This window comes from Tamandua tetradactyla, chromosome 18 (assembly GCF_023851605.1).
Source record: "Tamandua tetradactyla isolate mTamTet1 chromosome 18, mTamTet1.pri, whole genome shotgun sequence".
NCBI lineage: Eukaryota > Metazoa > Chordata > Mammalia > Pilosa > Myrmecophagidae > Tamandua > Tamandua tetradactyla.
The window spans coordinates 75813119-75957297 of NC_135344.1; the positions used below are offsets into that span (position 1 = coordinate 75813119).

At 45.9% G+C, this 144179-nt stretch overlaps 2 protein-coding genes and 2 pseudogenes across 2 annotated transcripts; 3 read left to right on the top strand and 1 right to left on the bottom strand.

The window, feature by feature from the left end:
* The first annotated feature begins 3487 nt into the window (after positions 1–3487).
* Positions 3488–89696, top strand: IMPA2 (inositol monophosphatase 2). The gene is made up of 8 exons (XM_077136020.1): positions 3488–3797; positions 22712–22845; positions 40605–40709; positions 45692–45737; positions 48626–48734; positions 74724–74832; positions 83769–83920; positions 89133–89696. The coding sequence occupies exons 1-8, from the start codon at positions 3699–3701 to the stop codon at positions 89246–89248; spliced, it is 870 nt and encodes a 289-aa protein (XP_076992135.1). The 5' UTR covers positions 3488–3698; the 3' UTR covers positions 89249–89696.
* On the top strand, positions 40716–45685 carry LOC143662354 (translationally-controlled tumor protein-like; annotated as a pseudogene).
* LOC143662779 (alpha-ketoglutarate dehydrogenase component 4 pseudogene) lies at positions 58418–58736 on the bottom strand (annotated as a pseudogene).
* A 34619-nt stretch (positions 89697–124315) lies between the features above and the next one.
* CIDEA (cell death inducing DFFA like effector a) lies at positions 124316–141996 on the top strand. Its single transcript, XM_077136142.1, has 5 exons — positions 124316–124383; positions 134291–134435; positions 135501–135647; positions 139961–140142; positions 141626–141996. Exons 1-5 carry the CDS (start codon positions 124346–124348, stop codon positions 141765–141767), a joined length of 654 nt encoding a protein of 217 aa, XP_076992257.1. The 5' UTR covers positions 124316–124345; the 3' UTR covers positions 141768–141996.
* Positions 141997–144179: the final 2183 nt, after the last annotated feature.

The following is a 144179-nucleotide window of genomic DNA, read 5'->3' on the forward strand; positions in this document are numbered from 1 at the left end:
GTTCACTGAGGCTGCTCCCAGGGGGTTGGGGAGGGGCATTCAGGAAATAGGTTTTCAAGGCAGAGCATGGGGCTCCGGGGGCTTACCAAAGTTGATGTGGTTTCCCAAAGCCTCTCAAAGAGGGAACGTGCAGATCTGTGCAGAGCGTTCCTGCATTTCCATGGAGAATTGTCATTAAAGCATGAAGGATCTGGATGATCCGTTAGAAGTGGCTGATTGGACAGGTACCTACGCAGCACCTTTTACGTGCCAAGCATAATGCTTCTCACCTGAGCTACAGGCTACAGTGGGGAACAAGACCCGAGACATTGAGTTCGTAACACCAGTAGCAACCCACAAAAGCCCATCTCACAGAGGGGAAGGGCAGGCAAAAGATGGTATTTGAAACTTGCTCAAATTCACACAGCAAAGAAGAAATGAGGTCAATATTTTAACTTAGAAAAATCTGGCTGTTCTCAAACTTGTAAGTAAAAACCACAGTAGTCTGCTTTAAGATATTTAGTAGTTCAACAAGGAAGTTATGAAGTCTTTGTTATCTAGATGTTTCCATAGGCTGAGATCCATAATAAGAGTTTATCTAAAAACATCTGAGCTTCCAGACTGGGTCACGGTGAGGTGAGCAGTGGGGAGAGGTGTTCAGTAAAGGGAGCTGAGAAGAGGCCAAAGAAAAATTTCCTCACTTCCTAATTTTGCTTGGAACTGGTGTTGGAAATGATCTCCAAGAAAAGATCTGCCGTGAAGATCAAAAGGCAAGGCAATACAAATGAAATCAGAAAGAAAGATAGATGATAAAGACTGAGATGGTATAATCTAGGAATACCTACAGTGCATAGTGATGGTGACTAAATGTACAAATTTTTAAAATGTTTTTGCATGAGGAAGAACAAAGGAATGTCATTACTACAGGGTGCTGAAAATAGGTGGTAATTAATATTTTAAAATTTTAACTTATGTGTGAGACTAAAGCAAAAACATATTTATTTGGTACAAAATTTCTATTTTGACTAGTGCATTTCCTAATATAACTTATGTAGACAGCTTAATTGAACACCATAAGTACATGGAACTTTGAGTAGGACATGAGATTTGTTGGTTTGTCCAGAGTGATGCCCCAATAAATCCCAGAGTGATTTGAATAGTGAATAAAAAAGTATTTGCAAAGTCCCCTTCGGGGAATGGTGAGAAAGGGAGAAAATTCAACTTCCCCAAGTTGAATTCTTGATATTCTCACAAGCAGCTGAGCCCCCAATCTTGGGGGTTGTTCATTTGAAACTTGACCCTACAAAGAATAGGTCAAGCCTACTTAAAATTAGACCAAGAGAACCTCTTTTGTTGCTCAAATGTGGCCTCTCTCTCCAGTCAACAGAACAAGCAAACTCACCACCCTCCCCCTGTCTACATGGGACATGACTCCCAGGGGTGTGGACCTTCCTGGCAACATGGGACAGAAATCCTAGTATGAGCTGAGATTTAGCATCAAGGGATTGAGAAAAACCCTAGAATGAGCTGAGACTCAGGATCAGGGGATTGAGAAAAACTTCTCGACCAAAAGGAGGAAGAGTGAAATGAGACAAAATAAAGTGTCAATGGCTGAGAGATTCCAAATAGAGTTGAGAGGTTATCCTGGAGGTTATTCTTACACATTAAATAGATATCACCTTGTTAGTCAAGATGTAATGGAGAGGCTGGAGGGAACTGCCTGAAAAAAATAGAGCTGTGTTCCAGTAGCCATGTTTCTTGAAGATGATTGTATAATGATATAGCTTTCACAATGTGACTATGTGATTGTGAAAACCTTGTGTCTGATGCTCCTTTTATTTACCTTATCAACAGACGAGTAAAACATATGGAATAAAAATAAATAATAGGGGGAACAAATGTTAAAATAAATTTAGAATGAAATGCTAGTGATCAATAAAGGAGAGGGGTAAGGGGTATGGGATGTATGAATTTTTTCCTGTTTTCTTTTTATTTCTTTTTCGGAACAGATGCAAATGTTGCAAGAAATGATTATGATGATGAATATGCAACTATGTGATGATATTGTGAATTACTAATTATATATGTAGAACGGAACGATCAAAAGTTAAGAATGTTTGCGTTTGGTGTTTTTGGTATTTAAAAAATTTTTTTTAATTAATTTAAAAAAAGGCAACGCAATTAATTTTAAAATGAAGTATTCGAAGAACGATTTTAAGTATTTTCAGAAGTTCAGTTCCTGATCTTGAAAATCAGGATTTTCAAGAAAATCATGCACAAGAAAAACATGTAAGATAGTGAAGACGGCACGAGCAGGCTCTTAGCAGCTACAAACTGGCCACCCCCGGGGCTGGGGCAAGTCCTGCCTTGGTTTTCTGAGTTGCAGACTGTGTGAGGTCGTCACAAGCCTTTTCCTGCTCTGGCTTCCTAATTGCTCGCCACTGTTGTCAACTTTTATTCGTCATATACCGAACGCCTAAAGTTTACTCTCAAAGTGTTTTAACATCAAGCACTCACAGACTAGAACTAAAGACGCTGGCTCCCATCCTGAGGGTAACTGAGCGCTCCTGGCTCTTCCGGACACTCAGAGGCGCCCAGAATGATCTCTTGGGGGTCAACGTCGTTATGACAACAGCAAGCAGAGCAGCTGGGAAACTAACGACTAGTATCCCCGCAGTCAGTCGCCTCTTGGGAATGGCCTTGGGCTGCTGATGGTCATTTAGGTGCACCAGTGTCCACCAGCGCCAAAGAATCCCAGGTCGCGAAGGTCACTCGTCACAGAGGGAGGTGATCCCAGCTGGGGGTCGGCGTTTGAGCCCCGAATCGGAGCACTTTATCACACCCAGAAAGGGTCATGGTAGCGCCTGTTATTCAGCTCGGGGGGAGCTCCCCCAGCGCGCACAAGCCTCCTGGCGGGCACAGGTCCGGGCACATCGCGGGCCCGGGGAAAAGCCCGGAGGCCGAGGGGCCCCGGCTGTAAAGAGGCAGCACGACTAGAGTGTGGCCCAGGGACGCAGCGCCCATGCGTCCATCTAGCCCGGACCGTCTCGGGGCCCTGCCCTCCCCGGGGACCCGAACAGGACTCTTCCCGCGCGCGGGAGGGGGCGTGGCCGCGGGGCGGGACTCGGCGCGCGGCCCGGGCGAGGCTAGGGAAGGCGCCGGAGGCGGGGAAGGGGGCGGGGCCAGAGACGGAGCGGGAGGCGGAGACCCGGGGAGGGGCGGGGCCTACGGGGGGTCTTGGAAGGCGTAGGGGGCGTGGCCCTGGCAGGAGGCGGGGCCCTGGCGGGAGGCGGGGCGAGGGCGGGGCGCAGCGGGACGGTGGACGGCGCGGGAGGCGGGGCCCTGGTAGGGGGCGGGGCGGGGCGCCGTGGACCGCACAGGAAGCGGGGCCCTGGCAGGAGGCGGGGAGGGGGCGGGGCGCAGCGGGACCGTGGACGGCGCGGGAGGCGGGGCCCTGGCAGGAGGCGGGGCCCTGGCGGGAGGCGGGGCGGGGGCGGGGCGCAGCGGGACCGTGGACGGCGCGGGAGGCGGAGTGGCAGGACGCGGGCCCGCGCTCTTGCTACCTGCCCTTGGCGGCCGCGGACACGGTGCGGGAGGCGGCGGGAGGAAGTGGAGCAGCGGTTCTGCGCGGGTTTCGGGGACCCGAGGCGCCGCTGGAGCCCTGGGTCGGCTCCGGCCCTCTGCCCCCGCAGGTCCGGCTGGGCGAGGCTGAGGCCGCGATGAAGCCGAGCGGAGAAGCAGCTGTGGCGGCGGCCGCGGGCGACCCCTGGACCGAGGGTTTCGAAGCGGCGGTGCAGCTGGCTCTGCAGGCGGGACAGGTCAGCGCCTTGCTTCCCCTCCTCCTCCTCTCAGCCCCCCGCCCCGGGAGGTGGGGGCGCCCTGAGGAGGCCGGGGAGAGGAGTGGGAGCCCTGGCAGGGCGGAGTCAGGGCAGGGCGCCCGGCGCGCTCCGAAGGCCGGGGTCGGGGATCGGGGCGCTCGGGGCGGGCTGGGGTCGAGGTTCGGGGCTCCCCCGGCGCCCTGGGCTGGGGGAAGCCGCTGACGCTCCGCGTGCCCCGCCGGCCCCATCCAGGTCTCCGGCTTCCTGCGTCCCCTCGCGGCCGGCGCGGGGCCGGCGGGCTCTGCGGATCACGCCCACTGAGAACTTGTGAAAAATAAAGTTGGAGAGCAAGGAGCGCTCCGAGAAGTTCGTGCCCCAGGACCGCGGGGCGGGGCGGGAAGGAAGGGCCCGGGTGGGGGCCTGCGGGGAGCGGGGGAGCCTCGGGTCCCAGGACCCGCGCTTCGGGGATCCGGGCGCTGCCAGACTCAGTGCCGGGGTGTCTGGTGTCTTACAGACCCGAAGGGCGAGGGTGTGACAGGGTGAAAGAAGGCTTTGTCTTCTGTTTCCTGCATAAGTCTTCCCTTCACCTGCCCTCGGCACCGGGAGCCCGGGGCGCTGTGGCCCCCCTCAGGGGCGCTCACCCCAGTGAAACATTCCTCACGCTGCCCCTCTCCTTTGGGCCTTGAGTGACTAACTGTAGGTTACCTGACCTTTGTGTTTGAGAGAGTTTAAGTTGGAATATATTAACTGTGCAAATCAGTGCAGCACTTTTAAAAAACCCCTCCCAGGCTAGAAATCGGCAGCTGTGTGCATTTAGGACATTTGCTTTATCCAGTGGCCGGTACATGGGTGTGGATACACACCCACCCTCGGGTTGAAAACCACACCCCAGGGAGAGCTGGCAAGGCTGTGAGTGCCTTTCCCCAGCTGCCTATCACCCACAGTGACTGGCCCAGCACGTGTCCAGAAGGAACTTGTTAGATGGAAGGGAAGGTGGTGCAGCCACCGTTTTCTCACTAATTTTTGTGTGTTTGTGCCCTGAATGAGCCTCGGTAACTGGAGGACTCCAGTACTGGGGGGCCAGAGAGTGACCATCAGACTGTCAGGGTTAGATGGGGTCTGGGAGGTGGGGAGGCAGCTTACTCTGTTGCTCCTGTGTTGAAGGCACAGGAGTGTGCTTCAGTGATTTGAGATGTGCAGGCAGCCAGGAGCAGCAGTTCTGTGGGCAGACTGACTTTTTAAAAAATATCCAAATGGCTTTCCCCACCCCACCCCACCCCCACAGCTAACAGTCTGAAAATGCTCCGTAAGTTTTCCCTAGATGGTGAAATCAAGCTGTTACCAGTCGTAGCTTTGAAGTGCGTTGTCACTTTCTGCAGAGTGGGGAGTGCTTTACCTTGGTGAGAATCCTCTAATCCCTGTAAGAGTTAGTCTTCCGCACTGAACGGACACGTTTTGTGTTGAACACCTTCTGTGGGGTTAAGGACTGGAGTCTCAGCCTCTAAAGAATGCCTGACTTAGCCAAAGAGTTGTGAAACTTCACCATTTGGCTCCATCACCTTTCCTACTCGTAGGAAAATAGGACCAGACCTGCTTGTCCAGGCTGATGGAGGCTGTAGCTGCTGGGCAAATGTTCTTCCTGGAAAGCAGAGGCACCGGCCTCCCCCCACCCTACTTCCACTTCCTTTCCAGCCTGAATATCATCAAGATCTTTAGGATTTTTTAGATTCCACCGGTAAACTTCTCTTCCGTGAAGCTTTGAGGAAAAGCCAGCTCACAATTCAGAAACTTCTGTAGAAGCCCTGTGTGTATTAATTAGGAAGTTCTGTGGATTTTTTCACACTTAGATCCTTGAATGGATAGGTTTTGCTTGATTTATTTCATTCAACAAACACATGTATGGAGCTTGCAATAAGGCAGGCATGGTTCTAAGTGTCTTAAAAGGTAAGAGATGTTTTATGTCCTTGCAACTTGTTGACAACAAAAGCCTTTTTTTTTTATTTTAAAGCGGGGAGGGATGAAATAAAGATTATGCCCTGGAGATCCAGTCAGGAAGCCGAGGACTCTGGGGCGCTCTCTTAGGTGAGGGCGTGTCTGGAGTGGTCTGAGGCCAGAGGAAGGGAAGCCACCCAAGATCATTGCCATTGGTACAGAGACGGCAGATTGTCTTCATAGGATTTTTTTTTTTCTTTTTTTTTTTTGCATGGGCAGGCTCTGGGAATCGCACCCGAATCTCCAGCATGGCAAGTGAGAACTCTGCCACTGAGCCACCATTGCTCGCCCAATTTTCATAGGATTTTAACAGTAACCAGTGTGCCAACTGGGAAAAACACAGACTTTAGCCAGAGAGCCCAGTGAGAAGTGGGAGGTAGCTCCATTTGTTCAGTGCCCAGAGGGTCAGCCCTTCCCTTCCAGTTCCAGCTACCCATGCTGCGTGGGAGCCCCCTCCCCGGGGCAGGCCCCCTGGGCACAGTGGGGCCGGCTTTTGGAGATGGGGGTGACTATGGCCCTACCCCACCTCCACCCCAAATCGAATAACAGTATTTGTTGAAATGGATACTTACCATTTCTCAAACCTGGATGTGATATGTGAACAAAAATATCTTAGAAAACTGTGCTTTTAAAAATTCTCCTGCAGGAGAGACCCAGGTTTTGTTGGGCTTGATGCTTATATACATTGGGAGGCCTTCTTTAAGAAAAAAGTAGAAGCTATGAATTCAAAATTAAATGCAAAAGCTATTTTTGCATATATTTAGGATAAGAAAAAAGTCACAGCAATACACAAACATCACAAACGTCATAAAAATGATTTCTGAAGTTAACAGCACCTGCTTTGGTAAGTAATGCTCCCCTGTGATTTTTTTTTTACTCTGCATTCCTTGGGTGTCAGGCTCTTTGCATCTCCGTGTGACAGTGATTAGGTAATGCTTTCTACTGAGCAAATAGAAAGGTGAATTCCCTCTTTTCTGTGGCATGGCTGATTGAAAGTTATTACTGAGAGTTTAGGAAATTTTATTTAGACTTCAAACTTGTTACTGGTCATGTCGTGTACATTTTTAGGATCGCCATCAAGTTTGGAAAGCATCTTATCTGTTTTCTTTTATCTACTAGTTGTGAGACATGGAAGGCTTTCCCACAGCCAGCTTCTGATGCTGTATAGCTCAAACATGATTTCTTTCCGCAGTCCACATGTGTTCAGGGCCGGCTGCTCCTTTTATGTAGGGGATGTCAGCGTGGGAACAGCGGAAGCCATTTCTGCATGGGATGGCTGACTGTCTCTTGCAGACAGAGGTGGCTGCAAACCCCGCAGATACATCCCATCAAACTCAAAGGAAATGAATCTCCAGTCCACCTCCCTTGAGCAAAAAATTTGTCCACTCCATACTTGACAGTATGATGGAGGGGAAGCATAGTAGAGACAACCAACTACACACAGAGTTAAAATAGCTTACTTCACAAACCTAAAAAATGTGTTCCCATGTAACCATGTCACCTTTCTGGGACCCCTTGCAGAGCCTCACGCAAGTGAGGGGTCTTGAAGCTTCCATTAGCAATCACAGTATATTTATCTCTGCTTGCTTGACCCATTAAATCTCAGGATAAGGCAGAAAAAAAAAACAGTATTCCAGCCTCTTCCCTTCTCCTCAACCTTCCATACCCCTCCAGCTTGACAAGTGGGAACCGGCTTTGTCTTGCCCCTCACCCCCACAAATTAGCTCTTTGTCTGGACAGATCCAACTGCTCTGCTTGGAGTTTTCAACACCCGCTTTACATTTTCTAGCCTGTCTTCTGGTCTCTGTTGAAAACCATACTTTCCCTCCGAGGCCCAGCTCTCGTGCCCCCTCCTTCACCCGTGCTTCAGCTGGAAGGTGCCCCTTCCTATGCGACCTGCCTCATGTCCCTGTAACTCTCCTGCTGTCCTATTGATGGGGCATTTTTCATAGGCTTTGCTTGTTCCTGGTTCTCCTTCTGTAGGCCCTTTGAGCCAAAGCACCTGGGTGGGCCCAGGACCCAAAATGCCCCCTTAACCATCTTGCTTTGTCAGCTAGTTTCGTTTTTGGTTTGTGGTTTAAATTTTTTTTTTAACTTTTTTATTGCATAATATAACGTATATACAAAGCTAAGAAAGAAAAATGCAATAGGTTTCAAAGCACTCTTTGACAAATAGTTACAGGACAGATCCCAGAGTTTGTCATGGGCTACCATATGATCCTCTCAGATTTTTCCTTCTAGCTGCTCGAAAATATAGGAGGCTAGAAGGAATAAATATTTTTTAATCATCACAATCGACTTTTTTTTTCTTTTTTATGAATAATAACATATTCAAAACATCAATAAATTTCAAAGCACAGCACAACAATTAGTTATAGAACAGATTTCAGAGATTGGTATGGGTTATAATTCCACAATTTTAGAGTTTTACTTCTAGCTGCTCTAAGATACTGAAGACTAAAAGGAATACCAATTTAATAATTCAGCAATCATACTCATTGTTAAGCCTGACCTTCTCTGTATAACTCCACCATCACTTGATCTTTCTGTCTCTCTCTTTCGGGGTGTTTGGGCTATGGCCATTGTAACTTTTTCATGTTGGAAGGGGCTGTCAATAATATGGGATAGGGAGATGGAACTAGTTGATGTTGTGGAGAGGCTGGGCCCTCTGTTTTAGGACTTATCTGGTCCAGGGACCCATCTGAAGGTTTTAGGTTTCTGGAAAGTTATCCTAGTGCATGGAACCTTTGTAGAATCTTACCTATTGCCCTAGGTGTTCTTTAGGATTGGCTAGAATGGTTTTGGTTGGAGGTTGGCAGGTTATGATAGGTAGCAAGGTCTGAAGCTTGCATAAGAGCAACCTCCAGAGTAGCCTCTCGACTCTATTTGAACTCTCTCTACCACTGATACTTTATTAGTTACACTTCTTTTTCCCCTTTTTGTCAGGATAGAATTGTTGATCCCTTGGTGCCAGGTCTGGATTCATCCCTGGGAGTCATCTCCCACGTCACCAGGGGGACTTTCACCTCTGGGTGTCATGTCCCATGTAAGGGGGAGGGCAATGATTTCACTTGCAGAGTCGGGCTTAGAGAGAATGATCTACTGTCCTTTATTGAATTGTCCATTTTAGTTGTTACATACTAGGTAATGTTGCCCCATTACCTGTTGGGTTAAATTGGTATCCATATTCTCATTATTATGAAAAGGTAAATTAATTCATGATTGAAGCAGGTAGTCTACTTGTATTACATATTGCTTACCTATTGTTTGCTTTGTTTTACAGCTTATATTATCCTTCAAACTGAAATAAAGATTTTCTTTTTCAATTGCTTAGTTTTCTAGATACCTATCATCATTTGTCTCCCAGTTTCCCAACAGAGTATTTCATTATCTTCTCACTACCATCAAACATCTCAGGTTCTTTGCCATGCAGCAGTGGTCCTCAAACTTTAACCTGCATCCGAATCCCCAGGAGAGCTTACTAAAGGATAGCCATAAGGCACAGAACACAGAGTTTCTGATTCAGTAGGTCTAGGTGGGGCCTGAGAATTAGCATTTCTGACCCATTCCCAGCTGATACTGATGCTACTGGTCCAGAGACCACACTTTGAGAAGCACTGCTGTTTAACATTTTATTGTCTGAGTATATCAATGCATTTATTCATTGTACTTGTTCCAGCCAAGCTCTTGAAGGGCTTGGGTCAGTGCAGCCCCAAGACCAAAGAGCATATCAGGCACAAAGTCAGACATTAATTTTATTAGGACTTACAAACAGGAGAAGATCTTTCCCAGTGGCGGCTGTTCGGAAAATGAAATTAGCACTTCAGGCAATGAAATTAGGGCTCCACAAAGGTGGGCGTGCAGAGGTAGCTTATAAGGGTATAGGACAAAGACATTCCATAGGGTATGAGAACGAAGTTTCGGCAGGGTCTTATGACACAGGGGGTTGGAGAGTCAAGGGAAAATAGTTTTAATGCTTTATAAGATAGGTGGTTTTGATACAATCTACATATTCTTTTCCTCCCTATGGAGGTCTGTTGACCTTTAACTTATGTCCCGGTTGCACAGGCAGCTACGCACAGCCACATACTCTCAGTGTGGGCTGGGGAAAGCCAGGCCGTGGGTCTTCACAAACTTTTGAGGAAACTTGGGGGAAATTTCCAGTTTGGAGTTATGAATAATGCTGCTATGACCGTTCTGCATGTGTTTTTTGGTTTATATGTATATTCATTCCTTTTGGGGATGAATGGGAGTGGAATTTTAGCGTCACAGGTTGTATAAATTCTGCCAAGTAGTTTAACAAAGCAGATGTACCAGTTTACATGTCCACCAGCAGGGCATCAGAGTTCCAGTTGCTCCATATCCTTGTCTACACTTAGTTTTGTCTGTTTTTCCATTTTAGCATTTCCAGTGGGTATGAGGTAGTATTTTATTATGATTTTAGTTTGCATACTGTTCTGGTTTGCTAGCTGCTGGAATGCAACACACCAGAGACAAATTGGCTTTTAATAAAAAGGAATTTATTTTTGTTGGTTCTTCAGAGGAAAGGCAGCTAACTTTCCACTGAGGTTCTTTCTTACGTGAAAGGCACAGGATGGTCTCTGCTGGTCTTCTCTCCAGGCCCCTGGGTTCCAACAACTTTCCCGGGGTGACTGCTTTCTGCATCTCCAAGGGCCTGGGCTGAGCTGCTAGTGCTGAGATGAGGAATGCTGAGCTGCTAGGCTGTGCTACATTGCATTCTCTCATTTAAGCACCAGCCAATTAAGTCAAACGTCATTCATTGCAGCAGACAAGCCTCCTAGCTGACTGCAGATGTAATTAGCAACAGATGAGGTTCACGTACCATTGGCTTATGTCTGCAGCAACAAAACTAGGTATGCTCACCTGGCCAAGTAGATAACTGAATCTAACTAACACACATGCCCTAAATGACTAATGAAGTTAAATGCCTTTTCATACATATGTTGGCCTCCTTGACATCCTCTTTTGTGAACTATCTTTTTTAATGATGATACCGAAAGCTGATTCAAAATGTATTCATCCATCTAACAAGTATTTATTGAGCAACTATGGAAAGGACTTTGGCCTTACCTCAAGTGTCACCTGAAGTGTTGGGCAGAGGAGAGAGATGATCTAACTTACAACACCTGTGCCTACAACACAGCTAGACTGCGTGAGAAATGAGGGGGGATTTGACTGGTTGTAGCAAAGGTGGTTAAAGAGATTTGTTTTGAAGGTTGAGGTAACAGGGTTTGCTGGTGGATGGGATAAGGGTGTGAGAGGAAGAGAGCAGCCAGGAAGGAAGTCAGGGGCTTTGGCCTGAGAAACTGGTTGAGTGGATTGATTTGCCTTTTACCAAGACAGGGGAAGTCTGCAGGAGGAGCAGGTTTGGCGGTGTTTTCTTTCCAGCATGTTGAGCTTGAATTGCCAGTAGGTTTCTGAATGGAAAAGCTGGTTTTGAGTCCAGGGTTCAGGGAGAGGTTGAGGGTGGAGGTGCAGACTCAGCAGTCATTGGCACAGAGATGATATTTCAGGCGTTGAAGGGCATGTACAGGACAAGGATGGCAGGTCCATAAATGGGTTGCACCCTAGGACGGTTCCAAGTCAACTGCTGGGTTCTCTTTGGGAGATCCCCAGATGTCAGTGTGTGGAGGTCTTTTCTTTGGATCATGCCTTTCTCCAGTAAAGACTGCCTTCTCTCTCCTACCTGGCTGCTGGAGGAGCAAGATGAGGTTGGTGGTCTCCACTGGCCCCAGGCCTCAGCTTTACCCTATGCTGATCTTGGCGGCCCCACTCCCAGAGCTCCAGTTTTCTCTTTAGCTCGGGGTGGGGGGGAGAGTTTGACCGAACAGCCTGCATTAAAATTGTTTTAAATGTAGCCAATGTTTGAAATGTCAGCAAAGCCAGAATTCCTGCGAGATGACAACTGGCAAGAGCTGAACAGCAGCTGCCCTTTGGGTGGGGCATGTATTGTCCATATGTCTAGGGCCCCACCACTCCCTGACTCCACATGAGATACTGTCATCTTTCTTATGTGTCATTGTAAGGAAAAGGACATGGTTCTTAAACCCATTCGCTAACCAGAGCTGTTCAAGGAAAGTGGGAAAGAGCACATGTCTCAGTGTAACTAAGCCAGCCTCGGGATCCAGCACCCAAACCCAGAGGCCCCGGCACCCCCCACCCCAGGTTCATTCAGCATCAGGGAGCCTCTGGGGGCCTCACAGCAAGGTGGAGCTGCAAAGGAACGCATGATAAATCAGTGAGGGGGGATGGTGGGGTTTTAGGTGCAGAGGGGACAATTTTGAAGAAACTTAGCCACGAGAATAAAGAGACTTGAGATTTGCTGGCTAAGGACCCCAGGAAAATTGGAAGAGCCTTAGAACCACCTCTGCGTGAACACAGTTCCTCCTTTCCGTCCTCCCAGCCGGCGGGCAGTGACTGCAATGTGTGAATGCTTGTGGGTGGCTGACCATTGTGCCCCGCGGTCCCCTCGCTGTTACCTGGGCCTGGATGACCTCGGCAGGTGTCATTGCCGGCTGCTCTCATCTGGGCTCAGGTGAGTTACATGGTTAACTCCGAGAGCCTCAGCCTCAGGGCCACGCTGCGGGCAGCCTTGTTTTCGCCATGTGACAGGGAAACATGCCGCTGGCCCAGTCTTGTTCCTGGGGTATTTTGCAGAGTCCAAATTATGGACTTGAGAGTCATTCTGTAGTAATAGATGCTAAAAATTGTAGCAGACTCGGGCCAGTCACCCCAAACCAAGGTAGTGTAGAGGCAAGAAAAAGGCATTCGATGTATCTGTGAATAGATTGGCCTTCGATGCCCCTGGAGCTACAGCTGATTATTCCTTTCTTTTAAATTTGAAATTCAAGCTTCAGTGGCTTATGGCGCATATGCAATATATTAAACATTAACAGAATGTTATTTGTTGGTTAGTGAGTAGCTGAAAAATGTTAATTACACTAAGTTACAGTCTCCACTAACTTATTGCTGGTAGAATGAGAATGTTTAAAATTGTTATGACCAAGAGAAAATAACTGTGGCAAAGGGCCTTTGCAGGCAGCTCTCTGGCAGTCCCCAGGCCATCTGTGCTGATTTGAATGTGTCATGTATCCCCGAAAAGGCCGAGTTCTTTTAATTCATTCTCTGGGGGCAGACCTATTGTGGATAGGACCTTTTGATTAGGTTACTTCAATTGAGATGTGACCCAGCCCATTCAAAGTGGGGCTTAATCATTTTTACTGGAGTCCTTTATGAGAAAATAAAAGACAGAAAAGCCCATGGAACTTTGAGAGAAATGTCCTGGAAGAAGCAGGCAAGGACCCACGGGAGCTGAGGGAAAGAGCCATTGAAACCAGGACCCAGGAGAGAAGAGCCAGCAGGCGTTGCAATGTGTCTTCCCATGTGACAAAGGACCCCTGGATGCCAGCAGCCCTTCCTGCTGGCATAGATAGAAGAGAAGCTATCTTCTTCTTGATGCCTTAATTTGGACATTTTCATGAAGTTAGAACTGCAAATCATAACCTAACAAATCCCCATTGTAAAACCCAACCCATTTCTAATATATTGCATTCCAGCAGCTTTAGCAAATTGACACAGATTTTGGTACCAAAGAAGTGGGGTGCCGCAATTGGAAAATACTGAAAAATGCTGGAATAACTTTATAATTGGTAAGGGGAAGATTCTGAAAGAATTATAAGGTGCTTGATAGAATGGTCTAGATTGCTTCGAAGAGACTGTTGGTAGAAATATGGATGCTAAAGGTTCTTCTGATGAGTTCTTAGACAGAAATGAGGAATGTGTCATTTCCTTAAAGTGGCAGAGAATTTGGCAAAATTGAGTCCTGATGTTGGATAGAAGGCAGAATTTGAAAACAATGTGCTTGAATATCTAGCTGAGAAATTTTCCAAACTAAATGTTGAAAATGCAGTCTGGCTTCTCCTTGCAGCATATGGTAAAATGAGAGAGAAAAGGAATAAGCTGAGAACTGAACTCTTGGGTACAAAGAACCAGAAATTGATGGCTTGGAAAATTCTAAGTTTCTGGAAAGCAAATGCCCAGTGAATAGAGCCCCAAATGAGGATTTAACCAGTCAGCCATTTCAGTGTGCGTGACAGGCTTGGAAACGGAGTTGCACAGAAGGGTTTGTGGAAAGTCCTCTTGTCTGAGATTGCAACTCCTGTGTGCTACATGGGAAACTGACAAATTTTTTGCAAGATCTGTATGAACGGAACCACTGCCAGTCTGGACTGAAAGGGACAGAAAAGGAACAAATTTAAGGAAAAATGACTTCAAAGGCAGAACCATGAAAGCTAAGGTGTGGAGCCAAGAAGCTTCGGCCAAGAGAGCAGATCCACCCATGCACAAGGAAAGGGTGAGTGTGCCCCAGAGTTTGCAGAAGGTGGGCCTTCCACGCTGTTGTTCAGGAAGAGTGTTACCACCCCAGGCCTCAGAGAGGGTGGAGCACATTCCCCAGGGACCGGGGAGAGCCTGGCCATGACCCCACTGCTCTAAAGGGGTTGAGTGTGTGCCCTGCAGATGGCAAGTCCAGCTGCCATCCAGATGCTGGAGGACGATGGGGCTGAGAACAAAGTTGTCGCTCCAATACTTGGAGATGTCGGAACCCTCCTCCCAGTGTTTGAAGAAAACAGGGCCGCTGTGTAAGCTTTGGAAAGGGTGGGACTGCTGCTTTCCCAAGCCCCGAGGATAAAACGTCATTCTATAAATCATTTTCACACCTGGAGATCTAATGGAATTTGCCCTGCAGGTTTTCAGAACTGTTTGGGACCTTTGATCACTGTTTTCCTTCCAATTTCCCCCTATGGAAATAGGAACATTTATCCTATGACTGTCCTTCCTTTGTATATTGAAAACAGATAACTTGTTCTGAGTTTCACAGGTCCACAGCCAGAGGAAAATTTTGCCTTAGGACACACCATGCCTGTAGCTGATTTTGATGAAACTTTGTACTTCTTGTTACTGAAATGATTTAAGGCTTTTGTGATACTGTGATGGAATGAATGTGTTTAGTATATGGAAAGAACATGTCTTTTGGGGATTTAGAGCAAAGAGTCTGCTGGCTTGGAGCTGTTAGAGACTCCAGAAAAGGCCATGTTCTTTTCCTTTGTTCTGCTGGGGTCACACCTACTGTGGGTGGGACCTTTTGGTTAGGCAATTTCAATTGAGATGTGACCCAGCCCATTCAAGGTGGGTCTTAATCCTTTACTGGAGTCCTTTGTCAAGAGGATAAAAGTAAAAGCCTAGGGAGCTTAGAGAGAAATGCCCTGGGAGAAACAAGCAAGAACCCACAGGAGCTGAGGGAGAGAGCCATTGAAACTAGAACCCAGGAGAGAAGGACAGCAGACATCACCATGTGCCTTCCCATGTGACAGAGGGACCCAGGAAGCCAGCAGCCTTTCCTCGGAGATGTTGTCTTCCTTGATGCCTTAATTTGGGGATTTCCATGGCCTTAGAACTGTTCATTTGCAACCTAGCAAATCCCCATTGTAAAAGCCAAACCGTTTCTGGTATTTTACATAGTGGCAGCTTTAGCGAACTGAAACACTGTTCCATCTGCAGATGCTAAAGTGGCTCAAGGACAGGTCTATTCGAACCATTAGGTTTAAAAACAAGTATTACTTGTTTTTAAAATACAGTACTTCGTTGAAAATGCTCTATCACCATCATCCCTGTCAGTGTAGGAAAATTTATGAATCAAACTTTTCTTAATCTGGTATTTCAACGTTCTGTTTGGAATTTGTGCATTATGTATATGGTAGGGATTTGGGTGTTTGTTTTTTGGTCTTGAGTTATTACATTTTGTCCAATGCATGCTCTCACAAATACCTCTTTAGTGTGTCTGTATGCCATTCGTGTACCAAACCTCTCCATACAACTCTTCATTTTACTCTTACTGCTACCCAATATCTCAGATGCTTTTATAGCATCCGAGGAATCTACAGGCTCGAGAAGCTAAACTTCTCCCTAAATATCTCCCAAGCAGGATTTTTTTTTAACTCTTATTCTAGTAACATATGTCGAAGTGGGATTCGAATTCAGATCTGGCTGATTCTAAACCTATTTATGAAGTTGGCAGAAACAAGAATTACATTCTACACAGGGACTTTCCATTTGCATTTTCTTCCTGAAGAGCTATAGAGGTCCTTCTAGGTTAGCCTGTTGCCTTAACTTACAACTGGCTGAAAGGATGCTCATTTATGGAGCTGTTCCGTATCTGGAAGTACACATATCCCTATCATGGCGGATATTGCTGCGCTTGACCAGCAGTTCTTTTGGCCACCGGCACCTGTTGTGCTGAGGGGGAGGGGAAGGGGAAGCTCGCATGGTGTGGGGTGAGGGGCCCTAGGGTACAGAGATGAGAGGTATTGCTGTCAGAAAACACGGTTTTAAATAGTTATGCCCACCTCATCTTGCATCAAACAGAGAAACAAGTCTCTCCATCTTGGTGAGAAGGTGCATCATTAAAGAACTGGAGAGAAAACTTTCCAAGACCAATTTGGAGTGGAAAAGGTGGTTTGGGTTTTTATAACCCCAGACAGATAAAGAAATGGCAAAGGTCCAGAAGAAAGCAGAAAAATTTTTTAAAACCAGTGTAAAAGTCGCAGGATTTATTAAAACTGAGTGATTTCATTTTGTTTGATCGGCATATCCTGTTATCTGGTAGACCCCTCTCTCTTTGTTGACTATTTGGGTCTTTGATCTTGTCCCTCAAGAGAAGGAAAGTTCATTTGATGATGGTATTAGCTCATGTCCTCCTCGTTTTACTCTTACAGCAACCCAATGTCTCCGATCATAGGATGATGATGTCATATGATGATATTAGTCCATATGATGTTTCATTTCTGCAAGTAGAGCAAGGGAAGGTAACTTTTCTTTTTGCTGTGATCAGACCAACACCAAACTGTTTCAACAAGGGCATTTATGCTTAAAATAACTTTAAAGGGTGGACCACGGTGGCTCAGCAGGCAGAGTTCTCACCTGCCGTGCTGGAGACCTGGGTTCGATTCCCGGTGCCTGCCCACACAAGAAATAAAAAATAAAAATAACTTAAAAGCTGCTTTGGTGAAGTGATCCAAGAAACAACATTTTTCTAGCTATTAAAGGTTATACTAGGCATTTTCTAGCTAAGGGATTATACTGAGTATTTTCTGTCTCTCCAGCCATCAGAAGCAGAGCGCCTGCCCTCAGGCAGCATCCTGTCTAGTGAGTGAGGCAGGCCCAGGACCCGGCACCCACGGAATGCTGTGCTGTGTGTACAGCCCCTGAGTTGTGCTCTCACTGCTGTGTGGCCCACTGACCCCGGTGGGAAGTGGGGGTGCCCAGGTGGCTTCCCGGAGTCAAGCCTGGAAGGACAGATGTGCTGGAGCTCACCAGGAACGACCCTTCCAGGTCTAGAGCCATGAGGGTGGCAGGGGAGTGCAGAGCCCAGGGCAGGAGGGGAAGCCAGTGTGCCAGCCAGGCTGGTGCCGAGGGCCTTGGGGACCAGCCAAGGGTCCCCCATCTCCTTGGTGAGCCTGCCTTCCCGACAGGTCCCTGCTCAGGGCTGGTGGCAGCTCAGGAAGTGCAAGGCAGAAGGCCAGCAGAGTCCTGGGGGCCCTTTTAGCAATCCAGGAACCAGCTGTAGCCAGGGAGAATGTGGGATTTTGTGCCTGCAGCACTGCTCCTGAAGGTCACAGGCTCATGGCAGGCCCTGCTGCTTTCCTGTGACCTACACTCTCACAGAAACAATAATAGCAATAGTAAACATTACACAAGCAAGGAGGGAAAGAAAGAAACATGGTACAACGAGCTGCTCCTGGCTCCGTACATTTCCCTCCTTTGTCTCATTTGTGGCGGGGAGACACCCACAATTCCTGGGAAGATGCGCCTGCTGGCCTCAGAACTTCTCCAGAATGCCTCCATGGATCTGGAGTTTTAAATCTGGAAGACCGATTGCAGAGACTCTGGACAAGTTAGGTGTGGCCTGGCATAGCCCTTGTTAAAAGGTATTCTAGGTTTGGGTTAGCTGTCAGCTCAACTTCATTCATTCGCTCAGAGCGTGCTCACAGGGCCCCTGCTCTGGCAGGCACGTGGGAGGGGTCCAGAGGCCACGTGAGCAGACCCCTTGCCCTGGGGTGGGGTGGTCACACTTGTGGCAAGTGCCCCGGGGGCAGTTTACCTACAGAAGTTGGGGACTCCTCATCTGGGAGGTGGCCTTTGAGGGGAGACTTACAGGAGGAGAACACGTGGGCGGATGGAGAGAGGCTGACCATGGGAATTGATGTCCCAGACCCAAAGGTCTGAAGGAGCCTTATCAGGTAGTGGCTCAACCTGGCAAGGGCAGGTGGCGATAAGAATGACACGCATTCCGATGGCTTGGCTTCCTTAACATGGAAGCAGGGTGGGCTTATTTCTGTTTCCCAGGCAGCGCTAGTAAGAGTTCTGGGGGAGAGGCATCTGCCCCACCATGTGACTCAGGAGTGGATCTCTGCCCACACTGTGCTGCCCTCCTCCCATCCACACTGCAGCCTGTGGAAAGTGGGAAAGGACAAGAGGAAGTGGCGTGCAAATGGGGGCCTTTGGAGGATGTGACCAGGAGCGGCATGTGTCGCAGGCATTGCTCGGCCTCAGTCACCACCTAGTTGCAAAGGAAGCAGGGAGCGCGGGCTCCCACCAGGTGACCTGGTGCAGGCTAAAACGTGGGGCTTCTGTGCCCAAAGGGACGAAGCGGAGACTGGGGATCTGGGGTGAAACCGTCTCCGCCACGAAGCCAAATCGCAAAGGCTAGATCACGTGCTCCCTGCAGGAGTTCTGGCTGTCTCTGATAGTTATAGGGGACCGCAGAAATGTTCCGTGCTGGGGACATACACGATGAAGAGGAGTGTTTCAGAGAGCTCGTTCTGGCTGCAGTATGGAGAATGGATTTGATGCAATAAAGAAGACAGATGGAAGCTAGAGGATGACAGATTTCAGACACAGCACAGCTTTTATTGTTTTTTTTGGGGGGGGGTGAGGGGTGCAGTGCATGGTCCGGGAATCGAACCCGGGTCTCTGCGTGGAAGGCAGGCATTCTAACCACTGAACCACGTGCACCCCGCAGCAGAGCTTTTTAATAGCACAACTGGGAAAAAAGTAAAAACCCAACAAGGCAAGATGGTCAGCATTTACATAAATACCTGCAGTCCAGTTGGAAAAAGTATTGTAGACGCCATTCAATGTGTGTCTGACTCATCCAGTCAAAGAAGGGATCTGTCCTGGGTGCCGCCTTGGTGCTGGGGACAGCCGTGAGCGAAAGAGAAGGCCCTCATTTCTAGAGGGGGGGTCCTGTGACCCACAGCCCGACCGCTCAGCACCACCCTTCCGGACAGAAGGAAGGGTCAGACAGACAGAGCCCCAAGGCAGGAGCAAATTTGGTTCGTGTCAGGTGAGGTGGGCAGAGGAGACGGGAAGGAGGCCAGGCCTGGTTTTGACTTGGGGTTTGGTTGTCTGAGCCATGGAAAGCCACGGAACCTTTTTGTTTGTTTCTTAAGGGTGCACAATGCATGGTTGGGTTTTGTTTGCAGAATTTTTTTTTAATTAGCATTTGAAATTGATGTTTCTTTATAGCAATACTGAAAAATTTGGCCTGACCCTTTATCAAATGATAAAATCACTTTAGAGGAAAAGCTTTGTGGATGATGTGTCTCTACATTACATGATACATTTACTGTGGGGCTTGAGGTTTTTCTTAATTATTTTTTATTGATATATATTCACATACCATGTAATCATCAGAGTGGGGTTCACAATATCATTTAGCTGTGCATTTATCATCACAATCAACTTTTTTTCTTTTTTCTGAAAAATAACATTTACGAAACAATACGTTTCAAAGTACACTGCAACAATTAGTTGTAGAACAGATTTCAGAGTTTGGTATGGGTTACAATTCCACAATTCTAGGTTTTTACTTCTAGCTGCTCTGAGATAGTGGAGACTGAAAGAAATATCAATGTAATGATTCAGCAATTATGCTCATTTGTTAAATCCTACCTTCTCTATATAACTCCACCATCACCTTTGATCTTTTTCCCACTCTTTAGTGGTTTTTGGGCTATGCCCATTCTAAATTATTCATGTTGGAAGGGGCTATCAGTAATATGGGATAGGGGGATGGAACTATCTGATGTTCTGGAGAGGCTGGGCCCTCTGCATTTCAGGACTTATCTGGTCCAGGGACCCATCTGGAGGTTTCAGATTTCGGGAAAGTTACCCTAGCACAATGCATGATTTTTGTTGTCGTGCTGAAAGAGCTTGTATCAATGTAAAAGAATTGAACCAAGTAGAATGCTCACCTTTCATATGGGAGACCCTGGTTCAACTCCTGGTCCATGCACCCTCCCACCCGAAAATAAAAATAGAATTAAACCGAGGGAAATCACTGAACATTTTTGGCCATCTTGTGCTTTACAAAGGAAAGGAGAGGTAGTGACTATTTTGAAAAGATTTAATAATGGCTTTTAAGGTAAGAAGAAAGGTAAAAAAAACATCCACTACCCCATTAAAATGCCCAAAAACCAAATGGGAATTTTGAGATTTTTTTTCATTTGAAGGTTAATCTCAATGCTATAAATTCACATATGTTAATTTAAATTCCCAATTCTAGTTGTCATGTAAAACACACATTGCAGTCATACAATTCTATGTTCTCTCCACATGCCCGCACCCATCCATATTTTCTTTTGAAATGGGGAGAATAGATTTCCCCTTTACACTGTGCCTCTGTACAGTTAACTTTAGTTAAATTCATACAAAATAGTAATTAATAATTCCATTCTTTACTTGTTAACTCAGAAGGAACATCTTTCAGATGCTCCAAGCACCAATAAACAGTTTTCTCAGCTGCTCTAGTTCCTTTGGTTTGTGGCCTTTCTCCCCGGAGGTGGGCTGGGGGCAACTGGGTGGGGTTTTTACCTCTCATCGAATCGTTTTAAGCAGGCAAGTGAGATGATCAGTGTTTAAAAATCGTCCATCCAGCTTCTGTGTGAGGAACGGTCATAGAGGCTACCTGGGTGGGTGGTAGCAATGGAGACTTGAATGTCATGAGTGCTTGCCAAGTGGGGGTCCAAGGAAAGAAAAGCTGAGGCCTCTGTCCTCAGGGTGGGGGTCCTGGGGACTTGCCTGAAGAGTAGGTTGAAAGTGCAGGTGCTGGGCCCCTCCCAGACCAGCCGAGTCCGAATACCTCGCTTTCCGTGATCCTTCCACCCTCATGTCTTTGAGAACCTGCTCTAGCCCCTTGCCACTCAAGGGTGGTTCCCAACATCTGAGCTTGTCAGAAATGCAGGTCTCAGGCCCCAGCTCAGCCCTGCCCCGTCATATACTCTTCCTTTTCACACCAGCCCCAGGTGGCTTATAGACATGTTGGAGTTGGAGAAGCCCTGGTGGCATCTCCTCTGGCGAAGGCCTCTCTTGCACACATGCACACGCACGCACACACGCCCAGTGAATCACCATACAGAATGTGGACTCAAGGCCAAGTGACCAGTGGACAGGAAGTCTGGGCTCCAGCAGGCACTACGGCAGCTACATCCTAAGGAGCCTGACACCAATAAAGAAGGAACCTGGGAGATTCGGTTGGTCGGAGGTTGCTATGTGCAAACTGGTATTTCTGGAAAGTTAATCTGACAGCAAAGAGCAGCGTATTGCATGTGCTAGAAACAGGAGACCCTTGGATGTGGATGCGTTCAGAGGCTGGAGTAGAAGTCTGAATGGCAGCCGCCTCCCATTAAATGGGTTGTATGGGACTGTTTTATGCTTGGTCTTGTGTATTGTTCATTACACTCCAAATTTCATAAAATAAGTGCCTGTTATTTTTGCAACCAAGATGAAAACACCGAGTTCAGCTCAGTGCTGGATTGGCCTGCCCTAGGGTGGGACAGCGAAAGGAGAAGGAAGGGGCTAAGCTGAGAAACCTGAAGAGTCTGGGTGGAGGTGGGGTGCTCCAGTTACACTTTACAATTCACCCAGTCATCACTGCCCCTTCAAAGCCGACTTCCCTGCCCTCCTCCTCAGCACCATCAGTGCATAGCTCAGCACCTGAGGTAGTAAAGGACACAGAAGCAAAGAAGGAAGGTGGGGCTAGAAACAGAGACAGCTTCTCATTTCACAGAGTAGAACCCAGGAGTCGTGTGCAACTGAGTCACTACGTCAGTGGCTTTCAGTGCACGACTCATGGGGCTGCTGGAACCAGATGGGGCCAACTGGCGTGTCCTCGTCCAGCTCAGGCCGGCCCCACCCTCGTCCAGCTGTGGGGTTTGGACTGAAGGCCTTGGACCTGGGAACCACACATCTGCAGTCCCACAGGCCATGCAGCCCTCGGGGCTCAGGGGCCCCCTTGGGGTGGCTCATTCGTCTGTGGGTCCCTCCTGGACATTTGATGGTGCCCAGGCTGGAGGCAGAAGCCTTCGAACTCTCCAAATGCATTTCAGCCTCCCTACATTTCTCTGTTTGGATGCTGTAATCGAGATTCAAGAGCCTGTCCCATTCCACTTATTTCATAAAATGAACTAGGGAGAAGCAGTTTTGACTTGACTTTGAAATCTCATACATTCAAATGCTTGGGGCGCCCATAGATGACATTTCATGCTTTTCAAAACCACCATTTCTCCCTTTGCCTCCAAAGAAAAACTGTTTCCCAGGTGGACAAAGCAGCTTCCAACAGCGCATCTGTCTTACCTGTATGGAGAATGACGCACTAGAAACCCACACAGAATGTACAGAGTATGACATTGAGTCCTAAGGTTCTGTCGTGGGGGACTTCTCAGGGCACAGACTCAGGCCCACTGCCCCTTCCCTGCTGTACCCCGAAGTCAGAGCTGGTTTCAGAGAAGGAGTGGGGGAAGAGGAGGTGCCCAAGTTCAGCCTTCTCTATCCTTCCATTTCAGATCATCAGAACAGCCCTCACCGAGGAGAAACGTGTCTCCACGAAAACCTCAGCTGCGGATCTCGTGACCGAAACAGATCACCTGGTGGAGGGTCTGATTATTTCCGAGCTGCGGAAGAGGTTTCCTACGCACAGGTGGGTGGGTCCCCACTGCCTCTTTTCCAGCAATTGGCTAAGGAGATCAGCTGAGAACCCTGAGGTGTCTTCACCCAGGGCGGCTCAGAAGCATTTTAAACAAACTGACCCTCGCCTTTTGCTACTGTCTCACCTTTTGCTAGTGTCTCGACAGCCATCGTGTCAACCACCCCCTTACAAATATTGACAGGGCTCCACCTTTTATGACACACGCTCTGGGGAAGCTCCCTGTCCCCCTGCTGGGCCACTCCCCCTATTTCTGAGGGATCCAGAGAAGTGAGAAATGTCCAATCAAAGGCATCCCGGGAAAGATACCTTGGTTCAAGAAGGCCGATGAAGTTCAGGGTTTCTCTCTCAAGTGAGAAGGCACATGGTGAACACGGTCAGGGTTCCTCTCTCATCTGGAAGGACATGTGGCAAACACGGTGTCATCTGCTAGCTTCTTCTCTTGACTTCCTGTTTCATGAAGCTCCCCAGAAGACGTTTTCCTTCTTCATCTCCAAAGGTCGCTGGCTTGTGGGCTCTCTGCTTCTCTTAGCTGTGTCGTTCTTCTCTGCTCTCTCCAAATCTCCTTCATTCTGCAAGATGTTTCGTTTTATAGGACTCCGAAACTTATCAAGACCCACCCAAATGGGTAGAGACGTGGCGTCACCTAATCCAGTTTAACAGCCACTCTCGATTACATCACATCTCCAGGGAGATGAACCAATTACAGTTTCAAACATACAGTATTGAGTAGAGATTATTCTACCTTTACGAAATGGGATTTTGATTAAAACATGCTTTTCTAGGGTCCATACATCCTTTCAAACCAGCACACCCATCCTCAGAGTTCTGGGCATGCTTGATTGTTTTTACGTGTGTGACAGAAACCTGCCATCCACTTCCCTCGACTTCCACCCAGCCCGCGGGCATCACGCACTGCACCTTGTTTTGCAGGAATGATGATGTAAATGAAAAGGTGCCCCTGTGTTAAAACACGGGCCTCCTTTTTTTTCCTTACTGTTTCCTTCTAACTAGTTGGGATATCTCAGGGTTACCAAGCTGTCCTTTGGCATTGTTTCCACTGATGGGTTGTGTTGTGCTGCATTTTGCTGGCAACATTTGTGTCCAGGCCTCTAGTTCCTTTTTCATTATGAAGGCAGGACCCCTGGCATCTGTTATAATATTTATGAACTCTAAAATGTTCATGATTTTTAGATCTTTTGCAAAACTAAATTAATTGGCAATGTCAAAAGAGTTTATCACATAGACTTGCTTTTATTCTTTGAGGGGGAGAAATGCTGCAATAACCTAGCAGCTGACGTCTTATTATGTTTTAGATCAGAGGCAGATGGGTAAATTTGTAAAACAACATAGCCTGTTGTCAGTTTTCTATGAAGTGTTTAAGTAGTTTGTGAACTCTTTGATAGTGAGGTTCTATGGTGATAATCTGGGGGCTGGGTCATCAGTGTGGGGTTACTGCAAAAGGTTTTGAGGTCACCGCAAGATGCAGGATGATAACGTTATCAGGGCTTCTGGAGTTTTCCCATCGGATTAGTTCCCAGATCACATCCGAACCTGCATACCCTGCCGGGTGTGTTGGCAGTGGTTGCAAGTGGCTTCCTGGGGCCAGGTTCCACTCTGGTGTAGTAGGCGGCGTGGATGCCATCTGCACAGGGTAAATTTAATGGTCCGTTGCCGTGTGTCACAGGGTAGGAATGCATGGGGGAGTGCAGCTTCCCTGCCCCCACTCCTGGCAGGCTTGAGGAGCCCAAAGGCTCCAAACCCCTTTTGAAAACCATGGACTGGAAGCAGTGGGATCGTAACTGGGGTGTAGTTGGGTCCCTGGGGAGCTTCTCCGAAATGCCAGAACCAGGTGTTCATCTCTCAGGTAACCAGGCAACACGTGGAGCTGTGGTCCCCAAACTCCAGTCCGCACACAAAGGGAGATCCAGGCCAGTTTCCAACCGCCCCCAGCATCCCAGGCTTCGGAGCCACCCACCTCGTTCCTACTTTGCTGGGAAAAGCAGAGAAGGATGGAAGGATGGGATGGTCCAGGGCTGGATGTCTGAGACTTGCTGTTCCACTCTCCTCCGTTTGCCTCGCAAATTCAATTGAAATGAAATGTTTTCCTATCCATGTGAAGCTGGTTTTGTTGCCTATGTTTGAGGTTAAAAAGAAAATACCAGAATCTTGGACGTCTCATTCTGTTTTAGATCAGAGGCAGATGGGTAAATTTGTAAAACAACATAGCCTGTTGTCAGTTTTCTATGAAGTGTTTAAATGTATCTATTTAAAAAAACACGTTGGCATCCTTTCTTAGGCAAGACTTTCTTTTTTATCAAAACTGCACTTAGGTCCTTCCTTGTTTGTAGTCTTTTGCAAGATCTTGTTAAAGATAGCTTGCAGCCCCATGAAGGCTCACGGCTTTACTACTTCCTTCAGCTCATCTGTGGAATCTGAAGTCTGAGCCTGTGGTCTGGAAGATAGTAAGCTGGATCAAGGAACAATAAGGTTTAAACTGCCGTCTGCCCCAGACCCAGCTGCTTTTGCAAATCTCTCCACTTCTTGGGGTCTCAAGCCCCACGCCTATGAATGAGGGGCCATCCGAGACCACCGCTGTGGTCCTGGCATCTACCCCTCTGATCTAGTGTGGTAGAACACACCAGAAATGCATTGGCTTTAAATAAAAGGGAATTTATTTTGTTAGTTCTTCAGAGGAAAGGCAGCTAACTTTCATCTGAGGTTCTTTCCTAAGTGGGAAGGCACAGTGTGATCTCTGCTGGCCTTCTCTCCAGGCCTCTGGGTTCCAACAACTTTCCCCAGGGTGATTCTTTTCTGCATCTCCAAAGACCTGGGCTGAGCTGCAAGTGCTGAGATGAGGTATGCTGAGCTGCTTGGGCTCTGCTACATTTTGCTTTCTCCTTTGAGCACCAGCCAATTAAGTCAAATGTCATTCATTACAGCAGGCGTGCCTTCTAGCTGACCACAGATTTAATCAGCAACAGATGAGGTTCATGTACCATTGGCTTATGTCCACAGCAACAGAACTAGGCTCCTTCACCTGGCCAAGTTGATACCTGAATCAAACTACCACGCCCTCACATGCTGTGGCAGTGACCACAAGCAAACTGGTCCAGAGAGGGTGGGACTTTTACAGTCCAGATCTTGACAGATGTCACTTTGGTATTGGCATGGTGTTGGCACTGAACTCCTTAGCTCAGTCTAGTCTAGGTCTCCGGCTTTGTTGGAGCCTCAAACTCTTTTCCATTGTTAACCTTGACTTAGGTCCATGTTTACTTCTTGAACATATTCAGACAGTAGTAGCATCACGGAATTATTTTTTCTTCCTACCCTGCCACTATCCCCTTGTGCCAAGAGCCTCCTTGTGGATGGTCTGGTTTGGTGCAGGCAAAGGAAGGGACAGCTGCCCAAGCTAATCGAGGTGGCTGCCTACCCTGCCACAGGTCTGGGACTTCCTTTTTAGTTTATAAGCTGCTGGAATGCGACATACCAGGAACAGAACAGCTTTTAAAGAGAGGAATTTAATTATTAAATTTGCTAGTTTACAGTTCTAAGGCCGTGAAAATGTCCCAATTAAAGCAAGGCTATGGAAATGTCCAATCTAAGACATCCAGCGAAAGATACCTTGGTTCAAAAAGGCCAATAAAGTTCAGGGTTTTTCCTCCCTCAACTGGAAAGGCACATGGCAAGCATGGTGACATCTGCTAGCTTTCTCTCCAGGCTCATTGTTTCATGAAGCTCCCCTGGGGGCATTTTCCTTCTTCATCTCCAAAGGTCTCTGGCTGCGTGGACTGTAAAGCTTTTTCCAAAATGGTTCCCTCTTTAAGTGCTCTAGTAAGCAACCCCACCTTGAATGGGTGGGGACACATCTCCATGGAAACTATCTAATCAAAAGTTACCACTCACGATTGGGTGGGTCACATCTCCATGGATAATCAAAAAGCTCCCACCCGGCAATATTGAGTGAGAATTAAAGGACATGGCTTTTCTGGGATACCCCATGGATTCAAAATGGCACAGCCTTGGAGGGGCCTGGCCTCCCCCACCCTGGTGACCCTGTGCCCTGCATACAGTCATGTTTGTTGAATTAATGAGTCCCACGAAACACCAAACACAGAGTCCTTCAGTTGGAGGGACTTCCCTGGCCACTGCTAGCTTGACATTTGCCCGCAGCCACCTCCCTTTGCATTTTACACTGGGTTCCCATGCAGACTCTGGCAGGAGAGCCCGTGAGCCTGGGCAGCGGGTCTGGCTGTAACTTAGGAGGGTGGGGCCAAGAAACGTAATCACTTCTTTCATGGATTGAAGGAACAAAGTAAACAAGCCATAAAAAAATAAGGTCTATGTGTGATTAGCTGTCAAAATTACCAGGAAGTTTTGTTTCAACTATTTAATTAAAAAAAAAGGAAAATAATTAAATTATGCAGCAGACATGTATCATTCTAATGTGTGACTAAGCTTTTTACCTTAATCCAGTTGCTTTCTATTTTCTTCTCTATTACTTATGAAATTTTCCTCGAATTCCCTAAACTTATTCACAGGCGTTGTTTATTTTTCTATTTATAGCATGAGTCTTATGTAAATATTCCGAGTTAATGTCTGCAGAGAGGACTCTTCTTCTGAGGAAGAGTGGGAGAATGTTCTCTCCCATTCTGTAGATCTTCGGGATTAGCTTCCTACCTGAGCAAAATCAGGTTTAAGGTAGATTAAAACTTCTATATCCCTCCCCACATACTAGAAAAGTATTTTGGGTGCTTATGAAACTGGACATGACCCATGCCTCTGCTCACCTCAGGAAGCCACAAGCGTCTCTCGTCAAGAGTGAAGCAAGTGGGGAAATGGCGGACGTACCTTCCTTCTGCTTCCATGTGAGCATTTGGGCTAGTGGGCAGTGTGTGCAAAGGTGGACGGGAGGAGAGCTTCTGGACGTGAACAGTCAACTGCTGAAGGAAGTCTAGGGCTCAGTGTGGGCATTTTGGGTTATTCCCTCCAGAAATGTTTTATAAAACAAAGGCTTTGTCTGTGAGTGTTGCTGTAAAAGCCAGCTGCTTGGCAGATCCCCAGTGTCCCCCACATTTTCCTTATAAATGAGCAAACCTAGGAGCCCTGAGACACCGCGTCCTCCGGTGGAGTGGATGGCCTTTGCTTTCTGTGGGCTCTCCGACTCTCATCTTAGCAGCTAACACTCATGCCAAGGCTCTCCCTTCTTTCCAGGAGACGCCAACAATTTCCTCCCCAGTCCTTGTAGATACTAGCTTTCTCCTTAAAATCAGGCTTAAGAAGGAAAAGAATCTGCATTCCCCTTCAGTTTCCTGGGAGCTTATCTTTGTCCGTGAGTCATTTCTCTTCCTTCTTTGACATTAGTAATGCTTTTTCACTGCTTTATCAACTTCGTGCCCAATCAAACTTTGGCACTTGCTCCTTAGACATATGTGTTTTAAGGGTGTGGGCTCCTTTTCTTTAAAAATGGAACTGCCAGCCAGTATGGGGATGGGAAATCACATAGCTACAGAAGGAAATACTGAAAACAGATTTAATTCCTTAAGTGCCTGACTGAGAAGGTGGATTACTTCTTTACACATCATCTGCGCTAGCACTGCCGTCAGGAGGTTTTGCTCTCCACCGCCCGACCCCGCCCAGCCTGGCTGGTCTTGCCCGGTATCTTGGACCTCACCATTGGTTCGGCCTCAACATAGGGCCCCCCTGATCAGCTTGCTGGGATCACATGACCACCCTGGGGTAGAGGTTGGGGATCCGCTGGCCAGCTCCCCACTGAGAGCACCTGAAGAGGTGTGAGGGTGCAGAGTCAGTCCCCAAGGGAGGCAATGGGTGCAGACGAACCTGAGCCGACCGCGTGGTGTTATTTTGTCACCCCACTGGATTGTACAGGTCATGGGGCAGATCTCGCAGGAGCTTTGTGGCCACACCTGCTGTTTCTCAGGCTGTCCTCCGGTACAGTACAGCCATCTGCTGGTTGTCTTCCCGTTCACAGTTTCTCCTGGGGAGAGACAGATGGGTTGTGACTCAGGGACCATGGGAGAAGGCAATGGAAAGAGCAGCCTGAAATTGCTGTGTGCACACTCAGCAATGCACCAATAACAGCCCACGGAATGAGCGGGCTGGGTTATTCTGAGTGCAGAGAGAGCATGACTCTCATCATCTAAGAAACAGAGAATGTTGGGGGATGAGGCGAGTTCACAGCGGGCAGGGCCGAACTCTATGGACAGAAAAGCGGCGTGATGAGAATGCAAGGCACAAGTTTTCCAGCAGAGTCGAGACGTTATCCTGGAGGTTATTCTTATGCATTATATAGCTATCCCTTCTTAGTTTATGGTGTATTGGAGTGGCTGGAGGGAAGAACCTGAGACTGTTGAACTGTGGTCCAGTAACCTTCCTTCTTGAAGATGGTTGTGTAACTATATAGCTTTTATAATGTGGCTGTGTAATTGTGAGAACCTTGTGTCTGATGCTTCTTTTATCCAGGGTATGGACAGATGAGTGAAAAATAAGGGTAGAAAATAAATAATAGAAGGGAGGTAAGGAGTTAAAAAAAATGAGTAGATTGAAATACTAGTGGTCAGTGAGAGGGAGGGGTATGGGGTGCAGGATATATGAGGTTTTTTTTTCTTTTTCTTTTTATTTCTTTTTCTGGAGTGATGCAGATATGCTGAAAATGATCATGTGATGAATACAAAACTATGTGATGATATTGTGAATCACTGATTGTGTGCTTTGTATGGCCTGTATGTGTGTGGAGATATCTCCATAAAAACATTCTTAAAAAAAAATGGAAGGCACAGATCAGAGCAGCACTGCCCATTAGAACATCCTGCAGTGTCAGAAATGCTCTCTGTTTGTACTGTCCACTTTGGTAGCCACCAGCCTCCTGTGACCACTGAGCACTTGGAATGTGGCTAGTGAGACTAGGAACCAAATTCTTAATTTTATTTCATTTTAACTAACTGAAATTTAAGCAAATGTGTGACTAGTGGCTCCCAGATTGGACATAAAGCACCAACTTAGGTTCTTACATGATAGTTATGGATACGTATCAAACATGTTTTATGTGCTTTAGAGAGAACGTCTTGTTTAATCCTTGGAGCAACTCTGGGAAGTTTATACTATCATTAGCCCTGTTTTCTAGAGGAGGGGATGGAGGCTAGGCCCAGGGCACCCAGCTGGGAAGTGGCCGAGCTGGGACATGAAATCCTGCCCCACGCTGCCCTCTGACCCTCACTGTGTTACCCTAAGCCTCCTTGTGAACACCTGGGAAGGGGAAGGAGAGCAAAGGGAGATTAAGGATGACTTCCCCGGTTTTGGGCCTGGTAGTGCCATTTGCAGAGATGAGCAGACATCAGTAGACGTAAGTAGGGAAGGTCAGTAGTTTCCTTTGTGCAGGTTAATGTTTAGATGTTGGTTATCTTATTCAGGCTCTTAATTGGAATGAGCACACTCAAAGGAGGATCATTTGAGGAGGATTTATTTACAGAATTACGAAGGAGGGGCTGGCTGTGGCCCACCACACAGAGGCAGGAGCATGGAAGAAGAAGGCATGTGCAGAAGAGGCATCCCTGGGAGGAGCAGTGGGCTACTGGGGAGAGCAGGGACCACACAGGAAGGGAGCCCCAGTCCTAACCTCACCCTCCTCCCACTTTCCCTTCACTGGGAGCCAGAGGGCAAGAGGCTGATGCGCCCCACACAGGGAGGCTCCTAGGCCAAGGTGCTTCTGGGTACAAAAGGTGGAGGGCCCCATTTGGGGGATGCTATGCTCCTGTTATATGCATGTGCAGGCGACAAGCACACACATGTGCAGTTGTTTTCTGTGTCTGCAGTTCATAGAGAAGTCAGGACTGGGGCAAAGACTTGGGAGTTATCAGCCCAGGGCGGGTGGGGGGGACATTCAGTGCTTAGGAACTGGTAGGCTTATTGAGGCCCAGTGAAGGAATTTGCCCAAGACCATAAAATTTTTTATTAGGACAGCTAAAAGCAGAGGCCCAACTCCTATTCCTAGTCTAGACACTTTGTGCTATTTCCCTACCACCTGTCACCAGCCTCCTCTTCTCCAGAGAAATTGAAAGCAAATGCTAGCTTTGCCGTGTAAGTTCTATTTTCCAATGCTTTTTGCTCATTTATGTATCTCGCTGGCCTGCTCTGACTTCTTCGATGCTTTTCCACAACTCGTACATGGAGGTGCCACTTGTGCTTTCTAAACCCTGCTGATTAGGTCAATTCGCAGGCAGATTCAAGAGCAGATGATAGTGTTTTTATTTTGTTACTTTTTATTTGTAAATAATTTCAAACTTGCAGGACATTTGCGAAAAATAATACAGCCCCATACAATGGAAGTCCAACACACTTCCAGCCCACCAGACACACAGATCCACCAACTGTGGCAACATTTGCCACCCCTGCCGCACTGTTCCATTTATCTGTTCATCACCTATCAATCCACCCGTCCATCTAACCATCTGTCTGTCCATCCATCCATCTGTCCACCTTTTGAACACTTGAGAGCAGGTGCATGTATTGTTCCCTGAACATATAATACCTCCATCACATTTCCTATGAACAAGGGCACTTACCCATGCGATCACCTCAAATGCAGTTATCAAATATAAGAAATTTAACATTGATATAAAACTTACATTCTATATTCCTATTTTTTCTTATGTTCCAGTAATATTCTTTTGACCCTTTTCTCCTCCATTCTTACCCCCCATCCAGGATCATGTACTGCATTTAATTATTATTATCCCTTTAGTGTCTCTTTCTTTCTTTGTTTTTTAGTTATGGTGCCATATATAAAATGTAAATCTTCCCAGCCTAACCCCTCCCAAGCATATCACTCAGTGGGATTAATCACATTCACAGAATTGCAGAGCCTACACCACCATCTGTTACCAACACTGTCCCTTCACCCCGAACAGAAACCTTATACTCAGTTTTAATTCCCTATTTCCCCTACCCCCAGCTCCTGGTAACCTGTACTCTCTCTACCTCCTGTCTCTATGAGCTTGCATATTCTCTGATAATTTCTTTGTGGTTACCATGGGGCTTAAATTCCACATCCTAAATTTATAACAGCCTCGTTTGTGTTGATACCAACTTAGCAACTACAATGGCATATATAAATTCTGTGCCTGTAACCCTCCACCCCAACATCGTTATGTACTTTGTCATAAATTATATATATTTATGTATTATGAGTCCCAAATCATTGATTTATCATGACATTTTATGCATTTGCCTTTTAGATACTGTAGGAAGTATAAAGTAGAGTTACAAATCAGAAATATAGTCATACTAGAATTTGTGTTTACCCTTTTAGTTATTTTTACTGGAGGGCTTTGTTTCTTCACGTGGCCTCAGTCAATTCTTTAGTGTCTTTTCCTTTCAACCTGTGAGCTCCCTTTAGCATTTCTTATAGGACAAGTCTAATGGTGGCAGAATGGGAGTGTCTTACTTAGTCTAGCTATCCTTCAGGTTTTTTTGTTGTTATTGTTGTTTTTACATGGGCAGGCACCGGGAATCGAACCCAGGTCTCCGGCATGGCAGGCGAGAATATCCTTCAGTTTTGAAAGACAGTTTTGCCAGATACAGAATCTTGGGTGGCAGTTTTTGCTTTCAGCACTTTAAATATGTCTTCCCACTGCCTTCTTGCCTCCATGGTTTCCAGTGAGAAATCAGTGCTCAGTCTTACTGCGGCTGGCGTGTGGCCTGTTGCTCTTCCCTTGGAGCTTTGAGAGTTTTCTCTTTATCTTTGGCATTTGACGGTTTGATTGTTTGATAATAACTTGGAGAGATCTGGGTGTATATGGGTTTATCCTCTTTGGAGTTCATTGAGCATCTTAGATGTGTATATTCATGTCTTTTCTTAAATTTGGGATGTTTTCAGCCATTATTTCTTTGAATATTCATTCTGTCCATTTCTCTCTTTCTTCTCCTTTTGAAATTCCCACAATGCCTATATTGGTGTGCTTGATAGTGTCCCACAGGTTCCTCAGGCTATGCTCACTCTCAAGCTGTTCTCTTGAGAGAATAGCTCAATAGTGTTCCAGTGGCCTTAATTCTTGAAGATGACTATGTAAAGATAGAACTTTTGCAATGTGACAGTGTGATAGTAAAAGCCATGTGTCTGATGCTCCCTTTATCCAGGGCATAGACAGATGAGTAAAAAAATATGGATAAAAAATAAATAAATAATGGGGAGATAAGGTGTAAAATAAATTAGGTAGATGGAAATACTAGTGTTCAATGAAAGGGAGGGGTAAGGTGTATGGAATATATGAGTTTTTTCTTTTATTTATTTTTCTGGAGTGATGCAAATGTTCTAAAAAGTGATCATGGTGATGAATATACAACTATGTGATGATATTGTGAGCTACTGACTGTACACCATATATGGAATGTATGTGTATTAGTTAGGGTTCTCTAGAGAAACAGAACCAACAGGGAACACTTGCAAATATAAAATTTATAAAAGTGTCTCACGTGACCGTAGGAATGCAGACTCCAAAATCCACAGGGCAGGCTGCGAAGCTGATGACTCCAATGGATGGCCTGGATGAACTCCACAGGAGAGGCTCGCCAGCCAAAGCAGGAATGCAACTTATCTCCTCTGAGTCCTCCTTAAAAGGCTTCCCATGATTGCATTTAGCATCACTAATTGCAGAAGACACTCCCCTTTGGCTGATCACAAATGGAATCAGCTGTGGATGTAGCTAACGTGATCATAACCTAATCCTATGAAATGTCCTCATTGCAACAGACAGGCCAGTGCTTACCCAATCAGATGAACAGGTACCACAACATGGCCAAGTTGACACCTGTCCCTAACCATGACAGTCCACCCCTTGTCAACTTGGCACCTATACCTTAGATTTCCAAATGAAAACAAAAATAAGCACACATTTTTTCTTTTACCTGACAATACTCAACTGTCCTGCATATAACTGGAAACACATTAAATCTCTCCAGAATAGGGTGCAAATCCTTGGACAACATTCATTCTTAAACTTGATATCTTACAACTTAAATAGTATAACACAAACAAAACAGCATTACAGTCCTCGTTTCTGTAACTGATCACGTGGTCGAAGTTCATATTTATCACTACCTTCTTCCACTACCCATTCCATGTTCCCTTTCCCCTCAGCAAGCACTTCAGCTGGCCGTGGTTCTTTGCCTGGTGGGGTGACCCAAACCTTCATTCCTGAAGTCTCAGAGCCATTAGTGGTCCTGCCTGGATTGTGTTGTTGCAGTTTTCCATTGATTTTAATCACAGGGCATGGTAGTACTAATAGACGCCCCAGGGGATCTCCTATATTCCAAGAAAACTCTTCTTTACCTCCATTATGTAGTTGCAGTCCTACTTCCTTCTGATAGTCAGGGTCAATTACCCCAGACAATAATGTAATTCCCTTCTTGGTGTGTTGATCCAGAGGCATAAGTAGCCCAAAGTGGCCAGGTGGCAATCTTAACTTCCAGTTCAGTGGTATCACTGTTGTTTCTCCTGGAGAAAGCACACCCCGTTTTGGAACTAAAACCTGTAGACCAGCAGAACTCAGGGTAGCAGGGACAGGAAGCAAAAATTTTCCCAGTGGATCACTAGGAGTAATAGTGAGTGGCACCACACCCATTTCCACCCCTTGGTTCCTGGACCCATGGATCCTGGCTATGGGAGAAACAGCACCATACAGTGGACGCTGATTCAGAGCATACACAGCTTCCTGGAGAACATTACCCCAGCCTTTCAAGTTTTTGCCACCTAGTTGGCACCGTAATTGAGTTTTCAAAAGGCCATTCCACCGTTCTATCAATCCAGCTGCTTCTGGATGATGGGGAACATGGTAAGACCAGAGAATTCCATGAGCATGTGCCCATTCCCGCACTTCATTTGCTGTGAAGTGTGTTCCTTGATCCGAAGCAATGCTATGTGGAATACCATGGCGATGGATAAGGCATTCTGTAAGCCCACGGATAGTAGTTTTGGCAGAAGCATTGCGTGCAGGGAAAGCAAACCCATATCCAGAGTATGTGTCTATTCCAGTTAGAACAAATCGCTGCCCCTTCCATGAAGGGAGTGGTCCAATGTAATCAACCTGCCACCATGTAGCTGGCTGGTCACCTCGGGGAATGGTGCCATATCGGGGGCTGAGTGTGGGTCTCTGCTGCTGGCAGATTGGGCACTCAGCAGTGGCTGTAGCCAGGTCAGCCTTGGTGAGTGGAAGTCCATGCTGCTGAGCCCATGCATAACCTCCATCCCTACCACCATGACCACTTTGTTCATGAGCCCATTGGGCAATAACAGGAGTTGCTGGGGAAACAGGCTGACTGGTATCCATAGAACGGGTCATCTTATCCACTTGATTATTAAAATCTTCCTCTGCTGAAGTCACCCTCTGGTGTGCATTCACATGGGACACAAATATCTTCATGTTTTTAGCCCACTCAGAAAGGTCTATCCACATACTTCTTCCCCAGACCTCTTTGTCACCAATTTTCCAATTATGGTCTTTCCAAGTCCCTGACCATCCAGCCAAACCATTAGCAACAGCCCATGAGTCAGTATACAAACGCACCTCTGGCCAGTTTTCCTTCCAAGCAAAATGAACAACCAGGTGCACTGCTCGAAGTTCTGCCCACTGGGAGGATTTCCCCTCACCACTGTCCTTTAAAGACACCCCAGAAAGGGGTTGTAATGCTGCAGCTGTCCACTTTCGGGTGGTACCTGCATATCGTGCTGAACCATCTGTAAACCAGGCCCGAGTTTTCTCTTCCTCAGTCAATTCACTGTAAGGAACTCCCCAAGAGGCCATAGCTCTGGTCTGGGAAAGAGAAGGTAATGTGGCAGCAGGAGTGGAAACCATGGGCATCTGTGCCACTTCTTCATGTAACTTACTTGTGCCTTCAGGACCTGCTCTGGCTCTATCTCGTATATACCATTTCCACTTTACAATAGAGTGCTGCTGTGCACGCCCAACTTTATGGCTTGGTGGGTCAGACAACACCCAACTCATGATAGGCAACTCAGGTCTCATGGTAACTTGGTGGACCATGGTTAAGCGTTCAGTCTCTACTAAGGCCCAGTAGCAGGCCAAAAGCTGCTTCTCAAAAGGAGAGTAGTTATCTGCAGCAGATGGTAAGGCTTTGCTCCAAAATCCTAAGGGTCTGCGTTGTGATTCTCCTACTGGGGCCTGCCAAAGGCTCCAGACAGCATCTCTATTTGCCACTGACACTTCCAGCACCATTGGATCTGCTGGATCATATGGCCCAAGTGGCAGAGCAGCTTGCACAGCAGCTTGGACCTGTCGCAGAGCCTCCTCTTGTTCAGGTCCCCACTCAAAATTGGCAGCTTTTCTGGTCACTCGATAAATGGGCCGGAGTAGCACACCCAAATGAGGAATATGTTGTCGCCAAAATCCAAAAAGACCAACTAGGCGTTGTGCCTCTTTTTTGGTTGTGGGAGGGGCCAGATGCAGCAATTTATCCTTCACCTTAGAAGGGATATCTCGACAAGCCCCACACCACTGGACACCTAGAAATTTTACTGAGGTGGAAGGCCCCTGTATTTTTGTTGGATTTATCTCCCATCCTCTGACACGCAAATGCCTTACCAGTAAATCTAGAGTAGTTGCTACTTCTTGTTCACTAGGTCCAATCAACATGATATCATCAATATAATGGACCAGTGTGATGTCTTGTGGGAGGCAGAAACGATCAAGGTCTCTGCGAACAAGATTATGACATAGGGCTGGAGAGTTGATATACCCCTGAGGTAGGACAGTGAAAGTATATTGCTGACCTTGCCAGCTGAAAGCAAACTGTTTCTGGTGGTCCTTACTAATAGCTATTGAGAAAAAAGCATTTGCCAGATCAATAGCTGCATACCAGGTACCAGGGGATGTATTGATTTGCTCAAGCAATGATACTACATCTGGAACAGCAGCTGCAATTGGAGTTACCACCTGGTTGAGTTTACGATAATCCACTGTCATTCTCCAAGACCCATCTGTTTTCTGCACAGGCCAAATAGGAGAGTTGAATGGGGATGTGGTGGGAATCACCACCCCTGCATCTTTCAAGTCCTTAAGAGTGGCAGTAATCTCTGCAATCCCTCCAGGAATACGGTATTGCTTTTGATTTACTATTTTGCTTGGTAGGGGCAGTTCTAGTGGCTTCCACTTGGCCTTTCCCACCATAATAGCCCTCACTGCACGAATTAGAGAACCAACGTGGGGATTCTGCCAGTTGCTCAGTATGTCTATGCCAATTATACATTCCGGAACTGGGGAAATAACTACAGGATGGGTCCGGGGGCCCACTGGACCCACTGTGAGACGGACCTGAGCTAAAACTCCATTGATCACCTGGCCTCCATAAGCACCCACTCTGACTGGTGGTCCAGAGTGACGTTTTGGGTCCCCTGGAATTAATGTCACTTCTGAACCAGTGTCTAATAATCCCCGAAATATCTGATCATTTCCTTTTCCCCAATGCACAGTTACCCTGGTAAAAGGCCGTCGGTCTCCTTGAGGAAGACTTAGAGGAAGGTCAACAGTATAAATTTGTGGCAGTGTAACAGGTTTCTTCCCCATAGGGACCTGGCCTCCCCTTCATTCAAGGGGCTCAGGGTCTGTAAACTGTTTCAAGTCTGGAAATTGATTAAGGGGCCGTGATTCTGTGTTTTTGTAATTCAGGTTAGACTTCTGTTCCCTTGACCTAGAACTCTTTTGTTTATACAGCTCCAACAAGAATTTAGTAGACTGCCCTTCTATTGTATTTCTAGGCACCCCATGATTTACTAGCCAATGCCACAAATCTCTGCGTGTCATATAATTTTGATGCCTCCTTTGAGTTTGTTGTCTATTATAATACCCACGTCTACCCTGTCTTTGGTGATTAAGTGCTGCCACCTGGCTTCTGCCAACTCGGGATCCTGTCATCCCCATTGTGTTTAAGGATTCCAGCTCAGTGACAGCAGTTCCTACAGTAATATCTGACCTACAGAGAATTGCAACCACAGAGCTCTTGAGGGATGATGGTGCTAGTCTCACAAACTTATTTCTCACTGTTCTGGTAAAAGGTGCATCTTCTGGACATTCCTGGGGTGTAAGAGCAGGCTTTGCATGATAAATCCACTCTAACATCCCAATCTCTCTAAGCCTCTGGATCCCCTCATCTACATTATACCAGGGCAGTTCTGGCATTTCAACCTCAGGTAATGTTGGCCACCTTTTGATCCATGTTTCAACCAACCACCCAAACAAGCTGTTAACACCTTTTCTAACTGCTCTAGCTATAACATTGAATGCAGAATCTCTGCTTAGTGGGCCCATATCAATAAATTCAGCCTGATCCAGCCTTATATTCCTCCCACCATTATCCCACACTCTTAAAATCCATTGCCACACATATTCCCCTGATTTCTGTCTATATAAATTGGAAAACTCACACAGTTCTTTTGGAGTATAACGTACCTCCTCATGTGTGATGCTTTGTACCTCACCTTTAGGGGCCTGTTGGGACTTTAGTCTAGTTATAGGTCTAGAAGAAATGAGGGGTGGTGGGGGTGGGTCATGAAAAGAATTAGAAATATCTTCCAAGCCATTTGCTTCAGGGCTTTCATTTGCAGTTTCATCTGGTGAAACAGGATTAATAACTCTAGGGCTAATCCCTTCAGGAGGAGGTTGGGTGGCCAATTCCTCAAGGCAGGCTGAAGGTGGGGCGGCTATGTCCTCAGGGCAGACTATTACAGGGTTATCTAAAGAAGGCTCAGCATGGTCTAGGGTTTCAACCTCACCCCCAACATCATTATCAATCCATATGTCACCATCCCATTTTTCAGGGTCCCACTCCTTTCCAATCAATGCCCTCACTTTAACGGCAGACACCATGCAAGACTGAGATTTCAGTTTACGTTGTAAAGTTGCTACTCTAACAATAAGATTCTGAGTCTGATTTTCAGAGATCTCAAGTCTACGGCTACAGGAAATAAAATTTTCCTTGAGGATACTCATAGAAACCTCTACATCTTTCAGACGGCACTTAAGCTTCTTGTTTGAAGCCTTAAGCCCATCCCTTTCACCCTTTAATGCAGACAGTGTATCTAACAACAACCAACCAACATCTCTATAACTCTTATTTCTACAAAACTCTGTAAAGGTGTCAAGAACATTATCCCCCAGAGTCTGGCTTCGTACAAGTGAAGCATTAGGAGAATCGAATGATGATATTTTGACTATCTCCTTTGCCAACTCAGTCCATGGATTGGGAGTGTCATTCTGATTATGGGAATCAGAGTCCTTAGTGTCTCTGAGCCCAGTCAGAGTAGAAAACCATTCATAAAAACCCATTTTTAAGATTCTGTTCCTTAAGAACCACTCCTGGTACCAAGATGTATTAGTTAGGGTTCTCTAGAGAAACAGAACCAACAGGGAACACTTGCAAATATAAAATTTATAAAAGTGTCTCACGTGACCGTAGGAATGCAGACTCCAAAATCCACAGGGCAGGCTGCGAAGCTGATGACTCCAATGGATGGCCTGGATGAACTCCACAGGAGAGGCTCGCCAGCCAAAGCAGGAATGCAACTTATCTCCTCTGAGTCCTCCTTAAAAGGCTTCCCATGATTGCATTTAGCATCACTAATTGCAGAAGACACTCCCCTTTGGCTGATCACAAATGGAATCAGCTGTGGATGTAGCTAACGTGATCATAACCTAATCCTATGAAATGTCCTCATTGCAACAGACAGGCCAGTGCTTACCCAATCAGATGAACAGGTACCACAACATGGCCAAGTTGACACCTGTCCCTAACCATGACAGTATGTGTGTGAAAATCTGTCAGTAAAAATATTAAAACACACACACACAAAGTGAATGCATGGAATGAATAAATAACAACTATAACATGTCCTTATAATTTACGTGTTGTTTGCTCCACTCGGTAAATGTTCTGTGTTTATTGAAAAATAAGAATTTTCTGGGCAGACTGAAAAAAAAAGAGAGAGAGAGAAAATTTCTCAAGGTTAAAGTATAGAGGTCTTCAGATCCTTTCTGTGCATGCATCTCATCTTGGGCATGGACATGTGGCCCTAGAAATTCCCCCATTTACATGGTTCCAAATGCTTCTTCTTTCCTATGAAACAGTTTCCTCAAGGTCCTGGCATTGCACTGTGTGTCCTAGAGCCAGAAATGCCTTGCTCCAGACAGCATGACTGGAGTCCTCTCCCACAGCATTCTGTCGGAGAGCTGGGTGAGCTGCTTTCTGCACGCAGAGCAAGTTCTGGGACTGTGAGTCTCTCACATCACCAGCAGACAGGCTGGACCTGACATGCACACTCCCAGTGTGTGCAGAAGGGTTACTATGCTCCCTCTGGGATGGGGGACCCATGCTGGAGCACAGGCCAGCTTTGAGCTGAGCCAGTGAGGGGATGGGAACAGAAGGACAGCCAGGGCACCATGAGGTCCTATCGCTTTTATGTAGCCTTCTTGATTCAGCACTCGCCCTATCACTGCAGTCTTTTAACTGCTTTTTGGAGCTCTTAGATTTCCTGCCAGTTCTTGGTAGTTATTCAAAGCTTCTGTTGGGGCACAGAGACCTGAAGCTTCTCGCTCTGCCATCTTGAAACCTCTTTACCCTCTCTCCTTTTTCTCTAGTTTGAAACACTTGGCTTTAAGTTATTGGAGAGTTCTTTGAATGTTCATGGGTTCCTTCATAGTCTTAGGATGACTTCCTGTCCACCACAGGTTCATCGCAGAAGAATCTGCCGCTTCCGGTGCTAAATGTGTGCTCACAGACAGCCCAACCTGGATTATTGACCCAATCGATGGCACCTGCAACTTTGTGCACAGGTGAGTATCAACATGAATAGCCTCCATGATAGCGTTTAAATGTCGTTTGCATTAAGGTTTTGTCTTTTCAAACACAGTATTTTTTTAAGGCCAGAGTAAGCAAATATTAGGTTAGTGGTGTGTTTCAGTTTGTTAAAGCTGCCAGAATGCGATGTACCAGAAATGGAGTGGACTTTGTAAAGGGAATTTAAGTTATAAGTTTACAGTTCTAAAGCCATGAAAATATATAACTGAGGCATCCAGAGAAAGATACCTTGATTGAAAAAAGGTCTATCTGGGAAGAGAGGTAGCTGGCATCTGCTGGTCCTTGGTCCTGGTTCTGTTGCTTCCAGCTTCTGATGCCAGTGGTTTCCTTCTAAGCCTCTGTAGACCTTCACTTAGCTCCTCCAGGACACACTCAGGATTAGCATCCAATGGGGAGGCAAATGGTGACAACTGCTGGGCTCTGAAACTCCAGAAGTCTGTGTCTAGGCATCTCTGTCAGCTCTGAAGCGTGTGTCTCCTGAGGCTTCGGCATTTCCAAAGAACAGTATTTGCATCTTGGTTTCCCCAAAAATGTTTCCCCCTTTTAAAGGACTCCAATAAACTAATTAAGACTCACCTAGACTGGGTGGAGTCACATCTCCATCTAATCAGATGACCACACCCCCAATTGGGCATGCCACATCTCCATGGAAACAATCCAGCCGGTGTTTCCCACCCTAAGTCATAGGTCTGGCCCCACGAGACTGGATCAGGATTAAAACATGGCTTTTCTGGGCTATATAATACTTCCACACCAGCATGCAGTATCCTTAAAAAGATGATCAGATCTTGATTTTTTTAAAAATAAACTTTTCCTATTTGTAAGAGCTTCTCAGAATATGTAAGGAAATCCTCAATTGTTTAAAAATGTTTGTGTAACATTTAAAATGCTGTGCTGCAACTCTGCAAAGAAAATCATCACCCTCCCCCCTACATGGGACATGACATCCAGGGGTGAAGTCTCCCTGTCAACATGGGAGATGTCTTCCAGGGTCAGCCTGACGTGAGCCTGGCCCTGGCACTGTGGGATTGACAATGCTTTCCTAACCAAAAGAAATGTAACAAAATAAGGTATCAGTGGCTAAGAGAGTTCAAATGGAATCAGAGGCTATTACACATGCTTTAGCTAGACATTGCTAATTTCCACAGTTTGCCAAACCCCAACCAAAAACATTCCTGTCAACTCTAAAGAATATCTAGGGCTCTACCTGAGATTCTACAGAAGTTTCACTCCCAAAGATTACTTTCCAGAAATCTACAACCTCCAAATGGGTTCCTAGGCCAGATAAGTCCTGAAACCCATGGGGCCAGCCTTTCCAAGAACATCAACTAGTTCCATCCCCCTACCTCATATTGTCAACACCCCTTCCCAACATGAAAAAGTTAGAATGGGCTTAGCCTAAATACCCCTAAAGATTGGGAGAAGGATCAAAGGAGAAGGAGGAGTTATATCAGAGAAGATGGGATTTAACAAATGAGTATGACAGCTCAATCATTATATTGATATTTCTTTTAGTCTCCAGCATTTTGGAGCACCTAGAAGGAAAAACCTAAAATTGTGAAACTGTAACCTGTACCAAATGCTGAAATCTGTTCTATAACTACTTGTTACAATGTACTTTGAAATTTATTGCTTTTTTGCATATGTATTTCACAATGCAAAATCTTTAAAAAAATAAAATGCTGGGCTGAATTTAAAGGGCCCCTTGAAGAAGCATGTAGCATGAGAAAGTGAAACCCAGGCTTATCAACAGCCACCCGTGTCAGATGTAGAGAGCATGTCAGGAGCAGGACACCATATTTAAGGGCATCTGATGGTTAAAAGAGGAATGAGGTGACTTGGGGTGAGAAACCCACTAGAAACTGGTTGACCTAATCTGTCTGGGCAACCCAGAGCCAAGAAGATGTAGGTTTGGGGAGGTCAGAAGGACCCTGTGGGAGAAGGGAGGGGAGCTGAGCTGCAGAGCTCAAGGGCTGCTTCATTTTCAAGGAACCAGTTTGTGGATGTATTCACAGGTCACTTTGAAGCTTCAGAGCTCAAGCTCTAAGTGGCTCTTCCAGGGCCTCTGATGGATTTGAGATCATTGAAGATTAAGTGGTTTCTACAAAGAATGGTTCTCATCCTTGGACACACAAAAGAATCCCCTAGAGGGCTAGTTATAACGTCTTCCTGGGTGCATCGGCTAAGATTCAGATTCAGTAGGTCATAGCGGCCATGTGTTTGCATTTCTAACCAGCTCGCAGGTGGTGGGTGCTACTGGGCCACGCCTGAGGACCTGCTGTCCTAGAAGACTAGAACACGCTAGATTTGGGGCAGAAAATGTGACAGCTCCTCACCCTTGGTGTTCTCATCCTTTGTGTCTTGCCTTAAATGGTTTGTCTATATATAAAGTCGTTCCGATGTAGTGTTAACATTTTTCTAAATGTTTCTAAATGCGTGTCACCTTGAGAATTCAGTCAAAAGCCTGCACAAGATGACTCTTTTGAGGCAATGGAATGATGCCACCCGGTGCCATTTGTATTGACCATAGCTGTAACTTTAGCTGAAGTCTGACCCTGTCCTGAGAGAGCTCCAGAATCACTTGTGTTTTGCTGAGTGGAGCTCCTGATCTTTCTCTTTCATCCACCTTTCTGATGTACTCACAATGGGGACCCAGTGAACCAAAATCTGTCTCATGAATAAAGTTCAAAGGACCATTCCTGGGGCTCTCATGGGCTCTTCTGGCCCCAAAGCCAGGGTTTCCAAGGACTTCATTCTCTGCAGCCTGTCAAGGAACATGGGACCAGAGAACAAACTTAGAAAACAGCATAATTTAAAAGACACCCTGTATTGTTGATCCTTCTGGTCTACCATCATGGTGAGCCATAATGAATACTGTGTCTGAAAGCATCTGCTGGCCTTCCAACCGCTGCAGCTCAGTGAGGAGCTCTTCATTCTTAAGTCCAACAGAGTCATCACTAAAGCAAGTAGGAGAAAGTGCTCCTGAGAGCGGAATTAAAAGTAAAGCCTGGCTTTTCTGCCTGTTCCCCACTGCCTCCAGCACCGCTCTGGCCGCTCTGCTCTCTCTCCAAGTTTCGGAACCCTACCACACCAGCACTGCTGCTGTCTCCCTCCAGCCACCTTCATGAACATCTCCTGGGACCTCATCAGCCATGATGAGATGTTCTCCAACATTTGTAAGATCCAGGAGATTGCAGATGGGGTGTGCCTGGAGGTGGAGGGAAAGATGGTCAGTAGGAAGGGGTTTTTGAAGACATGCTCATTGGTGGAAATGCCTGCACCTAAGACCCTGAGGTTGGAAGTACTGAAAGCACAATCATCACCCGTGTTGATGTGGTCATGAACCATCACTTGCAGGAAACCAGCCTCACGAAAGAAGCCTGTAAGAAGTACATCAAAGATTACAGGAAATCAATCAAAGGCAAACTTGAAGAACAGAGACCAGAAACAGCAAAACCTTTTATGACAGGGGCTGCAGAACAGATCAAGCACATCCTTGCTAATTTCAAAAACTACCAGTTCTTTATTGGTGAAAACATGAATCTAGATGGTATGGCCGCTCTCCTGGGCTGGCGTGAGGATGGTGTGACCCCATAGATGGTTTCCTTGAAGGATGGTTTAGAAATGGAGAAATGTTAACAAACTTTTTGGCAATGCCTTGGATCTCTCATCTGTCATAGCTGGCTGCTGCTTTTCAACCACACAATTCCAGTACTTAGACGGATGGACTGATGCCATCTTGGACTCTTTTATTTCAACCTTGATTTATTTGGAGCAGAGGCATTGTTTTTAAGAAAAACATGTCATGTAGGTTGTCTAAAAATGAAAATTTAAACTCATTGAGAAAATGCCTCTTAGTTTAATATATTTAAACTAAATTCATCCTGCAGTGTTCCTGGAGAAGCTGGAGCCTGTTTGTAGATAACCACTATAGAGCATAAGATTGACTTCAGATAACGTCTGCAGTTAACCTACTTCTGGGACTGGACTATAAAAATAAGAACCAGAAGTCTTAATTCTGGGTTGAAGGGAGGAGACCGTGTTCACAGCAGTGCCAGCATTTGAAGTGGACCTTTATACATTTCATCATCTACAAGTGGAAGTAGTTAACTGGAAGAGTTTTACCAAAAGAACAAAGAAACTGTAATACAGTAAAAAAAAAAAAAAAAAAAAAAAAAAAAAGGAAAGAGAGAACATGACATACCTGCTAAGTGAGCAGACATTAATAAGTGAAGATTTCAGAGCTTTTGCACACTCATGAACTACTTTGCTTTCTGTAGGACTGACTTTTTCCTTTGCTTGCAAGTTAGCAGGAGCCAACTTTTCCTGCTTTCTTCCTGTCCTTGAACGCCAGAGATCTTCACATAAAATGAGATTATTTTGAAGACATTGAGCAGCAATAACAAAATCACAAAATAAAACCACAGTCAAAGTGCAGTGTGAAAACAGTTCTTCCACCCCTACCCTATTTTGGAAAAGGGGCTAAGGAGGAGTACAATTGTTGCTATAAGGTGACCTGTGGCTCAAAATAGGCCACCCAGGGCCCTTCCCCGCAGGCAGCCTCCTCACCGCTCCTGGGCAGAGGTCAGGCCTTCTTTGGAGCTCTCTGTGGACCCTCTCCATCTCTGAGAACCAGAAAACTGATTATTAAAATCATCCTTTATTGCACATTAGACTTCCATCGTTGGATTGCATCAATTTTGCATGGCTTTTCAGAATACTATTTTCTTTCAAGATAACTGGCTCACAACATGGGTGACTCAGCGTGTTTGTCTTGGACGCAGTGAGTGAAAGTGTGGGAAACAGTTCAAAGGAAACCACAAACTCCCACCATAGAAAGGGACTTGTGTACGTCCAATGATGAAACTGCGTTGCCACACAGTCACTGCTAAGACTTGTATGTTGGTCAAGATCATGGATGCTTTTAAAAGGTAAACCATTCTGTTTTTCTTTGCAGATTTCCCACCGTGGCAGTTAGCATTGGATTTGCTGTTAACCAAGAGGTACACAACACAGCCCCTGGTCGGCGCCAAGGCCCCTTGGGAGTCTCCGAGGGCTGGCTGCGCAGATTTTGTCTAGTCATGCTACCTTTCTCATTTCAGCCTCTGGGCTCCTGCTTCTCTCTCTCTCTCTGTCTGTCATGTGCTGTAACTCGTGACTAGTAAATCCAAGCATGTGTTTTTTCAGTCTTGAAAGGCAAATCCAAGAACTTCCACAAACCCAGCCCAGGTTTTGGGGTGTATAGGCTGGGGCTCGGGCCAGGCTTTCCGCCCTCCCACCCCTCTCGCTGCAGCCTGGGCTGTGCTGGGATCTGCCCTGGAAGCACATCAGAGGACGCTTGGAGCACATAGTCCCAGCTCAGGCTCCATCTGACCCCTGGAGCGTGTGATCCAGCCCCCACAAGAAGGGAGTGCCTATTTTTGGAGAACATTTTAAATCCTTATATCCTCTTGATTCTTCTTTATCTTCCTTTAGCTAGTAGGTATGAGAATGTGGCCACTGCAGAGTTCTCATGAACCATCTGAGCTAAGCAATATCTTGAGACCTTTGTAAAACGGGATGGAGGCTTCAATTTTAGGAATCAGTTTAAGCAGTGACTCTGAGAAAAACCTCACTGCTACTGTAGTGGCTGTGCCTTCACTTAATCGGGGCTGAGTGCTCTGTTTGCCGAAAGCAGCCCTCCTATAGAGCATCGGTTTTTTTGTATACTGTATGGTGGCCTACAAACGAAAGTCACATTTCGTTCTTTTTTCCATGTGACTCTCCTGTTATTGCAGCACCATTTGTTGAACTTGTTGTGGTTGTTTTGGGGAAGTGCATGAGCCAGAAATCGAACCCGGGTCTCCTGCATGGCAGGTGATGATTCTACCACTGAGCTACCCTCGCACCCCCTGAGAACATCATTTTTTGTTGTTGTTGTTGTTTTAATTCTCAATCCTCAAAAGTAGCCTCAGTTCCCTAGCATGGAAACCGAGAGACATTTATGCCCATCTGAAAGTGCTGAGGTGGAAGACAAGCAGGAATTTTAGTATTGAAACTTTGGGAAGCCAGTTGTTGGCTTACTTCTCTGTTACGTGTAGTCTTTGAGACTTGTGGGGGTCAGAGGCTGACAAAGGATCTCCAGAGGGTCTGTGCTGGTGGGCCCTGGCCAAGTTCTCCACGTGTCCAGGGGGGTCTTGCTGTGTCGTGGGCATGTTCCGAGGGATTGAGTGCACGTGGGAGGACCGGGAGTGGGCACTCAGCATAGCAGACGAGTCCTGGGCAGTGCCCTCTCTTTCCTTCCCAGGAGCACAGGCCAGAGAAGTTTCCTTTCACTTCCCTTCAGTCTCAGGCTCCCAGGGTCCAGCACAGTTCTGGAACTGACCCGCATCTGGGTCACTATCCCTTTTAAGCCAGGATGGTGGGAAGGGATGGGGGATAATGAAGTATAGCTGGAAGGCTCCTCCAGAAATAAACCATCTTCATGCAGGGCAAGGAGGCCATTCCAGGGTGGATGAGATCACCCCAGGGCCAGCCAAGACTTGTTCCTAAAACACTTGGCCGTGGCCTTTTCATTTTCCAGAGAGAGAAAACGTGTCCCTTAAGCCAGACAACCGTGACACCATTAACCCTGGGTGGCGGAGCACAGGTGGCGGAGAGGTCAGAGTGTTGCTGGAAGGTAGCGTGGCTTCTCACCTTTGCCTCTCCTTCTCACCGGCTCTTCTTTGCAGGCAGCTGTGGACTCTTTGAATCTGTCATTTATGGCAGTGTGGCTGCTTGGGCCTCTGCCTGCTGGGAACTGGGTGCCTCTTTCTAGTGCTGTTCTTGGGTTTCTGTGATTCTCTTGGCTTCACAGATGCATTCTTTTTACTTGGCTTTTATAAAAGGGAATTTAATAAGTTACAAATTCACAGCTCCAAGGAAGTGAACGTGTCCAAATTAAGGCACCAACAAAAAGTTACCTTCACTCAAGAAAGGCCAGTGGGTCTAGGAACACCTCTGTCAGCTGGGAAGGCACGTGGCTGGCATCTGCTGGTCCCTTGTTCCTGGGCTCCTTTGTTTTCAGCCTCTGTTCCTGTGGGGGTCCCTCACTTTGCTTCTCTGGGGCTGGCTTTCATCTCTTGGTTTCCCATGGCTCTCTCCAGGTTCTGGCTTGCTTAACATCTCATGGCAGCATCTGCTGGGCTCCAAGTTTCTCCAAACATCTATTCTCTGAAGCATCTGTTCTCCAAGCTTCTACATCTGCTCTTTCTGTCTGCTCTGAAGCTTCTGTCATTTCTATAGGCTCTGTCTGCTCTGCTCTGAACTTTCTGTGGTCTCTGTTGTTTCTGTCCCTTCTGGTTCTCTCAAAAATGTTTCCTCGTTTTAAAGAATTCCAGTAAGCTGATCAAGAGATCCACCAGGAATGGGTGGAGTCACGTCTCCATCTAATCAAAAGGTCACACCCAGAGTTGGATGTGTCACATCTCTGTGGCGATAATTCAGCTGCATTCTTAATTCTTCCCACATCAGCAATTTTGAGGGTGTCTTATGGGGCTTTCATGAGTAGTCTCTTTATTTCCTTCCAGAAAATAAAAAAGGTGGCCTTTCCAAAGAATACAGCTGCTTCGTTAGCTTCTGATTACTGACGCTTGCTTAGGATACGTTAATTTTTTATTTGGTTCTATTAGTTTTAATATCATTTTCAATAGGCTCATTTTTAAAAAGAAAGGCTGCTTTTATATAATGCCTCGCTCTGAATCCAGACCCGGATCTTTTCAATCCCTTCTGAAAGGTGGCTTTGTTCACTCACGTTGGGTTGGCATCCACCTTAGCACTTAGATTAGCCTCCGTCTCGAAATGACCGCCTTCCTTACTTTGTGTGTCGAAGGAGTGACCCTCCTGTCCTTTGTGTCCTGCCTCTGACCCACAGCTGGAGTTTGGCGTGATTTACCACTGCACGGAGGAGCGGCTCTACACCGGCCGGAGGGGCCGTGGCGCCTTCTGTAATGGTCAGCAGCTCCGGGCCTCCCGGGAGACAGGTGAATCTCACACTGTCCATCTCACTTCTCTTTCTTTTTTTAAAATTTTTTTTTGTACAGTATAACATAGATACAAAGCAAAGAAAGGAAAAGCAATAGTTTTCAAAGCACTCTTCAACAAGTGGTTGCAGGACAGCTCCCAGAGTTTATCGTGGGCTACCATACCATCATCTCAGATTTTTCCTTCTAGCTGCTCCAGCACATTGTAGGCTAGACAGAATATACATTTTTTTTATCATCACAATTGACTTATGTTTTCTTTTTCTGTGAAAAAGAAAATATATACAAAAAAGCAATAAATATCAAAGCACAGCACAACAATTAGAGCAGATTTTAGAATCTGGTATGGGTTACAATTCCACAATTTTAGGTTTTTATTTCTAGCTGTTCTAAGATACTGGAGACTAACAGAAATATCAATGTAATGGTTCAGCATTCATATTCATTTGTTAAATCCTACTTTCTCTGTATAACTCCACCGTCACTTTTGATCTTTCTCCTACTCTTTAGGGGTGTTTGGACTATTGCCATTCTCACTTTTTCATGTTGGAAGGGGCTGTGAATAATATGGTGTAGGGAGATGGAACTAGTTGTTGTTCTGGAGAGGCTGGGCCCTCTGCATTTCAGGACTTATCCGGTCCAGGGACCCATCTGGAGGTTGTAGTTTTCTGGACAGTTACCCTAGTACATGAAGCCATCTCACTTCTTCTTAAATTGAGAGTTAGGAATGAAATATGCTGGAAATTATCATCACATCAGATGCCCAAGGAACCCCCCAGCTGGTGTATGCTGTCACTTCGGGTACGTTGTATCCCCACTGAACTGGAAATGAAGCCTGTTCTGGATTAAGCCTTTTGTTTTTAATTAGAGCAGTCGTATGTTTGCAGAAACATTATGCAGAAGCAAAGAAAGTTCCTATCTACCTCCCTCTTACCCCTACAGCTTTCCCTAGAGTGTTCATTTTGCATCAGGTGGTACCTTTGTTACATTCATGAAGCAATATTATTATTATTATTATTATTATGCTATTAGCTTTAGCCCACTGTTTCCATTAAGGCTCACCCTCTGTGTCAGGCAGCTTTATGGATTTTTGTGTATGTTCCTGGTCATTTCTGAGGCCTCCTTGTAGGGACCACGGTGAACCTAAACTGCGTGTCACAGCACGTAACTGCCTGTCTTTAACGAGGCGCCAGTTTAGGGTTCGATGGGTCTTGTTGGCCTGTCTCCCACACTGTTTAAACAAGTGATGCTTTATCACACGGTGGGACAGGAAAGCGCAAGACAGAAAGCTGCACTGGAAGCCATGGGATTGGAGAGGAACAGACGGGCCCCCTGAGACCCCTGCATCTGAGATGAGATGGGGGAGGCACTTCCTGCCCCTCGTACGGGCTGCAGCATGCGAGGAGCGTCCTGCCTGCAGCACGCACAGCTGACACCGTCTCAGCGCTCCTGCCTTCCTTAACTGCTCTCCTCTCCACTCGTTCCTACTGCTCTTGGAAAAGATGCCTTGCCAGGTTCGTCATCCTTGGTTTGTTTTGCCATTTCCTCCTACCTGGATGAATCTGTGCCGAAGAGGAAATAGGGAGTCCAAGGTGTGGGCGCTACTCTGCACTGGCTCTCATCTACCCAGAAGGGAGATAGCATGAGAAGTCCGGACTGAGACGACGTCCATAAGGAGATGGCCTGAGAGGGGTGGACTGAGGTGACGTCCATAAGGAGATGGCCTGAGAGGGGTGGACTGAGGCGACGTCCTTGGGAAAATGGACCGAGAGGGGTGGACTGAGGTGACGTCCTTGGGGAGATGGACCGAGAGGGGTGGACTGAGGTGACGTCCATAGGGAGATGGACCGAGAGGGGTGGACTGAGGTGACGTCCATAGGGAGATGGACCGAGAGGGGTGGACTGAGGCGACGTCCTTGGGAAAATGGACCGAGAGGGGTGGACTGAGGTGACGTCCATAGGGAGATGGACCGAGAGGGGTGGACTGAGGTGACGTCCTTGGGGAGATGGACCGAGAGGGGTGGACTGAGGTGACGTCCATAGGGAGATGGACCGAGAGGGGTGGACTGAGGTGACGTCCATAGGGAGATGGACCGAGAGGGGTGGACCGAGGTGATGTCCATAGGGAGATGGACCGAGAGGGGTGGACTGAGGTGACGTCCTTGGGGAGATGGACCGAGAGGGGTGGACTGAGGTGACGTCCATAGGGAGATGGACCGAGAGGGGTGGACTGAGGTGACGTCCATAGGGACATGGACCGAGAGGGGTGGACTGAGGTGACGTCCATAGGGAGATGGACCGAGAGGGGTGGACCGAGGTGACGTCCTTGGGGAGATGGACCGAGAGGGGTGGACTGAGGTGACGTCCATAGGGAGATGGACCGAGAGGGGTGGACTGAGGTGACGTCCATAGGGACATGGACCGAGAGGGGTGGACTGAGGTGACGTCCATAGGGAGATGGACCGAGAGGGGTGGACTGAGGTGACGTCCATAGGGAGATGGACCGAGAGGGGTGGACTGAGGTGACGTCCATAGGGACATGGACCGAGAGGGGTGGACTGAGGTGACATCCATAGGGAGATGGACCGAGAGGGGTGGACTGAGGTGACGTCCTTGGGGAGATGGACCGAGAGGGGTGGACTGAGGTGACGTCCATAGGGAGATGGACCGAGAGGGGTGGACCGAGGCGACGTCCTTGGGGAGATGGACCGAGAGGGGTGGACTGAGGTGACGTCCATAAGGAGATGGCCTGAGAGGGGTGGACCGAGGTGATGTCCATAGGGACATGGACCGAGAGGGGTGGACTGAGGTGACGCCTTGGGGAAGTGGAAAGAGGGGTGGGATGCGGGGTCGGATGATGGCATGGAAGCAGAGGCTTCGCAAGGCTATGTTTGCATTCCATGCACTACGCAGATTGGGCAGGAGAGAATGTGACTCAAGTCCTCAGAGGCTGACCGTTACTGCTTCCAAACCCAGAGAGGCTCCACGAAGCCTCAGTCTAGCCCACCGAGCCCCAGCCCAGAAGTGCTTTGCTTGGCAGTGTCCCGAGGAACATTACTTACAGCCCTGCCTGCCAAGACCTTCCGTAAGTGCACAGGGAGGGAGCTGGCATTAGACAGGCTGCCCGTGAACTTTGCTCTGCATTCCTTCTGGATCACACCTAACCTCCTCACACGCTCGGACTGGCTGCAGCCCACGAAGCTGGGTGTCCACCCCTCAGCGCTCTGTGGGCTCCCACGTCTGGCCACAGTAGCCCCTGAATGGCTCCGGGTTGGAGAAGCCTCTCCCGTCCCTGTGGGTTTATTGCACAGGCACCAGCACCAAGCCTGCTCGCTGCTTTATACCCTTTCCAAATCCCTCACTTTCCAGAGCTCTTTTGTGGATATTACTTTTTTAAAACAAAAATCCTGTTAGATCATTTAAACAACCCCGACACAGGGAGCCCAGACTGGGAATGAAGGCTTGGAATTCTGTATAGCTTAATGTCATGCCTGGATGCGTCCCAGAGTGTGCTGAGCGGATAGTTAAGTCCTTGGAGGGGTGGGAGAAAAGTTTTAAATCCCAATTTATGAAGTCTGCTGTGTTGTTTCAACCCAGTCGTTCCCTTTTCTGGGTGTTGGGTGTTCACCTGGGTACAAGGTGTTCAGAAATGAAAGCCATTATGGAAGACCCTGCCCAAAACTGTAGTGATGTCATAATGTTACACAACTCCTTTTTTTTTTACTTTATCCCACACTTTCAGAATAACCACACCAGCCCTACTATCACCAGTGACTACTGAAAATAGTCTGAAGGTTTTTTTTTTTGTTTCGTCTTGTCTTTTTGGAGTTACTGTCCTTAGCATGTATGCCGCTCGAGTAGGAAGTCAAGTCACTATTAAAGTCGCCGTCATGCCTCTTTGTTCCTCTTTGGGTCAGCCACCAACTGAGGGTAAACCTTCAGGTGCAGTTACTGCATTTTATTTTATCTTATCTTTTAATATTTTTATTGTAAACTTTAACAAACAAACATACAAGCATCCTTGACATGCAAACATTCCATACATGGTGTATAATCGGTGGCTCACAATGTCATCACATAGTTGTGTTTTCATCACCATAATCAGTATTTTGAACACTTGCACTTCTCCAGCAAAAGCAATAAAAAAGAAAAAACTCAATTTTTAATTTAGAGATTACTTTTTCTGAGTTTTATTTTATCATTATCTTAAAAATATACACTGTTCCAAAGTCAAACCTGAAAAACAAAGTATATTCAAAGAAGTTTAGCTTCTATCTTTATCCTCTTTACCTTATTCTCTTCCTCCCCTGATAGATAAGCATTTAAAAAAACTAATGGTATATAATTCCATTTTTTAAAATGAGCAGCTATTTTGTTTGGCTTTTGCTCTTTTAGTATAATTTTTGGTATTTGGAAAGGTTATATATTTTTAAATAATTTTTATATAATATCCTTAGTCTTCTCCTTCTTGAGTATTGTCTATTGATTCTCTCCTCTGAGCAGAAAATTTAGTTTGTAACTTCTTCTTATACCCAAGTATTTGATTCAAAAATATCCTTTTACTCTCAGTAACAACAAGGCAACCTGCATGCTTATTCTACTTGTCATATCCTCTCCCCATTCTCTTCCCATTTTTTGATGGTTGTGCTGTATTTGCATTGTCAGTGCACATGGCCATTGCATGTCACGCTTTCACCCTACAACCGTCATTTCATCTTGGTTCTACTGGTAAATATGCATTTAATACCTAATACAAGTCCTTTATGCCAGTGTTTCTCTAATCATTTTGGCTGTGTGGAGCTCATTCTCTAGCATAACATTTGTCAAATTTTTTGATTGTAGGATCCACGTATGCTCTTAAAAAATTATTGAGGGTGGGCCATGGTGACTCAGCAGACAAGAGTTCTCGCCTACCATGCCTGAGACCCAGCTTTGATTCCCGGTGCCTGCCCATGCAAAAGAAAAAAAAAAATTATTGAGACCCTCCCCAAAAAGCTTTGGTTTATATAAGTATACCAAGTGATATTTATGTATTAGGAATTTTAAATCTACATAATTATTAATTTAGTTTTATAAATAAAAATGAATTGCATGCTAACATGAATATTATATCTATGGGGGGGGAAAATCATATTTCCCCAAACAAAAAAAGTTTAGTGAGAAGAGTGAGTGGCATTTAAAAGTTTTTTCAAGTCTCTTAGATATCTGGCTTAATAAAAGACGACTGGATTCTCGTATCTACTTCTGGACTCGGTCTGTTGTAATTTATGGTTTTGATTGAAGCACATGAAGAAAACCTGGCCTCACGCAGGTGTGCAGTTGGGAGAGGGAGGAGAATTTTAGTAGTCTTTCCAGATAGACAGAGGACAGCCTTCTTTGCCACTACACCAAATCTTAACAAGTGGTAGTTTCTTAATGATTGGTTGCAATGTGATATCTAATGGCCTATTGGTGAATTACTTTTTTTACTCAGTTACATTGAAAATCATTTGGTTGTCTTAAGCTTTCAGGAGCTCTTCCACCCGTGCGTGATTTTGTAACTTCATACGTTGATCATTTGGAAAATATGGTTTCGCTGAGATTTTCATCACCACTCTTCTCATCAGAAATCTTTAAGTACTGGAAAAGTGTCAGGCTAATAGTGGTAGATACAAGTTTTCCATAATTCCAATTTCCTCTTGAGAGCTTGAGTTTTATCATTGACAGCCTTGGCAATGGAAATGATGGGTTCACTCCTTTGCTTATCAAGAAAATGTCTTTCACAAGTACAACATGTGGAATGAAGATGAGTAATAGGGGGAACAAATGTTAAAATAAATCTAGAGTGAAATGCTGGTGATCAGTGAGGGGGAGGGGTGGGGAGTATGGTATGGATGAATTTTTTTCTGTTTTCTTTTTATTTCTTTTTCTGAATAGATCTGAATGTTCCAAGAAATGATTGTGATGATGAATATGCAACTATGTGATGATATTGTGAATTACTGATTATATATGTAGAATGGAATGATCAGAAGTTACAAATGTTTGCATTTGTTTGGTGTTTTTTTGGTATTTTAAAAAAAATTTAAAATTAATAAAATAAAATTTTTTTAAAAGTGGATTAAAAAATGTCTTTAAGATACCCAACCCTGAATAACTCTAGTTCTCTATCAGTCATTCTTTCATGTGAAAATGGTGTTCCATGAAACAAAAGAAGCTTCTTCAGCTTGTAAATTAATCACATGGGTGCATTTCCTCAAGACAACCGTTGTTCTTTGATACACAGCAGTACTTCCCTATGCTGAATTCCTTTTTCATCGTAGAGAATATTCAAAAGATGTGTCCTTAATGCTCAGGTTTTAATACAGTTAATAATTTTTACTGCTTCATCATTCTTAAGTAAAACTGGCTTTTTTTTTCTATGTGTGTATAGCAGTGAAAACACAAGTACTAGCACCATTGGTGACATAGCTTCACATTGGTTAAAGCACCAGCAATTTACCCGTCATTGCCTTTGCATCATCACTGCAAATGCTAACACAATGAAAAGGCCAATGATATTGTAGTATTATTATGAAAATTGCTTTAACTTCGCAGGCTTCTGAAAGAATCTCTGGGACCACACTTTGATAACTTCTGCTCTAGTATATTTTTCAGGAAGGGTTCTTAGGAACAGTATTCCTTGAGTTGTTGCATGTTCATATGTGCAATATATGTGAAAGTCAGTTTTTCTGGTAGTAAAAGAAAGGCTCACATTTTCTTACCTCGAATGTCTTAAATTGTTTCCATTTTCTTTTGCCATAAGCATATTGCTGGAAAGTTTGACGACAGTATGATTTCCTTCCTGTATAAGGGACTTTAGTTTTTACCCTGAATATCCCAAAGGATATTTTTTTTCTTCTTTAGAGTCTAGTAATTTTATTAGAATATATCTGTGTTGTTTTTCCAGAGTCAGTTTTCTCAGACACATGATGTGCCCTTTCATTATGAAATTTCACCATTTTTGTTTAATTTCCGAAGTGTTTTAATGATTTATAATTTTTAATATTTTTTCTTTTCCAAATTCTGTCTCATTTTCCATCTTCTGAGATACCTGTTGTATGTATGTTGGGTCTTCTCTACTTAGCTTCTGAATCTGTCGCTTTCTCTTGAATCCTTTTTCTCTTTTACACAAATTTTTTATTTTTAAAACTTTCTTCCTTTTCATACTCAATTTCTTGTAAAGCATAATCTATTATGTTTATTCATTCTGTATCTTTGTTTGGTCGTCCTTCTTTCCTGAAATAATGTTTTCTTTTCTATCACTTTCCTAAGTTCTGTTACCTCTAATTTTAAGTAGGCTGTTTTTCATGTCATTGTTTATTTTAGATTATTTGGAAATATTACATAAAACTTCTGTTGTATGGACAAATCTTTCTGGCATTCTTTCAGTGACTATAGAGATTTTATTCTTCTCCTTATCCTCTTTTTTTCTGATAATAACCTTGCATGGGATTCAACCATGATTCTTTTTTAGTTCCTTATTTTTACTTGGAAAAAAAAAATATATATATATATATATTTTTTTTTTTTTTTTTGAGCTGGGAAAGGAAAAGTCAAGATAGTTCTATGGCTCTAGAGCTCCCTCTTCTGTTATTTTGTGATGTGTTCAAAAAATTGGTCTTGCCCATTTTTTTTTTCTTTTTCCTTTTAAACTTTTTATTTTAAAATACTTTCAAGCTTACAAGACAGTTACAAAAATAATACAAACCCCATACAGAGAACTCCAGCATATTCCAATCCCCCCCCCGAAGCACAGGTCCACCAATTTTAATATTTTGCCATATTTAGCATGTTTCTATCTTTCTGTCCATCAGTGTATCGGTCCGTCTGTTTGTCTATTTTCCCGTCCATTTTCTGAGAACTTCTATACATCATGCTCTTGGACCCTTAACATTGCCGTGCCCATTTCCTGAGAATAAGGATATTCACTCATGTAGCCACCTTGAGGGCAGTTGTTAAGGTCAAGAAATTTAACATTGATAAAAAGTTTACAATCTATATTCCAGTTTTTCATATGTCCCAAGAATATCCTTTTGAGCCATTTCTCCGCCTTTGATAAATCCTGTCTAGGATCAGCTGTTGCACTCAGTTGTCAATGCTCATGGTTCATTTTCTTTTTTTAATTCTGGGAGCATACACGTATGACAGCCTTTCTAATCTCAGTTCTCCAGTGTGCTCACTGTCGTTACCATGTGGTTTCAGTTTAACATCCTAACCCTATAACATTCTCACCTCCTTAGAAACCAGCTGCATTTCAACAGTATACGTAAGCTGTGTTCTTGCCCCCGTCCCCCCACCTCTATGTAGGTCTTGTCACTCATGAGATGTGTGACAACTGAGTCCAAACCACTGGTTTGTCATTACTTTTTACGCCCTTGCCTTTTAGATCCTGCAGGAAGTAGTAAGGGAAGTCACACCACAAAATACAGTGGGAGTGTCATTTACGTTCACCCATGAAATCACCCTGACCAGAGATCCTTATTTCTTCATCTGGCTTCCATCTATGCTCCAGTGTCTCTTCCTTTCAAGCTGCAGGACTCACTTTAGCATCTTTTGTAGGGCTTGTCTAGTGGTGACAGACTCCCTCAGGTTTTGTTTATCTGGGAATGCTTTAATCTAGCCCTCTTTTTTTTTTGCATGAAAGATATGGAAGAGAATTTATTTAGCTTTGTGAGCCTTTACTTACACAATAATAACATACTCTCAGCACAGAAACACCTTATTAGAGTTTCATAAATTGCTTTAATAAGGTAAATCTTTAGGTTGATTTTATAAGGCTTTCAGACATTAAGTTTGAGAAAGTTACTGGGTTATCAGGATTTGCATACATGATCACAATCAAAATGCTAAATAAACCAAAGAACACGACGTTTTGAAACCCACAAAACATAAGTGCAATTTCTAGTCAAACACTTATTCCTATGCTATACACAATGAACTCTTAATTTATTTTTCATTTTATACTCTTTAATGATTTTTTTCTGAATATAGGTTACAAATAATAATCTTTTGCGTTATCTCCCTAGTCTTAATACCAAAAAGTCACCTGTTTCACATTGGCTATATTTTTATCCTTTGAAGTAGTATATGTTTATTAAGACAGTTATACTCCAATAACCTTGTCAATGTAAAAACATTAAAGAATTGAGAACAAGTAATGGAATCATTATTTCATTGATCCTAATCATCAGCAATTCTGCCTGTCAAATTCTTTCCATCTCTTAACAGCATCTGAAAGAAAAGTGAAATTAGGGGAAACCTTTGATATTTTTACTAGACATTATGTGCTTTCAATAGTTCAACAGTGGTGAAACTTGATAAAAGTTAATAGGCTAGCATTTAAAAATGTATACTTTAATAATTATAAAGCTTATAAATACTTAGGTAAGCTTGTGGAGAAGTTGACTAAGATATATAAATTAGGAGATACAAATGTCCATCTAAATTTTCTTTTTTTTTTTTAACATGGGCAGGCACCAGGAATCTAACCCAGGTCCTCTGGCATCGCAGGCAAGCATTCTTGCCTGCTGAGCCACCGTGGCCCGCCCTTCTTTTACTTTTTTACAGAATATTTTATTAAAGTTGTTTAATGTGCAATAGCTCATTTTTCATTTGGAAATGCCTTTATTGTAAAGATTTGTCTGATGATAATAGCAGCCCTGTCAGTGATATTCTGGACCTCCACTGTGGATAAATTGCATTTCTTCTTGAGACATAGGTTTCCTTCTGTATTTCTATGGTAATGACTTTATCATTTCTGCTGTCTCTGGAAGGTTGGTGATGCATCAGCAAATCTGGGGCTTTACTTCCCATAGAATGCTGTGAAATTGCAGATGAGTGAGGTGGTGTTCCCGGAGCTCTCAAAGCTGCTTATCCATTGAGCTTAGGGTTGCCTCTTCTGTCAGGGAACTGTATTAATGCAGTATGTGACTTGACGGCCTGAGTGACCCTGCTGGCAGATGCCATCTTGCTGCCCATCATGACCCTCGCCTAAGCAGCATCTCCTGGGGCGTGGTGAGCCTGGAGATAACAGGATTGTGGGGGGTGGGGGGACTGTCCCTCATTTTTGAATGACAGTTTTTCCAGAATCAGAATTCTTGGTTGTCACATTTTTGCATGTAGCACTTTAAATATGTCATCCCATTACCTTCTTGCCTCCACAGTTTCTGATGAGAAATCAGCACTTACTCTTATTGAGGCTCCCTCGACATGTTGCTTCTTTCCTGTGGCTTTCAGAATTCTCTTTGTCACTCAACAGTGTAACAGTGGTGCAGTGTGACTCTATTTGGGGTTATCCTCTTTGGAGTTTGTTCAGCATCTTGGATGTGTATACTTACGTCTTTTCATATATTTGGAAAGTTTACAGCCACTATTTCTTTCAATATTCTCTCTGTTCCTTTCTTTCTTCTTCTTTTGGGATTCCCAAAATGCATATGTTGGCATGCCTGATGGTACCCCACGGGTTCCTCAGGTTCTGTTCACTTTCTTCATTCTTTTCTTTTTCTGCTCCTCAGACTGTATGATTTTAATTGTCTTATCTTCAAGATGCAGATTAATTCTTCTGCCAGCTCCAATCTGCTGTTGAACCCCTCTAAGGAATTTTTCATTTCTGTTCCTTATCATCTTCAGCTCTATTTGGTTCCTTTTTATGATTCCCACTTCTCAATTAATATTCTTTTTGTGTTTATTGTTTTCCTGATATTTTTTAGTCCTTTGTCCATGCTTTTTTTTTTTTAGCATAGTTAGGACCTTTTTAATATTTCTTAAACATTTTTTTCTTTATTGGGGAAGTAGTGGGTTTTTAAAACAATCATGCTTAAATTTAGGATTCACAAATACCACCCTATCATTAACACTTTGTATTGGTGATTGGAATGGAACATTTATTACAAGTGATAAAAGTACATTTTATAATTGTGTTATTACCAGTAGTCCATAGTTTAACTTAAGGTTCACTGTGTAGTGTAGTTCCATGATTTTTTAATTAATTTTTTTGTTATCATATATATAACCTAACATTTCCCCCCTTAACCACATTCAGACAGACATATATTTCTGCACTGTTATTTATGTTCACAGTGCTATGCTAACATTACCACCATCCATTACCAAAACATTTCCATCGTTCCAAGTATGTCAAGCCTTAACTTCCCATTCCCTATCCCCAACCTGTCCCCTAGTAAACTATATTCAGAGTTTTCTAATTCTAATTATTCCATATCAGTGAGGTCATATAATGTTTGTCCTCTTGCGTCTGGCATATTTTACTCAACATAATGTCTGCAAGGTTCATCCATATTGTCACATGTATCAGGACATCCTTCCCTTTAACAGCTGAACAATATCCCCTTTCTTGTATGTATATACCACATTTTATTTGTCCATTGGCTGATGGACACCTGGGTTTTTTCCCTGTTTTGGCAATTGTGAATAAGGCTGCTGTGAATATCAGTGAGCAAATATCTGTTTGAGTCCCTGCCTTAATTCTTTTGGGTATATACCTCGTAGTGCGATTGCTGGGTCATGTGGTAATTCTGTACTTCACATTCCGAAGAACCATCAAAGTATCTCTCATGGAGGGTACACCATTTAACATGGCCACAGCAATAAATGTATTCTTGTTTCTCTGCATCCTCTCCACACTGGTAAGTTTCCATTTTTTATAGCAACCATTCTGTTAGATGTGAAAGAGTTTTGATTTGCATTTCCCTGATGGCTGATGCTGTTGAGCATCTTTCCATGTGCTCTCTGGCCATCTGTGTATCTTCTTTGGAGAAATGTCTATTCATGTCCCTTGCCTTATTTTTAATTGGGTTGTTTGTCTTTTTGTTGTAAAGTTAAAGAAGTTCTTTACATTCTGGGTATTAAGGTGGCTTCCAAGTATTTCTCCCATTGTTTTGCGTGTCATTTTATTTTCATAATAAAGTCCTTTGAGGTGACAAAGTTTTAAATTTTGAAGAGGTTCTATCTATCTACTTTTTCTTTTGTGGTTTGTGCGTTAGGTATAAAGTCTAAGAAACCACTGTCTAACGCAAGGTCCTTAAGATGCTTCTACACATTTTCTAGCAGTTTGATGGTTTTGGCTCTTATAGTTGGTTGTTTTTTGTTTCTTTGTTTGCCAGTGGGGGTCCTGTTTTCCCAGCACCATTTGTTGAAGACTATTCTTTCCCAATTAGTAGTCTTTGCCCTCTTGTCAAAAATCAATTTGCCATAAACGTGAGGGTTGATGCCTGAGCTTTTAATTCAATTCCATTAGTCTAAATATTTGCCCATGAGACAGTAACATGTTTTGATTTGCTTTGTGAAAAGTTTCAAGATCAGGAAGTGTATGAGTCCTCCGACTTCACTCCTCTTTTTCAAGATGGCTTTGGCTATTCAGGGCCCCTTACCCTTCCATATGAATTTGAAGATTGTTTTTTCCATTCCTGCAAAGTTGTTGGAATTTGTATTAGGATTGTGTTGAATCTATAAATTGTTTTGGATAGGATTGACATCTTAATGATATTTAATCTTCGCATCCATGAACATGGAACGTTTTTCCATTTATTTAAGTCTTTTTTGATACCTTTTAGAAATGTTTCTAGTTTTCTGTGTCCTTTACATCTTGATTAAATTTATTTCTAGATATTTGATTCTTTTAGTTGCTATTGTAAATGGAATTTTTTTATTTATTCCTTCTTCTGATTGTTCAGTGCTTGTGTACAGAAACATTACTGATTTGGGGGTGTTGCTTTTGTATCTCACCACTTTGCTGAATTTATTTATTAGCACTAGGAGCCTTCTTGTGGATTTGTCAGGATTTTCTGTATATAGGATGATGTCAGTTGCAAATAGGGAAAGTTTTACTTCTTCCTTTCCAATTTGGATGCCTTTCCTTTCTTTTTCTTGCCTAATAGCTCTGGAAATAACTTCCAGTATGATGTTGAATAACAGTGGTGACAGTGGGCATCCTTGCCTTCTCAAACTTAGAGGGAAAGCATTTAGTCTCACCATTAAGTAGGACAGTAGCTTGTGGATTTTTCACATATCCCTTTATCATATTGAGGAACTTTCCTTCTATTTCTAGTGTTTTAAGTATTTTTATCAAGAAGGGTGCTGGATTTTGTCAAATGCCTTTTCTTTCTCAATTGCTATAATTATGTGTTTTTTCCCCTTCATTCTATTAATGTGATGTATTACAGTAATTTATTTTCTTATGCTGAGACACTTTTGCATACCAGGGATAAATCCCACTTGGTCATGATGTATAATTCTTTTAATATGCTGTTGGATTTGGTTTGAAAGTATTTTGTTGAGGATTTTTGCATCTATATTCATAAGAGATATTGGTCTGTAATTTTCTTTTCTTGTGGTATCTTTATCTGACTTTGGAAGATTGTGTTCCTTCCTCTTCAGTTTTTTGGAAGAGTGAGCAGAACTGGATTAAGTCTTGGGATGTTTGGTAAATTCCCCTGTGAAGCCATCTGGTCCTAGGTTTTTCTTTGATGGGTTATTTTGATGACTAACTATAGATAGCTCTTTATTGTGTAGTTGTTTTGTTGAGATCTTCCAATTTGAGTTAGTGTAGGTAGTTTATGTGTTTTTAAGAATTTGTCCATTTCATATAGGTGCTCTTATTTGTGAGTGTATAATTGTTCTAGTATCCTCTTACAATCCTTTTTATTTCAGTGGGTTTAACAGTAATGCCCCCCTTTGCATTTCTGATTTTCATTATTTGTATCCTTTCTCTTTTTTTCTTTGACAATCTAGCTAAAGGTTTGTCAATTTCTTGATCGTTTCAAATAATCAATTTTTTGTTTTATTGATTCTCTATTACTTTTTGGTTTTCTATTTCATTTGTCTCTGCTTTAATCTTTATTTCCTTCCTTCTGCATGCTTTAGGTTTAATTTGCTTTTCTTTTTCTAATTCTTCCAGTTTTGAGATTATGTCTCTGATTAAAGTCTTACTTCTTTCTTAATGTAAGCATTTAGAACTGTAAATCTGCCTCTTAGCACTGCCTTGGCCGCGTCCCATAAGTTCTAGTATATTGCATTTTCATTTTCATTTGCCCCAAGTTATTTCCTAATTTCCTTTGTGATTTCCTCTTTAACTCACTGGTTGTTGAAGAGTATGTTTTCAAATTTCCATGTAATTATGAATTGTCCATTTCTCCCTCTGTTATCATTTTCTAGCTTCATTCCATTGTATGAAAATACATTGTATGATTTCAATATTTTTTAATGTATTTAGATGTGTTTCATGACCTAAGATATGGTTTATCCTGGAGAATGATTCAGGTGCACTCAAGAAGAATGTGTATTCTGTTGTTGTTAGGTGAAGCGTTCTGTATATGTCTGTTAGGTCTAGTTGGTTTACAGTATTGAACAATACTTATATTTCCTTATTGATCTTCTGATTAGATGCCCTATCCATTATTGAAAGTGATGTATTAAAGTGTTCTACTATTAATGTAGGACTGTCAGTTTTTCCCTTCAAATCTGTCAGTATTAATTTCTTATAGTTTGGAGCTCTGCTGTTTGGTGCATATATATTTACAATTATTATGTCTTCTTGTTGAATTGGCCCCTTTATCAATATATTATGATCATTTTTGTCCCTTGAAACTGGTTTTGACTTAAAACGTATTCTATCTGATATAATTAATATAGTTACACTGCTCTCTTTTGGTTACAACTTGCATGGTATATGTTTTTTCCATCCTTTCATTTTCAACCTACTTGTATCCTTGAATTTAAGGCAAGTCTTTTACTTTTTGATCCATTCTGCCAATCCCTGACTTTTGATTGGAAAGTTAATCTGTTTACATTAAAAGTCACAACTGGTAATGCAGGACTTTCTTCTGTCATTTTGTTATTTTGCATTTTAAAGTCTTATACCTGTTTTGTCCCTCAGTTCTTCTGTAAGTGCTTACTTTTTTATCTATTTGTTTTTTTGTGTGTTGTCCATAATGAGTGCCTTTTCTTTTCTATCTGGATATATTTTTCATAATGTTTTCCTTGTGGTTACTGTGGTTTTAAAATTTAACATCCTAAATATATAGCAATCATATTTGGTTTGATACCGACTTAACTTCAATAGCTTATACAGATATTTTTCTATGCTCCCCTGTCCTCCCACCACCTCCATGGTTTTCTGTTTGTTTGTTTTTGTTTTCTAAGTGTTTGTCTGGTATGTCACACATGGATCTGGTCCTCCTCACTGATGGTCCCTAATGCTTAACTTTTATCTGCTCCTTTGCCTGGGCCATTGCTTCTTGTTTCTTTGTATATTTTGTAATCTTTTATTGAAACTTGGGTATTTTGATGTTGTAATTTGTTATCACTAGAATTTAGACCCTGAGGCATCTGTTCCTTAAATTTGTTTCCAGCTAGTATTATGACAGAGCCTTCCTTCAATCCTGGAAGTTAACAAAATAAAATCAAAGGAAAAAAGAAAACACTTTCCTGGTCTTTGCAGATTGACCTGTAAACTTTCCCAGTCTTTATGAATTGACCTTTGTGAGAACTCACCTTCAGGGTTTATCCACGCAGAGAGTTTAGAGAATAGCTCCAGGCAAAGCGTAGTGGCCTCCGAGATCCTTCTGCATATGCCTGTTGTCCTGGGTATGTAATGTGGCCCTAGGACTTTCCCCATTTATGGGGATATAAATGTCTCTTCTTCCCTATGCAACAGTTTCCTCGTGGTTCTGGACACTGCACTGTACGTCCTACAGCCAGCACGCCCTTGCTGCAGGCAGCGCCATGTGACAACTCTCCCACGGTGATCCATAGGAGAGCGCAGTGGGCCCCCTTCTCCATGCAGGGCAAGTTCTCGGGCAGATTCTCTCAGGCCCCCACCAGACAGAGTGGTCCAGACATACACGCTCACACTGTATGCAGAGGGGTTACTCTGCTCCTTCTAGATCCGGGACCAGGAATCCATGTGAGTGCACAGGCCAGCGCTGAGCTGAGCTGGTAAGGGATGGGTGGGGGGCCAGCCAGAGCACCATGTGATCCTACCGTTTCTAAGTAGGCTTTTTCTTGACTGGGCACTCGCCCTGTTACTACAATCCTTTAACTGCTTTCTGGAACTTTGAGAAAGATGTTTCTGCCTGTTCTTGTTCGTTTTTCAAAGCTTTGGGAGGGTCGTGGAGCCCTGAAGCTTCCCACTCGTCTGTCCCTTGGATGGCTGTCTTTCTTGAATTTTTTGGTGCTGTTCCATCCTTCATTGTTATCTGGATCTGAAGTCTGAAAAAAATTAAGGCATTTATAAAAACACATACTGATATAGGTGTTGTCAAAAGCCCAGGACATTGGGTGGGCCACAGTGGCTCAGCAGAGTTCTCGCCTGCCATGCTGGAGACCCGGGTTCGGTTCCTGGTGCCTGCCCAAGCCCAAAAAAAAAAGAAGAAAGAGCAGTACATTCGACAAAACCAATTTGTGCCCACAGAGAATATTCTCATTTATCTCTCTCTCCGTGAGTACTATTTCAATGCATACAGATGACTTTTTGCTCTTATGTTTTTTTTGAGTTGTAAAACTTCTCTAAGACGGTAGTGTTAGGCACGGAGTCCTTAAGGATTCCCACAAGAAACAGTGAGTCAAAGCTTAACACATTCACTAGGAAAGAGAAAATGGGAGGAAGCAGAAGGGAGCCACCGACACAAAGGTTTGTAGAAGTTAGAAAAATGGCTCCAAATCTCCCTTTGGGGGGCCTCCTTTTAAAGAAAAAAATCGCACCAACTAGACTCCACCAACCAAGGGGCTTGTTGCAAAGGATATGATAGGTTGCTGGGGTATTGATGCATTACCCTCCTTTGGTGTGCGGCTGCATGCATCAGGCAGGGAGGGAAACTGGTAGAGGAGGATGCTATCAGCAGAGACAGATTATGACCGTATTTCTGGTTATCTGGGATGTATTTATTTGCCATCTGGAGGATACAATACTAGCTAGTGTGGCAATTAGTTCCTACCTGGGTCCTTGGACCTGCCAAGGACACTGAGGAAGGGGGCTGAGGGGGCTCTGCATCGAGTTTCTTTTGCTCTTAGAATCCTTTGTCTGAAATACAAGTGGTACTCTGTGATACAAATATTTCAGTTTTGTATTGCTCAGCCAGAACAGAGGATTTCAAACGCTTGAAGTCATGGAATATTTTGAATTTTTAAAAACTTAGCACTGATTGAGAGCTAAAATGTCATGGTAACTATAAGACAAAATAATAAACTACACATTTCATAGGATTGTGGATCATTAGAAATAATCATCGTAAGATAATATTAAATAGTTGGGATTATAAATTTTTATGTTTTTTTCTTTCCCTTTTCTGGGACAAATAAAACAAGTTGAAAGTGGTTTTGACAACATTCAGACTTTCCTTTTACTCTGTTATTTATTTACTTTGGGAAAAAAATTAAGCAAGAATGATACATCGCAGCTAAAGGAGGAAATCCAAAAATATCTTTTCACAAATTAAACAGCTATGGAAAGAAACTCTAATTCACAAAATCACCAGAGAAGCCCGACTTTAAGTCTGGACCCACCACTTCTGGGTAATGTGGCCTCGATCAGGTTACTTAGCTTCTCAAAGCTTTGGTTACCTCGTCTATAAAACAACCATAATGGCCTAACTCAATTGTGCTGAGACGAATGAAATGATGAATGCAAAATGCTTGGCTCAGGCCTGTCTGGAGGATGCTAGGGCTGGTTGTGCGTGGTTCCTGCTTACTTAATTTCCCTTTGTGAAGAAACCCTGCAAACCCCGGGCACTTACTGTGAAAGTCCCCGCTCTGGGGCAGCCCAGTTCTCTTCCCACAGGAGCCCTGCATCCACCTGCCTGGGCCGGCCCTTCGGGGATTCTCCTCCCTCAGGTAAGGAGAGGGTGTGCCTTCACCTCAGAGAGATCTCACTTCTTTATTAACTGATTAAGAGTAAGTGCTGACTTCCCCTGTGGAAACTGATTGTGCAGCTTTTTTAGTATCTTCCCGGGGAAGTTAGGAAATGCCTTGTATATAAAGAAATTTTTCTCTTGATCTTACCTCTGAAGAGAATATCACTTTTAACGTACACATCCCAGAGTGAAAGATACCATTAGGAACTTGAATATAGTCCAGGATGCTTTATGCCCAGTTAGTGGGGGTGTGAAGTTGATGGAGCTATCTTGGAAGGCAAGTTGGCAATATTTATTAAGATCTAAACTATGCAGAGTCTTCACCTAGAAATTTCACCTCCATTGATTTATCCTGAAAAAAAAAAGCATTAACATGACTACACAAACCTGTGTAGGAGATATTTATTGTGGCATTATTTTTAAGCACTAAAAATGTTCGCCTATAAGGAATGGATAGTCCTTCCATTCAGCGGAATATACTGCAGTCACTAGGAGTAAGGTAAATTCATGTGTACTGATAATGAAAGAAGTACATGATAGATTGTTATATCAAAGGAACCAGTAGCAGAAGATGGTGGAGTGGGAAGTTTCAGGGCTTCTCCCTCCCACAGAAGCTTTGAGCAACCAGCAAGAACTAACTGGAAGAAACATCTTTCCAGAGCTCCAGAAAATAGTTAAAGGACTGCAGTAACAGGGCGAGTGATAAATCAAGGAAAAAGCCAGTTCAAGCTGTAGGATCTTGGGGTGCCCCTGCTGTCCCTCCCTTAACCCTTCCCCAGCTCAGCACTGAGCTGGCCCAGGCTCCCAGAAGAGCCCTGGTTCCGGTTCCAAAGGGAGCAGAGTAACGCCTGTGCACACACTGGAGCACATATGTCTGGCCCACTCTGTCTGGTGGTGGCCTGAGGGGCTCACCATCCCAGAACCTGCCTGCATGCAGAAGGTGGCTCACCAGCTCTCCTCCGGAGCATTGTGGACGAGCAGTCAAGTGGCCACCTGGGGCAAGGAACTGCTGACTGTAGGACAGACAGTGCAGTGCCCCTACTGTGAGGAAACTGTTTCCTAGGAAAGAGAGGGCATTCCTATCCCTGTAAACAGGGGAGTTCCTAGGGTCACGCATGCATGCCTAAGATGACACCTGTGCAGAAAGGACCAGGGAGGCCCCTACATTTTGACCTGGAGCTATTCTCTAAACTCATTGAGTGGATAAGCTCTTAAGGAGAACACTACACAGGACAATCTGCAAAGCCTAGGAAAGTTGTTTTCTCTCTTTTTGGTTAGCTCCTGGCATTCAAGTAAAGCTCTGACATAATACTAGCTAATACAGACTTAAGGAACAGAAGACTCAGAGTCTGAATTCCAGCAGTAACACATTAAAATAGCAAAATATCCATGTTTCAACAAAAGAATACAAAACACACACACACACAACAACAACAACAAACAAACAAAAACAGGAAGCAATGGCCCAGGCAAAGAAGAAGATTGAAGCACTAGAAATCATCAAAGAGGGGGACCAGACCTGGGATATACCAGACAAAAACTTTTAAATAATGGACTTAAATATGTTCAAAGCGCTAAAGGAAAAGATAGACAAAGGACTAAAGGAAACCAGGAAAACAATAGCTGAACAGAAATAGAATATATATCAGTATAGAGATGGAAATTATGAAAAGGAGCCAAACAGAGCTAGAGGGATTCAGCAGCAGATTAGAGCTGGCAGAAGAAAGAATCAGTGAACTTGAAGATAAGACAATTGAAATAATCAAATCTGAGGAGCAGGAAGAGAAAAGTGAACCTATGGGACACAATCATGTGTACCAATGTACTCTTTGTGGGAATACCAAAAGGAGAAAAAAGAGAAAGGGACAGAGATAATATTCAAAGAAATAATGGCTGAAAACTTCCCAAACTTAATGAAAGACATGAATGTACACATTGAAGATACTCAGCAAACTCCAAAAAGTATAAACCCAATTAGACCCATGCCATAGCATATTATAACCAAACTGTCAAATGCCCAAAATAGAGAATCCTGAAAGCTGCAAGAGAGAAGCAACGTATCATAAACAAGGAAGCTTCAATAGGGTTAAGTGTTGATTTCTCATTGGAAACTATCAAAGTAAGAAGGCAGTGGGGGTACATGTTAAAGTCCTGAAAGCAAAGCTGTCTTTCAAAATGAGTGAGAGGGTGGGCCACAGTGGCTCAGCAGGCAGAGTTTTCGCCTGCCATGCCAGAGACCCGGGTTCGATTCCTGGTGCCTGCTCATGCAAAAAAAAAAAAATGAGTTGTGAGATTAAGACATTCACAGATAACAAAAGCTGAGGAAGTTTATCACCACTAGACTGGCCCTGTAAGAGATGCTAAGGAGAGTTCTCTAGGTTGAAAAGTAAAGACACTAGACAACTGACTGAAGCGAATTGAAGAAATAAAGATCTTCAGTGAAGATAATGATGGGTAAATATAAATACAAATACTATTGTATTTTGGTTTGTAACTCCACTTTTTATTTCCTACAGGATCTAAAATGCAAAAGCATAAAACATAATGATAATTCCATGGTTTTGGACCCATAATATATAAACATGTAATTTGTGATGAGAACTGCATAACAGTGGTGGACAGAAATAAAGGAGCATGGTTTGTTTATACTATTGAAGTTAAGTTGGTATAAAGCAAAAGTTATTTTTATAGATTTAGGATTAAATTTAAGCCCATGGTGACCACAAAGAAATTATCAGAGAATATGCAAACTTCTGTAGAGTACAGGTGGCCAGGGGTGGGGACAGGAGTGATGGGGAGTTAATGCATAATGAGTGTGAAGTTTCTGTTTGGGAATTACAGTCCAAGTAATGGATGGTGGTGAGTGTGCTACAACACTGTGAGTGTGCCTAGTCCTACTGAAAGCTATGCGTGGCACAGTGGCTTCGAGTGTGTGTCCTAAAACACGTGTTCTTAAGCGTAGTCCATTCCTGTGGATGTGAACCCTTGTAAATAGGGCCTTTTGATGAGGTTACTTGGGTTAAGGTGTGGTCCTCCTGAACCCTGTTATTCAGTAATAATCCTATTACTGACGACCTTTTAGGGAAGACCACAGAGAGAGAGAGCAGAGGGAGGAGCCAGAAGCTAAAAGGGAAGGGAACCTGGAAGAGAAGGGAGAGGCCAGGGGAGGCCGCCATGCGCTCTGCCCTGTGATGGAGGAACCGGGACCGAGGGGCGCCAGCCGCCAGCGCCAGAACCCCAAGTCTTCTGGGAGAAAATACGGCCTTGATGATGCCTTGACTTTGGACTTCTCTTAGCCCCGAAACCATGAGCGAATTAATTCCTATCGTTTAAGCCAGCCCCTTGCATGATATTTGTTTTAGCAGCCAGAAAACTAAAACGCTTGGGAAGCGTTAGGCTAAGAAAATTTAAGTTGTATATATGTTTCCACAATTAATGAAAGAAAGAAAGAGAAACTAAAGAGTTGTTTACAATTAAATTGGATGGAATCTAAGAATGGAGGAGAGAAGGCTCAAAAAGGACATCATTGGGACCTAAGAGAAAAAATGGAATATAGAATATAAATTAATTTCTTGACCTTGATAACTGCACTTAAAATAATTACATAAATGATTATCTTTTCTCCTAGGAAATATACATGGAAGTATTATGTGTTCAAGGAGTATAATGTGTGCCATCTGCTCTCAAATGTCCAGGAGATAGATAATAGGTAGAGCGATAGGGCAAAAGTGAGTGACAAAATGTTAAAATTTTTGGATCTGTGTATCTGGGGAGGTGGAGGTATGTTGGAGTTCTCTGTATGGGTTTGTATTATTTTTGTGATTGTCCTATAACTTTGAAATTAGTGCAAAATAAAAAAGGGTTGTTTTTTTTTAAGTTTTTAAAATCAGTATGACAAAGCCCTTTAAAAATAGCAAGTACAGAATAACCTATAAAATTGTTTTTAAAGGTGCTATGTTTGGGTACCTGCATGGCTGTGTATAAGATTTAAAGTTAGATAAGTAAAGGAAAAATAGAGTAAGATTGGCAAGATGCCCCTGCTGCTTTACTTCCTTTTTCCTCTACGTCCTTCTCCGGGACATTTCATCCTTCTTCCTTGATTTTCCTGGTTGAAATAATACCCCAGCCATCCCATTCCTTTTTAAATCTTAATTCAATTTAATTCCTTAAATTACATTTATGTTCTTTCAAAAGAGCAATTTTCAACTAAAATGTTTATAATTCCAAATTAGTTTCTTTCCAAAATAGTGTTGTATATAGTTTTAGTCTAGCCAACAAAATTCTACTCAATTCAAAAACTACACCCATCCATTTTTCACTTTTTTTTTTAAATTTAATTTAGTTTTTTTTTTTTTGCTTGGGCAGGCTGCGGGAATCGAACCCATCTCTGGCATGGCAGGCAAGAACTCTGCCACTGAGCCACCATTGTACCACCCCACCCATACATTTTTAATGCTAGTAATTTAATAAATGAAAACAAAACGGCTCTAAGCATTTTCTCAAATGGTGGTATTACAAGAAAGCATTCGCTCAGTCATCTGATGAGTATTGGCGCACCGTGCCTGGCCCTCTCACGTGAGGGGTCCGTGATGAACAGGAGATGTCGGAGCTGCCATTGCAGGCCTGGCACACCCCTGGGAGGGACATGCAGGTTGGCGAGGGCAGGTCTGGGGCCATGGGGCACCCAGGCCACAGGCTCAGAGCTTAGTGCCTTGGGGAGGGGTTCACGGAAGGAGTAAAGCAGGGTTGTGCCCTCACCCGATTTCCCTTTGTGAGAGACTCCTGTGGCCGCACTAGGGAGAAGGCAGCAGGGCCAAGGAGAGCTGTGATCCTGGTGGGAGGTGGTGGCTGGGCAGCAGAGATGGGCAGGCAGGACGGCGGGCCCAGGAGGGCTGAGTGTGGTCCGCGCCATGCACAGAGTAGGGAGTGCAGGGGGCAGTGTCCTCAGGAGGACGTGCATGAGTTCCGTACTGGAGGCATCTCAGTGGAGCCATCGATTCAGCAGTTGGCTTTTACCCGGACCCCAGAAGAGGGGTTCAGCCTGAGGATAAAGATTTCATGTGAGAGGGAATGACACGGGAAAAGACCACCCCTAGGTCAGATCCTTGAGGAAGGTGAGGTTTTGAGGAGACTGAGAAGGAGCAGAAAGAGATGTTGGGGAGAGACTAGGAGAGAACGGATGTCACAGGTGATAGGAGGCAAGAGCACCTCAGGGAGAATGGCTGTGATGAAAGCTTTCTGTAGGGGAAGGGGGAGACTGAGGCATGCATGCTAAAGCAGGAACCAGCAAGGAGAGGATCAGTATTCTGAGGAGGGAGAGAGCCTGTGGAGCAGAACATGAGTCTGGAGAGGGGGTGAGGGGAAACACATGGCCGGCCTTGGCTGGAGGGAGGGAGGGGTAGAGGTGTGCTGGGGCAGGTTGGAGGCGCTGACCTCTGTGTCCGTGGTTCTCTGCTGAGAGTGTCACCCGGGGTCGTGGGCGTCTGAGGAGGAGGTTTAACATCGTGGGCTGAGTTGAAGAGTGGGGTGATTCTGGGTTTGGGGGCCCAGGTGAGGGCTGTGCCAGCTTGGAAGGTGGGCAGTCCTGGGCTGCTGAGGGAGAAGGCAGGAGGCTGGGCACCCTCTGTTGGCATTCTGCCACGCAGGTGTGATGAGCAGACGAAGGGTCCGTGAGAGTGTGGGTGGCGGCAGTGTGGAGCGGCGTGCCCGTGGCAAGCTCGGATGCCCAGGAGTGTGGAGAAATGCAAGAGAAGACAGGTGTGCTTGTGAAGGAAAGATTGCCAAGCTTGAGTTAACCGAACTGAGAAGTAAGGAAGGAACAGAACAAAACCAGCACTCAGACTGCCAGCGAGGAGGCCGAGAGGAGGTGGGGTCTCCCATGAGGGCAGGGGCTTCCCCACGAACAGTCACCCATCCAGCTCCGGTGGCTGGGTTGCTGTGAGGACTCGGGAGGTGAGAGAAATTGAGCGAGAGGCGGCCGGTCATGTGCACACCTGGGACCCTGCTGGTGGTCTTTGTGTTTCGAATCCTAAGGACCTTTTCCCAAGCGCAGAACCTCTGCAGCCTTCCACCTGCTGCCCACACTGCCCACAGACTCGGTCCACGCCCTTTTGTCCTTGCTAAGCTATAACTCCAGACACAACAGAGATGAGGATCTGTGAGTTATTCCTCATGCACATTCACTTCAGGAGCCAGTGGGTCAGTACACTGTCTGCAAGGAAAAACAACTGAACAAAGCTGGCCTTCATGCTGTGGCCTCAGGATACGAGACCCTTGATTTTCAGGACAGGACCAAAGGGCTGAAAGGTTGTTTGTTTTTCCTGGAAAATACCATCTCAGCTTGTGGCCAGGTGGAGGTGGGGTTAGGAGGGTGAGTGACGGCAGGGTTGGCTGGGTCCACCTGCCCAGTTCCTGGGGAGATGACCGCAAACACCTGGAACTCCCAGCCTCATTGTCGGTTGCTGTGACCAGGTGGCTGCCGGGATCCCCCAGGAAGTGCCTGTAACCAAGGGGTGCGCCTTTAATTCAGCTTTCACGCCTGGTGTGTCTGGCAAGGCCATTTCAGACTCCATGAAGGCAGATTGCTTTGGTGTGGAGCCGCGCATTTTTCAGAAAATGAAGTATAAAATGAGAACCTCTGGGGAAAGGGGGAAAGGGGTACAGATGCCTTTTATACGTCTGAGGGGAAATGGACTTCTAATGTCCTCTGGTTTCTAGGGGAGGGAGGGAAACGGAGCCCGTTCCTCCCTCCACTTCACGGAGGAGCTTTGCTTCTCTCACCTGCACGCACCTGGGCGACTGCACCGTGCCCGAGCCGTGTTCTTAACAAGCTGGGATGCACATGAAGTGTGGTCATTTGGGTCTAGGAAGCAGGGCAGGTGCCCTGGACACGATTCCCAGCTTTGGGGCATCTGCCTTCTGTCCGTAAACAGTGCGCTTAGCTGGACACTGGACTGCGTCGTGTTAGACGGCTCCCAGAGCACAGGTATCGGCTTCTGCACTGAGGAACCTCCCTTTTCAGACAGCATTGTCTGAAAGTTGCCTTCTCCACAGATTACATTTCTATCTAGTTCCACAGCAGCTAGAGAAAGATGATCAGATGCAAACTTATTTGATGAGGCATTTTTTCCTCCTAAATGTTGGGTGTTCCAGTTTGGAGTCATCTTGCCTTCATTTGTAATTGAATAACTGATTTCATAAGCCACCAAGCTTTTCCAGGTTCCTCATGCTACTTGGTGAGACCAGAGTGTCCCTGGGAAGAGAAAACGGAAAAGCCTGTGTGCCCTCAGCACTCTGACAATACAATTAAAGGGTGATTTTTGTTTTTCTTACCTATCTTTACCATATCCTTAAGTTTTAGAGGTATTTGGGCTATGTCCATTCTAACTTTTTCATGTTGGAGGGGCTGTTGATAATATGAGGTCAGGGGGTGGAACTATCTGATGTTCTGGAGAGGTTGGCCTCTCTGCATTTCAGGACTTATCTAGTCCAGGGACCCATGTGGAGGTTGTAGATTTCTGGAAATTTACTATGCATGGAACCTTTGCAGAATCTTATATATTGCCCTAGGTGTTCTTTAGAGTTGGCAGAAATGGTTTTGGTTGGGGTTTGGCAAGTTATGGTAGGTAACAATGTCCAACTGAAGCTTGTGTAAGAGTGACCTCCAGAGTAGCCTCTCAATTCTGTTTGAACTCTCTCAGTCACTGATACCTTATTTGTTACACTTCTTTTCCCCCTTTTGGTCAGGATGGCATTGTTGATCCCATGGTACCAAGGCCAGGCTCATCCCTGGAAGTCATCTCTCAGGCCACCAGGGAGACTTTCACCCCTGGATGTCGTGTCCCATGTAGGGGGCAGGGTGATGATTTCACCTACAGAGTTGAACTTAGAGAAAGAGAGGCCACATCTTAAGTTTTAGCATTGCTGTCATTAAAAAAAAAAAAACTTTATTTATGGTATAAACCATTTTTTTTTAAGGTATTTATTTTGAGAAGGAATAAGAGGCTCTTCCTTGAAGTTCTTTTCAGGGAAAGCCCGAACTAATCAACTTGAACCAACAAGACTTGATGTTTCTGGTCACAAGACGTTCTTTTTATTGCAGATGTTGCCAAGGCCTTAGTCTTAACGGAGATCGGTCCCAAGCGCGACCCTGCCACTCTGAGACTGTTCCTGAGTAACATGGAACGCCTCCTCCATGCCAAAGCTCACGGGTAAGAACTTCCAATTCCTGGAGTAACCCTTGCGAACGGGGAAAGCACTGAACGCACAATCTTGCTGAGAAGCCTAGGAGATGTGAAGGGGGAAAGCTCACATGTAAGCTGAGGCTTCCGATGGCCCTGGTTTAAGAAAGCTGTGAGACGTCCATCCCTGCTGGTCCTCTCAGTGCAGAGGCTCTGGGAGCCAGGGACTAGACGGCAGATGGGAGGGCCTTCTACCTGTCTTATCCATGCTTTCAGATCCCAAGTAGCCCATCTCAGTGGTCCAACCGTGAGTCCTGTGCACACTTAGATTCCCTTATCAATAGACTTAGCTTCAGACAGACCACTCATCTGATACCGACATGCCTCTTTCGATTGCATGTCGCTTTATTGTGCTTTGCAGATACTGCGATTTTTACAAGTTGCAGGTTTGTGGTAGCCCCGTGTCAAGCAAGTGTATTGGCGCCATTTTTCCAATAGCATGCACTCACTACGCGTCTGTGTGTCACGTTTTGATGACACTCCCATATGAGACGGTGAACTTAATACGTGCTACATGTGTTCTGACTGCTCCACTGACCAGCCCTTCCCCTGTCTCCTTTTCCCCAGGCCTCCCTGTCCCCTGAGACAACAATATTGAAAAAAAGGCCCATTAATAACCTTTCAGTGGCCTCTAAGCATTCAAGTGAAAGGAAGCGTTGCATGTCTCTCACATTAAGACAAAAGCTAAAGATGATTAAGCTTAGGGAGGAAGGTGTGTTGAAAGCCAAGCCAGGCCAAAAACTAGGCCTCTTGGGCCACACACGTAGCCAAGGTGTGAATGCAAAGGAAAAGCTCCTGAAGGAAATTAAAGTGCAACTCCAGTGAACACACAAATGATTTTTAAAAAAAGTGACACAGGCTTATTGCTAATAGGGAGAAAGTTTTCGTGGTCTGGATAGAAGCTCAAACCAGCCCCAACATTCCCTTAAGGCAAAGCCTAATTCAGAACAAGACTTTAACTCTCTTCAATTCCATAAAGGCTGAGACAGGTGAAGAAGTTGCAGAAGAAAAGGATGAAGCTAGTAGAGATTGCTACATAAGTTCTAAGGAAAGAAGTCATCTCTATAACATGAAAGTGTAAGGTGAAGCAGTTAAGTACTGACGTAGAAGCTGCAGCAAGTTATCCAGATCTGGTTAAGATCATTCACGAATGTGATACAGTGGACGACAGATTTTCAATGCAGACGAGACAGACTTCTGTTGGAAGAAGATGCCATCTAGGACTTTCACAGCTAGAGAGGAGATGTCAATGCCTGGCTTCAAAGCTCCAAAGGACAGGCTGACTCTCTTGCCAGGGGCTAATGCACCTGGTGACTTTAAGTTGAAGCCAGTGCTCATTTACCATTCTGAAAATGGTAAGGCCTCAAGAATATGGCTAAATCTACCCTGTCTGTGCACTATAAATGGAAACAACAAAGCCTGAATGACAGCATATCTGCTTACAACATGGTTGACTGGATATTTTTGGGGGGTGGGCAAGTGGGAGAGATCACATCTGTTTTATTTCATTTTATTTTTTGCATTTTAACAGATTTTTGTAGAATAATTCACAGACCATACAGTTCATCCATTTGAAGTGCACATTTCAATGTTTTTAATATATTTACAGATTTGGGAAACTATCACCACAATCAGTTTTAGAATATGTTAATTACCTGCCTGGAAAAGAAACCCCATATGCATTAATAGTCACTCCTGTTCTAGTTTGCTAGCTGCCAGAATGCAATATACCAGAAATGGAGTGACTTTTAAAAAGGGGTATTTAATAAGTTTCTAGTTTACAGTTCTAAGGCTGAGAAAATGTCCCAATTAAAACAAGTCTATAGAAATGTCCAATCTAAGGCATCCAGGGAAAGATACCTTGGTTCAAGAAGGCCAGTGAAGTTCAGGGTTTCTCTCTCAAGTGAGAAGGCACATGGTGAACACAGTCAGGGCTTCTCTCTCAGCTGGAAGGGCACATGGTGAACATGGCATCATCTGTTAGCTTTCTCTCCTGGCTTCTGGTTTCATGAAGCTCCCTGGGAGATGTTTTCCTTCTTCATCTCTGAAGGTCATTGGCTCGTGGGCTCTCTTCTTCGTGGTGCTGCAGCATTCTCTGCTATCTCTGAATCTCTCATTCTCCAAAATGTTTCCTATTTTAAAGAACTCCATATCAAGACCTACTCAAATGGGTGGAGACATGTCATCACCTAATCCAGCTTAACAACCACTCTTGTTAAATCACATATCCAGGGAGATATACAATTTCAAACATACAGTATTAAATAGCGATTATTTTGCCTTTTTGAAATGGGATTTAGATTAAAACATGGCTTTTCTAGGGGACATACATCCTTTCAAACCAGCACAACTCCCCTCTCCCATCTTCCCAGACCTTGGCAACCCCTCCTCTACTTTCTATTTCCATGGATTTGCATCTTCTGGACATTACTGAATATTTTCAGTCCACTGGTAAGACTTAGTGCTTAGAAAAAAAGATTCCTTTCAAAATAAGACTGCTCACTGACAACGCACGTGGTCACCCAAGAGCTCTGATTGGAGATGGACAATGAAATGAGTATGTTTTTATGACTTCTAGCACAACATCCATTCTGTAGCCTATGGGATCAAGGAGACATTTCCACTTTCAAGTGTTATTATATAAGAAATATATGTCATTAGGCTATAGCTGCCATAGATAGTGATTTCTCTGATGAAGCTAGGCAGAATCAACTGAAAACCTTCTGGAAGGATTTACCATTCAAGATGCCAGTAAGAAGGGTTGAAGATGTAGGCTTAGTGAAGTGTGGGATTTAGTTTGTCCTCCAGAGCAGCTACTAAATAGCCAGGAACAATAAAGAACAACTGCTGGGGCCACATTTAGATTAAAACATGACCAGCCATACAGTATACCCCAGTCTGGACCAGCTGGACCAGCTGCGAGCCCCCCCAGAACCATGAGTCCCCCAATTAATTAACAAATTCTGACTACTAAAAATAGGCCCCCAGCTCAGCGGAACCTCGAGTAAAAGTGGAGTTCGCTGGTTTTTGCCCCAACACAGAGGAAGCAGGGCTAACAGAAAAAGAAAAAAAACAGAGGTTTTTTTCGGATTTGCAAAGGTCTGGGCCATGAAGGAGAGGAGGGGGCATATAGGACCTAGAGATACACAGAGCAACATACCAACTTAAGCTCTTGATTGGCAAACCTGAGGAATGGGGGTCCTACTCTGAAAAGGGTTTTTCTCTTTCATTTTGGAGGCTGTGTTTCTACAACTTTGGATCCAGCTGCAAGGCTTCTCAGGCTCCACTGCCCCAGGCATAGTCAGAATTAAGCTGGTTTGAGAGTTTGTCTGGAGGCTGTACCTTACCCAGGAGAGAGGTGGAGCCCAGCTTAGGCAGAATCTCTCCCTCAAGGAGTTCAGACCCCAGGGTCTGGAAAAGTGAAGTGATTAAAGACAGCGTACAAACTGTTCTCTGTCTCCACCACATCACCAGCAGGGAGAGTCTGCCAAAGTTAAAGGTACCACATCTCCTTATGCTGGTGGGACATGCAGGCAGACAAGCACCACATACTGGGCAGGGTAAGAAAAACAGAACACAGAGGCTTCATAGGAAAGCCTTTCAATCTGCTGGGTCTCACCCTCAGGGAAAACTGATGCAGGTGACTCTTTCCTCCTGACAGGAGGCCAGTTTGGTCTGGGAAAATCTGGCTGGGGTTTATAATACCTAAGTAGACTCTCCTAAAGGAGGGGGGAGGGGTGGAAGGCACCATACAGGCAGGGCAAGAAACAAGAACTGAACTGTTAAGCAAACCTAAGCTAGAGGTCCAGAATAAGTTGAACTGAATGTCAAAGAACAGACAGACAACAAAGTCATCCAGCAAGAAAATCCTAGGTAAAAAAGGTGAAAACAATCTCCAGAATAAACTAATCAAGAAAATTAAATGCCTAGACACCAGCAAAAAATAATGAATCATACTAGGAAAATTGAAGATATGCCCAGTCAAAGGAACAAACCAACAATTCAAATGAGATACAGGAGTTGAAACAATTAATTCAGAATGTTCAAACAGACATGGAAAACCTCATCAAAAGTCAAATCAGTGAATTGAGGGAGGATATAAAAAAGGCAAGGAATGAACAAAAAGAAGAAATCAAAAGTCTGAAAAAACAAATCACAGAACTTATGGGAATGAAAGGCACAGCAGAAGAGATGAAAAAAACAATGGAAACCTACAATGTCAGATTTCAAGAGGCAGAAGATAGGATTAGTGAACTGGAGGACAGGACATCTGAAATCCGACAAGCAAAAGAAAATATAGGGAAAAGAATGGAAAAATATGAGCAGGGACTCAGGGAATTGAATGACAATATGAAGCACACAAACATACATGTTGTGGGTGTCCCAGAAGGAGAAGAGAAGGGAAAAGGAGGAGAAAAACTAATGGAGGAAATTATCACTGAAAATTTCCCAACTCTTATGAAAGACTTAAAATTACAGATCCAAGAAGTGCATCATACCCCAAACAGAATAGATCCAAATAGATGTACTCCAAGACACATATTAATCAGAATGTCAGATGTCAAAGAGAAAGAGGGAATCTTGAAAGCAGCAAGAGAAAAGCAATCCATCACATACAAGGAAAACCCAATAAGACTATATGTAGATTTCTCAGCAGAAACCATGGAGGTGAGAAAACATATTTGTGGGATAATGTGGGATGATATATTTAAATTACTAAAGGAGAAAAATCGCCAACCAAGAATTCTATATCCAGCAAAACTGTCCTTCAAAAATGAGGGAGAAATTAAAACACTTTCAGACAAAAAAATCACTGAGAGAATTTGTGACCAAGAGGTCTATATGCTGTCTACAGGAAATGCATCTTAGACTCAAACATAAACATAGGTTGAAAGTGAAAGGTTGGGAAAAGATATTTCATACAAATAACAATCAGAAAAGAGCAGGAGTAGCTATACTAATATCCAACAAATTAGACTTCAAATGTAAAACAGTTAAAAGAGACAAAGAAGGACACTATGTATTAATAAAAGGAACAATTCAACAAGAAGACATAACAATCATAAATATTTATGCACTGAGCCAAAATTCTCCAAAATACATGAGGCAAACACTGAAAAGAGAAATAGACACATCTACCATAATAGTTGGAGACTTCAATTCCCCACTCTCATCAATGGACAGAACATCTAGACAGAGGATTGGTAAAGAGAACTTGAATAATACAATAAATAAACTAGATTTAACAGACATTTATAGAACATTACACCCCACAACAGAAGGATATACCTTTTTCCAAAGTGCTCATGTATCATTCTCAAGGATAGACCATATGCTGGGTCACAAAGCAACTCTCAATAAATTTAAAAAGATTGAAATCATACAAAACACTTTCTCAGATCATAAAGGAATGAAGTTGGAAATCCATAATAGGCAGAGTGCCAGAAAATTCGCAAACATATGGAGGCTCAACAACACACTCTTAAACAACCAGTGAGTCAAGGAAGAAATTACAAGAGAAATCAGTAAATATCTCTAGGCAAATGAAAATGAAAACATGACATATCAAAATTTATGGGATGCAGCAAAGGCAGTGCTAAGAGGGAAATCTATTCCCCTAAATACTTATATCACAAAAGAAGAAAAAGCAAAAATCGAGGAATTAACTGCCCATTTGGAAGAACTAGAGAAAGAACAGCAAACTAACCCCAAAGCAAGCAAAAGGAAAGAAATAATGAAGATTAGAGCAGAAATAAATGAAATTGAGAACATGAAAACAATCAAGAAAATCAACAAAACAAGAAATTGGTTCTATGAGAAAATCAGTAAGATTGATGGACCCTTAGTGAGGTTGACAGAAAGAAGAGAGAGGATGCAAATAAATAAAATCAGAAGTGGAAGAGGAGACATAACCACTGATCCCACAGAAATAAAGGAAGTAATGAGAGGATACTATAAACAGCTTTCTGCTAATAAACTCGACAATGTAGATGAAATGGACAAGTTCCTAGAAAATCATGAACAACCCAATATTGACTTGAGAAGAAATAGACGACCTCAACAAACCAATCACAAATAAAGGAATTGAATCAGTCATTAAGAAGCTCCCCAAAAAGAAAAGTCCAGGACTAGACGGCTTCACATGTGAATTCTGCCAAACATTCAAGAAAGAATTAGTACCAATCCTGCCCAAATTCTTCTAAAAAATTGAAGAGGAGGGAAAGCTACCTAACTCATTCTATGAAGCCAACATCACCCTCAGCATATTAAAAGAGTTATACACAATGACCAAGTAGGATTCATCCCAGGTATGCAAGGATGGTTTAACATAAGAAAATCAATTAATGTAATACACCATATCAACAAATCAAAGCAGAAAAACCACATGATCATCTCGATTGATGCAGAAAAGGCAGTTGACAAAATTCAACATCCTTTCCTGTTGAAAACACTTCAAAGGATAGGAATAGAAGGGAGCATCCTCAAGATGATAAAGGAAATATATGAAAACCCCACAGCTAACATCATCCTCAATGGGGAAAACTGAAAGCTTTCCCCCTAAGATCAGGAACAAGACAAGGATATCTACTATCACCATTGTTATTCAACAAAGGAATGTGAATAATGCAGGGTGTTGAAAATAGATGATAATATTTTAAAACTTTAACTTATGTGTGAGACTAAAGCAAAAAATATTTATTTGTTACAAAATTTATGTTCTGACTAGTGCATTTCCTAATATAACTTATGTGGACAGCTTAACTGAACACCATAAGTACATGAAATCTTGAGTAGGGCATGAGATTTTGTAGGTGTGTCCAGAGTGATGCCTCGATAAACCCCAGAAGGATTTGAACAGTGAAAAAAAAGTATTTGCAAAGTCCCCTTAGGAGAATGGTGAGAAAGGGGGGAAATTCAACTTCCCCAAGTGGAGAATTCTTGATATTCTCACAGGCAGTGGGGACAACCAAAGCAATGGCGAAGCCCCCATTCTTGGAGTTTGTTCATATGAGACTTAACTCTGCAAAGGATAGGTCAAGCCTACTTAAAATTAGGCCTAAGAGTCACCCCCAGAGAACCTCTTTTGTTGCTCAGATGTCTCTCTCAGCCAATATGGCAAGGAAACTCACTGCCCTCCCCCTCTCTACGTGGGACATGACTCCCAGGGGTGTGGACCTTCCTGGCAACATGGGACAGAAATCCTAGAATGAGCTGGGACTCAGCACCAAGGAATTGAGAAAACCTCGACCGAAACGGGGAAGAGAGAAATGAGACAAAATAAAGTGTCAATGGATGAGAGATTCCATACAGAGCCGAGAGGTTATCCTGGAGGTTATTCTTACGCATTAAATAGATATCACCTTTTTAGTCAAGGTATATTGGAGAGGCTGGAGGGAACTGCCTGAAAATGTACAGCTGTGTTCCAGTAGCCATGATTCTTGAAGATGATTGTATAATGATATAGCTTTCGCAATGTGACTGTGTGATTGTGAAAACCTTGTGTTTGATGCTTCTTTTGTCTATCTTATGGATAGATGAGTAAAACATATGGATTAAAAATAAATAAATAATAGAGGGAACAAATGTTAAAATAAATTTAGTAAATTGAAATGCTAGTGATCAATGAAAGGGAGGGGTAAGGGGTATGGTATGTATGAATTTTTTTGTTTACTTTTTATTTCTTTTTCTGAATTGATGTAAATGTTCTAAGAAATGATCATGATGATGAATATACAACTGTGATAAAAAGAATGTTCATATTGCATGTTGATTGGTTTTATTAATAAAATTTTTTTTTAAAAAGATGCCATTAAGAATATTCATGATTCATGGGAGGAGGTCAAAATATCAGTATTAACAGGAATTGGAAGAAGTTGATTCCTGCCATTTGAGGGCTCCTCAGTGGAGGAAGTAACTGCAGATGTGGTGGAAATAGCAAGTGAACCAGAATTAGAAGTGGAGACTTAAGACGGGACTGAATTGCTGCAATCTCGTGATCAAACTTGAATGGGCAAAGAGTTGCTTCTTTTGGATGAGCAAAGAAAGTATTTTCTTGAGATGGAATCTACTCCTAGTGAAGATACTATGAATGTTGCTGAAATGACCACAAAGGATTTAGAATACTTACTTAATAAAGCTGCAGCAGGTTTTTAGAGGATTAACTCCATTTTGAAAGAAGTTCCACTGTGGGTAAAATACTGTCAAACAGCATCACACGCTACAGAGAAATCTGTCATGAAAGGAAGAGTCAATGGATATGGCAAACTTCACTGTTACCTTATTTTAAGAAAGTGCCAGCCACAGCCACCTTCAGCAACCACTAACATCAAGGCAAGACCCTCCACCAGTAAAAAGATGATTCACTGGAGGCTTGGCATTTTTTAGCAATGAAATATTTTTTAATTAAGGTCTGTACATTGTGTTTTTTTAGACATTATGCTACTGCACACTTAATAGATGCCAGTATGGTGTAATCACAACTTTTGTATGTACTGGGAAACCAAAACGTTCACGAGACTCGTTTTATTGCTGTTGCCTGGAACCCAGCCAGTGATAACTCTGAAGTGTGTCTGTACCCATGTAGGACAAATAAACCAACACCCAGTGTTGGAACTACTCGCCCCATGAGGCTGTATACTTTTAATAAATTAGACACTCAGTTCTTTAGTTGCATTGGCCACATTACAAGTGCTCAGTCCATGGGTAGCTCTATCGGACCACCCTGCGTGAATCCAAGGTTTTTAACCCAGGGCTTGTTGATCGGAACGTATTGCCTCATTTGTAATTTCCGAGGCCGCTGAGCAGAAGAGGGTTCCCCTGGGTGAAGCCAGCGTGCCTGGCACCCCTGACTCGGGGACACCTTCTCTCTGGGGCAGATGCCCATGGAACGTGCTGATTTTTTTCAGGGTCCGCGTGATCGGCAGCTCCACCCTGGCCCTTTGCCACCTGGCTTCGGGGGCTGCGGATGCCTATTACCAGTTTGGCCTACACTGCTGGGACCTGGCAGCCGCCACCGTTATCATCAGAGAAGCGGGAGGCACCGTGATGGACACGTCAGGTGAGCCCTTGTGGAGCCCCTCCAGGCCACGCGAGGTGGGGGCCTCAAGGGTGATGTTTTCTGGGGTTCCCTGCCAGATCTGATTCTCTCCCCTTCCCCAGGGTCTCCACCAGAGACCAAGCATGGGAGTTACAAAAGCAGCGGGCCGGGCCCAGTCCTAGACTTCTGTCTTCTTTTCTGTCCCTCTAGACATAAAAAAAAAAAAAAAAAAAAAAAAAACACCCCGGGATGAGAAGGTGTTTTCTGGATAGTAATATTATCCCTTTACACTCGCCTAAGGTTAGCGGTTGTCAAAAGACTTTCACCTACCTCCAGACCGCCCGAGAGTCCAGCAGATGGGCAGAGCGGTGGTGCCCTGTTCCCCAGGTTTATGAGCAAAGGCAGCGTGAGGTGGAGAAGCCAGGTCCTGCCCCCGACCACGTGGCTCGGAGCTGAATCAGCCCGGTAGAAAGCAGGAGGGGCCCGCTGGGCTGGGGAGGGGGGTGCTCAGAAAGGGGGGGCCCCTTCTGCCCCCTTCAGGTGACATGCATCCAGGTGGTAAAACTCACGTGGGCATCAGGACCCACAGGTGCCCGTTCTCACTGCGAGTCCACTCTGCTTCGGGCAGACCTGGATCGAGTGTTTACCAACCACAAATCAAAGACGGGGAGGATCCTGTCTCAGTCCCTTCTCTCCCGCTCCGGAGCCTGTTAGCAGAAACCCGGGGGCTCCCTTGGAACGGCTGCCTACGCGCAGTGACCTCGGAGTAGAAAACATCCTCCGAATGATTCATAACCAGACCTAACAAGTCAAGTTAGTAGATTATCATTAATTGATCCAAGAAATTGATCAACGGAACAAGTTACCCCAGGGATAACAGCGCAATCCTATTTTAGAGTCCATATCAACAATAGGGTTTACGACCTCGATGTTGGATCAGGACATCCAAATGGCGCAATGCTATAATGCTATAATGCTAAATGCACAGCTATTATTGGTTCGTTTGTTCAACGATTGAAGTCCTACGTGATCATTTTTACTTCAATTTTTTTCCCCTTTCTCCCACTGAAAGTCCTCGGTTGAGCTGCCAGAAAGGTTCTAAATGAAGGGATGTCACCCGCACATGATGGCAGGACCAGGCAAGCCAGTGTCACATTAAAAAGAGGGAGGTGCAGGTTTCCACTGCCCAAGTCCAGTCAGGTTGCTTCGTGCAAGTAAGCCCCAGCGCTGCCGGTGTTCCTGTTCCCCTCTGCCCCTCCCCAGCCAGGGACATGCAGGCTCCATCCTCTACCCCCACTCCCCTCCCAGGGACATGCAGGCTCCATCCTCTACCCCCACTCCCCCCCCAGGGACATGCAGGCTCCATCCTCTACCCCTGCTCCCCCCCACCAGGAACATGCAGGCTCCATCCTCTACCCCCACTCTCCTCCCAGGGACATGCAGGCTCCATCCTCTACCCCTACTCCCCCCCAGGGACATGCAGGCTCCATCCTCTACCCCCACTCCCCCCCAACCAGGGACATGCAGGCTCCATCCTCTACCCCCACTCCCCCCCAGGGACATGCAGGCTCCATCCTCTACCCCCACTCCCCCCCTCCCCCAGGGACATGCAGGCTCCATCCTCTACCCCCACTCCCCCCCTCCCCCAGGGACATGCAGGCTCCATCCTCTACCCCCACTCCCCTCCCAGGGACATGCAGGCTCCATCCTCTACCCCCACTCCCCCCCCCCAGGGACATGCAGGCTCCATCCTCTACCCCCACTCCCCCCCCAGGGACATGCAGGCTCCATCCTCTACCCCCACTCCCCCCCCAGGGACATGCAGGCTCCATCCTCTACCCCCACTTTCCTCCCAGGGACATGCAGGCTCCATCCTCTACCCCTACTCCCCCCCCAGGGACATGCAGGCTCCATCCTCTACCCCCACTCCCCCCCCAGGGACATGCAGGCTCCATCCTCTACCCCCACTCCCCCCCCAGGGACATGCAGGCTCCATCCTCTACCCCCACTCTCCCCCCAGGGACATGCAGGCTCCATCCTCTACCCCCACTCCCCCCCCAGGGACATGCAGGCTCCATCCTCTACCCCCACTCCCCCCCCAGGGACATGCAGGCTCCATCCTCTACCCCCACTCTCCCCCCAGGGACATGCAGGCTCCATCCTCTACCCCCACTCCCCCCCCAGGGACATGCAGGCTCCATCCTCTACCCCCACTCCCCCCCCCAGGGACATGCAGGCTCCATCCTCTACCCCCACTCTCCCCCCAGGGACATGCAGGCTCCATCCTCTACCCCCACTCCCCTCCCAGGGACATGCAGGTTCCATCCTCTACCCCCACTCCCCCCCAACCAGGGACATGCAGGCTCCATCCTCTACCCCCACTCCCCTCCCAGGGACATGCAGGTTCCATCCTCTACCCCCACTCCCCCCCAACCAGGGACATGCAGGCTCCATCCTCTACCCCCACTCCCCCCCAACCAGGGACATGCAGGCTCCATCCTCTACCCCCACTCCCCCCCAACCAGGGACATGCAGGCTCCATCCTCTACCCCCACTCCCCTCCCAGGGACATGCAGGTTCCATCCTCTACCCCCACTCCCCCCCAACCAGGGACATGCAGGCTCCATCCTCTACCCCCACTCCCCCCCAACCAGGGACATGCAGGTTCCATCCTCTACCCCCACTCCCCCCCAACCAGGGACATGCAGGCTCCATCCTCTACCCCCACTCTCCTCCCAGGGACATGCAGGCTCCATCCTCTACCCCCACTCCCCCCCAACCAGGGACATGCAGGCTCCATCCTCTACCCCCACTCCCCCCCAGGGACATGCAGGCTCCATCCTCTACCCCCACGCCCCCCCCAGGGACATGCAGGCTCCATCCTCTACCCCCACTCCCCCCCAGGGACATGCAGGCTCCATCCTCTACCCCCACTCCCCCCCCACCAGGGACATGCAGGCTCCATCCTCTACCCCCACTCCCCCCCCACCAGGGACATGCAGGCTCCATCCTCTACCCCCACTCCCCCCCAACCAGGGACATGCAGGCTCCATCCTCTACCCCCACTCTCCTCCCAGGGACATGCAGGCTCCATCCTCTACCCCCACTCCCCCCCAACCAGGGACATGCAGGCTCCATCCTCTACCCCCACTCCCCCCCAGGGACATGCAGGCTCCATCCTCTACCCCCACTCCCCCCCCAGGGACATGCAGGCTCCATCCTCTACCCCCACTCCCCCCCAGGGACATGCAGGCTCCATCCTCTACCCCCACTCCCCCCCCCACCAGGGACATGCAGGCTCCATCCTCTACCCCCACTTTCCTCCCAGGGACATGCAGGCTCCATCCTCTACCCCCACTCCCCCCCAACCAGGGGCATGCAGGCTCCATCCTCTACCCCCACTCCCCCCCAGGGACATGCAGGCTCCATCCTCTACCCCCACTCCCCCCCCACCAGGGACATGCAGGCTCCATCCTCTACCCCCACTCCCCCCCAACCAGGGACATGCAGGCTCCATCCTCTACCCCCACTCCCCCCCCACCAGGGACATGCAGGCTCCATCCTCTACCCCCACTCCCCCCCAACCAGGGACATGCAGGCTCCATCCTCTACCCCCACTCCCCCCCAGGGACATGCAGGCTCCATCCTCTACCCCCACTCCCCCCCCAGGGACATGCAGGCTCCATCCTCTACCCCCACTCCCCCCCAGGGACATGCAGGCTCCATCCTCTACCCCCACTCCCCCCCAACCAGGGACATGCAGGCTCCATCCTCTACCCCCACTCCCCCCCCACCAGGGACATGCAGGCTCCATCCTCTACCCCCACTCCCCCCCCACCAGGGACATGCAGGCTCCATCCTCTACCCCCACTCCCCCCCAACCAGGGACATGCAGGCTCCATCCTCTACCCCCACTCCCCCCCAGGGACATGCAGGCTCCATCCTCTACCCCCACTCCCCCCCCAGGGACATGCAGGCTCCATCCTCTACCCCCACTCCCCCCCAGGGACATGCAGGCTCCATCCTCTACCCCCACTCCCCCCCAACCAGGGACATGCAGGCTCCATCCTCTACCCCCACTCCCCCCCCACCAGGGACATGCAGGCTCCATCCTCTACCCCCACTCCCCCCCCCCCAGGGACATGCAGGCTCCATCCTCTACCCCCACTCCCCCCCCAGGGACATGCAGGCTCCATCCTCTACCCCCACTCCCCCCCCCACCAGGGACATGCAGGCTCCATCCTCTACCCCCACTTTCCTCCCAGGGACATGCAGGCTCCATCCTCTACCCCCACTCCCCCCCAACCAGGGGCATGCAGGCTCCATCCTCTACCCCCACTCCCCCCCAGGGACATGCAGGCTCCATCCTCTACCCCCACTCCCCCCCCACCAGGGACATGCAGGCTCCATCCTCTACCCCCACTCCCCCCCAACCAGGGACATGCAGGCTCCATCCTCTACCCCCACTCCCCCCCCACCAGGGACATGCAGGCTCCATCCTCTACCCCCACTCCCCCCCAACCAGGGACATGCAGGCTCCATCCTCTACCCCCACTCCCCCCCAGGGACATGCAGGCTCCATCCTCTACCCCCACTCCCCCCCCAGGGACATGCAGGCTCCATCCTCTACCCCCACTCCCCCCCAGGGACATGCAGGCTCCATCCTCTACCCCCACTCCCCCCAACCAGGGACATGCAGGCTCCATCCTCTACCCCCACTCCCCCCCCACCAGGGACATGCAGGCTCCATCCTCTACCCCCACTCCCCCCCCAGGGACATGCAGGCTCCATCTTCTACCCCCACTCCCCCCCCAGGGACATGCAGGCTCCATCCTCTACCCCCACTCCCCCCCACCAGGGACATGCAGGCTCCATCCTCTACCCCCACTCCCCCCCCAGGGACATGCAGGCTCTATTCGCTATCACCCCCCCACCTCCCAAGGGACATGCCATCTCTCTCCCCACCCACCCACCCCCCGACTCCTCCAGTGTGCCCCACAGAGCAGCAGCTCACCATCCCTGGGAACCCGTCAGATGGGCAGATCCAGCCCCGCCCCCCTGCCCCCAACCTGTTGAATCAGAGAACCTTCATCTTCACTCAACCTCTGGACCCCACTGGCTGTCGGGGTCCCTGGGACTGGGGCATGGCTGGACGCGCTTTACTTTCCTGGGCGCGTGTGCACGTGGAAGTGCGCCCGCCTGCACGGTGACCCTTCGGCCCTCTCGTCCCCAGGCGGGCCTCTGGACCTCATGTCCCGCAGAGTGGTGGCGGCCGGCACCCGGGAAATGGCGACGCTCATAGCTGAGGCCTTACAGACTATTAACTGCGGGCGGGATGATGAGAAGTGAGGCGGAGTGAGCCACGCAAAAAGCGACGCCGGCCTGGCGATGAGCAGCCTCTCTGCAAATTCCAAAGTTCAAGATGGATTCCTTGGGATGCTTGTAAGGGTTTGCACTCACTGTCAAATGTTGCACACACTCCTCGGTGGCTGTCCTCCTAAGTCCCCGTGTCTCTCCCCTGGAGGTGGTGGTGCCTGGCCTTCCTCTGTGATCTCACATAGCCTTCTTCAGGTTGGTACCAGTCCTTCTGTCAGAGCCAAAACCCAAATCTCATATGACATATATGCCGATGGTCCAATGCAACCAACCAACCTCCCTCCTTTCTCCGTCCCCCCTCCCCGGAAGGCAAATCTCAGGTAATAAGACTTTACAAGATTTTAATACTGCTGATAAAGTGGATTCGTTCTCAGGCCCTTCACCCATGGTACGTCAAAATGCAATAAATCAAAATAACACACCCTGTCGCTGTTTCCTGCCCAAACAACAGGCAAATCCCCAGCTATGGGGAGACCCAGGCTCTGTAGGAAGTTTGCGTGTTAAAACTCAAAGCTGGGGCGGTGCAAGGGTGGCTCAGTGGCAGAGTTCTCGCCTGCCATGCTGGAGACCTGGGTTCAATTCCTGGTGCCAGCCCATTCAAAAAAATAAATAAATAATTTTAAAATAAATAAAAACCCAAAGCTAGCCTGCCATGCCAGAGACCCAGGTTTGATTCCCAGTGCCTGACCATGCAGAAAAAAAAAACCCAAACTGACAGTGTTCCTGGTTTATCAGCTGCTTTGATAAGTAGCAATATTTAAATACAAAATATTTACAGAAAAATGCAAAGTGCAAAGACAAGTGTCTGAAATGCTGTTGTTTGGTGATCAGTTCAGGAGAAGAAATTATAAAATATCCTCTGGGCCTTTAGTTGTGTCTTTAGGAGGCAGAGTTTTGTAGAAGAATAATTCTATGGCTAGCCAGGTATCTTTCCTGAAGTTTGATTCAGAAAGGAAAGTAATCTTGAGACAGAGGAAAACTTCCTACATGCCCTTAACTTTTTCTCGTATTCCTAATTTTTCACGCCTAATTTAATACTGACAGCAACAATACAGAGTATTTGAAAGTTTCCCTGGCGCCTGCTGTCTCTGGCTCCTACACTGAAACCTCAGGGTCAGCCCTTCCCATACCCCCAGTCCCTTTCCCCAAACTGTGCCCCTGAGCATCTCCATTGCCTGTGAGCCTCTCTCCCAGCCTCCTGGCCTCCACCTGGCTGTTCTTGTCCACAGGTAACTCACCTGAGCCATCTGCTTCCTAAAGAGGATGCACAGAGGAGCTGGCTCCCTGCCAATGGCAGAATTCAGGAGGGAGTTCCATAGAGGATTAGGCTCTTTGTGGGTAAATTACCCAAATACCTTGCCTCTATTTCCCCTTTAGGTTACTGTTTTTATGCATTTGCTATTTCATTAAAGGAATTCCTTTTCTGAGCTGAAATGGTTGGGGCAGGGGAGCAGGGGAACCTGACAAGCATGGAGTTCAAGGGCCTGATGTGTGGAAACTCTGGTCCCCCTGGGACTTAGGGCTCTTCCTCTAACAAACCTTGGTGCTCACCATACAAACCTGCCTCCGGCTCTGATCACCTGCTGTGGAACGTTCAGGCTCCACAGCTGCGTCCCCAGGTTTCAGGTCCTCCCACGCCCTGACCTCAGGTGTCCTCTGCACCACCCTGACCACATCCCGTCTCTTATTGGCAACCCACCCCCCACCCCCCATGGAAGCAAACCATGTCTTTAAGGCCACCTGTCCTGCTTTACTTTTCAAATCATTAGAATGTCCTATCTAAGTGGAGCCAAAGCATGCCCTCTTATAACCTGCATCTCTGTTCTGATTTTAACCTTTAGGTCCCAGGGTAACTAAGCAAGGCATCTTCTGGGTGAAGCACTTGAAGACGATAATGTCTCATCCTTTTCCTTTTCCCCAAATCCTGTAGCCCTGCCTCCCCACTGAGTCCCTGGGGTTGATCCCTTCTCTGCTCTAAATCCCAGGTGTCTCCTCTATTCTCCAGGTTTGGTCTCATCCTGGAGACCACAGGTCACTGGGTGGAGAAAGCAGTGACTGCCCTCGTTTAGACAACAGTCCGAGCTTCTGTCCGCCCTTTGCATCTCACCCTGAGGGGGTTCCCAGGCTGGCCAAAGCCCCTGACCTTCATGTTGTGGGTATGTGTGCCTCCCTGTGCTGTGGGTTTGTAGAGCCATCACATCGTGGGGAGAAAATGTTGGCTAGGATTGGTACAAGCACTGAGCCTTCAGCGCCTCTCTAAGCTCTCTCTTGGGGTCCCGGGACCCCATCCCCCACCCCCTGGGAATGGCCCTTCAAACCATTTTGAGTGGCATCTGACGGTAGCTTCAGCCAGCCCACGCTTCTCCACGTGGATCACATAAGATCCACCAGATGTCGTGCTGAAATCTCGGGTCTGCAGCACTGCACGGTCCAAGGTGATCGCCAGGAGCCCACGTGCTCTTTAGGTATCCAGCTCAGCCCCTCGGCTGCGCCTGCCGCATCTCCCATGCTTGGTGCCCACCTGTGACCTGTGCTCCAGGCTGGACAGAGCTGGTTGAGGATAGCTCCGTGTTCTCGGCAAGTGCCATCAGATAGCACTGCGCTGAGCATCCGCTGTCAGCAATCCAGTCTAAAATCTTTAAGTCTGGCACTACAACTGCTATTTTATGGAATGTATTGTCCTCCTGTTTTTTGAAAACCGGAACTATATTTGTCATTCTCCTGAGGTCTCACCTGCAGGGTGGCTGCTGGGCCCGCACTTGTGATGTGACTTGGGAAAGTGGAGCCGGACCTCAGGGACCCACCGAGACCAGAGTAGAGCCAGAGTGAGGAGAATTACAAGCCATGTTATCCCACAGGTGAAATCATAATAGAATCATAGCGTGGATTATCAAGAGGGACCCTCTCCTAAAGGGAAAGAGGCAGAGACCAGTTTTGCCTTAATTATGATGGGGGCAGGGGGAGAAGGAGAGGCCTTGTGCACGGCTAGTGGTCTGTTAGCCCAAGGGGTTTTCTAGAAGTGGCTGCAGGGTCTCTCTCTTCTCCACTGGCGGCACCTCCTGCTGCTTCACACGGCCTGGAGGCAGCCAAAGGCACCGTCCAAAGAGCTTGGCCTTCCAAGCTCAGCTGCTCCCTCACTGGCCTCAGACTCAACCCTGGAGAATGCAGAGGACATCCCCACTGTAGCGTTGCCAAGGAAGGAACCAGCTGAATGCCTCATGCATAATTGACGCCCATTAGCTCGTCCTCACTAACATCCACAACCTTTGGCCCTGGAGTCCTCTGATGGATTTGGCAACCAGGATCACTTGAGTGCCAACCTACAGTGCCGCCTCCATGTTTCGTACAAATCCAGGAGAGCTTGGAACAGACACCCGGCAAATGCTTATTGGATAGATGAGTGACTCTGCCGCCTTCTTGGCTAATTTGACCAGCCAGAGGGTTGCACATCATTTATTTTTTCTGAATTCTCCTTATATTAATATTGTACGTTGGAAACTTGACTAGATTAGCTTGATGGAGATGTGCCACACACGTTGTGGTTGTGACATTTGATTAGATGGAGATGAGGCTCTGCCCATCCCAGGTGGGTCTTGATTAGTTTACTGGAATCCTTTAAAAGAGGAAGCATTTTCAGGAGAATTAGAAACAACAGAAGCCTCAGAGCCTACAGAGACTCCACACAGAGCTTGGAGAACAGATGCCAATACTTGGAGAACAGAGACACAGATGTCTGGAGATGCTTAGAGCCCAGCAGAGGTTTCCACGAGATATTAAGCAAGCCAAGACCTGGAGAGAACCAAGGAAAGTCAAGAGATGAAAGTCAGCCCTGGAGAAGCAAAGTAAGGAACCCCCACAGGAACAGAGGCTGAAAGCAACGGAGCCCAGGAGCAAGGGACCAGCAGACGCCAGCTGACAAAGGTGTCCTAGACCCCTCGGCTTTTCTTGAATGAAGGTAGCCTCTTGTTGCTGCCTTAATTTGGACGCTTGCATTTCCTTAGAACTGTAAACTTGTAACTTACTAAGTTTCCTTTATGAAAGTTGTTCCATTTCTGGTGTATCACATTCTGGCAACTTCTAAACTAACACAGTGGCTTAGGCTTTCCAAGGAGCCTGGAAATGTTCTTTCTGAGTGCACACCTTACCTTAGGGGAGCAGCTGTATGCATTGCCTTTGACAGAGCCTCAGGGGTCACAGGCCAGGGAAAACACCACCCTTACACTCAGGAGTTTTGAGATTTTGTTCAAGAATGTGAAAATTACCAGGACATCTACAGCTGGCATTTTATTCATCCTTCCAACAAAATCGTTGTGCATGTGTATAGGTGTGTGGGTATGTGTGTGTATATGTGTATGTGTGTATTGTACATAGATATACTCCATGTTCAAATTCATTTGGAGCAACCAAAATATGTAAGCAACTTGGCTAGGGTTTTCTGAATGAGGTGAGATGAAACAGATTTGGGAAAAGGTTATTGACATAGCGTGATATAAATGAAGAACAGTTATTCCCACTGTGAGGAGTGAGGCGTATGGAGAGAGCACAGGAAGATTTGGGGGTTCAGACTGAAAGAATAACTGGCCTAGAGGAAACCCCCATATTCATGCTTTTACTTAATCAAATGAAACACTTTACAAATACAGTTCTCTAACTTGTACAATTTCGTGACCTTTGTATTGGTTTGTTAAAGCTGCCAGAATGCAATATACCAGAAATGGAATGGCTTTTAAAAAGGGAATTTATTAAGTTGCAAGTTTACAGTTCTAAGGCCAGAAAAATGTCCAAACTAAGGCATCCAGAGAAAGATACCTTGACTCAAGAAAGGCCGATGAGTCCGGAACACATCTGTCAGCTAGGGAGGTACATGGCTGCATCTGCTGGTCCTTTGGCCTCTGGTTTCAAACAGCTTCCCTGGGGGAGTTTATTTTCTGCATCTCCAAACATCTGGGTCTCTTGTTGGCTCTGAAGCAACTATTCTCCAGGCATCTGCATCTGAGATTTCTCCAAAATGTTTCCCCTTTTAAAGGCCTCCAGTAAACGAATCGAGACCCACCTTGAATGGGTGGAGTCACGTCTCCATCTAATCAAAAGTCACACCCACAGCTGGGTGGATCAGTCTCCATGGAAACAATCCAGCCAAAGGTTTCCACCCTAAATAGTAGGTTTGGCTCCACAAGATTGGATCCAGATTAAAACATGGCTTTTCTGGGGTACATAATAGTTTCAAACCAGCACAAGTTTTAACTGAGTTTTTCATAGGAAAAGATTATGGTCACTTTTTAAGAATGGTTTTTTGGTGATTCCCTCAAAGCTCTCACCTGAGACCCTTACCTGCCTTTCTCATGGTGACAGTTTGCCCTGGACCTGGTGAGGGTCTTGGAAGTGACATGCCGAATCGGGGAGAGCTTTGGGGGCCCTGAAAGGGTGGGTTTTTTTTTTCATTGGCTTAGTAGGGAATCTGGAAAAAGGCTTAAACTGCAGCAGGCTTTAGGGATGTGAGGAGACTGACGCTTTATACCCGAAGGAAAAAAATAAACATTGTAATAGGTTTTGTGCTCCAGAAGTCCCTGTTCAAGTGTCCTTGTAAAGGCCGTGCCTGTAATAAATACATGGAAGGCAACAGCTAATAAAAGTAAACCTGCCCTCGCGATTCCCCGAGCTTTCTGGAACGTTCTGTTGTGTGAAGGTTTAGAGAAGCTGCTGGTGCTCAGACTGGTGGTTTATAACCCGTGCACAGTTTGGACAGTGCTGGAAGGGTTCGTCTGGTGCTCTGACAGCGATAACTTTTTAAATACCTCTACGTAGGTGATATTTAGCCATGACGCATCCTGCCCTGAGAGAACGTACGTGTCAGGGTGAAGATACCACTTAAACAAAGCCTAAGGGAGCCTTGAAATCCACATGTACTGGAAGGAAAAGGAGAAACTTAAAAGTCAAACAAAACCAAAATATTATGAGAATGTCTGTCATTTTGGACATGAATGTCTCTTAGGCATACATTTGGGACTTTAAAAGACATTGATGTGGATTAGTGAGCATGATTCTTTAATGCTTAAAGTCAGTTCAGAGGAAGATGTGAAGGAGACAGGGTGGGGACTTCCGGTTCTGAATTCGAGTCCTGGCTCTAAACGAATTAGCTGGGTGATCTCAGGAAACTGGAGCCCCAAATGGCCGCTGTAAAATGTGCATGTTCAAGATCTCCAGGCCTCTCCCCAGACTCCGTCACTTCAGCCTGGGAACTAACGCATAAACCCTACACCCTGCAGAAGTGACTGGCGGGGGGGAAGGAAGATGTGGGCATGTTTTCCAGCTGTGAAATCAGTAAGTAAATTCTGTCTTTAATTAGTTCTGGGTTATTGTAAATTTCCACAGGCTCACTCTAGGGTGAGAACTGGGCCTTACCATGTCTGAAATACTGTTGTCTTTGGAGACATAGAGGCTGCCCCTGCCCAGCTGCCCTGGTGAAAAGCAAGAGCCCAGAGCCCCCTGCCCTGGGGCTCCAGGCCTTTCCAGAAGCCCAGTTCCAGGAACCCTTGAGCAGACTGGTTGTCCTTTCAGCCTGGAAACAGATTTGAGTGGTCGTTTTATTGCCTTGTCCACAATAATTTTGTATAGCAAGACATTTCAATAAATGGTTCAGATTTTTTAGATAAGAGTTTTAATTGCCTGCTACAGTTTGACCAGATTGCTTATTACCCTTTCAGGCTTAGATTTATGCTTTTATTTTCTTGCACAGAATGTACTCAAACAGCTCTTCTGAATATCCAAGCAGATACATAAGACATTCTTTAAATTCTCTAACATGTATTTTTAGGTGTTATGCTCAGTGATCATGTAATGTGTTTTTCATTCTCAAACGTTTTATGGAGATTCTCTTCAAAGAAACAACAACCCCTGTGTTCTAGTTTGCTAGCTGCTGGAATGCAATGTACCAGATACGGAATGGCTTTTAAAAAAAGGAATTTAATAAGTTGCTAGTTTACATTTTTAAGGATGAGAAAATGTCCCAATTAAAACAAGTCTATAGAAATGTCCAATCTAAGGCAACCAGGGAAAGATACCTTGGTTCAAGAAGGCCGATGAAGTTCAGGGTTTCTCTCTCATCTGGAAGGGCGCATGGTGAACACGGCATCATCTGCTAGCTTCTTCTCCTGACTTCCTGTTTCATGAAGCTCCCTGGGAGGCGTTTTCCTTCTTCATCTCCAAAGGATGGTAGATCCTGCTTCTTGTGGCTACATCGTTCTGCTCTGCTGTCTTTGAATCTCCTTCATTCTCCAAAATGTTTCCTCTTTTATAGGACTTCAGAAACTCATCAAGACCCACCCAAATGGGTGGAGACATGTTATCACCTAATTCAGTTTAACAACCACTCTTGATTAAATCACATCTCCAGGGAGATGATCTGATCACAGTTTCAAACATACAGTATTGAATAGGGATTATTATGGCTTTAAAAAATGGGATTTAGATTAAAACATGGCTTTTCTAGGGGACATACATCCTGTTAAACCAGCTCACCCTGGGAAAAGCCTCTTGGGGGTCCTACGGAAAGCAGACCATGGAGAACCCGATGTAAATACAGTGACCTGCGGGCTTCCGCGAGCACTCTCTCCCCTTCACACAGGTTTGGGTTTATCTCGTCGCTCAGTAGCTGGCTTTGGTGTGCTCTGGGCGTGAGCATAATCTCCAGGCCCTGGAATAAGGGAACCAAGAGAGAGAAACCGGAGGGCGGGAGGCACTGAGCCCCGAGGCGGGTCCTGCTGGCTGGGTCCCAGGTGACTGGGCACCCACCTCAGCTCCACTAGCAGGGTCTCCCCAGCCCAGAGCCCCCCAGAAAGGAGACGGCTGCTCGCTTTTGTGATTTTCCCAGTCACCGTAACTGTTCTCATCGCATCCTTCAACCTCATCACCACATGTTCACCTCATCCTTGGTGACTGCATTCATTGCACACTCCTCTCATAGGCTTCCACATGCCTTACTTTCACCTATTTTTCCCCTTGGTTTAACCAGTTTTAACCCAAGCACATTGTGGATGAATGTTGTCAAAATGTTTTCGTGCCTCTTAGGGCTTTATCTGAAATTCTACAAAGATTCCAGGCACTAGGGTAACTTTCCAGAAACCTGCAACCTCCTGATGGGTCCCTGGTCCAGATAAGTCCAGAATCCTAGACCAGCCTCTCCAGAACATCAGCTAGTTCCATCTCCCTACCCCATATTATCAACAGCCCCTTCCAACATGAAAAACTTAGAATGGGCATAGCCCAAATACCCCTAGAGAGTGGGAGAAAGATCCAAGGAGAAGGAGTTCATAACTGAGAAGATAGGATTTAACAAATGAGTATGACTGACAAATCATTATTTTGACATGTCTTTTAGTTTCCAGTGTCTCACAGCAGCTAGAAGGAAAAACCTGAAATTGTGGAACTGTAACCCATACCAAACTCTGAAATCTGTTCTATAACTAATACTTGCAGTGTGCTTTGAAATTTATTGCTTTTTTGTATATATGTTATATTTCACACTTTAAAAAAAATGTTTTGCTGCCCTTATAATCTAACCCCTAATAAAATGTAAGGTATCTGCCCGCACTATCCAAAGAGACCCGAATTCAGGAAACTTGGGTTCTGGTCACCTCACAATAGCCAGGTCACTATAGAAATCAAGTAACTTCTGACTCTCGGTCTTGGTGACAATGAGGAACCTGCCCTGCCCACCTCCCAGGCTGTTAGGAGGATATTGTGGGGCCACGTTATGTGAAAGTGGCAAGTGCTATGAAATAGCAGGTGATTTTTTTAAATGTAATTAAATATTATCCAAGGGCACAAAAGATTGTGTTCTCTTTCTAACCAAGTGAGTGGCCCAGCTGTTGGAGAAACTAGAAATAGAGTGGCCCGCAGCTTAGACCAGCTGTGCTGCCCTAGAATGGTTATTTACGGTCAGTTCTGTCATTACTCTGCACCCAAGAATTCAGGCACAGCCTCAGAAAACACCTTCCGGAGCTTTCTTCAATGTAACCACATCAAAGCAGGCAACATGCTTTGCTGTTGCTGCTTTTTTCCAGGAAGCTGAGGTATAAATAGAAGCAATTTTTAAAAGCATGAGCAGAGAACTAAATCAATGGCTTCAAAGCTCAGATAGTTTTTAGAAGCTCCGAGCCATCCAGGCCAATGAGAGGGAGCGCCCAGGGCAGGGCTGGGGCAGGGGCTGCGGGCAGGGGCGCCTCCCACCAGCCAGGGACCCTGAACTGTGTCCAGAACCTCCCTGGGCCTCTGTGAAGTGGGAGGTGGGCAGGGCAGATGTGCTGCTCTGTGCTCCTCCCAGGACCACAAAGAGGAAGTGAGAGGACGTGCATGCGCACGTTTGCCTCAGACTGACCGGGCGGAAGGGGCCAGGAGAGGATGAAAAGTACAGGTTCCTCGCGTCCCCCAACCACCCGCCGGTGGTTCTGACCCCAGCCCTGAGAATGGCTTCTCCTTCTCACTGGTGGCAGGTCCAGGGTGGAGTGAAACCAGATCATCTTGGAAAGGTCCCCTGTGGAGGGACAGTAGGAGACGAAACTCTGAATGTCCGTGTTTTGGTAGATGTCATGCAAGTGCCCGGGCCAGGTAGACCAGAAACCCAGGCAAGTCACACCATTTCCTGTTCCAGCCTGGACCCATCCTGCAAGCAGCGCTCAGCCCCCGTGCACACGGCGCCCCACACGCACCCTGCACCCACATGCCACACTCACACCGGATGCATGCCCGTACCCCACCCACGCGCGCACGCACACACACACACACACACACCAGCTGCAACCCCACAATTCATCTCAAACAAAAGCTGAGTGGAAGAAGGAAGGGTGACAGGAAATGAGAGATTGGACACAGTGGAGGAAAGGAGGGGAAGACTATTGCAAGCCACCCAAATGGCAGCGTTTCGGATCCAGGAACGCGGGTTGTGACAGTCCATGGGAGCAGGTGGGTGCCGCACCCCAGGATAAACTGGACTGGAGAATGCCGAAAGAGCCCGGGCTTGACGTTCAAGGGAAGGAGGAATCCAGTGGGCAAGGAAGGGGTGAACCAGGAGGGAAATGACTTTGGCTGCGGGGGAATGGGAGGGATTTTAGGTGTGACTCAGGACTTGCATGCTTCCTCGGATAGGTCATTAACTCAGGCTCCTGGAATGCAGGGATGGGTTTGTGCCTGTTCACCCATCTCATCTTAGCATCAACATCCAGGAAAGGACAGACCCTGCCCTCAAGGGATCCACTCGACTACAGCCCCCAGCCCTTTGCCCCATGCCAGCACGTCGTGGGTTATCGGAGTGGGGGCGAGGGGAGGGCTAAGAGCTGAGGCTAGCCCAGGACACCAGGAAACCCCAAACCCCCAGGAGGCATAAACCCCAAGAAGTGCCAGGCCAGGCTTCCCGGAGGCAGCAATGAGGAATCCGCATTTGCAAAGGCAGGCGGGGTTGGGACAAGTGTCGGGAGCAGGCGTTCCAGGTGTGACAGCAGCTCCAAGGGGTCCTGTCTGCAAGGGGTTCACTCCCTCCCACAGGGGTGCGATTAAGAGTTCCCGGGGTACATAACTCAGCCTAGGACCTGGTCTTGTGGCCAGAGACACGGGCACGTGGACAATGGCCTGTGATGGTCCCTACAGCACCACGAGCCGCTCTGAAGCCCTGGGTGGCCCTGCATTGAGGTCACACTGACCCTGGCAGACCAAAGCTCCGATGGCACGTGTTCCCCAGGACCAGCCAGCACCCCACTGGCCTGCACACCTGGGGCCTGGGGTCTGGGGCATTTTGGGGGTGAAAGCAAGGAGCTGACTGCTGGAGAGGGCGGGGGCTGCCCAGATGTGCAGGTTCTGGTCCCCCTGAACCAGGAGGAAAGATCACGTGTGTGTCAGTCCCAAAGGCTGGTTAGGGTTCCGATGGGTGAGCGAGTGCTCCGCGGAGATAGCACTCTTTATTCTCTAACAAAGAAAAAGAAGGAATTGAAATCCAGAAAAAAGAGAAGCACATATCACAGAGTCATTGGGAAAAGCGTGTGGTGAACCCGGGATCAGTGGGCAGGCAGGTACGGATGGAAGGTGGGGACAGGGAAGAGTGGCCGGCAGTGAGGTCAAGGAAACTGTGATAAGGAGAGTCGCCAGAGTTTGGTGAATGCCAACTCTCTGCTAGGTACCAAGATCAGAAGAAGCTCACTGTGATGGTATGAATATTTCCTCCTTGCTTTGTTATGAGTATGGTTGTGTTTGTACATAAAGCGAAGATCTTGTCTCCTTCTCATCATATGAGATGAGTTGCATTGTTCATGTTATAGTATTTAAGTTCCAGGATATCAAGTTGAAGAGTGAATGTCGCCTAAGGACTTACACCCTATTCTGGAGAGTTTTAGTACATTTTTGGTTGTATGAAGGGCAACTGGGTATTGTTAGGTGAAACACGTCTGTTGCTGGGTTCTATTTAGAAATTAAGCATGTGTCCAGGTGATGTGTGGCGCTACCAAGTTGGCAAGGGTGGACTGTGTGGTTAGGTTCTCATGTCACCTTGGCCAGGGGACAGCACACTTTCCCAGCTGCTACTGCGAGGATATTTCCTGGCTGGTTTGTTAATTCACCAGTTGATTGCAGCTGTGGCGGATTGCATCTACAATCAAGTAAAGGCCTGTTTCCCTTAAATGAGAGAATCCGGTCAGTCGGGTTTGATTCAATCAGTTGAAAACTTTTAAGGAAGAAGAGAGAATTTTCACTGCTTCTTCAGCCAGCAAGCCTCTCCTGTAGAGCTTGTCAAAACCCGTCATCGGAGTTGCCAGCTTTGCAGCCTGCCCTATGGATTGGGGACTCTCACATTCCCATGAATGCATGAGACACTTTTATAAATCTTATAATTACAGATATCTCCTGTTGGTTCTGTTTCTCTAGAGAACCCTAACACAGGGCATTAAAACCCATGCAAAAGGGCAGGCAACGGTGGGTCACTGGCAGAGATCTCGCCTGCCATGCTGGAGACCCAGATTGACCATTCCCGGAGCCTGCCCATGCTCCCGCCCCCTGAAAAAAAAGTCATACTAAAGACATGGTGACGTGTCCCAGGGACAACAAGGAGCCATCACAGATATCTGATCAGACTCCACTTTGTAGATGTTTGGAATGCACAGCAATGCATGACAAATTGAGTAAGATTATGCTAAAAAAAAAAAAGTATTTGGTGGCAGGATCCTCTATAGATATAAAAGAATGTGAAATAGACATCCTAGTAATGAGGTAGTCCGCACACAGGGCTTGTTTTTGAATTGATAAAAAATAAAGAGCAAAAATAGGGATACAGTCTAACGATCGGGAAGCATCTGACTACAGTTTCTCGTTGGCTGGGTGGGTTAATACCTGACTCCGATGGAAAGGGCAGAGGGGAGAGTCACGCCCCATCCCTATAGTAAGGGCTGGGGGCGGGGGGCATGCGTTTCCTCCCGCGTGGGCGCCGAACCTGCAGCCTCCCAGCCTATGGGCGTGTGCCTGGGGCTGGCTCACACCGCGCTCTCAAGCCTCCTTGGGAGCTGTTTGCTCAGCTCAGCTGAGGCCGTGCGTGTGCACAGACAGGAGCACAGAGCCCGCAGGACAGCTGCTCATCCCGATACCTGGGCCGCCCTTCCCTCTTCCCCAGAGCTTCACGGACCAGGCTCGCGTGCAAACCGGCACGTGTGAACAAACCCCAGGGCCTCGCCGCCTTCCCTGTTGACAGCGAGGGCTCTTCAGGCAGGGCCCAGAGTGAGGGGACACGTGCGAGGGGTGCCAGTTCGCCATCGCCGGGCTCCCGGGGCGCTGCGCCTCCGCCTCGGCCGCGACCCGGTGGCTGGCAGCGGATCACCCTCCTGTCCTCTGAGGGGCTTCCTGCCACCCCTCCCAGGCGGGGGGCAGTTGGGAGCCCCAGGAGCCCAAGGGGAGCAGAGGGGAGTGTGCTGTCTGTGTAAAGAAGCCACGGGGCACTGCAGCTGCCACCTGCGCCACCTGGCTTTTTTATTTATTTATTTTTAATACCATGCCTATTTGCTCTTACTGCTTGTCTCGTTTACAGAGCCTTATGGATTTATTTTATATTTTTACATTCTTTTTTATTGGGGCTTAATTTGCATCCAATAAATTTACATGGTTCTGATGGGTTCAAATGGGCTTTGAGTCCTAGAACAGGATATCCATTCCATCACCCTAGAACATGCCCTCATGCCCCTTCCCAGCCCATCACCCTCTGATTTCCACCTTTCCATATTACTTACAGTTGGGGTTGCAGTGACAAAAAAAGCAATTATAATTGGTAGACAGTTTATGAGTTTGAGCAATGCCTCCGCTCATGTAACCAGCACCTTATCTGTGGAAAGTTCCCTTCTGTTCCTTTCCAGTCTGTAACCGCCCGCAGCCCAAGGCAGCCACTGTTCTGACTGCTCAGATGATTTTATCTGTTCTTAAACTTCATGTAAATGGAATCATCAACTATATATGCCCCTGTCCGGCTTCTTTGGCTCATCACAGTGTTTCTGAGATGCGTTCAAGTTGCTGTGATGTCAGTCCCTCCTGACTGCAGGGCAGTATTCCGTTGTCTAACCCAAAACGTGTTTCTCCATTGTGTTAATGGACGTGAGGGTTGTTCCCAGTTTAAAGAAGGGTGCTATGAACATTCTTGTACAAGTCTTTTTGTGAATAAATCTTTCATTTCTTTTGGTAAAAATCCCTAAGGGTGGTAGGTAAATAAATTCTATTTAAAAAAAAAATGCCAAATAGTTCTCCAGAGTGGTTATACTATGTTGTACTCTTCCTAGTTTTTTTTTTAAGATTAAAATAAGATTTAAATATGGTAAAGTTCACTTTTTTTTTTTTTTATTACATGGGCAGGCACTGGGAATCGAACCCGGGTCCTCTGGCATGGCAGGCAAGGATTCTTGCCTGCTGAGCCACCGTGGCCCACCCAAAGTTCACTTTTTGACATACATTTCCGCACATGTTGACAATCCTTCTAAGGGATTTATCTGAGACATTAGAAGCAGTGCCTGAGAACTTTTTACAAGGCCTCATTTAATTCTCTCCTTCTAACTTATATAGGTAAAGAGAAACGTTCTATGATCATTTTTAAGTTCACACACAAGGGGAAACTTAAGCTTGTTTTTCTTATTTTGGCAATGTTTTATTAACCTAGCCATTGGATTCTATATACTAAACGAGCGTCAGAAATTGCAAATGTAATAGAAAAAAAGGAGAGGGTTTCAGGAAGATGACAGTAAATAGCATACATTTTTTAAATGGGCAAAGGACTTTAACAGATATTTTTCCAGAAAAGAAACACAAATGGCCAATAAACACATGAAACGATGCTCAACATTAACTAATAGAGAAATGCAGATTAAAACCACCAGGATAGATCACTTCAGACCCAAAAGGATGACTAGTATCTTTAAAATGGAAAATAACAAGTGTTGGTGAGGATGTGGAGAAATTAGAACTCTAGTGCACTGTTGTGTGAACATAAAATGGTGCAGCCACTACAGAAAGTGAAATGGCAGTTCTTCAAAAAGTTGAATATGCGACTATCATTCAACACAGCAACCTCATTTCTAGGTATACACCCAAAGACAGTGAAAACAGGGTCACAGATACTTGTACACCAATGTTTATAGCAGCATTATTCACAATAGCCAAAAGCTGGAAGCCACTGACGTGTCCATCAATAAATGAATGGATTAACGAAACTTGGTATGCACACATGGTAGACTATTATTTGACCATAAGAAAAACTGAACTTATAAGACATGCTGCCACATGGAAGAACTCTGAAAACATTATGCTCAGTGCAAAGGCAAGACACATAAGGGTAAATAGTGTATGATTTTTTTTTAATTTTTGTTTTGCATGTGCAGGCACTGAGAATTGAACCCGGGTCTCCGGTATGGCAGGCAAGAACTCTGCCTGCTGAGCCACCATGGCCCGCCGAGTGTATGACATCATTTTTAAGAGGTGACTAGAAATAGCAAATTTGCAGAGCTAGAAAGCAAATTAGAGTTTACCAGGCAAGAGGCAGAAGAGGAAGGGGGAATGTGTGTTTGTCAAATTTAAAAATAATAAAAAATAAAAAAATAAGAAAAGCCAGTGCCTGGCAGTTGACTCTAAGGTAGCTGGTGGTCCCCACGGAGGTGGAAATGGGTAAGTCTGAATTCTGTAAGGCAGGCCGCAGGCTGGGAACTCAGATGAAGGTTTTTGTTGACTTGCCCAGGAGAAGCTGGCTAGCTGAGATGAAGATGCTTCCTTCTAACTGCTGGAATCACACTTCTCCTTTTACGGCCTTCAGATGATTAGAACAGATTTCTCTCATTGTTGAAGGCAATCTTGTCAGTTGATTGTAGATACTATCAACATACTGATGGTTTCAATTCATGAAATACTCTCACAGAAACAATCAGGCCAGTGCTTTCTCTTTTTTTCTTTTTTTTCTTTTTTTTTTTGCATAGGCAGGCACCAGGTCAGTGCTTTCTTGGCCAAACAACTGGACACCATAACCTAGCTGAGATGATGAGATGATACATGAATTTTACCATCAGACTTGGGTTTTCTTTTCTTTCTCCTTTTAAACATAAACTATGAAACTGTTTAAAATTATAAATCACAGGTTTGTTAGTTAGTAAGCTGCTGGAATGTGATATACCAGAAACTGAATGGCTTTTAAAAAGGGGAATTTATTGAGTTGCAAGTTTACAGTTCTAAGGCTGTGAAAATGTCCAAATTAAGGCACCAACAAGAGATTAACTTCACTCAAGAAAGGCCGATAAAGTTCAGGGTTTCTATCTCACCTGGAAAGGCACATGGGATGTCTGCTAGCTTTCTCTCCCAGTTTCTTGTTTCATGCAGCTCCCTGGGGATGTTTTTCTTTTTCATCTCCCAAGGTCTCTGGCTGTGTGGACTGTTGGTTCTGGTGGCTCTCTTGGCTCTAAAGTTTTTTCCAAAATGGTTCCCTCTTAATGGGCTCCAGTAAGCAACCCCACCTTGAATGGGTGGAGGCACATCTCCCTGGAAACTGTCTAATCAAAAGTTACCACCCACAGTTGGGTGGGTCACATCTCCATGGAAACAATAAAAAAGATACCCAGCAATATTGAATGAGAATTAAAGAACATGGTCTTTCTGGGGTACACAACAGCACCTGTTACATCCAGAGAAGTTGAAAGCAACAAAGGATGAAGGCAGACAGCAAGCTGCTAATGTATCTCCATTTAAGAACTGACTTACGACTGGGTTTCTTCAACAGGACAGGGGGGCCAGGTATCCCATGATTTCCCTGAGTTTTCCTTCGTGCCATGGCTGAGTAGAACACAGTGGTTTCAAAGGAAAGGAAGAGTCCTCTAGACAGTAGGTCAGAATTTGGGTTAAAGCATTCTCTCACATAAGTATGCAAGCATATTCGAATACCAATGAAAAAGAACCTGCATGCAGGTGGTGCCAACTGCTAGAAGTTTTGTATACAGTTAGAATGGAGCAGTGTCTTTGACTTTTCAGGTCATTTTATGTGTCAAGATATGGTTATTTCATTGGTGTTTAATACCTCCTCCTCCTGAAGACACCCCTCTACAGAAGCTGGCACCACACCACGTCTGCCAAGTTCACCATCCCATGTCGACGTGGGGCATGGAGCAGAGTGGGGCCAAGACCCGGGCGGCATGGCTTCTACACAGCCCACTGCTCCATCCCCACCAGTCCCAACCCACCCGACTAGCACACTTTTTAAAATTTTTTTATTTTTTAATTTCTTTTTTCTGGAGGTAGCGTATGTTTTTAAAGCAAAAAATTATTGCATGTAATATGGTGATGAATGCTATCTCTGGACAACTTTTTTTTTGTATGGGCAGGTGGCCAACTTTTATTAATGACTTCCAAACTTTTCTTCTCTCCATTAAGCAATTGTCACCTATTCCCTTTTATCTTAACTTTCCAGACTATGACAAATACCATCCAATGGGTTGGCTTAAGCAACAGGGATTTACTGGCTCACGGTTCTGAGGCTAGAAGAGGTCCAACATTGACACATCAGCAAGGCGATGCTTTCTGTAACACGTGGTCCTGGCTGCCAGCAGTGCGTGGAGCTCCTTGGTTTTCCCAATAGTCACAGAATTATGTCCCCTCCTTTCTCTTCCAAGTGAGTTCCAGTTACTTTCAGGTTCTCCTTGTGGTTTTCTTTGTCTGGGTCTGGATTTCTTCTGCTGATAAAGGCATCAGTGTCCTCTGGATTTACATCAACCTCATTCAGTAGTATGGGCCACACCTTCACTAAAAACCACATCTCCAAGAGGTCCTATTACAATGGGCTCACACCTGCAGGAATGTCAGCTAAGATTAAGAACATGTCTAAATTGGGTATATAAGTCAATCTGCCATACCTCTGGACCCTGTGACTCTGCCATTTACAAATCAGCTTTAATTATTGTGATGATGAAGTTCACATGTCAACTTGGCCAGGTGATGGTATCCAGTTGTCTGGTCATGCAAACACTGGCCTGCTGGTTTCTGTGAGGGCATTTTGTGGACTTAAATTATCAGTCAGTGGATTGTGTCTATGGCTGATGACACCTACAAACAATTGAGGAGATTCCCTTCAACAATGAGAGCCATCTCATACAATATGTTGAAGGTTTTAAAAGGAGAAGAGAGCACTTTCCATCTCTACTTCAGCCAACCAACTTCTCCTGGGGAATTCATCAAAAACCTTCATCAGAGTTCCCAGCTTGCAATCTGCCCCTATAGGATCTGAACTTATCCATGTCACAGTCGGGTGAGACAACACCCTTTATCTCTCTCTCTCTCTGTCTCTCTCCTGGTTCCCTGGAGAGCCTAAAACAATTATAAAGTGGAAAAGTAGGAAATGCCTGTCTCTTGGCCAATCCTTGATGTTATATAATAATAAGATAGGGGGACAACGAAATCAACAGGCTGAGCCCTCAATCTTGGGGCTTATCCCTATGAAACCTATCCCTGTAAAGGATAGGCTAGGCCTAGGAGTCACCCCCAGAGAACCTCTTTTGTTGCTCAGTTGTGGCCTCTCACTCTCAGGCAACACAACAAGCAAACTCACCGCCCTCCCCCTGTCTGTGTAGGACATGACTCCCAGGGGGGTAAACCTCCCTGGCAACACGGAACAGAAATCCTAGAATGAGCTGGCACTCAGCATCAAGGGATTGAGAAAACCTTTTCAACCAAAAGGGGGAAGAGTTAAATGAGACAAAAGAGAGTGTCAGTGGTTGAGAGATTTCAAACAGAGTCAAGAGGTTATGGGTTATACATTATATAGATATCTCCTTTTTAGTTTATGGTGTGTTAGAGAGGCTAGAGGGAAGTATCTGAAACTGTAGAGCTGTGTTCCAATAGCCATGTTTCTTGAAGATGATTGTATAATGATATAGCTTTCACAATGTGACTGTGTGATTGTGAAAACCTTGTGCCTGATGCTCCTTTTATCTACAATATGGAAAAATGAGTAAAAAATATGGATAAGAATTTAAAAAATAATGGGAACAAAGGTTAAAATAAATTGAGTAGATTGAAATACTAGTGATCAATGAAAGGGAGTGGTAAGTGGTATGGCAAGTATGAGTTTTTTCTCTTTTCTTTCTTTTGCTAGAGAGATAAAAATGATCATGGTGATGAATACACAACTATGTGATCATATTGTGAACCATTGATTGCAACCATGTCAAGAATGGTTGTCTGTCAAGAATGTTTGTTGTTTGTTCATAGTTTATAATAAAAATATTTTTTTAAAAAAAGAAGTAACATAAATCCTGCCAAAGCCTCAATAAATTACTAAAAAAAAAGAAGAAGAAGAAGAAAATAGACTTCGGGCTGCATTAAAAGAATTTCTTTTTTTTTTAATGGAAGTTTCCATTTTTCTGAAATTGTGGCCACTGAATCCAGATATATCATTTAAGGACTGTGCTTCCTAATTCATAACGCTAAGGAGCTTGAAACGCGCGCTCCACTGATTACTCCGATATAACCACTCCCTAGAAGCCAAGGCTTTGCCCTTTCAAATAAGGTCTTTCCGTTCTGGGCCCCACCCCAAAAGGAAGGGTCGCCTCCGGAACCCTCGCCCACCAACGACACAATCCGCTGAGACAGCGGCGACCTCGGGCGCTGCCAGGGAGGCGCACTTGCCGCGGGGGCCCCCATGGTGCACACTCCTACCCGCCGCCCCGGGACCCCGAGCGTTCCCTCCTCCAGACTGCGAAGCTGCGCAACGAGGAGGCAGGCTGGCAGCCCAGGCACCCCGCCAGATGGGTCCCAGGAAGGAACCTCTCCACGTGCGCGGCAAGGACACCAGTGTCGCTGGGTGGGCCGCGCTCGGGGCGCTGCCACCGCGCGCCTGGGCCACAGCTGGCGAACACCAACTGCGAATGAGCCAGGGGAGAAGATGAAACCCAGGGAAGGGGCCATATTTACCAGGACAGGTTCTCGGGAGTGGGCCTTAGTGGGTCCGAGGTAGTAATTTTTTTTTTAACGTTCCCTTTCCTGTTATCAAATTCCTTTCCAAAGAGGTAATAAGCAGTAAGAATAAAGATTCCCATTTTATTGCCTCCTGTGTGGGTTTGAAAGGATGACATACCCTAGAAAAGCCATGTTTTAGTTCTGATCCAATCTTGTGGGGGGCAGCCCTTTCTTTTAATCCCTGCCCAGCACTGTAGGTTGAAGACTTGATTAGAAGATCTCCATGTAGATGTGACTCCCCAGATTGTGGGTAATTAGTGGGAGATGGGACTCCACCCATTCCAGGTGGGTCTTGATTAGTTGACTGGAATCCTTTAAAAGAGGAAAAATTTTGGAGAAATTCCCTTTTTAGAGCCACGAGAACCACAAGAGTCCACTCAGCCAAAGAACCTTTGGAGATAAGGGGTACATCCCCTGGGAGCTTCATGAAACCAGAAGCCTGGAGAGAAAGCTAGCAGATGACGCCATGTTCGCCATGTGCCCTTCCAGTTCAGAGAAACCCTGAATTTCATCGGCATTTCTTGAGTGAAGGTAACCTCTTGTTGATGGCTTAATTTGGACATTTTTATAGACTTGCTTTAATTGGGACATTTTCATGGCCTTAGAACTATAAACTAGCAACTTAATAAATTCCTCCCTTTAAAAGCCATCCGGTTTCTGGTGTGTCACATTCTGGTAGCTAGCAAACTAAAATACCTCCTCACCAGTACTAAGTTGTTTATTTTTAGAAATCTTTACTACAGTGTAGGCAAGGGGGTATCCAGTTATTGTTTAAATTCATATTCGTTTTTTTGACGAGTGCCCTTGGACATTTTCTCAAGGACATTTCTCAGGAACCACTTGTTTTTTTTCATTTTTGAAAACTGTTTTCTTTGTATTCTCTGCAAAAGTAAAGCATAAGGAGAACATAAATGGCAGCTGTTAAAAACCTTTCTTCTGATGATGATGACAGGTCAGCCGATTCCATACTCAGTGCAGGAGGGTCTGGACAGGCACTGCTAGGCCAGCGTCCATCTTAGGAACAGGAGGTCAAGGGAGCAGTTAGTCAAATATTTAAATAGACCTGAAATCCAACAACTCCGTTTCTTGGTGGTATACTCCGGGGAAGCTCCTGCACACACGCATTTGCAAGGAAGCTTATTGCAGCACGCTTTATGACAACGCACACTTGAAAACAGCTTACGTGTTCTGCAAGAAAGGAAATGTTAGATATACGGGCTGTGAAATATCAGGCAGATGGAAAAAGGACTGGAGCAGATCAATATGCCCTAACATTGAAAGAGCTATGATTGTTGAGGGGAAAAAGCCAGGTGCAGGACATTGTATATGATATCATTTAAGTAAGCTGACTGCACAAAATAATGTCATATGTGAGGTAGCTGTGTGGTTGCATAGAAAAAGGCCCAGAAGGACTGAGACCAAGCTAAGGAGGCAGGAGGTGAGCAGGGAAGACGCAGTGGGCATAGAAGACATCCTCTTCATCAGTAATGTTTTGACAAAAATGTTCATGATACTTAGTTGAATTTTACTTCTTGTTTTAGTTTGCTAAAGCTGCCAGAATGCAGTATTACCAGGAATGGATTGGCTTTTATAAAGGGGAATTATTAAGTTACAAGTTTACAGTTCTTAGGCCATAAAAATGTCCAAACTAAGACATTCAGAGAAAGGTACCGTAATGCCCAAAAAAGGCCAATGTCGGTCACATGGGAAATCACATGGCTGGTGTCTGCTGGTCCGTGTTCCTGGTTCTGTGGGGCCACACGTAGCTGCTCCGGGACAAAACTCTGGGTTTCATCTCTTATCTTAGCATCTCCCAGGCTGGAGATTTCTTCTCTTCATGTTCCGGCTATTTCTGTGAGTCCTTGCTTAGCACCTGGGTTATTTCTGTCTCAATCTCCAAACGTCTGAGCTTTCATCAAAATGTTTCCTCTCTTAAAGGACTCCAGTAAACTAATCAAGACCAACCTTGAAAGGGCCAAGTCATATTTCCAGCTAATCAAAAGGTCACACCCACAATTGGGCATGCCACATCTCCATGGAAGTAATCTAATCAAGAGTCACACCATGATTGAGTGTGTCAAATTTCCAGAGAACACTTAATCAAAAGCTTCCACCCTACAACATTGAATCAGATTTATAGACCATGGCTGCCCCCAAGATTGGATCAGAATTGAATTTAAAGAACATGGCCTTTGGGGATACACAATAGTTTCAAACCAAAATACTTTTTTTTTAACTTTATTATTGTATGGTATAACATATACACAAAGCAAAGAAATAAAAAAGCAATAGTTTTCAAAGTACTCTTCAACAGTGGTTGCAAGACAGATCCCAGAGTTTGTCATGGGCTGCCATTACATCCTTTCAGATTTTTCCTTCTAGTTGCTCCAGAATATTAGAGGCTAGAGGGCTTAAATATTTTTTATCACCACAATTGACTTTTTTTCCTTCTTTTTTTCGTGAAAAATAACATATATACATAAAAGCAATAAATTTCAAAGCACAGCACTACAATTAGTTTCAGAACTTATTTCAGAGTTTGATGTGGGTTATAATTTCACAATTTTAGGTTTTTACTTCTAGCTTCTCTAAAATACTGGAGACTAAAACAGATATCAATTGAATGATTCAGCATTCATATTCATTTGTTAAGTCCTACCTTCTCTGGATAACTCCACCATCACCTTTGATCTTTCCATCCCTCTCTTTAGGGGTGTTTGGGCTATGGCTATTCTAACTTTTTCATATTGGAAGGGTCTGTCACTAATATGGAGTAGGGAAATGGAACTATCTGATATTCTGGAGAGGCTGGGCTAGGTTTCCGAACTTATCTGGACCAGGGACCCATCTGGAGGTTGTAGGATTTTGGAAAATTACTCTAGTACCTGGAACCCTTGTGGAATCTTATTATATTGCCTTAGGTGTTCTTTCGGATTGGCTGGAATGGTCCTGGTTGGGGTCAGCAGGTTATGACAGGTCTAACTGAAGCTTGCATAAGAGCAACCTCCAGAATAACCTCTTGACTCTATTTGAACTCTCTCTGCCACTGATACTTTATTAATTACACTTCTTTTCCCCCTTTTGGTCAGGATGGAATTGTTGATTCCATGGTGTCAGGGCCAGATTCATCCCTGGGAGTCATCTCCCACGTCGTCAGGGAGACTTTCACACCTGGATGACATGTCCCATGTAGAGGGGAGGGCAATGTTTTCACTTGCAGAGTTGGGCTTAGAGAGACTGAGGCCACATCTAAGCAACAACAGAGGTCCTCCAGAAGTAACTCTTAGGCATGCCTATAGGTAGTCAAAGCTTCTCCGCTACCTACATAAGCTTCACAAGAGTAAGCCTCTTGATCGAGGGCATGACCTATTGATTTAGGTGTCCCTAAAGTTTGACACAGTACCAGGGGATTCCCTGATGGTAAGGTTTAATAGTTCCATATTTTTCTCCCATCCCTCTGGGGACTTTGCCAATACTCTTTGATTATCTTCTTAATGTACTCTAGAATGTATCCAGGCATTGCAATAACCTATCCAGAATTAAAGGACCTCTTTCTTATTCTGTGCTTCCTGTGTTTCAGTTGTTCAAATGAGCTATACAGATAGCTTGAATTAGATTATGCACTACAGAAAATTTCAGTTCCAGATCAAATAAATCTTTCTTCCGTTGGTCTCAGAGTAAGTGTGGTTCTAAAATATAGACACTGTCTTCCTCACCCCTATGTTCTGAATTACTTTAACCCCAACCTGTTTTGGCTTCACTCTTATCTCTAAATATCAGGTTATATATATATAACAGCCTCTCAAAATCCAGAAATGATAATCCCCACTCTGGACAAATGTGTCAGCTCTAAAAGCTTGCAATGTAGGCCCCTGTTTTCTTATAAGTATTTTCTAAAGGTGACCACACCATTCTTGTCCTTTTGTTTCTGGCTTATTTTGTCTCACCAAATGTCCCACATGTTCATTCACATCATTGCGTGTTTCTTTTTGTGGCAGCACAACCTTCATTCATAAGTATACACCATCGTTCACCAATCTACTTCTCCGTCAGTGCATCCTTCAGCCACCTGCATTCATCAGGCATCATGTAGAGGGCCCAAAGCCCACAGTCCATCAACATTCTCAATATTAGATAATTTCATTGTTCCCAAAAAAAAGAAAACCAATAAACACACCCTCACCAAATAGGAAATCTAAACCTCCTTGTCCCTCCCCCCATTATTTACCTCTGCTGATGCTGTGGTAGTGCTGATGGTTTCCTTTTGAACATAGCTCATAGGATGCAATAGCAGTTTTCCTCTGTACCCTGGACTTTAACACTCTTTTACGAGAATCATATCTTTGAAGTAATTCTTGAGAGAACTAATTTATATTTCTACTGTTAATCAGTGGGACACATAGGTCTATACAACCCCTTTCAATCTTGTTCATCTTCAATATGGTAATATTCCTTCTAGACTCACTAGAGAATCACCTTTGCTCCTGTCTATTCCCTTACATTGTAGTCAACCTCATCAGCTAGCGACTCACCCATCTCTAGCTTCTATGTATCCTTAAATCCCCTATATTCTAAGCCTCTGATTATACCTTTATACTGGTCATAAAAGTGGAATCATGAAGTATCTAACCTTTTGTGTCAGAATACTTCTATAGTTAAAATTTTATGAAAGCAATTTTAAAAGATCAGGACATCCCCCCTACGTGGGACATAACATCCAAGGGTGAAAGTCTCCCTGATGACGTGGGAGATGACTCCCAGGGATGAATCTGGCCCTGACACCATGGAATCAACAATTCCATCCTGACTAAAAGGGGGAAAAGAAGTGTAACTAATAAAGTATCAATGGCAGAGAGAGTTTAAATAGAGCCGAGAGGCCACTCTGGAGGTTGCTCTCACACAAGCTTCAGGTAGACTTTGCTACCTATCATAACCTGCCAACCCCCAGCCAGGACCATTCCAGACAATCCTAAAGACACCCAGGGCAATATATAAGATTCCACAAGGGTTCCAGGCACTAGAGTAACTTTCCAGAAACCTACAACCTCCAGATGGGTTCTTGGTCCAGATAAGTCCGGAATCCTAGCCCAGCCTCTCCATAACATCAGATAATTCCATCTCCATACCCCAAATTAGTGACAGACCCTTCCGATATGAAAAATTTAGAATTGCCATAGCCCAAACAACCCCAAAGAGAGATATGGAAAGAACAAAGGTGGTGGTGGAGTTATCCAGAGAAGGTAGGATTTAACAAATGAATATGAATGCTGAATCATCCAATAGATATCTGTTTTAGTCTCCAATATTTTAGAGCAGCTAGAAGTAAAAATCTAAAATTGTGGAATTGTAACCCATGTCAAAGTTTGAAATATGTTCTACAACTAATTGTGGTGCTGTTCTTTGAAATGTGTTGCTTTTCTGTATGTTTGTTATTTTTTGCAGAAAAGAAGGAAAAAAGTCAATTGTGATGATAAAAAAATATTTATTCCTCCTTGCCTCCTATATTCTGGAGCAGCTAGAAGGAAAAATCTGAGAAGATCATATAGTAGCCCATGACAAACTCTGGGGTCTGTCCTGTAACTACTTGTTGAAGAGTGCTTTGAAAACTATTATTCTGATTTGTATGTATGTTATACTATACAATAAAAAAAAAAGCTAAAAATAAAATAGAAAGTTTTAAAAATCTGAAAAAAAAAAGAATGATCAGGACGCTTTTTATGAAAGGTTCAGTGTTGGTTTCTTTAGAGAGGTTGTTGTAAACATGGGCACCGCTCATTGCATAAAACAGAGTTGGCTTTACCCTCCTGCCCAGTTAGGGGGGCCAGAAACTGATGTTCATCCTGGAATAAGCCCCAAAACACAGGCTTCTGTAGGCACTTTTCTTCCAACTGACGTCAGCGGGAAAAGATCACCTCTGTTCTTATAAAGGAAAATAAGCATCCAACCTGGCAAGAGCAAAACCACCAACAAACACAGCTGGAGGGCAGGTGGCCAGAGGTCCTCAACTGTCCAGAGAGACGGGGTTCCCTGAGTGATTGGAGGATACTGTATAAACCATTCCTTCCATCTGCTCAGGCCTTTCTAGCCTAATGCACTTAGAACCCCCTGAAGTTGTTTGCAAAACATCACTTTATCACATGCCCCTTCCTGGGGAGAGGGTGTTTTCATTTCCCAGCTTCTAAAGCAAGGACCATACAAGAGATTGACTTAACAACAGGAATTCATTATCTCAGGGTCTCAGAGGCCAGGAGAATACCTTCCTCCCGGGGTTGGTATCTTCTTGCTGGGCGGCAGTCTGGGGTTCCTTGGCTTTGCCATCACAAAGCAATGCACCTGGTGATGTCTTTTTCTGCTTTTTCTTCTGGGTTCCCTTGACTCCAGCTTCTCACTGCTCCCGGCAGTTGCTCTCTGTCCATCTGACTTCCCCTCTGCTTATAAAGGACACCAGGGATCTGGATTAAAGCTCAACCTGATTCAGGGGGGCCACACCTTAGCTGAAGTGACATCTTGAAGCGACTTTGTCTACACTGGGCCCACACCCACCAAATAAGGACTAGAACCACGCACATCGTCACACTGGGGTACACGGCTCAATCCACCACGGATTTTCTAGGGATCTTGGTTATCTATAGTTGTCTCAGTTTGTCAGGGCCGCGATGACAAATGCGACACCCCGCTTGGCTTATGATGGAGATCTATTGTCTCACGGTTTCGGAGGCCAGAGGCCCAAAATCCAAACACTGGCAAGATGGGCTTTCTCCTCAACTCTGTAGCCTTCTGGGGATGGCTACTGCAGTCCTTGGGGACCCCTGCTTACATGTCTGCCTCCTGTCGCAGGGCGATCTTTCTTGGTTCTGCTCTTCTAGTTTCTGTTGACTTTCAGTTTTGGCCTTCTCTGCCTCACTGTGCCCGAATTTCTTCTGTTTGTGAATGAGGCCAATGCATGGGCCAAGGCCCACCCTGATGCAATTGGGCCACACCTTAGCTAATAACACCGTCTTTAAGAGGCCCTATTTCCAAATGGGTTTGCACCCACAGGCATGCAGATTAAGATTCAAAACATGTCCTTTTTGGTACATAACTCACCCTACCACAGACCCCAAAAGGACAAAGAGCTACTGCATTTGGGAGCCTCGTTAAATATCAGGCGCACGATTCAACACTGACTGCGACAGTGTTTTTAATGCTGTTTATATGAGAAATCTTGAAAATCTTAATTTCCATTCCAGAATGAAAAGGCTCTTTTGCTTTTTAGCTAGCTGGAGAAAATTTGCCTACACTGAGGACTCCTTGTGTGATAAAAGTTTTTAATTGCCCTGACTTTTTGCAGCATTGCTTAACAACTTTCAAATTCGGGGTAACACCGTTTGAGTCAGGCAATGCCGAGAGCATTTGAATTTTCAACTTATCTGTTCTGACGGTATCCCTGCAAGGTCTCAGATACGTGGAGCACTTGTCCAGGGTCTCACCCCAAGCAAGTGTCAGGGCCACACTCAGACCCAGTTCTCCTGTTCATGCCACTGCGCCCTGCACCCTGTCCCATTGTGGTCTTCCTGCGTGTGAAATCGAGGCCACTAGCTTCCAGTGTGGTGTCTCCCACATAACAAGTGTTTTCCAAGCCCTGTCCCTCTGACTTTCCATAGAAATCACCAATTTTTCTTTCCTAATTGCAATCCCTGATCTCATTCGTTAGCAGATGTGAACAAAGGCAGCTTAGTCTACTGCAAGCAATCTTTTTTTTTTAAACATAACACTCTTGCTAGCTTACTTTCTCTCTCCCAGACCACACCTATGGCCTCTTGGGGACTTCCCCTACAAGCGGTTAACTGAGGAAGAGAAAACTTGGGCTTGGTTTACAGAGATAAATTGAGGAAGGAACTTCGAAACCAAAAGGAATCCACACTTGATGTGGAAAATTCTCAGCCCCTGGAGGTAGCATGCTCTGAAGGCAGGGTCCAGGATGTGGCTGGACAATCATTTGCTAACAAGATTAGGTATGTGCCTTACAGATCCACTCCACCCTCTCAGCAGAAGCCAGGGAAGAGGGGTGGAGGACATGCTGTCTGATGGCTTGGATCCCTGTGAGTTGCACAGAACACCAAAATTTTTTTTACAATGTTATATCTGCAAAAACACTGCCAGCCTGAACTGAGCAAGACAGAGATGGAGTGAAGGAAGAAAGATTCTGAAGGCAGAGCCACAGACAGAGAGGCCCAGGCCAATGTGACCTCTCTGTTAGAGAGGGCAGGGCTACCAGCCTGGTGGGCCCAGAGAATGGAGCACTGGGCCACAAAGGAATTCTCAGGCCTTGAAATCTCATGGCATTTGCTATTCTGGATTTTGGACATGCTTGTACCTCTGTGCAGGTTTGAAAGGATTTATGTACTCTTGTTCTTGTGTCAACTTGGCCAAGTGAAGGTGCCTAGTTCTATTGCTGTGGATATGAGCCAATGGCGTGTGAACCTCATCTGTCACTGATTACATCTGCAGTCGGCTAGGAGGCGTGCCTGCTGCAATGAAGGATGTTTGATTTAATTGGCTGGTGCTTAAATGAGAGAGCTCAACGTAGCACAGCCCAAGCAGCTCAGCATACCTCATCTCAGCACTCGCAGCTCAGCCCAGGCCTTTGGAGATGCAGAAAGGAATCACCCCAGGGAAAATTGTTGGAACCCAGAGGCCTGGAGAGAAGGCCAGCAGAGACTACCCTGTGCCTTCCCACGTAAGAAAGAACCTCAGTTGAAAGCTGCCTTTCCTTTGAAGAACTATAGGTTAACTAAATAAATCCGCTTTTATTAAAGGCCAATCCATCTCTGGTGTGTTGTATTCTGGCAGCTTTGGTAGATAAGAACAGTTTATTCAAACACCATAAAAAAAAGGGAATCTTGAACAGGGTGTGAGAGTTTGTTGTACAGGTTAGTTTGATGCCCTCATACATCCCAGAGTAATTTGGGCAGAGAATAAAAAAGTATTTGCAAAGTCCTCTGGGGGAATGGCAAGAAAGGAGGACATATTCAACTACCCATCTGGAGAATTCCTAATATTCTTGCAAGCAGTGGAGACAACCACTTCAATAGACTGAGCTCTTGATCTTAGGGCTCACCCCTGTGAAACTTATTCCTGCAAAGGAGAAACTAAGCCTACTTATAATTATGCCTAAGAGTCACCTCCCTTCCCCCAGAGAATCTCTTTTGTTGTGGCCTCTTTGTTGTGAGAGATGTGGCCTCTCTCAGCCAACTCGGCAGGTAAACTCACTGCCCTTCCCCACTATATGGGACATGACTCCCAGGGATGTAAATCTTCCTGGCAATGTGGAACAGAACTCCTGGAATTCGCCAGGACCCAGCATCAAGGGATTGAGAAAGCCTTCTTGACCAAAAGGGGGGAGGAGAGAAATGAAACAAATTTTCATTGGCTGAGAGATTTCAAACAGAGTCGAGAAGTTTTCTGGAGGTTATGAAAAAGTCAATTGTGATGATAAAAATATTTATTAAAAAAAAAGGTGGAGGATATGGGAGTCTCAGATAAAGCCCACCGGCCCGAGAATGTTAACCTTTAACCCAAGGCCTTGGGAGCTGGGTCGGCTGCAATGACAGAAGAGATTCCAGGGCGACAGCAGGAGACGCTGGGGTGCAGTGGTGAGAGCGACCCTGCTGAGGGTTGGGGCAGACTGGCGCACAGAGGCAGCACCTACACTGGGCATTACAGGAAGGGCCCCTCTGGCTGGCTGGCATCGAGCCAGTCCACACAAATGTCTGGGTATCGCTTATTACAAAAACATGTTTTCCCCAGCTGGCTTACATTCTATTTATGGCCAACAGGTCCACTCATGGACTTCTTTCCTCAACTTGCTCACATTCTAGCTGTGGTCAACATGTTTACAATGTGTTGCTTTTATTTTTTAAATCACTGTTCTAGTTTGCTAGTTGCCTGAATGCAATATACCAGAAACAGAATGACTTTTAATAGGGGGAATTTAATAAGTTGCTACTTTACAGTTCTAAGGCTGAGAAAATGTCCCAATTAAAACAAGTCTATAGACATGTCCAATTTAAGGCATCCAGGGAAAGATACCTTGGTTCAAGAAGGTCGATGGCGTTCAATGTTTCTCTCTCAGCTGGAAGGGCACATGGTGAACATGGCGGCATCTGCTGCTTTTTCATGCCTCTACAAAACGGGATTCTCTCCAAAATATTTCCTCTTTTAAAGGATTCCAGTAAGCAACTCCACCTTCAATGGGTGGAGACACACCTCCATGGAAATCGTCTAATCAAAAGTTACCACCCACAACTGGGTGGGTCACATCTCCATGGGAACGATCAAAATGTTCCCACCCAGCAATATTGAATGAGGATTAAAGGACATGGTTTTTCTGGGGTCCACCACAGATTCAGACCAGCACAGTCATGATCATGAATATCATCTCAATACACAATACAGGTTTCAAGACCATCTTATGTCCTTCAGTGATAGAGGCAGCCTACCATCAAAGTCCAATATCCAGCTAGCAACTGTCTCTCAGATGGGAAACTTCTGGTCTGGAGCCCCAGCTGTCATCACTGGCAGATGCTCACAAGCTCTTGCCCTATGCCACCATCTGTGCTCCACAGAGAAGTTCTCCAGACCAGCCAGCCAGCTTCCATTCTGTTCTGTTTGGAAATGAATGGCCTGCTGGACTCAGACAAGCTTAATGGTTCCCCACGTAGTGTTACCAGTTAATAGTGCTGCCAGTGGGTTTACATGACTTCTGCTTCACAACATGAGTGATTGAAAAATTCCCCAGGCAAATGCAAATGCAATCTCCATGCTTGATGGTGCATTCAGGCTGGGGAGATGTAGCCACTTCATGGAGACACACCCATTTCCACCCTCATCCCAAGAGCCACCGCACTCCTGTACTTTCCCAAATTAACTGTAGCCCCCGTGAGGGCTTCACCGATGTTCTAGTTTGCTAGCTGCCAGAATGCAATATACCAGAAATGGAATGACTTTTAAAAAGGGGAATTTAATCAGTTGCTAGTTTATAATTCCGAGGCCGAGAAAATGTCCAAATTAAAGCAAGTCTATAGAAATGTCCAATCTAAGGCATCCAGGGAAAGATACCTTGGTTCAAGAAGGCCGATGAAGTTCAGGGTTTCTCTCTCAAATGAGAAGGCACATGGTGAACAGGGTCAGCGTCCCTCTCTCATCTGGAAGGGCACATGGCAAACATGGCATCATCTGCTAGTTTCTTCTCCTGGCTTCCTGTTTCATGAAGCTCCCTGGGAGGTGTTTTCCTTCTTCATCTCCAAAGGTCACTGGCTGGTGGACTCTGCTTCTCGTGGCTACGTCATTCTGCTTTGCTCTCTCTGAATCTCCTTCATTCTCCAAAATGTTTCCTCTTTTACAGGACTCCAAAAGCTCATCAAGACCCACCCAAATGGGTGGAGACATGTCATCACCTAATCCAGTTTAACAACCACTCTTGACTAAATCACATCTCCAGGGAGATGATCTGATTATGGCTTCAAACATACAATACTGAACAGGCATTAGAAGAAACAGCTGCCCTTACAAAATGGGATTAGGATGAAAACATGGCTTTTCTAGGGTACATACATCACTGCAAACCAGCACAACCGACATATTCTGTTTTTACAGTATTAAGTAGGGAAGGTGTTCCCCAGTCAGACATAGTCTCCAATCCCATGAAACATTCAAGTTAAGAAGACACACCCACTCCACACAGAACCTGCTCAAACGAACATGTTTTCATAACCTGGTCAGCTGTCACTCTCTATATCTTCCAATCTAATCATAGCCTGGATTAGAACCTCACCAGCAGGTTTTGGAGTCACAGCTCATGGGGCTTCCTTGTCATGGAGTCCCAGAAACATTTATCTCCACTTATGAATATTTCACCCTCTCCTGTGCCCGCAGCCTTGGGTTCCCAGCTGGGAGGTGAGCCAAGGCCCGCTGGCTCCTTCTCCACCTTTACCTCAATCAGCCCTCCTGACCAACTGCCCTGACAACTCCAGTTCTGTTTTCTCATTACATCTTTGCCTTCAGGTTTTTCAAATTCTTCCGAAGTGGGGTGAATAGGAAGGACTCATTTAGGGCTGCTGATGCCCCCCATGGGTTCCCTCACTAAGATAGTGCTACCCCATGACTTTCCTTTCAACCACATCAATGTCACTTTATTTGTCCTATTTCTTAACAACCCTCTAAAGATTCCCACCCTGTCAGGACGTGTCCTTTGACTCTCCCTCCTGTCTGTCCACATTTTCTTGTGGGCTACTATGACTTTTTTAGCATCTGTAGGACACGTAAGGGAAAGTGAGGCAGCAAACCTAACAAAGCTTCTAAGACCATGGTTCGATTTTGTAGCAGTAAAGTAACAAGGGGCACCCAAGCCTAGGTCCCCCCTTATGCACAGCATTTCCCATGCCCTGGCATATCCCGTGGGTGACTGTCCCATCATCACACAGCCAATCCAGCAGGGCTTGCAAGCGAAGCATCTCAGCTGCTGCATCTGGGGTGTTCCACGGCATTTACAGGAGGACCAGGACAATCTCCTCGTTGGTGGCCTACCGGGCTAAGGGTTCCCTCAGCTGTGACCTGCCACATGCCTCCACCGTGCACTGCCGTCCGCAGCTGATTCAAAGTGAGCCGTGGGTCCTGCACCCCACTCGGCCTGCCCGTCCACTCTGCAGCACTCAAATCCTAAGAGGCCACCCCTCAGTCAGTCACCCTTATGGTCCATTTTAAGGACGCTTCTTCAGGATGCTGATGACACACAGTGCACCCTTGTTTCAGCAGTTTCCTGGTGCAGCCCTTCTCCCACCTGACCACCTGGCGTCCCAGAGGTGCTTTCTGTTGCTCTTGCATAACTTTTCCCTTTGGCATTGGCCCTAGGGCTAGTGGGCGTGGCTCAGACCTATGGAAAGCTGAGCTTCAGGACCTGCCCGGTCACTTCCCTTCACTCTCAATTTAGCTGTTACAGATAACAATAACCAAGCAATGCATATTTCACTTTTTATTACGCCATGGCTACACTCAATGGGTAACTTTCACCATCAGCACTGATCACAGTGCAGTTTCCATCCCATAGGTGACCCCGTGGCCACCCAGGAGGCAAAGTTTCTTCAACCCCATCCTTTCATCCTTTCTCTTCCCAAACCACATGTTTCACTGAGTCAGGATCTTTCCAGCAGAACCCACTTCGGACATGAATTTTGTGGGTTACAAACACGTCCATCAGCAATGGCAAGGCAGCTCAATTCTGTCTCTAACCACCGGGACCCCTTCAATCAGGAAACAGCCACAAGTCCGGCAACCCAGAGCACCACATTTCTGATCAACCGGCTACAAACTCAGGAGTGCCTCCCAACCTCGGATTTCAATAATTCACTAGAACGACCCACAGAACTCACCAAAAACACTTTAGTTATGATTGTGGATTTATTTCAATAAAAAGATACAAATCAGGAGACGCCAAAAGAAGAGATGCACAGGGTAAGGTCCCAGCTCAACGACGTGCTTTATGGAAGCTCGCTGGGCCCCGAGTTTATATGGGGTCTCATTGAGCAGGCGTCGCTGGTAGGATCAGTGTCCATGTGACTGAACTCAGTCTGCAGCTCCCTCGCCTCCCAGAGGTCAGGGAGGTGGGCTGTTTTGAGGTGGCCCAAAGCCCCAGCCCTCTGATCACCTGGTTGGTCTTTCTGGTGAGACCAGCCCCCACCCTAGGGCTGCAGGTGTGCCTGGCCCCACCTTGTCACCTGAACTACCAGGTCTGTTCCTGGGCCTACAGAGAATTAAAAAAAAAAAAAATCCTTTCAAAGGACATCCCAAAGATTCACAGGTTACGTCCCCCAGAAACATTTTTTTTTTCACTGAAACTGTTTCAAATACTTCAGCATCCCCAGCATGTAATAGCAACTCCAAACTTGAGCCTGTTTACATTCCCCACTGCTGACTTTAGAGCCAGTATAGACCTGGCGGGAAGCCGGAGGGTCGTTAGCCTGGCTGGACGCTGACACCTGGCCCACTGGTGGTGGAGGCTGTTGGCGTCCCGGCCTCCTGGCCCTGAACTGCAAGGAAGCTGAGGTGGGAGGGGACCGTCGGCCACGTGCCAGGGCCACCTTGCAGAGGCCAGCTGTGGGAGGCAAGATCCATGAGGAAGTGGTGATTGACGTGAGGCAAGGCCTGGGGGAGAGGTGGCCCCCAAGCCCCCACCTGCAGCGGCAGGCAGCAGTTTACCCAGGGAGGGTAGGTGGGACAAAAGGACCCATGAGTAAAGGGCAGGGGCCTAGGGTAGGGTGGGCCAGGCCCCAGGTCACTGGTGTAAGAGATCAGGAATCAACCAAGGTTTTTTTATGCTACACCCAGAAAACCCTGGGGTTGCTGGAATTCCCAGCAGGCCCTATAGGGTCAGTGTCTCTGGAGAGAAAATGCTTTTGGCTTTCAACAGTTCTGCAAGGCAGATGAGGCTTGTTTACACCAGCAGCCATGGAGGCCCAAAAGTGTTTGTTTCTGTGTGCTAAATTCAGGAAGATGGCAAGCAAACATGGGCACATTTTAAATGATGGAATAAATATGCTTAGACAAAGCTGACTCTGGAGAAGCAAACACAGGTTCGGCTACAACTCTTGGGGAGCACAATTCATGATGCAGTGGTGATATAAATTACTAATACATTATAAAACGGTCCGCTTGACTACGGGAAGCAGAGTATGCACCAGCAAATCCGTATTCCAGGACCTTTACTTTTTTTTTTTTAAGGATTGGAATTTGTAACTGTTTCACTGTTTAACATACTCATGAGACTTCTACAGCAACGCTGTACTTAAGAGCTCTAATAAATCCCTTACAATTTCCCCTTGCTTCTTTAGAGATTAAAACATACCAATTGCATCTTCTCCATATTGATGTGCGTGCAAGCAGGCTCTGGATTAAGAAAAAAAAAAAAAAAAACCTCAAATCAGCCCTGGGTCTCTTTTACTCGTATTCTCCTCAGGCTGAGAAGGCCCCTTCAGTAAGATCTTAATGAGTTCCAACCGGTTCCTTTACCACCTCCACTATGAAATCCCTTCTCACTGCCCCCACGGACCGGACCGGTGATAAAGCCTAAAGGCAAATTAACCCGAAAGGAACCCAAGCACATCTGAACTTGAAGGGTTCAGGCCGGGAGCCGGGGGCCGAGTGAACCTCCTCATCTCACAGGGAACCAACGGCCCTGCGCTCACAGCAGGATGCCCGGGGTCTCCTACCCCGGCTGGATCTGGGCCGCGGCCCTGGAATAACTGATGCACCTCATTCTCCCCCACCCCGTGGCGTGGGTTTCAAACAGGGCACCCACTTGTCCTCACCCAGGGGATGCGGGGGGCTGGAGGATGTCCCCGATGACCCGTCACGTGGGAAGGTACAGCTGTCAACCAGGGCCGCCCCGAGATCTGGGATCTGCACGGTTCTTGCTGCGGTTCTCCGAGGGGGGAGGGCCCGGGTCCTGCCCGCGGCGGGGGGCGGGGCGGGGCTCTAAATCGGCGCGCGGGGCCGGGGCCGGCGCTGTCCGTGCTGCCGGCGACAAGGGAGCGCGCCATGCAGCCCGCCCGCGACTACGCAGGAGCCCTGCTCAGGCGAGTGCCCCCCGCGCCCCGCGTCCGTCCGCCCGGTCCCCCTCCCCGCCTCGGGGCGCGCGGGAGACGCTCCTCCAGGACGGGTGGCACCGAGAGCGCGGGAAAAGCGGCCGCCCTAGTGTCTGCCGCGGCCGGTCCGGGACTCTGGGCAACGGCCCCGCGGTGCGGGGACAGGGCTTCTCGTGTCCTCGGGAGCGCGCCGGCCGGGGCGTCCCGGGAGAGGGTGGCCTGCGCCCCACTGTGCGCCTGGGGTCCCCGCACAGCCCGCCAACCCCCACCAGCTGATTCCACCCAGGCCGGTAAGGTACCGTGGCGGGAAGCACCTGCCAGGGGTCCGGGGGTCCCGCGCCCCGTCTCCGCCTGCCCCTGCGCGGTGGCCTGGCCGCCCGGAGCATCACCCTTTCCTACTTGGGTTCACCTTCTTTAGCGGGACATGCCCAGAGCAGTCCTTCTTGATAAAATCCTAAGGAGCCTGCGTGGAAGTAACTTCAAAGTGCGGATAAAGTGCTTCTCTGCAGACCTTCCAGGAGTGCTTCAAAAAGAACGCCGAAGCCTTTGCGCTCTTTAACAGGCAAGAGGGGAGGTCACCGGGTCCCTTCTGTGGGCGCAGGGGACGCGGGGGCTCCTTAGGCCAAAGGGAGCAGGACCCGAAGCTTCTAAACCTGGGGTTTGAAAGGGAAGCAATGGATAGCCTTTTCTATGGACAGAAAAATAGATGCCAAGACCTACATGCTAGCATGGGACCGGACGGACAAGCAAAACAAAAAAGTGAAGGCCTGGTGGTGGGACACAGAAGGAAGGACAGAAGAAGAAAGTATTACCGTTTCTTCACTGATATTTTTAAGCATGAAGTTAAGGTCCTTGGTTTCTTCCTTCTCTTCCTCTTCCACCTCCACCCACCCCTTTCCAAGGATGTACCACTAGTCACAGTTTGGAGCGCGCCCATCCAAGGGTCCTTGCTATGAACAGACAAACACCCCTGTGACTGGCAGGCTGAGTGTTTTGGGTTTTTTTTTTTTTTGCATGGACAGGCACCAGAAAGCAAACCTGGGTCTCCGGCATGGCAGGAGGGAGCTCTGCCTGCTGAGCCAGCATGGCCCGCCCCGGGCTGAGCTTTAAAGATGGGTAAGAGCCAGACTCATTGTTCAAGGGCATTGCCTCCCACAGGTGGAAGAGGCAGTGCCTGCAGACAGGAGCTGCAGCCTCTGCTTGGTCTGCCCACTTGCAGCAGGTCACCAAAGTCTAAATTATATCTGCCCCACGTCTCCACTGGGGCAAAAGGCTGTGGAATTGATCTGCTTACAAAATGTTGGCAAATCAAAATGTAACAAAATGCCTTATCTCCTGAGACATTCCTTCTGAGCTTGCTGTAAATTAATATTTTTTATGGGCCAAATTGCTGCTGCAGTTCTTTGAAAACCTACCTGTTTACAAACTAAGCTTGAAGAAAGCAACCTGTAATACTTCCTGATAGGAAAACACTTCTCCGCCCTTCTTTAGAGCCAAGTCCAGGCTAAAGACCCAGCGTGAGCTGAAGGCGAGGTGACTAACGCATTTACTGACCATGGCTCTATTGCATTTCTGCCACCTCATTGCCCCTTAACTTAAACTGCCAGGTGTGTTGTAACTGTGTCTTTTGCTAGTAAATAACTGCATTTTGTCAAGGAACTAATTTCGTTGGTGTACACACCTTTAAAAAAAAACATTAACTCAGACACTTATGAGCATCTGTAAAATCTGAAAGAAGTCATTACTTTGTCGGTAGTTCATAATGGAGAGAGACGTAGCCACTTGAGGTCTCTTAGCAAGGCTCTGGAAATCGACGGTATTAGTCAAGACAAAACCTGCTTTGTCTCATGTCCTGTCCATGATAACATTCATGCCAAACCCTGAAGGTGTTATAAAGCTGGTGCAAGTTACACTTTGTGCAAAGTGGCAGGCTTGTGCAGTTATTTAGTGCCTCGTTATTCCTCTTGAACAAGGAACTCTAGGTTAGGTATAGCTACTATTTCAGCACAAATCCTATCACGGTCTCATGAGCGATGATAAGTAGGGAATTAAGTTTTAGATAAGTGAGACTTCCGGGTCACTGACACTTACCCCATGGGGGTCCAAACGCTTGTCTGATAACATTCCGAAGTGTTCCTTTACTGAAGATTCGTTTTACACCAAGCATTTGGGGGTGTTGGTAAAGACACAGACGTGAGCCAGGTGTGTCCCTGGACACCTGTCTGCATCCAGCGATGCTCCCCAAGCCCCATCTTATTTCTCTGGCTGACCACATTCGACCTCAACACCCCCGCCCCAACCCTGTCTTTTGCACCACGGTTCTCGTTTTCCACCACACGATGAAATGCGGGGTTCACTCAGCCATCATTTCACTCTGCGCAGCCCCCACGCCACTGTTTCCATGGTTTTATACTGTGGCCTCATCGCCAATGACACTCATACTCCGACACCTTATTTCTGGCCCTGCCTTCTCCTTCTAGCACTTTCAGAATAAACATCAATCTCTTAGGTGCATTCACTGCTTTGCTTATGATGTGGGCGAGGGGCAGTGAGGTTTCACCAGAGCCCAGTTCCTGGTTACTGCCAGTCTACAGCTTTGCTTTATTTCGTACACTTTCATAAGTGGGTAACTCCTTCCTTCCCCTGGAGAAAAATACAAAGACTTGACTGTTTCCATGCACTTCTGGGAGAAATGCCATTTGGCAGTTTTCAAGAAAATTCCATGAAGTCTAACTTCTGCTGTGGTCCAATTTCCCAGAAATGACCAATTTCCTTCAGCAACCTGTTTCCTTATTTTTTTTTCCTTTTTCCTTTTCATGGGTTATTTCTTCCTCCTTCCTAGGACTGCCCTGAGCCTCTTGTCACAGGTCCATGGGGAGTGACGCTTTTCACATGTACTGGCGCTAGAGGCAGAATCCTGAGGCTCCTCAGAGGTCTAATGTATCAGGTGGGAAATAGCAACACATTTTGGGCATTGCACCAATGGCCGGTGATATAAATTCTTCCATCTATTGAGCAGACCAGGACTGAGTTGGATTACTATGTCACTTTGTGGTTTTGGCTGGCTGTTTAATCCTGTTGTTGAGTCACCTGCCGTGCAGCTGGAGTAGAGTAAGTCCTCGTCGAGAACTTGTTAAAAATGGCTTTCGTGAGCATGAAATACGTAAAATGTCATCAACATCTTTTCATGTCATGTCTAAGATTGTCTTGATTTTATATTATTTGGCACATCAAATCATTCATCCGTTCCTTGAAAAGAATGGTAGAATTTGATTTTCATGCCTTCAAAACATTTTATTATGTGCACCCCATAAATCTTTGTCCCACTGTTCCCAGTTCCTGGTTAAGAAACACGGTCACCGGATACGCAAAGGACACAAAGAACAATGGGTGATGTGTCCTTTTTAATCGTCATCTGTGGCAATGTATGGACAAAGAGGACCAGAAGTGACTGCCAACACTGCTCTCTCCCCAGTCAAAAGACAATGTGGGCTGTGGGTTGATCCCTGGCCCAGGTCACTGGAGAAGGGGTGACTGGGTCGCAAGAGTCTGCTGTGGGTGGGGAGATAAGGTGTGCAGCTCCTTACGTCACAGCTGTTCAAGCCCGAAAGGTGTGCCACTGGCCAGGAGGTGCTGCACCCAGGAGTCAAAACCTTCCCTCATTTCTCTAACTTTGTCCAGCAAGGCATTTACCCAGTAGGTAGAGCGAGCACCAACAATAGGCCGGGTAGGGTGGGGAAGTTAAGGAACATTCAGGCAGTCCCTGGCCTCATGAGTGTAGATTCTAGATGGACAGTGGCAAGGTTTCCTGCCTGGACCTTGCTTTGGGGGCCCGGGATCCCCTCTATCGTGGGAGGGTCTTCGTTAGGACAAGCGCCCTGGTGTGAAAGTTGGAGCTGGATTCAAGCCCAGTTGTATTCCTTGCTAACTCTAGCCTTAGTCATTTCCGAACTTCCCCAAGCCTCAGTGTCACTCATCTGCAATACCTACCTTGTAGAGTTGATTGGTTACAGGCTAACATACACCTGTGTTTGGTCCAGAGTGGAATGCGAGCCTTTCTTTCTCTATGCCTTGGTGGGACTTCACCGGTTGTGAAGAGAACAAGCCTGAGCTCCGAGTTTAAAGCACAACGCAGGTCCCCTGGTCACCAGGTTGAGGACGTGAGTGAATTCTGTGTAGTGTTAGCACAATTGGGTAAGAACTTCTCCTTCATCTCTTCGTGTAACTGAGAAGCCTGGTAGAACTCCTTTTAACCAAGGCAAAGTTGAGAAGCTCCAGGCCAGTCCTGCCATGTGTGCCGTGTAGCTTCAGGGCTCTGATTGGCCGGGTAGGTCTCTGTGCAGGCTCCTCAGCCATTCCGAGCGGTAGCTGGGCTTGGGGACCGCTGAGCTGGTGCACTGGGAACAAATTGGGCAGAGGCTTTGGTGACCCGAAAGGGAACAAAATGCAGCGTGTGAACTCAAGACGTTGCTGCCCATTCAGCCATAACGTAACTCTAACTCAGAAGATCAACTATCACTATTGCCTGAGGGTTGAAGTTCAGAGAGAATGAGGATGAAATGAACAGCGCCCCCACCAAAAAAAGAAAAAAAAATTCTTATTTGGACAGAGTTGAAAATAAGTCCTGTTCTAGTTTGCTAGCTGCTGGAATGCAATATTCCAGAACTAGAATGGCTTTTTAAAAAGGGGAATTTAATAAGATGCTAGTTTATAGTTCTAAGGCCAAGAAAATGTCCTAATTAAAACAAGTCTATACAAATGTCCAGTGTAAGACATCCAGGGAAAGATATCTTGGTTCAAGAAAGCTGATGAAGTTCAAGGTTTCTCTCTCCACTGGAAGGGCACATGGTGAACATGGTGACATCTGCTAGCTTCCTCTCTAGGCCTCTTGCTAAGTGAAGCTTCTGGGAGGCATTTTCCTTCTTCATCTTCAAAGGTATCTGGCTGGTGGTCTATGGTTCTCTCATCCTTCAGTCATAGTTCTGAGGCTTTCTCCTCTTTCTCAAAAAAAAAACCTCTCCAAAATGTCTCCTCTTTTATAGGATTGCAGCAAACTGATCAAGACCCACAAAGAATGGGTAGAGACACATCTCCATCTAATCAAGTTTAATACCCACAACTGATTGAGCCACATCTCTATGGAGATAACCTAATCAAGTTTCCAACCTGCAGTGCTGAATAGGGATTAGAAGAAACTGTCGCTGTCACAAGGTTTGATTAGGATTAAAACATGGCTTTTGTAGGGTACATAAATCCTTTCAAACGGGCACAGGTCCCATCTCTTCTCCTTATTACCAGGACAACATTTTGAGACCATGCTGAGCCTCAGCTTTCTTGTCTGCAAAATGAGATGGCCCCTTCCCTGTGAGCCCGAGGTAATGATAGCCGAGGTATTTAAAGAGCGGGCACATCTCCTGCCACGGTCCAGTGCCCAGTGGGAGCAGGTGGTGGGCACAAATGTGTTGCTTGTTGGGAAGAAAAGAAAGTAATTTTTCTTGAGTACCTGCTATGTCGCACTATCTTTTCTCACTAGATGAAAATCCTCTGTAAGATTTTTACTGAATTGGGTACATTTCCAAAGCCCCAGGGCCATTCAAGAACAGAACTAGCATTTATATCTAGTTCACTATAACACCGAACCCCATTTTCTTTCCAGTATGACATGTTGTCTAGCTTCGACCAAGTAGGAGTGTTAAATACAAAACTTTGTTTTTTAAAAAAACTCCACTTTTGGACACAACTCCCAGGGATATTAATCTCTCTGGCATTGTGGGACGGAACTCCCACAATGGACTGGGACCTGGCATCAAGGGATTGAGAAAGCCTTCTTGACCAAGAGGGGGAAGAGAGAAAAGAGACAAAATAGTCAGTGGCTGAGAAAGGTCAGACAGAGTCTGGAGGTTATTCCTACACATTATATAGATATCCCTTTTTAGTTTATGTTGCGTTGGAGCGGCTAGAGGGAAGTACCTGAACCTTTAGAGCTGTGGTCCAGTAGCCTTGATTCTTGAAGATGATTGTATAATGATGTAGCTTTTACAAAGTGACTGTGTGATTGTGAAAACCTTGTGTCTGATGCTCCTTTTATCCAAGGTATGGACAGATTAATTTAAAAATATGGATAAAAAGTAAATAAATACTAGGGGATAAGGGGTGAAAAAATGAATGAACAGATTGGGGTTGTAAAAGTAGTTCAGTGGTAGAATTCTAGCCTGCCATGTGGGAGACCTGGGTTTGATTCCCAGTCCATGCACTTCCCAAAAAGCAAAGCAAAACAAACAAAAATCCAACAAATGGTGCTGCAATAACAGGATGCTCACATGAAAAATAATGGAACGTGACCATGCCATAGAGCATACAGAAAAAAATTGGGTAGATTGAAATACTCGTGGTCAATGAGAGGGAGGAGTATGGGATGTATGATTTTTAAATTTTTTTCTCTTTATTTCTTTTTCTGGAGTGATGCCAATGTTCTATAAATGATCATGGTGATGAATATGTGATGATATTGTGAGCCACTGATTGTACACCATGTATGGACTGTATGTGTGTGAAGATTTGTCAATAAAAATATATTTTTTTAAAACTCCGCTTTTAAATTCAAAGATAGGGCAGGCAACGGTGGCAGGCAACTGATTTTTTAAATGTCTAATTTCTAAAACATCTATAGAAATAAAAAGCTGCAGCCCTCAGTAGGTGCTACACCCTTTAATTTGGATTTGGGCTTTAATTTGGAGACTGAGCAGTGGAGTCTGGTTCTCCTTGTCCCTCACCTCCTGTCTGGGGAGACACTGCAGCACTTACAAATGACTTAAGATGACTCCAGTGTGCAGACGAAAGGTCCCGGTTTTTTCTTGCTTGTATAAAAGTTGGATTCGAATCTACTTGAAAACTGTTTTCATTAGGAAATGTTCGGCTAGCACCGCAAAAGCTTGACGTTAGAGTGAAGTACTTAAACCCTAGTAATAAAATTACCTTCTTGATCTTTCATAATGGATGATGAACCCATCCAACTTACCAATGAATGACTCTTCACCTAGTTTCGTTGAGGGTCCTCTCAGGCTGGTTCCTTCTATCCATATTTCTGTAATTTGAGTATCTAAACTTACTGGCTTTCTAGCCATTTCCTTCTTGAAGGAGATGCCATCCTTTAGCCTATTTACATTGTGTGGTCCCGTGGAGAGCCTTGGTCTCTCTGAGTGCTGTGGGAATCCCGCAGCCAGGAGACCCTCTCCCTGTCCTTGTCCTTGGCCCAGAGATTCCCAGAAGGGAGCGATGCTGGCACAGTCCTGGTGTCAGGAAGGCAGCCGCACCCCAGTGACAGCTCTGCAGGGACTGCCCGGAGTGGATGAGGCGCCACCTGCGCTGGCACACAGAGAGAGAGCAAACGCTACTTTCTATTTATATTATTTGGAGTAATTTATGGATACTGACCTAAATATAGAAAAGCTCGCAGTGCTGGGTAGTTTATACCTTGCTAAAGAAGACTCCGTGGGACCCAACCACGTGGTAATCCACCAGAGAGGGGTGTCTTCTTCCCCTCACCAGATTTTTTAAGCAGCTTCTTGCTGGTTGGCCTAAAAAGAGTGTGGTAGGCCTAGGGCTCTGTCTGCAATCCTGCAGAGGTTCCATGCACTGGGATTGCATTCTGGAAGCATCTGGATGGGTTCCTGGGCCAGACAGGTCCTAGGACCCAGGGAGCCAGCCTCTCCGGAACATCGACTAGTCCATCCCCCATCCCATATTATCAACAGCCCTTTCCAACCTAAAAAGTTAGAATGGGCACAGCCCAAATACCCCTGGGGGTTGGGAGAGGGACCAGGGGAGGGATGAAGTTGTGGCAGATGAGTTGAGCTGCTGAATCACTGCGCTCATGTTTCTTTTTGGTCTCTGGGGTCTGGGGATGGCTAGAGGGAAAGGCCTGAGATTGTGGCGCTGTGACCCGTGCCAGACTCTGAAATCTGCTCCTATAACTAATTGTTGGGGTGTGCTTTGGGACGTGTTGCTTTTTTGTATTGATGCTATTTTCCACCAAGTGAAATAAATAAAGAAAAGAGTGCCGCAGGACATCAAAAGCTGTTTCCCATTTCTTTAATCGCTACTCAGGTTGACTCATATGCAAATGTGCCTTTCTTTAATCGCTACTCAGGTTGACTCATATGCAAATGTGCCTTCCTCTTGAGTTAGTCAGCTCACGGCATCACTGAGGTGGCCTTTCTGATGAGGACTGGGTCTGAATCCCAGGCTCGTTTCACCAGCTCTGGGACAATTCTCTGTGGCCTCGTCCGTGAGTCAAGAAAAGTAGGAGAAATGATCATGGTGATGAATGCACAGCTACTTGATGATATGTGAGCCATTGATTGTTCCCCATGTATGGAATGTTTGTATGTTAAGATTTATCAATAAAAATAATTTTTTAAAATGAGCAAACAAAAAAAAGAAAAATAGGACCATATCGCCCAGTTTTTTGAGGATCAAGTTAATCTCCATAAAACAAAATATGTTAGTTGAATAACTGGTATTGTTTGTTGTTCAGTTTGATATTGTTAATGCTAAGTTATTAAGCTTCTTATCAGCAATTATTTACCCTCCATTTTTCCTGCTCTTTTGTACTTGCTAAGTAAGCAAAAATTCATAATCTAGAGTTGAAGATTTTTTTTTTTACTCTCAAAATTAAGTCCTGTTTTGGTTTTGTAGTAGTTTATTTTTCTAAGTTAGTGCCTTTTGTAGTGGATTTTTAAAAATTAATTCTTTGATAAATGTAGAACTTACTCCAAAGTATCACATGATATACCTTAAGTTCTTTTTCCATCTCGTTATTTCAACAAAAGTTATCACAATGGTCATGTTGTTTCTGGTTTATCCAAGGCTAATTTCAAAGAATTTGTTTGTTATAGTGACCGGTATCTGACTTGAAAGCTAATATCTGGCTTATTCATATCGTACAAATATGTAACTCTGTGTGCATGGGTATATGTGTGTGTGCGTGAGTGTTTGCCCATGCATGTGTGTGCATGAAAGGATGTGTGTGTGTGTACGTGAGAGTATGTGTACCTAATTCTCCAACTTTACTTAGCTACTTCATGGCCACTAGAAATCATTTTCTTGGATCTTTTTAGTTATAAACCCACGTCTGCCGAACAGAATTCTTAGTTCTTCTTTGAGTTGTGCCCTTAACCATTCCTTCTCAAATGGTACCACAAGGACACTGCTTGAGGTAAAACAAAAGTAATGATTGTTTGTTCACAAACACAATTTTTAACAACCTATCCATTGGATTCTTTTCTTTTAGACACAAATATTAAAATTGCATTATTTCTCTATACTTTGAAGCTCTCTTTTGGAGAAGTCAAGGATACAGCAGCCACCTCCAGCCCTCATCCTCCTTCTTCCCTCTTGCTTGTGTGTGTGTGCAGATACCTGTCATGTTTCCACTCTTGTTTGTTTGCATGCAGGTATTTGTTATATTTCTGTTGTGCTTCTTGGGGTGCAGTTTCAATATGTTCTATCTCTCAAGAGACTGCAGGCAGCCAAGGGAGACGTTCGATCTTAATCGGCGCCTGCTGCTTTCCAGGGCATGAAAGTTGCTCACTGGCAGAGCCCCTTCCCCCCAGAGTATATAAAAGCCCAGCTTTCAGTCAGCAGGTGTCCCTCATCTGGCGCAAAGAGAGGCGAGTGGAGCCACCATCTACCAACCCTCACCTGGGGACTGGCCAAGGTGGGGTCTTTTCCCCTGCTCTTTTGAACCCTCTGTGCTATGCAAGTAATGAAGCAGGCATTTGCTGGGAACCTGTGTGGTATCTGGGTCTGTGGTCCCACAACACCATGCAGCGATGTGCTCCATGCTCTCTTTAAAGACTCTTCTATGATGTTTTTCACTTTTCTCCTCCATTTCCAGACCCCTGACATTGATGGGCTCACAGACTAAGAAGGTCCTGCTGACTCCCCTCATGCAGTCAGCTCGGCCTTTCCGCGTCTCCAACCACGACAGGAGCAGCCGGCGGGGGGTGATGGCCAGCAGCCTGAAGGAGCTCATCAGCAAGGTACAAGGCTCCCCACCAGCCACATGGGCCCCTCAGACCACCCACTCAGGTGTCCTGAGACCAGCTCCACAGGGCCTGAGACCACCCACACAGATCCTGAGACCACCCATTCAGGTCCTGAAACCACCCACTCAGGTCCTGAGACCACCCACACAGATCCTGAGACCACCCATTCAGGTCCTGAGACCTGAGACCACCCATTCAGGTCCTGAGACCAGCTCCACAGGTCCTGAGACCACCCATTCAGGTGCCCTGAGACCAGCCCCCCAGGTTCCCTGACTCACACGAGGCCAGGTCTTAGGTAAGGCAATGCAAACATGGACATATCAAGGTAAAAAGCATGTTGGACTGTTAGACCCTCTCTTGGCCTCTGAGTCTGAGGAGAGCCATTTTAAGAGGCTAAAGAGTGAGTATAAATATCAAATGAAACAGGATTGCACCTCTGCAGCAGAAAAGATTTAGGTACAGAGACGAACACCTTAAGAAAAATGTTCCCTTGGTAATGTCACTTTATTTCTTGGATTAGGAGAAGCCAGGGAACCAGCAGACATCGGAAATCTGGTTTTGGTTATAAAGCCCAGGGCAGAATAGTCCTTGATCTAAAACAGTTTCCAGATCACCAAATAAGGAAGAGTTGTGGGCTCTCACAAAAGCAGAACTCAGGCAGAGACACCCAGCTAAACCAGAAGTGTGCGTCCGACACAGTCTCGGAGACAAGGGAGACATTCGAATTATGCCACGAGACAAAGTCATCTTAAAAAACCATACAGGCAGAACGTTTCCTTCCATTCCATCTAAATAAGTTAGTATTTTTGGAAACTGTAAATATCATTCAGTTTAATCCCTTATCTCCCATCGTTGAAATCTCATAAAAAGATAGGTTCCCTGGGAATCTTGGCTTCTCTTTTTTTCAATCTCAAGACTGAACAACAGATACCCATTGAGGTCTCCCTTTTACCATTTAAACTTGATCCAAACCATTTCGGCCAACACCTGTATAGAGTTAACAGTCTAACGGTCAGGAGGAAACACCTGCTTCCTTCCGTGTCTCGGGCATGAACTCAGACGCTGGACGCTCTGGTTCTCACCGCGGGGCTGGTCACCCTGGTACTGGAGGAGGACGGCACCCTGGTGGACTCGGAGGAGTTCTTTCAGACCCTGGCGGACAACACACACTTCATGATCCTGGAGAAAGGCCAGAAGTGGACACCGGTAAGTGAAGGCGCTGCCACCGGAGCAGGGCGCCCTCCACACTTGTTACCTATGAAAGAGCATCTCTGCTTGGGTGGAAACCTGCCCACTTTCCAGAGATGTACTTTGTATCCGCCTAATACCAGATGTGCTACCCTTAAAAGGGATTCTTCTAAGTTTTTCTCTGAAACTTAGTATCTCTTTGAACTTGGTCTGTAGGATTTAAAGCAAATAGTTCTGAGGAACACACTTTGGCCAATGAGTAGCTACAGAGGCTGTTAAAGTGCAACAATATAACCTTGTGACTAATCATCAGATCTGTCCTTTAGAGGCCAGAGGAGCCAGCCAGGAGAAGTTAGGTTGAGGGGTGTGTGTGTGTGTGTGTGTGTGTGTGTGTGTGTGAGAGAGAGACAGACAGAGACAGAGACAGAGACAAACAGTGAAACAGAATATTTTGATTTAGAAAAGCAATGAGATAGAATGAAGGCTTCTATTTCTAGGAAACTAGAGATTATATATCTTTTAAAACTTTCCCACTAAAATTCACCTAAAAACCTAAAGCAAAATATTCAAACATCTTTTTACATGCCTAACTGAGCCTTCAAGATAGGGAAATTCTCAGAGGCCAAAATTTTTCTGGGAGCAGAATTCAGAGAAGAGGGCAAGCCCTGAAGCCCGCAGCTTACCTGTGGCCACCCACACACTGACCCAGGATTTCAGGTTCAAACAGGTGCTTGGAGGGCAGGAGACTAAGTGTGTGTGACACACAGTGCGTTGTGAGATTAAAAAAACAAAGCAGGGAATCCTAAAAGCCTCTCCTGAGACTTCTCAGTCCCAAAACACCCATGCTGAGAAATTAGTTCAAAGAGATCCAGCGAAGAAATACTGAATTCTCTTTACTCGCCTCTTCCTTTCCTTCCAGCCTCATGGTCCGGGGCTGACAGTGTCCGTGCAGGTAGTAGCACGGCTACTGTTGAATATTCAAGGCAGATCGGCTCTGTTGAATATTCAAGGCAGCCCTCAAAGAGTGCCCATTCTAAAGCCCCAACATAAGGAAGCTCACCAGTGAAACAAAGCCTTAGGAGGCAAGGCACTATATACGAGAGAACAAGTCACACTTGCAAGGATCTCAGATATTGGAAGGATCAAAAACAGAATGTGAAATAAAAGTATTAAAATGTGCAAATAAATAAAAGGCAATCAAAATAAGAAGGAGCAAGGGTAATCAACAAATTTTTGGTTCCAAAAAAATCAAATAGAATTTCTGGAAATGAAGAATACAGCAACTGAAAGAAAGGACATGGAGACTCAGATTGGGCAGAAGTGAAGAAATAAAAAAAGACCTGGTATTAGGAGAGGAAGTTCATGATGAAATAAAAAGATGGAGGTAGAAGCCACAAGGGAAGTTAGAGGCCTGACTGAGCAGATCTGATATGCATCTTTTGGGCATCCTTAGGAGAGGAAAGGATTTTTTTTTTTAACAAGACAATGCACAAACCATTTTTTAATGTCTCCTTACATATGTGTATTTCTATATCTGTACATACACACAGAGGCAGTTATGTGATATGTATATCATAGGGAATTTTGTTCTTAATTTTTTTTGGAAGGTTGCATGGGCTGGGAATGAAACCCGGGTCTCCCACCTGGCAGGTGAGAATTATACCACTGAACTACCCATGCACCCTACAAACCATTTTTTTAAAGTGATAAATTCAACTCCATTAAGAATTTTGTACATCAAAAGACACCATACAGGAAATAAAACAAGCCACAAAGTGAGGAGAAAGTGTTTGCAGCATAACCTGAGAAAGGATTTGTATTCAGAAAATTTTAAGAACTTTTCACAAATCCATTACAGAAATGACAGACAATCAAATAGACAAATGGGCAAGAGGCAGGAGCACACATCTCAGAATGGACAATAAATCAGGAAAAGATACTTAATCTCATTGGTGATTAGGGAAACCTAGTTAAGACCACAGTAAGATAGAATTTAAACCACCAGGTGTGGTACTCTTAGATTTTTAAATTATTTCCATCTTGTGAGAGAATATGAACAAAAAAGGCAAAAACAATGTTTATTATAGAAATAATTTTTTGACTTCTCAAGCCACTAAGGATCTCTGAACCCCACCCCCACCCTAGATGGCTCCAAATTACACTTCCTGAACCTCTGCGTTAAACCATTTGTAGATCATTCAAAAACGTGTCAAATTAGCAATATAATGTTTGAGATGCACATGTGCTAAGAATAAAGAAAAACAGCTTGGAAGGTTGCCTCTTGGGGGAAGCACGGAGGTCTCTAAGGACCATCTGCATTTTGTTTTGTGGAGAGGGGGGCACACCCATTTTATTCCTTATTTTCACATATACTGCATGCAAACTCCTACTTAGGGCAAATACTTTATAAATTTTCTAACTGGAAGAAAAAAGCTACAAAGCAGTTATAAAGAGTATAAAATTTAAAATAAGGTTTTTAAAATTTAAATAAGATTCAGATGGGAAGCTCAATGGGGCAAATTAGATAAATCTTTGAAGAGGCCATCTTGGGCTATTCCACTTTTTGTTTAAGGAAAGTGTGGTCGAATAATACCCACCCCCACCCCCCAAAGATTTCAGGTTCCTGGAGCCTGTAAAACTGTGACCTCCCATGGTCATGGGGAGTTGGCAGACGCGATAAAGTGAAGGGTCTAAAATAGGGCTGTCATGATGAGTTGCTAGGGGCGTCCGATATCATCACAAGGCCGGTTCTAGGGGAAGGCAGGAGGAGTGGGAGTTCTAGGGGGGTGAAAGAGGGAGGCAGGGCAAGCAGGGTGATGTGAAGCTACAACAGGCAGAGGAAAGCAGCCACCTCCAGGAGCTGGAAAAGGTGGGCAAGGATCCCAGAGAAGGTACGTAGCCCTGCCGACCTGCTCTAGACTTCTGGCCTCCAGAACACATCTACACTGGTTTCAGCCAAATGCAATGGTAGTTTGTTACAGTGACCATAGGAAATGAATTCTACCTGTCTGACTGTTCCCATTAATGAGATGTACTGAAGGGAGGTCTGGGGCCCACAGAGTCAGGGTGAGACGTTGCCATTGGTGAGTGAGTTTGTGCTGGGGCGTGCTGGAAGGGGGCAGGGGGCGTAAACCTTTCCAGTCGGGTAACACCCTGGTGGAACGATGAACTTGGGCTTCTAATCCTGCCAGAAGAGCTTAAAGCTGCAAACGCCATAACTGGATGGTAGACCTCTCTTGATTTACCTTCCTCAATCATCTTCCTCTTGGGATGGAGATGGGCCCCTCAAAGCTGGTTTTATAATGCCACCCCACTCCAGGTGCTTTCATCAGTGAGGCCAACTTTCTCTGCCTTGGGCGAGAACCTCCCACCGAGAAATAGCCGCTAGGTGTCTCCCTTCTCCAGCCTAAACTCCTTAAGAGCCCAGGGACAGCAGCTCCTCAGAGCCTTAGGGGAGAAGGAGGAGAGGACAGGACTGCACCGTTTCCCCTTCTCAGCCAAGGAAGAGGGATTACGTACCCAGATGCAAAAACCCACGTGCCCAGACATAAACTCAGAAGTAAACTCAAGGAGATTACCCTTGTGAGGGCAGGTCGCTATTCTTATTTAAGGACCAAGGCTAGATGAAAGCATTGAGGGGGGGGAGGACAAAAAACTTCAAAGGTCAGAAGGGAGCAGGAGGCGATGGGAAAGAGCTGTGGCAATATAACGTTTGAGATACACGTGTGCTGAAAATAAAGTAAAGCAAGGAAGGATTCGGAGGCAACGGGGCAGCTCCACGTTAAACATCGGGCACGATGGAGGTTGGGTGTGTGTTCTGTGGGGGAAAAGAAGAGGGGCTGTGTCAAGAAGAGACCCTGATCTTTAAACAGGCAAGTTAGGGCGGTGCCACGGTGGCCCAGTTGCCGAGTGCTCGCCTGCCATGCTGGGTTCAGATCCCGGTGCCTGCTGAGGCAAAAAAAAAAAAAAGTGTAAAAAGGAAAGTTAATGCTTTAACTTGAAATATATTAGATATTTGTCATTAATTAATTTAGCATTCACAGGTTCACCTACTCCCAAGCACAAAGTTTCATGAGATGCAATCACTCTACCCTGGCCTAAGTTAACGGTGGGTCTTTGTTAGCCACAGGTCGAAGTTAAGCACGGGTCTGCTTATTTGGACATAGTGGCAGGATCAGCATATTACTCTGCTAAAAATATTACTCAAACAACAGATAACGGCTTTTAGACTGAGTTTTGGAAGGGTCTGAAACTAGGGTCCAGCCTGAAGGATAAGATCTAAATGTCACAGGGCGTGCCCCTCAAGCCCACCTACCCCTCTGTTGCAACAGGGAAGTAAGTATGACCCAGTGAGCCGGCAGCCAAAGAAAACGGGAATCGCGCGGGTCACCTTCAATTTGTACAAGCTGAGCCCCAAGGACTTCATCGGCTCGCTCAACGTGAAGGCCACCATGTATGAGATGTACTCGGTCTCCTATGACATCCACTGCACGGGGGCCAAGGCCCTGCTGAAGTAAGAGCTTATTGGGGTCCACCGCGGGCACCTCGCAAGGGCACGACCTCATGGGGCAAGGACATTTAAACAATGTCACCAAATGCGGTGTCAACATTGTTTAAATGTCCTCTATTTCACATTGTCCGAAACCAGCTTCAACCTTTATACCGCAGGCTCATTTCCAAGCCCAGAAGGTCTTAGGCTGAGCCAAAATGTAGTATTTCATTTCTCCCAAGACCATTAAGTGCCAAATAGAAACAAAAACCTACATAATGAACGTGAAGAAGCATCAGGTTTGTTTTAAACCCCAGAGCTGCACATTTTCAAACATGAAATTTAAGCAATGAGAGCTAAAACAGAGCTCTCATCTGGGCTTTGGTTTCATCATCTTTGATACATGAGACATGTGTTAGGATTCCCTAGAGAAATGGAACCAGCAGGCTATAGACCTGTAAATATTAAGAGATTTATTGTAGTAATTGGTACATCTGACCATGGGAATTGGCAAGTTGGAATTCCATAGGGCAGGCCCCAAGCTGAAAACTCTAAAGAAGGTGATGGCAAAATCCCTAGGAGAAGTCAGCTAGCTGAAGGAGAGACAGAAAATTTCCCTTCTGACTTCTGGAATCCTCAGTTCTGGCTTTAAGAGCTCCAGCTGATCAGAGGAGGAGACCCCCACTCATTGCTCAGGGCAATCTTCTTTGTTGATTGTAGATGCAGTCAGCTGTCAATACAATCAACTGACTATGGATCTAAATCCATCTATGAGGTCCCCTCACAGTAACAATCAGGCCGGTGCTTACTTGACCAAACAATTTAGCCAAGTTGACCTATGAAATTCACCATCACAAGAAGCTTGCTTACAAAATCTTTCATGATTGCACAGATTCTAAATGCATTTGCTTCCAGTCCTCCAGGAAATGTATAAGAGGGTAGAAGGAGAGGCTGGCAGTGGCAGGAAGGTTTTGAAGAAAGCATGACAAGTCTGCAGCTGCTAACCCTCCAGTGCTGTCCGCAAACCCCCTTTGGGTCTTTCTGTCTGCTGCCCCCGTTAAAGACTGTTCTGAGCTTCCCTGAGCAAAGCAGCGAGAGAGGAAAGGCTGTGGGAAATGCGTCCGCGCTACTCGCAGTGTCCTTCGGGAGGGGCAGAGTGGACGTTTGCCTTCTGCGGTCTCCATTTTGCATCACACCCCCAGGGCAGGCTCTTAGGTCACCAACAGCATTGAAATGCCGACTGCAGGGAGAGCGTGCTCTTTTTGCTGAAACGGAAGGAAATGGTTTCATTGATAAAAAGAAAAAAGAGAGAGATGGAGTTACAACAATTTAGAAAAGCACAATGAAGAAAGCACACCTCACCCCAAATCCCACCTCAGCAAAATCTGTCTTGAAAGACAAATGCAGCCTTCTTGGCACTGTATCTTGTCACCTGACAGATCAGATGACCCAAGGCCCCCCACCCCCACCCCAGCCCCGGGCCTGACGCGCCTGTTTCCTCTCGCAGGAGCCTGCTGCGGTTCCTGTCCTACGCCGTGCAGGTGGCCGGGCAGTTCCTGGTCCACGCCGGCACCTACGTGCTCCGCGTGCTGGGCGACGCCGAAGAAGCGCCCAGATGTCACTCCCGGGGGCGAGGCACGTCCAAATGAGGCGCGGGGGGGCCGGCACCCACGCGCTCCCACTGGGATGGCTGCTCGGTGGACGCTGAGACCTCCGCCCCAGGCTGTGCTTGCTTCTGCCCAGGGGTACCCAGGGAAAGGAAGGGGGGTTCACTCTGTGCGGCAGGAAAGGAGGGGCTTGGGGGTCCCACAGGCTGTGGGAGGGGCCAATAAACTTCGCTGCAATAGACTAATCGCGAGAACTACTCCTAATACTTGTAATACTCCTAACGCTCCCTCTATCTCTTTCATCTCCCCCCCAAAGCGGACAGAATCTTCACGTAGAGGCAAAGCTCAGCCAGAAATGTTCTGCTGGCAGTCGCTTTTGTCCTCATTAACATGCAGTGTCCCCAAAATAACGAGTGGTCAGATGTTCCTGGGGTTCTTTCCATGTGAGTCCCTCATGGCCCAGTGGGGCCAGGAGCCCTACAGGCCTGCATTTGGGGGCTTTCCAGGAAGCACTGCCAGCCTCTCTCTTAGAACAAAACAAAACAGGACTGAAACCCTAATTTAGCACGTGCCCTGGTGACCCGCGTTCCAGGTCCCAATGATGTGTGGGTTATCATCAGGGCCCTGGGTGCAGGCCACAGAGCCTTGGGCTCAGGCCCACTCAGGTGAAAGAAGCCCCAGCACCTCATGTGTCCAGGGAGGCTGCTGGGGCTCCAGCCTCAGCACTGTGCTGTACACGGGTGCTCCAAGGAAGTTGTCAGTTCCATACCTCCTCCTGATGGCTTCATTTTCAGGCAGGCCAGCCACCCCCGTTGGAAGTCCTGATCCGTCTTATTGGGTGCTTTAGATCACCCCACCCTCCTGTGGTCACGGGGGATGCTCCAGGCAGGCAGGGCCACATGCCCAGTCCTGGATACAGGGGCAGGACTGAGTTAGGGGGATGCGGCCCCCCAAAGGGAAATAGTGGTATGTCTCCATTGGCCGTGCTGCTGTGACAAATACCACATCCTGCATTGGCTTAAACAGCAGGAATTTATTATCTCGGTATCTCAGAGGCTGAAAGGATCGCTTCTTCCCCGCTGGCCAGTGATCCTTAGGTTTCTTGGCAATATCTGAATTTCTCTAGTTAATCCATTAATCTGGAATAAGACCCACCTTCAATTAGGTGGGCCACACCATAACTAAAATAATCTTGAAGAGATCCTTTTAACCATGGGTTCACCCGATCACCCGCCCAGAAATGTGGGTTAACACCAAGAACGGTCTAAATTGGGGTGCGTGATCCAATCTCCCACAGGGTGCTGTTATCCAGAAAAGGGGACTTGGTGCTGGCAATTCGTTGCCAACGTGTGAGCTGCTGGTAGCTTCCTCTGGAGAAACTGGCCTCCTCGCCTAGCTGACGGTTTGGGCCCAGTGAAAAGAAGACACACAGGTTGTCCTGGACACTAGAAGAAAAGAACCCCTGACCCATCCCACCTGCCCCTTCACTGCCCAAGCCTTCCCCGTAGGACCCCGAATTTTACGCCCATCACAGGCATAGCAGAGGTCACCCTGGCTCACTCCCAGACTCTCGTGCACCCTAATCCTGGTCCGGAGCTTGTGAGAACCAGCTGGAGGGCCCGGGTCCCAAAATAACATCCGTGCCGGCAGCGGAGGTGCAGCGTTCCTCAAAGCACAGACTTTTCTAACAGCAAAAAGAATGAGCATTTGCAGCTGCATCCTTCCCCCTTTCTGTGTCTGTTCTTCTTTGAGAACGAGATGCAGCCACTGCTGGGGGCAGTTTTGCAAAGCTGCACTGGGACAGAAAATGTTGCCCCCGGGAGCCTGCTGTGTGAACCATGTCCCTGGTCACCCACCCTACTGAAAGCACCCCTTCCACCCCCACCCCCCGCACCAGGCTGTTCAAGGGGCCTGTCACCAAGAGGTGGCACCCCTGTCCCGGGACCCAGGGCAGCTCCACCCACTTTGCTTCCAGGCCCTTCCAGGGCCTCCTGCTCAGTGCAGGATTGCGTCACTTGCCAAGGATTCAGCAGCCCTGGACAGCCACTGCCCGGTTTCCAAAAAAGGAATTTTCCCTGAAGTGCCTGGTCCTGCTGACTCAGCGGTGCTCACGCTGCAGGCGAGTCGGGGCGAGGGGGCCGCTGGCATCCGGTTCGATGGCAGCCTCTTCCCGGGCCGACCCAGAGACCAGCCCCTTCCCTGCTTCAGGGGAACAGTGAGGCCAGCGGGGGGTGTGGGAAGGAGGATGCCTCTGCCAGCGCAGCATTGGAAGACGGATGAAACAGGATGACTCGGAGTTTGGGAATTTCTGGAATAATCATGCAACCCTCCACCACCCACCCCGCCCCAGACTAGTATTATCTTATCTCACATGTCTGTGCTTTGCTGGGACTGTTGCCCCCACATGCACACACACACACACTCTCTCAGAAAGCTCAGGGGAGGCTGTGTGCA

Excerpts from the sequence above, each read along its gene's own strand:
- IMPA2 (XM_077136020.1), top strand. The coding sequence starts at position 3,699 with ATGAAGCCGAGCGGAGAAGCAGCTGTGGCGGCGGCCGCGGGCGACCCC. Across the intron at positions 48,735-74,723 it reads CCGGGCCTCCCGGGAGACAG|ATGTTGCCAAGGCCTTAGTC; the intron begins GTGAATCTCACA and ends TTTTTATTGCAG. Across the intron at positions 83,921-89,132 it reads CACCGTGATGGACACGTCAG|GCGGGCCTCTGGACCTCATG; the intron begins GTGAGCCCTTGT and ends TCTCGTCCCCAG.
- CIDEA (XM_077136142.1), top strand. The coding sequence starts at position 124,346 with ATGCAGCCCGCCCGCGACTACGCAGGAGCCCTGCTCAG. Across the intron at positions 124,384-134,290 it reads TACGCAGGAGCCCTGCTCAG|ACCCCTGACATTGATGGGCT; the intron begins GCGAGTGCCCCC and ends CTCCATTTCCAG. Across the intron at positions 134,436-135,500 it reads TGAAGGAGCTCATCAGCAAG|ACGCTGGACGCTCTGGTTCT; the intron begins GTACAAGGCTCC and ends GCATGAACTCAG.